Genomic DNA, 134,621 nt, shown 5'->3' with positions numbered 1-134,621 from the left:
ATCTTGATGGAAGAAAATCATTTTGTCGTCAGCTTTTATCCCGTGGTTGATCTGTATTCATACATTTAATGAAAACTTAGCCATAAATCAAAAAGGAGCAGGGAATATATGTAAGCCTAGTTTTATCAAGTTCTACTACAAATTCACCATTCTAATGCTAGATCTTTTGTAAATAAGCAATAACAATCTTTTTCTGAAATTATGATCAAGGGAGATGAAGATTTTTTTTCTCAGATTGGCCACAGAGATGCATATTTTGTGGTTGGACTGGCCATTGGTCTTAGCAGAGAAGTTCCAATAATATTGCGTATCTTTAAATCATCAGTTGTATTTTACAGACAAATCATGTATTTGTATTTTTCCCCATTGTGATAGTGGTCATAAACTGTAGACATCCCTAGCAAGAAGACTTCCTCTTTTAATCATTTGCAAACAAGGCGTTTTGAGGAAGACCGTTACATTATTTACAGAACATTTATGTAGAAATCTCCACAGCCTCAAATAAGAAACAGCCTTGCACTTTGGGGAACAGGAGAGCCGCTATCTGAAACATTCAGGAATTATAATATGCTAGTCATGAGGCAGAGAAAGTACTGTATATGGTAGTACACAGATGAGAATTAAAGCATGTCTGCTCTTTCTCTAGTACACAACAACATCTCCCTGAGAAACAATATAAGTTTACAGCTGCTCAGCTCTGAAACAGATTAGAGAGCAAGCACAAAAGCTATGAAACTGATTCAGAAAGTCATGCTGTTTACAGAAAGTTCACAGATGTCAATGATGGTAGAAGAGGAAAACCATTTTCTCTCCCCCCTGCCACCTCCCAAAGGAATCGGGGAATTTATCCAAAATGATACATTTCTACAATCAGCAGTCATATTGGACTCCTTCACCATAGGGGCTGAAATAACTGTATGGCTAAGATTAAGTGACATACAGTGTCATAAGTGATACACATTTATGGCTCCCCTGGGGACTGCCCAAAACATTAGTCTGGAACATTGCTAAATGTTAGAAAAGGAAACAGCTTTATACAGGGCCGGAGCATGCAGCAAGGGAAGTCTGGCACTGAACTTCATGAGGTAGGACTAGGGAATTTACTGCTCCACAGGGCTCTCTGCATACAACTACTCTACGACCTGTTAATTAATTATGAATTCTGACTTCCTTTGCTATAATGACCCTGCTAACTAAGTATCCTGGAGATACCCTAGTGATAAATCACAAGAGAAAGTCCCCAAAACGAACTGCAGAGTGAGCCCGGCTATAGTTGAGCGATCAATCTGCAGATGCCATGCAAAGGCCTTTCAGAAATAACACCACCACCTTCAATTTCTGAATCTCTCTGAAAGTGTTCCTACAACCACCTTTTGCAGGAAAAAAAAGTGAATTGAGCTGTTGAGCCACGCATCTTACTGTAGAAGATATCTATCTTTTTGATGATGAACATGATGGTGGAGGATAGTAACCATATACTGGGGGTGACGTTCCCCATACTGTGGAGCTCTGAAGACCTCTTCTGTATGGGGAGTAAGTATTTTCTCAGGAGAGGCAATCAACTGCAAGACACACAGTGCAGCGTTTGTACAGGTCAAGCACATCTTACTCACTCAAGGCATCCCAGAGTTAGCAGATTTCTCGGGGTGAATAAGAACTGCACGGTGCATACAGAAGCCACTTTAATCAGCATCTGTATGCTTAACAGCTGAAGCTGAAGGTGAAAGCACTGCACCACTGAAGTTCAATCACCATCGACATTTCTCCATTGAAGGTCAGTCTCCACTATCGTCATCTCCTGCTGTCAAGATATCACCTCAAGAGTCTCACCTCTGCTTGGCTGTCCCCATTTTACTACGCTAAAAAACAAAACAAACCTCAAAACCCAGAGTTTTTTAAGGCTGAAAAATACTGTGTGATAAATTACCCATTAATAGCATAAAACTCTATTTCCAGGAAGCCTGTTTAAAGGAAAATTCCTGACTTTCTGAGGCTAAAGCAGAGGTGTCATAACTCTGAAACAGAGCAATGAAAGAAGTACTGTCTCCAGGTGCAGCAGGAGCTGTACCTCATTTCATCTGCTGGGTAGACTGGTTAAAATCTTTGGTAGCAATCCAAAACTTTCTGGCAGCTAGCATCCTGTATTAAAATTTATAAACCACGAAAGGCCTTTTCTAACAAAAAAGTTAATTCAGGATGGATAGGCTGAAAAGACTTGAAAGGGACAGTCATCAGAAGTGGTTATATGGAAAATTGGATGTAAGTAACACCTTTCGCTCCATCAGAGCATACTAAAAATACAGCAAATGTAATTTCAGTGAGAAAGGGAAACTGTATTGATTAAAAGTTCTTTAAAAGGGCTGTGGAGAAGAGCTCCAAAGCTGCCTGGCCTGTTGGGAGGTAGGAGTTCTACAAAGGATGCATTATCTCCTCCAGAAGAAGCATACCGACAGCTCAGGTGGAGCTGTAACACTGACCTTATCTCCCAGTCCCTGGTATCAGGAACAGTGGGCATTGCCTGTGGTGGCTGCCCACGCAACAGGCAGCATCAACAGAAAGAGCAGGTGAGACCCGTGGGTGTCTCGGGCTGCCACTCTGTGACCAGATAGATTTGTGAAGCTAATCCTTAAAAAGCAAAGGCAATTACTTTCAGATTCATTAGAAGTTAACCTATTACTTTCTTTAAGAGTGAGAACACTGCAAAGATAACAATATCAAGCCTAGAGGGGGTCTCAGTGTGGCTACTGGGGGAACGTAGAGCTCTTCTGCTGAATTCCTGCTGATTCATTTTCACCTGTGGTGGGTGGTTCGTTCCCTGCTGCCTTCTGCTGTGAGACTGGCCATGGAAGTGGAGAAGTGGGAAGAAGGGTCTGGGGTTTTTTTGCTTGTTTGTTTTTTTAAATGCCAGTAAACTCTCTCCACAGCTACTATTTGGCTATTCCTGCATCATATACTCACTAAGAAATTATTTTATTCTGCTCTGCTGCTAAGGCACTGCACCAAAACCAGGAATCCACTCATTCTGCAGGTGAGCCAGGGCACTGCTTGTTTACCCAGGCAGGCTCTGCTGAAGCAAACACTTTTTTACCACTATGACTGCAAACAGAGTTGGAATTAAACAGATTTTAACTAGTAAATCAGCATGAAAAGCCATGTGCAGAAAACACCTTGCTCCATCTCATCTTCTAGAGAGTCTAGTGTGAAAAGTGTGGAATAAATGGCACATTCATAGTCAGCATGGATGTCAGACTCCAAGACTGGGTAGAAGAAGAAAAGCACCCTGAAATGCACATACTGAAGACCAGTGTTTTTAGGGAAGGGGTAATTTGAGCTGATTTTATATGTAAGGTTTGCCAATTTGGGTATATATTTGTTGATATTTTAATAGTTTGTAAATTGTACCTCGCGTGTTTCCATAGCTTTACACTTTAGGGGAGAAGAATTCAAAGAAAAGGTGTGATATAAAACTTAACTTCTGAGCTATATTAAAAAGACCTAAAATCCAGGAAGTTAAGGATTATAGTTTTCCTCCGTTTTGATCTGTTTGTTGCATACCAAAACAAATAGCCCACTCTGCTCAGTTTCATATGACAGAAGGAAAGGACATGAGGTAAAGGTCACAGAAATCTCCCTCCCTCTCTCCCTGTCCTGCCCGTGGTACAGGTGCTAATACCGTTTTGCGATGGTGGATGTTCTCAGAGACAGAAATGCCTTTCAGCTATGTGTCTTCTTTTGTAGCTATTTTCTTCCCCACGGAGCAATCATCCCAACAAAGTGAAACATGCTTAACCTTACAGCTGAACTTTGAAAGCCATCACAATCACCACCTATTTTTGTGTTGCTGAACCCCCACATATTCCGACTAAATGATCATTCCAGATGTCTGGCCACCTGGCTGTAAAGATTAGCCACAATCAGTGTCCAGCTGAAGACATTCAAGGAAATGAACAATATCAACACCAATGTCAAGCCATGAGAAAGATCCTGTGTGGGACTTCAGTTTTCAGTTACCTTATGAGATCTGAAAAGTGACATAGTAGCTGGCAGGATAATAATATTTAAAAAAAAAAAAAAATATCAACAATATCTTCTATGTTAAAACTTTTTTCTTCTATGTTAAAACTTTTTCTCTCTCTAAAAAAAAAAAAAAAAAGTCAAACTTTAAGAGTTCAACTTAAAATTTCCAAAAAATGAGCATCAGTTTTGCACTTAATACTGTGAGTACATTCAACTTAAAACATTTCCAAGAAAAAATAAAATTAAAAAAAGATGTTATATGTATGCTAAATATATTGTTATTACCACTTAGCAAATACCAGGGAGAGGGGTCTTGCTGACAATTACCTACTTTTTCTAGCTGAATAGAAAAACACTCATTGATTTTTAAGGATCTTGCAAAAGAGACTTCACAGAATCTGTTCATTCATACTTTCTCTGAATATTATATTTACAGGGAACTTGTGATCCTGGAGGGCATTGAGTTGGGGCAGGGTTTTCTGTGCTGATAATTCTCTTGCTTCAAGAGCCTGTAGCGTCACTGCCAGGTGAACCTCTGCACACTCACATGTGTGAACAGATGTTAGGACTGTCCATAAGAATGAGGGAAGAAACTCTGAGGTTGGACATTCATCATTTTTCAGCTTCTCAGTGCTTTTCTTGGGAAGCAGAGCTCCTTTAAGCAGGCCAGGAGTAATATAACAACTTGATTGTCTAGTAAAGATGAGCTAAGGTTTTATTTCATAGAAATGCTGCAAGGAAACTGCTGTCAGAGGACAGTTTGGGCATCTGATGAATACAGTGACCCAAAAGACACAGCTGGATTACAGCACCTATCACTGAAAAGCTATTTCCCTACCTTAATGTGCAGGATATGTAAAATCATGCAAGATTTAAGGTTCTTGGCCTTTGGGAGAAGCCCAACTGGCTGAGCAGAAAGAGTGCTTCCTTTGGCCAACCGTAGCTTTTCCCAGACAGAAGTTTCTTTTCACAGAAATTTTATCAACATGCAATGCTGGATAAGTTTGTGGTTTGAATAAACAATAAAGTACACCAGTGTTACAGAAGCTGGCTAAATAAAACAGCCCAGCATTACTGATTCGTTAACATTCCACTACTGGAATGGTGTGTTTCAGCCTGTAAATGTTGAGAAATTACTTTTTTTTTTTCCTTTTCAGAAACAAATATTTGATTCGCATTACACTGCTTGCACTGATACCACATTGTATCATTTACACAACTGCAGTCCTACTTCTTAAACACCTGAATCCATGTGACTACAAGAGTTTTTTCTTTTTTTCTCTCCTTTTTTTTTTTTTTCTCCAGAAGATGTGAGGCAGTGTTTCTTTAGACTTTGAAAGACTCCAGTAGTCAGCACTATTAAACCAGGGTCCAGAATGAAAGCCTTGTGCTAATAAAATGGCTTAAGTGCCTAAAGCAAGGTACATTTTCCCAGCAAGTACAGGAGAACCAAACCAATACACTCAACCTGCCTGCTCCACATCTCAGCAGTTGAGCCATTCCTTTGCCAAAATGCATACATCGTGCTTCCTTTTGTCACCTGCTCCAAATTATAACTCAGTTACGGTGCACACCTGCAGGCTACTGACCCGGAGGCTTTAAGCTGTTGCTAAATCCATGCTGTGGGATTTGGAGTTGGGTTTAATGACCAGGACTTTAAGCTAAGGACACCAGAACTGAAGTATGATCCATTTAGGAAGGAACTTCCACATGGGTGGCCAGAACAGGTGCAAGGCAACCTTTGCTAAGGGTAGTCATGTTTCAGTGTACTTCACCCCCTGGTATCATTATGTGCATCCAGAAGCATTTCTGACTGCTCCTAGAGAAGTCTTAGGGGAGAAGTTTTGCCTGCTGTTTATTCTCACTTGTGAACTTCTGAAGCTTGAACATTCAGGTGAAAACAACTGCACCGAGATGTTATAGGAGGGGGAACTCCTCTGAAGCTGTAAAGTGGCCATCCTCTGAACCACTCACACAGGACTCCAGCTGCATGCACTGGCTAATAGTTTTGCAGTGAAGCAGGTGGCTGGAGGAAGCACTACCTTCCAGAGAGCCTCAGTGCTCTCCCAGAGACATGTTCAGCTAGTAGGAAGACCGGGAAAAAGTTCATACCTTTACCATTTCCACTTGGCCATGTAGTTGGCCCAATCACTAACTGGTTTTCTTATCTTATCCAAGAACAGAAAAGGGGGTGATGGTGGTCTGCTTGCACCTGCAGGTTCTCATGCATGAGGGGGACCAAAAGCTATCTCTAACTTTGTGTTGTTAAAAGAAAAGAAACAGGAGAAATGTTAGGACTCCCAACCAGCAGGATTAAGAAACATACTTATGCAATGTTAGGAAAATGAGATTCTTTAGGAGCCTGATCTTTTGCATTTATTGACGTTTTCAGATAATGTTGTTTTATTTTTCCATATTAAATAAATAATTAAATACGCATAACATTGGTCAGAATAAGTTTGTTGTATTTATGTTAATGAAAGATTAGTTCTGAATTCCCAAGTGTCTAGTGACTCTGCTTCTGAGACAGGGAAACACGAGAAGAACAGTCTTGTTATGAAACAAATTCTCCTTTTACCTCAGAGGACCTCTCCCCTCTTCCCCTGACCTATCCTCATCTGCTCACTTCTTCTATTTACAGAACTCCATCAACGTTACTCACGCTAATTTGATCACAAGCTTTTGGGCTCCCTACTGAAACCACCTGGCCAATTTCCACGGCCTCTGCTCCATGGAAGGGCAGAGCAGAGGATCAAAATGGTCCTTTCTCGCTTCATGCAGTGGTGAAAAGTTATATTGTCGGCTGTTTTTCTTTTAAACTCTGTAATGTCTTTGGAATTGCAGACATTAAGTCACACAGTTTTTCTCCTTCCTATTTGAAGGGAAGGCATAGGTAGATAAAGCCCTACTGGCATTCCTGTCTGGCTTTCCTCTCCTTCTCAGCAGCATAGCCAGCAATTGGTACCATTACGCTTGTTAAAGATGGACATAAGCAAAAGAAGAATAAAGTTACAGAACCTCTATAACCCATAAATCGAACTCCAGCCATCTAAAAGATGTTTTGACCCTCTACAGTCAAGGGAGAGAGAGAGAGAGAGCTCTACAGGACAGTCACTGTGCAGGACAGATGGGAAGTACCTGGTGGTACTGCTCTCCTTTCTGACTGAAGAGAGAGACCAGCTTCAGCTGGACACCTGATTTTTCAGGGATGATGGACAGAGAAGCCTAATCTCAACTTTCTTCCCCACTTCTAAAATGGTTGCAATAATGTTTAGAAAACAGACTGTCATCACTGCAGAAACCTGAATTATGGCTCTCAGCATCGTTGAAATTCTGTCAGGGACAATCTGGGCAGGACAATGCAGTTGTGCAGCACATTATGAAGTGAGTCTGCCCTGATCCAGTGGAGTCAACACTAAAACAGTCTAGTCTTGGCTCAAAACATAAAGTAGTAGGGCTTTGATTTTGTGAGAAGATGTGGTGGATGGCTTTTTTGTCTCGATTCCTTTGAATATATTGCTCATGAATGTTGCTTGGAGAAATGACATCAGCGGGAAACATGGATTAGACTTAGTCCTAAGGATGGGAAATATATGATAACTGATAAAAAAACACAAATTACTTTCTCACTCAGCCTATACAACACAGATTTGCACTGCAAAAGGGATTATTCCTCACAAAATGTCCAACTTTCACTCTTTGGAAAGGCAATACTCATGAGCTGGAAAAAAATCCATATTCTTCTGAGAGGCTGGGCAATTTCATACAACAATCTCAGTTCCCAATTATGCCATGTTCCTTGTTTGCTTAGCTCGTTTTATAGTTTTGTAAAACTATTTCTTTCTTTCTCTCTCACTTGTTCCCCAACCCCCTCCATTATTATTTTTTTTTTTTAAAGAAACACACTGTTTATAACTAGTGCTTTTGCCTTAATCTCAGTAAATACTAAAAAGTTATGCATATGCCTGTAAGTAGTATCATGGCTCTAAAAATCATGATCACTGAGATGAATGGGGAATGACTGATTGCTATTTCTCCCAGGGCAAGAAGATGGAGATGCTCAACACATCAGGTTTCAAATGAGAAATAACAAATCACCACAGCAATTACACGTTGGTCTGGAGGCAATGGGGTAAATGTACAGAAAAAAGGTATCGGATGAAACCACAAGGGATAGTTTCATTAGTGGCATTAGTGAAGATGTAACTTCTGGCCATGTGCTATCTGACTGCCTGAAGATAAGAGGGTTTTTCTGGGCAAGAATGTCACCTCATGCTCCATGATTTGAGATGCTGCTACTAGACATCTGTAGCTGGGATACTGACCTAGCTCTACACCCAGAATACTGAAATGAAAGTCCCTGCATAATTGCTACTTTCTTTCTGCCACTGCAGTATAATGAAGACACTTTTTTCTTCTAGGTCTGTCCTACCCAACAGTACAGAAGGTTTCAGTCTCTTTGGTTTCTCTTCAGTTCTGCTTGTACCTGGAAGCATTTTGAAGCCTTGCAATGACGTCATTCACCTTTCCACCTGTGGGATTCAGTTTCATGACTGCTGCATTATTTTTACCTAAATTTTTCATTTAACATTATGCAAAATGAATTGTGATTACCAGGACTGCAAACCTATTCCCTGACCAACTCATGTGATCCAATGTGAGAATTAAAAATAGTTGTCACTGGAGCTAATCAAAGAGTTCAGAAACAAAACACTAGAATGTATTGGAAAATGATGGCTCATGAAAACAGATGACTTGATGGACACATGAGAATGTGCTACTTCCAAATAAAATTAATCAGTGAAGAAGGCAATCAAAGCAATCAAAGCAATGCTTTCAACCTTTCAACCTTTTTTTTTTTTTTCATTGGAATGAAGCATGCGTATTTCTCATTTCAGTGCAATTTTGTATATTGCATTCCTCTCTTAAAGAGCACTAAATGATTACAGTGAAACTGAAAACCTTATGAAATGAGCCAGATTATCAATTTATTTGCAAACCAATTTCAACCAGTTTGCTTAGTGAAAGGCTTTGTTAGCTTCTGGAAACCAACTGGCTAAACTTAAATTATAATTGTGGAGTGGAATCAGCTAAATTTGACACACACAAAGAAAAAAAAAAATATATATATACATATATATATATATGATCTTACGTGAAGCTAGAGGAAGCTGTTTTAGGTCTTGTTTTAAATGCCAGTCCATGCTGAGCACAACATACAGAGTTAAGGCAAAGCATGGAGCTCTGACAGCAGATATATCTGTTGGGATTTGCACAAATATATATATATATTTTTTAATATTTCTTCTTTTCTTTTTTCATTTTACCCCTACAGGTCTTCTTCTTGCCATTTTCATTAAACTATATCATTTCTTAACGTCATGTTTCAGCCACAGTACCCACAGAGCACAGCCGAATCCTTCAATTCTTCAGTTTTGCTGTACTAGCTGTTTCAAATTTACTTTTGGTGGTAAACATGCCACAATGGGCAACACCGCCATATATCAAGTAGCTGTGATCAGGCAGATCAGGTACCAGTAATTTTCCTAATGGAGATCCAGTGTCAGAGATCAAGCACGAAGGATCAGATGTCTAGCTTGCCGCAGCTCAGAATCAAGTGTCATGGATCAGGACTGTAACTGCAAGGAATTAAGCGTCACGTGTCACCAAGCGGGGAGTAGATAACGCCCTGGACCTCACGGGGGACTGTGTCTCCACAGCTTCACCACTGGGCATCAAGGATACATGCAGCAAAGGCAAAGGTGGTTAAAAGGTTGCTCTCTTAGTTGAGCCCAAAGCATCTTTGCTGAACACTGGTTTGGTCTCACATTATATTAATACAGGTGTGTCTCTGAGTGAGAATTACCTGTAATATTGCTTGTGCACTCGACTTTTCTTGACACTGCTAATTATGCATTTGACTTGCTACTCTCTTTGCATATATGAAGAAAAATGCATTGAATGCGTGTAGTGAAAGGGGAAAGTACCACACTTTCAGAACAGTGCTCCTGAAGGGACTGAAGGCACGTTATTTCTTGAAATGATTCAGTCTGAACCCCAAGGATCCATCAGCACTGCACTCCTCTTGTACACATTATCATTCTGCTCAGGTCACCGTTTGGAAGCATTCTGTGCAAAGCTGTGGATCCCTGTAACCCAGGCATTTAGACACTGCAGAGCACCTGTTGGCAGCACACTCCCTGCTTCACACGAACTCCACGCACAGCATTTCTTAGACCTTGGAAGTATGAAGAAACTGTAAAAGAATAATCTTTGACTTAACTCTCAACAGAAGAACGTAAGCCAACAAAATATGAAGGAGCAAGACTGCTAGACTGAAAGACAAACATATAAGAAAATAAATCCATCTCTTCCACCCTCACACCTTCCCAGTCTATAGGTAGGTACAACAATCATTTGAAATGTGAAACCCTGCAAATGCCTTTAATCTGAAAAATATTGTGGTGGTAGTATGTAACCTCGCTTTCCTTCATCCAAGATGGACTAGATAGGATTAGGATTCTCAAGAATCCCCAGAAAACAGCCCACTGTCAAGATGCCTGCCATTGCCGAACCACAAAAGGAAACAGTACTGCCCTCAGGAACCACTCCTGGAAAGTACTGACACAAGGTGGTTCACAGAGAACATCCAAAACTATGGCTTGAGGCTATGACACATTTTGATAGTGCTTGGTATTAAGTCCTTGGTATATGAGCCATCTGTAAATCCCATCTATTATTAGCAGGGATAAAAGAACGTGCCTGGAGCCATTTAAGGAACCGTAACAATTGGAGAGAGATGGACTTGTTACACACAACATTCGTTTCACTGGACATCATGTTTAGGGGACTTGGGGGCTTCGTTCCTTCAGTTCCCAGCTCGTTTTGACATAAATGGTTTAAAAGCTGGGACAGAGGAGCCAGCTACAGCCATTGCACCGCTACAACTCGTGTCACAGGTCTGAACCTTTGTCACACCAACACCTGCTGTGCTGCTGACAACTACAGTCTTCTAACTTTTCAAGCTGCCCTGACACCATCAGCATATCTCCAGAGGTCCACAACCTCTCCCAGGGGTGTGAAACTTGATGTCTGTTTTCCAGTGCCCTGAGATCACTGGAGAAACCTCCCAGGGTGAGAAACACGTCTGTCCCTGCAAAATTAGCCATAGCCATGCCTATTAGCCGGTCTTCATCCAAACTCCAGCCTGAGCCCTGAAAATCAAACGAGCAGGCTATTCCTATGCATGTTTGCTCCACAGCGTATTAGGCGTATGCATTTGATTTCCAGGAATTTGCAAAGTTCACAAGGAGCAAGCTACGGAGAGATTCCCAGAAATGACACTGGCTCCCTGCCACTATGGCACAGATGGCACAAGTATCAGGTAGGACTTGAACATTCCCCTTTACAAGCATAGCTGCCTCTTCGAAGCCCAGCGTAAGGCAGGCAGAAATGTGATCAAGACAGGCAACATCCCCTTTTCTTTTACAGGGGCAACTCCTGTGCTGTGGCAGAGGTATGGAAAGCCTCCCAGAGGGAAATGTTTAGGAAGGACTTATGGCAGAGTCAGTCCATGCACCGTCTACAGAAGAATGGTTCTATGTTTTATGTTTCAGTGGGCTGCTCTGCTGTATCATTTAATTACTTTGTTTGTTTGCCAGACTTTAGCCCGTCTTGAGCAAGACAAGGTGCTCCATTTTGATAATCTCTCAAATAGCTCTTCAAAGAAAGTCCCTGAGAATTAAAGACCCACTGCAACCAGCAAAACATGGCTCAGAAAGTCAGCAGACAAGAGCTCTTTGGCAAATTCTGAAACCTGGATTGTTTTTTTCTATGTCTCTACCAAGATATTCCCAGGAAAAGACAACTCGCGTAATTTGCTCATAGGCAACTCGGAATACGTCCACTGGAGTCACGCACACATGAATTTACATTCAGAACAGCTGGTCGAAGTCTGATGATTTCTGATCCCTTGCGTGCCTACCACACGGCATATTTACTTGGTACATGAAGTGTAGAAGAATGAAAATCATCTGGGAAAGGCAAATCATTGCTGTATCATATTAGCCAAAAAAATTTTTCCTCCTCTCGCCTGTAAAACCACGGATGACCTGAGAGCTTGACAACTCTTTGTAGAATCCGGCTCCGTTTTCACCCCTGAAGATAGCTCTGTATTTCTATAGGGAAAGGTCAGTCATACTAACAGATGGAAGTAAGGAACTTCATTCATTTGAGGCAGTCAGGCTAATCTGTGCTGCCCACAGTGCAGAAGCCAGAATAGGCAAAGAGAAGCATTCTTTTAATAAAAAGTGCTATAAAGGACTCTAAAACATCGAGGTATATCCTGTCTTGCAGAACACAGAAATATCTTCTCCCACACCCAAAAGCCAGATTTCCAGCCTCACTATTTCCAAAAATCCATTCTTTCACACTGTTTGTGGGGTCTGGGCTAGCCAGATGGCTGAAACACTGCAGAATCAACTCTTAACATAGAAAACGGAAGAAGACAGCTTAAGTGAAATGGAAAAAGTCCTCAATTAACAACATATGGGAAACCTAACAAATACAGGGGAAAGCTAGAAAGACAGACGAGGAAGGAGCTGAAAGAAATTGTGAGCATCGAGGAGGCTACAGAAAATAAGAAAGAAATGGGAGATTTCTGAGGGGAGAAAGACCAGAACTGATCTTCTGCTATTATACTGGAAACACATAACCAGTAAAGACTCCTACTGCTCACATATAATACGTCTTCACATATAATACGTCTTCAATGACCATTGTCAATCATTATCAGGAGGATCCAACACAGAAAATAAATAAATCTAAGTGCTTTATGAGACCGAAACCTGCATCACTTAAACCCTCTGATGAATGGTTTCCAGCCAGATCTGGGATATTAGCTATGTCATTCCTCGAGAAAGGGTTTTCACCACTGGAGGTCACTGTAAACTTTAGTTGGGCTTTAGCACTCCCTGAAAAAAATAAACTGTGTGCAAGTTATGTAGGATCCACATTTTGGGGTGAGATTGAAATACAGTAACACTTGCAGAGTATTTGAAAAACACATGTAGGTAACTGGTGAGGACTTCTCTGTGCTGGAGGCAGACTTATTCTTGCTCCAACTTACCCTAAGTGAAGCAATTGGAAGTATGCTGAAGGAGTAGACGTGCCTGTGTATACACACTGATTAGTTTTGGATCTGTCAGCCTGCCTCTCTTACCACCAGTCTTGCAGACTCTGAACACCAGCAAGCAACATTAGGTAAGGTGATGGAGTCACACTGAGAGACCTAATAGTGCAGCTCCTAAATAACAGTGTTGTTTTTTTTTGTTTGTTCGTTTGCTTGTTTGTTTGTTTAAAATCAATGTGCAATTAAATGCAGTAGGAGCTCAAAATAAATAAAATAAAATAAAATAAAATAAAATAAAATAAAATAAAATAAAATAAAATAAAATAAAATAAAATAAAATAAAATACAAATGTTCAGCAGCCAATCCTAATAAAAAATAACCACCTTAGGTTGGAAGGTTTAATTCCTTTGTAACCCATAGATCACAATTCATCTGAATGCAATTTTCTTCTCTCTTATCTTTGCATTCAAATGACCATTATTGGGAACAGTCTTTCAAACAATACTTAGTGCAACCCATTCAAACAGGTATCAGGACATATGTACTATAAGCATTATGGATTTTAAACCAATGCTCAGGAAGTAAAGACATGTTAGTCCAAGTTTCTGTCTCCAATACTGTAGGACTAACATGCATATCAGAAGACAGAGCTGATGTTCACAAAACAGAGATGCTGTGCCACTTTCAGGGAAAACAAGTCTGAAAGCACTGGAAAAGAAAAAAAAATAAAGAGAGAGAAATGAGCACAACTAATTCTCAATGGCTTTCAAAAAACTCAGCTTCTTAAACCAAGGAATTTACATCTTAGGGACACAACTGAAACTCCCATTTGACCAGCACTATGGCAATGAAGCAGTGGCAGCCAGGCAAGTTTTATCTGAAATGCACATTATATTTACCAAAATTCCAAATTTTGGTGGCCAGAGGGAATCATCTGAATACAGATTTCTTTATTTTCTGCTCACTGAAACACAGCAGACTGATTCATGGCTTGTGTCAACCACAATGGCTCCAAAGCAGTTTGGCCTGGTTTTATCTAACTGAAGAACTTTTGTAAAACAGAAGCAACATGGGGCCCTGATAATTTAAAAAGAAATTAAAAAGGGGCCAGATTTTCTTCCCTCCTCCTATTCATCTTCTAGCTTTACCTTTACTCCTTTGCTTTTTAACTTATTTCAAGGCATCAGCAACAGAAGGCTGATCGCACAATCCACGATACAGCAAAATGTCAGCAAAAACTAAACCCTGTAGAATGCAGTTTAAAAAAAATCCTCTGGTGTGATTAAAGCATTATACAGTTAAGCAAAGGCTATCAACAAAGACAAGTTCACTGCACTTGATTGCTTGATTGAGTCATTCTCTTTTTGTTTTTATTTACACATGGAATATGAGGTCCTTGAAAGAATGGCTGTCTTTTTCTAGATGTTTGCGGGACTGAGGATCTTACTCACAACCTCAGTGCAAATAAATACATATGTTATTAATAATACCTAACAACTCTGATTTAACAAAGCATTTCAGCACATGCTTAACTTTAAGCGTGTGATCCCTGTGATCGTTTTATCACTGCAAATAATGTGTAATCCAGGACCACCCACGTGCTGAACCATCTCCGGACATACCCTCTAGCATGTGGTTTTAGCCCACTGGAAAGTAGAAAATCTCAGCTTTCCACTGGGACGAGCAGAACTTGCTCGTTTGCAGTTATAATTAACTAATAGATAGCAGTACTTCAAATGCCTTGTGTAGTTCAGAAAGCTATCTTTTAGTTTCATCTAGTTCTTTCTAATAATGAATGACTCTTCTGCACTACTGTGGAGTACCACAAAGAATAAAGGAAGAATGCCTTTATAAGCTGACAAGAAAAAAGAAAAAATATTATATATATTGAACAATGGGTGAAGAGATACTCCAAAGTCATGTTAAAATTTATTCTACAAAATGTTTACTTGGCATAAACTTCACTGTTTCATTTGAAACTCCAATATAAAGTCCCGTTCCAAATTCATGCCAATAAATCTTGTATATAACACTACCAACATGAACTGCTTTTCTTCTTGACCTTCCATGTATTGATGTATTTCTATAAATTGTCATGATTTCCAAACTGAACTGTAAAATGCAGTTTCTAAAGTCAAATGTAAGTGATTTCTTTTTTTTTTTTTTTTTTTTTTTTTTTCCCTTTAACTTTTAAGAGTCTAATTTTTTCTTTGGTGTCTGTTGAAGACTTTTGGAAACCATTCATAGTACCAGACACTGCTTACATTAACAGTATGATTCCAGATGCACGAGATCCTGGGAACCATGAAAGACTTGGCAGATCTGGAAATACAGCTCAAATCATTATTGCCAACTCATATTCTTCCAATTAAGCATTCCACTGATTTTGGAACCTAGAAGTAGCTAAGAAGCCAATTTTCTCTACCACAGTCACATCACGCTGAAATGGAGATGACTGAAGAATTTGTGGGGGAAAAAAATAAAAAAGATCCCCCACATACTTGGCAAATGCTAGCTAATAACATAGAGGGTTTCATACAACATGTGTGAGAAAATACATATCCAGATATATGAAACAGGTGTGATGAGGAAGACATTTCTTTCATTACAAGGGGGTCACGCTGCAGTAGCCCTGGCCTGGATAGCCCTGCTCGTGTCACTGATCTGCTGGGTGACCTTGGATGTTTCTTTCCACCCCCCTGAGCCCCTGCTTCTCTATGCACTTCTATAATGGCCAGCCTACCTATACTGTAAGGTCTTTGATGTGACAGCTGTCACTCATTTACACTGTTCATAAGTAATCTCTAATACAGTAAAACTTTGCTTTGCCTGAGGAAATAAAGGAGCAAATGCGCATCCCAAGCTGGCCTCCTGAACTATCTAACCATGCACGAAAATGCCACTAATGAGGCAGGGGGAACAAGTACAGCACAGGCGTGAGCCAGGAATAGTGCAAACAGGCACCACACAAACTTTTTTCACAAGTCCCACGCTAGCCCTCACAAATATTTTGAATCACTCTGCTGGCAATTGGTGGCAGACAGAAAATATTTTATCGGGATTCTTTAAGAAGACCATTAAATAAAATCCGTTTGACTCGTCAGGAATTCCAACCATGAATTCCTAACTAAAGATTTTCAGGGTTGTTCTCTGGAGTAGACAGAGGTAAATGACTTTTAAATTTGAGTGACTTACCATTGAATTTACAACTTATCTTTGTACAACTTTATTATAAAGATTTGTAATACATATTTTATTATACACTATTTTGTGTACAAGGTGTTCTCTTTATAGAAAGGAGAGTGCTGCAAGTACTGTGCTTAATGAACACAGTAACATGACAGAAGAGGCAGTAGCTGTATGTATGAACTTCACTTTCCTCATGTGGAATCAGGGCACCTAAGAGAAAATGCGTCCAAAGACCTGGACAATTCAAGCATTTGGATAAACCCACACGTTTATTTGTGTCTCTTTATTTTAACAGACAGTGAATTTTTCTATAATTAAAAATGAAGCTTGTCCATAGCAGAGTTTAAAGATACCAACCTTGGACGTAGTGCTGGAAAGAGACAGATCTTCTGCCTCTTAGTGCCTAGAATATTGCCTTGAAAGAAAAACAGCTTTGACATTCTAAATGAATAAGGGAAAAATACAGCTTTATAGAAATTGCAAGTTAATAGTTGTAGTAAATTTATCTGATTCATTTGTCCTAATTATCTGGATTTTGGTCATTTTTCCATTTTAGTAGTGCTATGTGGACTTAGGATCTTTAGACCCTACAACTCTTTAGATGCCCTCACCAGCAAGCCAAATTTGCATACTGTATTTTCTATTCTTACAAAACCATAATAAAGCCCTGATAACATTATGAACTGGAAGAAATAAATACCTACTGTAGGCTTAAATAGGAGAACTTGGTTACCTTTGGGATGGTCTAAAATAGGTAGAACCAAGACGCTTTAGGCAATTTATCCAGGTTCAGAGCTATCAAACGTAGGTCTACCATGAATTTCCAAAACCAAACAAACCAGAAAAGAGCAGAAAATGTTTGGTTTGGCAAATGCAACAGTTCTCTTGGTGAACATGTCCTTTAAAATGCAATGATGATGTTAAGAGCTGTGCTATCATCAAAGGTCATCAGAAAATCATCCTGCACCTTGTTGTCTCACTGCCAACAGCCAACATAAAGGGCTGTAATTTTCTCCTACCATCTTCAACTATAGTCACTATTTAAGATATGAGGTCAAATGAACAGGCTCATAAGCAGATAGGGTCATAGCTGAAATTAAACCTGTCTGCCCACTTCTCTGCTCAATCACTGTTTAGTCCAGGCATGAAGTTGGGGAGATCTTGTGTACCAGTATGTCTGTTTAGTTAGCCTTGGAGACAGGGAACTATGGAAATATACTCTCTTTTCATTTTAGTATCAATAACAAATTCCTTTATATGTATTATAACATCTTACATGCTTTCTCTAGCGTCAGAACATGTTACAGAACATCCCTTTCATGTCTCTCTGTTATTTCATTTGTAAATGCCAATCAACTAGTTAAAGTACTTGACTAAAAAAATTCTCCTTAATGTGCTATTCAATGTGTACCTAACAGTTATACTTTTAATATAAGCAATTAAGGGACTTGTTTAACTCAAGAGAAAACTAAATATTTTCAGTAAACACGTAAGACCCAAACACCAGGAATTATGTTGTATTGTCCATGTAAGTGGAAAAATGAAGATCCTCAGCTCCTTCAAATGCTCATTCCACATGAGGTTTCTCTTTGAGGTGATGGAAATGTGACCTCTCCTGTGCAAAGGCCCTTGTTTGGAATCCTCACGCTGGGCTCAGCACTGGAAAGTCATTTTTATTGCACCGTGACTTCTGCTAAACGTGTCCACTAGACGTTGCACAAGAGTGCCAGAAGAGAAAGGTCACAGGGACACTCTGGATTTATCCCCCTGCATCTCAGTGTGTATTACAAATTGGCTGGGTAGGTAACCTGTAATGAGACACCTTTGAGTGATCACGGCTGAAAGAAGTCCGTGCTAAGCCATGCATCCAAGGGCAAAGAGGAGTTTTTAAGGAAAGGAGGTATTTCTAACCTGCCAAGATTTACCATTTTTTTTTACACTGAAATAAGTATCTATGCCTTTGATGTATCAAAAGTGATCTGTTTTTCATACGTTTTAACAGCCACAAATTCCAAAGGTTATGATAAACCTCTCACCACAGTACTTTTAGGATCTAAATAAAAAACAAAGAGAACGAACTGAGGGAGGAAGGAGTGAATTGCAAGTAAATGAACATCAGAAAAATAATGGAAACATCTAGGAAGCCGCTGCAGATTTCTGAAATTTTAGATTCTGGATCAAATAGCACGAAGGACCTTTGCAAAGTAATTAGCATTCATTAAATGGCTGGGATCCAGCAGGCTGAGGGTTCTGAGGCATGCCTCCCCCCCAGATCTCAGCATATAGCTATGTAAAGAGGATACTAGACAGAGAGTCAGCAATTTCATTTCCATATTACAGTTGTCTCTGACACTGACTGAGAGCATGACCTGAGGAGACTCTTCATCCATCTCTCTGTCTGTTTCTGATTTTACTGATCTCCTATCCAGCTGCTCAGACGATGAATTCTTTGGAGTAGATCCTATCTGTACAGTGAGTGCCTCATACAATCTCCGCTAGGGTCTCTGCTTGCTCATAATAACACATATAGTAAGTATCAAAGGCTCTTTACAACCCACTGAGCAGCTACAAAAAGCAAAGCTAATGAGGGAAACCACAGCTATTTGGAAGTTTGTTTACCCTGCTGAACATCATGTCTTCCAGTGCTGCACAATCATTACACTCTTTGTGGAAATTGAGTTCTTAGTAACTGAGTCTCTCAGAGACAAGACAGAACTGAGCACAAGGTGGATGTTTGCTTTCAGCCATAGCTATTATCCATCCAGAAAAACAAAAACAGGGCTGTGACGCTCTCCTGCCCAACCATCTAACTTGTTTAGAGGTCATTCTTACAGACTCTGTTTAAAATACATGTAAGCTGGCACAGGAAAAAGAGAAAGGTCCAAGAGCATAAATGCCAAAATGCATAGGTCTAATAAGATCCCACACCCTTCAAAAGATCAATAATGTTGATAGGACAGGATGAGTTTAATGCAAAGCTCATCTCGTTGCTGGTTGAAGGCTTATAAAAATATAGTTACCTGCCTACTGGAAGTCTTCTTCTGCTGGGTTATCACGTGTAGAAATAAAATGCATCTGCTGGAAGTTATTTGTCATCGCTCTAAATTTTCTTTCTCAATTAACTCTGTTTTGAGAAGGAAGCATCGTGACCTAAAGGTAGCACTGTTCCTTCATAATCCCTTAGGAAACCAAACTCACATTTTTTCCGGAATCACAGAAAAGTGAGCAAGATCCTTCTAAACACTCTTTAGATCCCATCCCCTTCTCTCTGCACTTTGGGAGTTCATAAAGAACCATTCTCAAATACAAACTCTACTAGAGATCGCCAGCCTTTCTAATCACACCAGCCAGAGGTCCAAAGGTTCACAGGCCTGAGGGCCACAAGAGATATCCCAGCTTGCAGAGGAACCAGGCAGCTCTGGGAATGGTTTACTTGCAGATGACAACAATACCTCTCTAGAAAGAGAAGGGCAGGGATGAGTCGGGAATGGACATGCCATGGGGTCCTGAGATGACACTGGTCTCAGCCTGCTGTTGGCTCATTTCCTCCCAAAGCAAAGGATTCAGATTATCCAGGAGTCCCTGCACGAGCACAGCCCTATTGCCAGTCCCTGGGGAGGAAGCTTGCCCTGCTTTTGAAATACTTCTGAGTCCGTGCCACCTTTCTATGCGTGAGGGCTTAGGAGATAACCCGTGAACCTTGCGCTTCATATGAGACCTTTTAACTCAACAAACATAAAGTAAGTTGCAAAGCAACCGAAAAAAAACAGATGTCTGACAGATGTTACCACGCTGAATTTCAAAAGCAGATTTGTGCCATGTGAAAAAAAAAGAAAAAAAAAAAAAAAAAACTGACAGAGAGCTCAGATAGTCACTGACCTATGCAAAATTTGGGGAAAGAATACTTTAGCACAGGTAAAGACTACAAAACAATCTCTGATAGTCTTAATACAAGGTATTTAAAAACCTATTCCTTCACAACACAATGGATATGGTCGTCTTGCTAACAAATACCAATTAATACACTAGCCTTAGATAGAAATGTCTTAAAAACTGGAAACTAATAGTAGCAAGGCAGTAGAAGTACAATAAACAGAGAACAGTGGAATGAAATGAGCTTACTTTTCCTTACATACCACAATTCACCCAAGAAAAAATACAAAATTTTAGTGATCTAAGCATAAACAAAAAGAGAATATTTTTAAAGCTTATCTGCAAGTAAAGTAACAGCTCAAGACTGCATCAGAGATAAAATGCAAATCACTAACCACGGACTTTATTTTTATCTGCCAGGGAATCTAAAGAAGCCCCTTTCTATAAAGATCAGAGTGCTAGTGTGGTTTTGACATGTATATTAGTCGTTTCACTTCTGTTTACCACTCCTGTTTGACTGTCTTGCATAAAATGCACAGTTATACGCTGTTAATGGCTTAGTAAGTGAATGTGACTGAACTTTAAATCCAGCAGAGCTGCATATCCCAGACAGTATTCTCCTTGGCAGCACAGTACTCAAAAGCTAGCTCTTCATCTTCTGTCAAGTTGGTTGAAGAATGGACTGAAAGTTCATTACTTAAAGTGAATGCTTCAAAAAACAAGATTATCAAATCATCATTCAGTGACACTTTATTAAATTAACTAATAACATGGGTAAAGACAGTTCTAATATGTTTTTACTTTGTGAGCGTACCCTTAGTTTTTCCCTTCTTTCTATTTCTCCATGCATGTATATGCCATAAAGCAGAATCGGTTTAAATGGAAACAGCATCAAAAACCTTAATACAATCTGTCTTTTTTTGCTTCTACTTAGAAAAATATTAGTTCAGATTTCTGGGACAACAATTTTGCTGAAGAATTAGAGGATATCCACATAATGAGTTTCTTAGGTTATCATAGAAGAGTACACAAAGAATTCTACACTATTTCCTGCCTTTCTTCTATTTCTTTATGTATATTATATGGCGTGCTGATATGCATAATAATATTTCAATTATTATTCTCATCACTGTCCTCTGAGCTCTTCAGCCAGCACAAATTCCATTTATTTAATACAAATTCCATTATCATGGCTCCCTGGCTAGCAGTAGTAGGCAGATACGCAGGGTGAAGTTGAAGGCATTTCAGAATGCAAACCCTTTACATGAAATCAGTTTTGAGATTACAAGAAAATTCTTGTTTGCAGCAAAATAATTAAAAGCCTGCACATTCAGGCAATCTACAGCCTCAGAGTTACTCTAGAGACAGCGGCTTCCTTTTTGCCTTTCCGAGCTCATATATTTCTTTCATTCAAGCAATGTTTCCTGTCAAGAACTCGTCTAAAAGCTGTTGAGCTAAAACATGTCTGCGCTGTATTACTTTACGGGAAACCACAACAAATTTATGAACTATCCTTGACTGCAGCATCTAGCGATATAACAACGAACCAGTCCCAAGAATTAGCTGCTAGTTCAGTGGGAAGAAAATGCTACACAGAAGAAAATAATGGGCAGTAAGTAGCCTTTCTGGTGATCTCTGGGTTTCACATCAAGACAGGCCGGCAACCTCATGCCCACCGTGGCCAAAGAGGGTACCCTTGAGGTAATCCCTTTACTGCACCCAGCAGAGGTCACTAGAGGATGCGTCATGTGTTAATGGAAGACAAAGCACCCTGACAGCAAGGGCAGAGATGCACCTTTCTGAACAGCACATCAACAGCTATCTGGGACCTACTGCAGGGTATGCTCTCATAAAAGAGAAGAATAAGGGGAAAAAAAAAAAAAAAAGAGGGGAAAAAAAAGTCTTTTTCCCTTTCCTAAGGGAAAAAAAAAAAAAAAAAGACTTTTTTTTTTCCTCCACTCCAAGAAAGAACACACAGGTTTAACTGGCTACATCTAAACACAAGCAGCATTCACCCAGTTAAACAATATCAATACTGATCAGTGGAATACGTCTTAATTATTAAAAATATATCTACTACCTGTGTACTTCCAGGTGCAGGAATCTTTCTCTTTCTTCCACAGCTTAACACAGCCCATAATGCATGCCAGAGATACGAAGCCAAAAGGCAGAAACTACCTGCAATCCAGGCAGCATTTCTTTGCAGGGGTAGATCCATCCCTTTACTTTTAATCAACTGATTAACTTGGGTGTCTTGGTCTAGCAGATGCAATTTGGCAGGCACCTCCAAAACCCTCCCTAGTTCCATAAGTACCACCTAGCTAGACAAGGCTTGGAGACGTGGCAGGATCCCATCTCATACTTCAACACATTCCCTGAACCTATAAGGAAAAGAAGTGATGGCCTACTGACAAGCTTGAAACAGGTGTGGAGATCTACACATGAGATGTGTATTGCATGGACTTGAATGGTAATTACTCTGGCATCCCAGAACTTCTCAAATGAAAGCAAAGTGTCAGCGCAATCCTTTTACAGTTAGCAGGGCAGGCCACTGGTCATCTACTGGGTCCTTTTCCTCTTTTAGTAGACAAGAAGTGGTGAAAAAATGAGCAAACAAGCAAATAAAATGAAGAGCAAAATTCAAGACATTCACTTAAAATGTGCACATGCACAGGAAAAAATAGTACACGTGCACAGGAAAGTCGATTTGAAATGCCATGGCTTTACTGTCTGCAGTCCCTTCTGTTCTTGTACTTACAGTCTACTCACATTGCTCTCCTATCCAAACCAGCACCATGCACTGAGCAGTTCCTATCTCCCCATCTGATATCCAATATCTGCTCACTTGGCAGCTACCAAGGATCTAATGGATGGAGATGCTGGATCATTTCACCCAAAGGGACAGGACACTTTCAGTACCATCACAGCAACTACTTTCCCCTAAAATTTCAAGGAACAGACAGATTTCTTTTTCTGAATTTTCTCAAGCAATTCAATGTGGTGTAAATTCTGCAAGGAAAGTTTTGGCTTGAGCAGCCAAAACCTGGAAAGGTTTTAAAAAACTGAAAACAGGATGTTAAAACTGGAAATAGTAAGCAACTGCAGTTAAAAAAAAAAAAAAAAAAAAAAAAAAAGCCTGCAACCAGCTCCATTACAAGTCCAGGGAAGCTATTTTACTCATAGAGACAGAGAACTGAAAATCTGAGGAACAAAGGGTGTCATGTTTCATTGGCACATGTGAGGATGCAGGGAATATATAATCCTTACATATAAGGATATATTTAAGATGTGCCCATAATTACCAACAGTCATTATGGAAGATGAAACAGTAAGAAGGCAGTGCAATTTATTTTCCACTTTTACATTTCTCTGATCAGAGCAATGAATTTAGCACACTCCCTCTGGCTGTGGGGAAATATGAGCACTGGAAATCTCAAGTACTAAAAATTCAAAAATGAAAGTATAAAAATCATAACATCATTTGAAAAATCAAGAGATTCAAACATTATGACTGTCATTCTTTCCTTACTCATCTTTTAGTTTCCAAGACTTCAGAGCACTTACAAATCATATTCTGAGTTGTTGTGTAGTTGTTATGTTGGGGAGGGTGGCTTTGGTTGTATTGTTTTTTTTGTTTGGTTGTTTTTTTTCAGTCAGGTAATCTTGATACTCTTTCTTTTTGAGAAAGACAAATTCATGTAAATATGGGAACTGGGAGCATTAAGTAAAACACAACTGCCTGAAATCATGCAATCACACACATTGATACATGACAGCAGACTGCCATGAACTTGGGACCTGAGGAGTGCACTGCAGAAAGGATGTTTTGCAAAGCCCTGCCAGACTGAGATTGGCAACAGGGTGCCTGATGACAGAATTTCAAGCAAGCTGAAAAGGAAGTTGGGAATAAAGCTTGGCCCAAACTTGGTCCACTTACAGTTTTCTGACTATAACAAGGCAACCTTTAGACATGGTGCTTTGATTTAGAGGCTGAAGGAAGACTTTCTTAGTTAAGAAGTCTTACTGCAAATGTACAGAATGCCTTGCAGAATTTTGTTGAAGAGGCATTCTTGACTAAAATGGTAAAACGAGGAATAGGTTTCTGTCAAACTATTTAGATAAATATCTTGATCAGTATTGGGGAGTAAAGTAAAGTTATTTGGGGTTAAATTACTCAATAGTGATCATTTTGTTCCCTGTTCAAAATACTGCCATGAGCCTGACCTCACCTAGAAAAAGAAATGTGCAAAGGTATCGCTACCACCAAGGCCATTTCCTCCTCTGCCATACAGAGAATGCAGCAGAAGTAACTATTAGAGAAATCGTGGTGGTGGTCAAGAGAGAGAAAGCAGGGCCAGAGGAGCAAAGGCTGATCCCATTCTTGTTGGAGACAAAAAATTAGAGGACAAGCAGCTAACACCAGGCCTAGCTTAACTGAATCACAACTGAATATATCCAACAGGACTATACCTAACACTTCCAACCACAATAAATAATTAAAAGTTAGTCCTTAACCTGTTTTCAAAATATCATTAAAGGGATATTTTGGCATGGAAATCTGTATTGCCAAGTAAAGAAACAATAAACACCCATGGAAAAAGATTTAAAATTAAATTACCACTTTTAGTTTTGATTAAAGACATTTGCTTCACAAAATGACGATAAGAAGTATTTTTTCTAGCTTTGTCAAAAAGAGAAAAAAAGGCAAGAAAATAATTACCTGTCTTGAAAGTACTTCATATGTCTCTAGAGCTTCTTCAAAATGAACTGGCATAGCAACTATCTAATCAAATAAAACTAGCTAGTGGGAATTTAATCTCCTTTATTCTTTGTTGCTTTGGTTCCTTATAAGAACACAACTAAGAAGGCCTGAAATATGACCGTAAGGAAAGAGCAGCCCTGTTTCTTGCCAATTCTGTTCTTTCAGGGAAGACAGCAAGAATAGTAGAGCTGCTAGGATTTATTGCTTAAACAATAACAAGCTGCAGCTGACAAAATCACTTTTTTAGCAAACGTTAAACTTCACATTTATGTTTACCAATAATGTCAGAAATACTATTCTGGTACACGAGGCTGTGCTTTAGCCAATTTAATATGTCTTAGTTCATGAACTGAACTGCAGTGACTTGAGAACAACTCCACAAATGTTAGGTAAAGCATAATAGGTAAAATCATGGGGAAAAAATAGATTTGAATCAATGCCTTTTACCAGTGCCTTTTCTTTCTGTTTTGGAGAAGACTATAGGCAAATGTGCATGTAATGTGTGTGTTGCTACCACTCAGCAGACAGCAGGTAATGCATTACCCACAACAGTTCAGCTGCATCTGAACTGCAGGCAGAGGTCCTTCACAACACTTACACCTCCAAGGAAAAGCTTGATAATGTGCATGTGTAGGGAGCAACTCTACCATCACAGCATATTGCCCAAATGAATGCCATACTGGCACTACATTGCAAATGAGTAAATGGATGGTAAACCGAGGTAATGGTTTGTAGCCTTGTAGCTGCAAATGATAAGATCCAGAAACTCTACAATTACCCTGTCGACTTGTAATAGATTCAACCACAGGAGCTGCAATTGCAGCTCCAGCTCTCTAGGCTGCTTTAAGATCAGTAGCTTTATGCGTGGGGAGAGACCCTGAGTTTCAAGTCTCTTTCCCTGGGTGGTCTGCCAAAGTTCAAGAAGCTTTGAAGCTTTGCTTAAGACTAGATTTAACTTTTGTCTAATGTTTATTTAATACTGCTCTCCTAAAAAAGTGGTCATTTAATTATTATCCAACGTGGGTGGGTTTACTTCGTTTTTAATTTGTAAAATATGAGCCTAGCAGCTTCAATGGTTCTGAACATTTCTAACAGAAAAGAATCAAGCTGTGCCCATCAGAATGGTGGAGCCAGGGTTTAAAGACAAGTGTCCTCTTCAAGTGACCATGAAGAGGACAATTTTACAGCATTTAAAATGTCTCTGTCATTAGGGATAGGGAGTTAGTGCTCTAATTTCAGAAAGTGATTCAAAACAGAATAATGGAATGGCATTGTCTCACCCATCACTAACCAGGTAAGAGCCACCTCCCTTGGGCCAGAACAACCACTTGGTGTGGCTATGCAGTGCAGTGGATCAAGGAGAGATTTAGATTTTTGTTTTTTTTTTTTTTTTTTCATCTGGTTCTTACACACACACAGAAAACTGTTCCTATAAAACAAAATGTCTTTCACTTGTTAATGTATCACCTGAAGCAAAACCCTGTGCTGGTTCCTGAGGACAGAATTTAGCTGAGATATAAACACGTGCTGCCAACTATATAAATGGCAGCAAGGGGACATTCAAAACAAAACACATGTAGAAGAGGTAAAGAGCAGTTTTATCACGAGTCCTTTTGAGTCATCCTCTCCAACAAAAAAATGGTCCAGGTGGAGAACTGGTGTGGCAAAGAGTGCCATCTAGAGGACTGCAACACTGAAGCTTCTTGGCAGTTCAAAGACATAAACATTAATTATGCTGTAAAGTCATTATTCATGGCTGATGGTCAACAGTTGGTGGGTTTACTTTCCATAGTTGTAATGCAATGGCTATGGAGAGTCCTTCTATTTAGAATCTTTTTGTTTTGTTTTGCTCTGACAAGACTATACTGGAAGATTAAAATTGTGCTTGCTTATGTTCAAAAAGAGTATTTCTAGAAAAATAGTTGTTTTGAGGAGGGCGATCATTTTCTTCTGTAATTACATCAATTAGTTGAATCCAGCATTTATTTCTTCCAGCAAGTACAGACTTTGACCGCTCTCTGCTAGATGGTCTCTTGAGTTGTAACCCACTCCCATTGAAGTGAATAGGTATTTTGTCTCTGCTTTCAAAATGAGCAGGACGACATTCACAGAAATTATGTACATATGCCCACAAACATACACATGTAAATGCATACCTCTGAGCAAAGTTTACTGCACTTCCTGCCAGCACAATCATCTTTCTTTCCTTTCCCAATCAGTATAATCAAACTGTTTGTCAGGGAAGCAGACCGAGTTAAGACCTTTCAAAGTGAGGTCTTGGTTTTCCTTTCATCAACATTCACAGCACAGCTAGGACCCAATTCTGTATCCCACTGAGAAATTCCTAAAAATTTTGTGTGAAAGTTAAGCTTTGCAATTAACTTCTAAGCTTGTAAAAGCTTAGGAGAAATATAACTGATGTTTATGTATCTGGAAACCTCACTCCAGTGATCTGGTATATTACCAGAGTTCAGTTGGACTGCCTTTCATCTTTGAAGTCTTGTCCCCAGGAGACTGAGGAGCTAAAATGGGAATACAGAGCTATTTCTCCAACTAGCAACCAGCTGTTCATCTTCTAAGCCTATTCACTTTTCCCCTACTGCACCTCCAAGCTCTTCCTGGCTTATCTTACAGCACTCCTAACAAAGAGCTAGCTCCACCACTAGACTGAAGAAGCAAACATCAAGGCAATCGGTTAGAGACTTTGCAGCAAAAAGTGAGGAAAAATCCCACCACCTCAATTACTATCTGCAATTTGTCATCAAAGATATATTAATGTAAACAAAGCAGCTCTCATGGCTATGTACGAAGGTTCACACTTAGTTCCTTCTGCCTGACCATAAAGAGACAAAGGAAAAGTCATGTGGCAGCAGTATCAGCTTCTGCTTTCTCACCTGTGCAAGTTTTGATTTTCACTGGAAAAAATCTGTTTTAAAAGAGGTAAATAACAACATCCAAACCCCAACCACACATATTTTTTTTCTAATTTTCACTGGAACTCTACATGAACTCCCTAAACACATCCTACTTACATGAGACATACTTTGTTTTAATATGCAGATCATTTTCTTTTACTAAAAATAATAAGTTAGTAGTTTACTGAAGACTGAAAGAATTTTGTACAAAAGGGACCTAGTAGATTAGGATTTTTTTTTTTTTTTTGTAGTTTTGAATACAAACTGAAATGTCACTGAATATATACCAATGCTCCAGGGTATCACATGAACTTGAAAATATTCAGAATATTTGAAAAACTGCTCTGGCCTATCAGCACAAATAGTGCACAATCAGCCATAGCACAATTTTTTCTTCAAGCCTTTTCACAAACTAGTGAGTACTAATTGTTTCTCATTGCTCTATGTAAGCATATTTCCTTAGTTCTCATCTAAGTGACATATCAATAAAAGCAGTTGTTCCTCTATACTGTCCCACAGAAAAAGCACCACGATACAAGGAGTGTTTTGCTGTTTCCAAACACATTTTGGCTGACTGAGATGGAAGATGGTGAGCCATCTTCCTGCCAGACACCACTCAGTGAAGCTCCCACTACTGTTCTTACCAGAGACAAATGCAGCACAGAGCTACAGAGGACAATGCTTGTCCCTGCCACCATGGCACTCTGCAAGGAACCATGCCCTATTCCCCCTGTGTTAAAGGGATTAAGCTGTCTTAGTTCTTCTGGGAGATCTGCTCTTCACATGAGACTCGTTCAGTCCCCACAAATTCTACTGCTGTTAGGTAGGACCAGTGCTTTCAAAACATGAATTCAAGGGAATCCGTATTTACCTTCTGGTTTTTAAGCACTGCAGAACCACACAACTTCTTTGGAACTTCTGAATTTAGGTAGGTAAACCCCCAAATAAAAGCATACATGCTTGCTTCTATGAATCCAAAAGACTAAAAGATGCTGACCAGACTCTTGTAGTGGCAATACACGTTCACAGATAGAAACGAAAAAATCAGTTCTACTCTGAAATAGACATAGTAAACTCTTTAACTAACTGGAAGAAGAAAGGAAGCATGCTTTGGGAAGACAAAATTAATTATGTAGTTAGTTACCTTTTCGTCTTCTATTCCAGGATCTGATTGCCTGATTTTTTCTTCCTGAAAATGTGTAGTCCTCTCCACTTTTTCCATGCTCTGAAAAAAGGCTGTTTTTTCCAGTCTGTTGCTGTTGTATCGTGTATTGATTTCCTCCAGCCTGTTAATCTTAAGTAGCTTCATACTGTGCCCAGTTAATTTACTGTCTGTTTTCCTCTCCACCTTAGATTCGTAAACCAGTGAACACTCATACCTTCTGATTTCTCCTCTTTCTTGTCTGTACAAAAGAAAGACAAATAGGAAATATCAATGTAATTCATGAATTTTAGCTTAGAAAACTGCCAGCGTTGCAAAGTTTTTTATATCTCAAATATCTGTCTTTATATATTCTGAACCAATACAAAAATACAGAATTAACAGCACTCTTTGTCTACGTTGAACACTAGATAATTCAAGAAGGCTACAGGACCAATGTAATTTAATTTGTTTGTAGAGACTATTTAGCTCTACCAAATCCATATGCATTGCTGTTGCTTGTAAACCTTGTTTATGGATCACTACCCAGTTTTTAATCACTTGAATGGCTCTGTTGCTCAGAAGTGTTTTCTTTCTCTCCACTGCAGTTCCAGCAAGTGACGTGTGAAGACTCTGGGACTGAGCCCATGAAATTTTAAGATGGTAAAAAAAAGTGGTTTAGGCCTGAACTCACTCCTTCCCTCTCTTTCCACTGTCCTGTGAAAGAATGTAATTGTCAAATTGATTGTGATTTCAGGCCTTCTGCAGAATGCTGCAAAAGACCACATTCCTCAGCTGGGTTCCTTTCCACTGTAGGTCCTTGCTACGTGTTTAGAACTTATTTGATGTAGGATCATCAAGGCTTGTCTAACAGTAAAGTTGGCTGAAAAGTTATTGCAGGTCAAGTTAATCCCTGGTTGCTACTTTTGATTAATCCTCTCTAGAAAACCCTTTATTCCACAGCAAGGTAGTGTGGGTACCCCTCCTCCCGTAATTACTTGGTTACACTTAGAAAATATGTCTTTTTGCACAACTAATTCTATAAGACTACAAGAAACTACACTAAAATTTCACTTAGCAACTCAGAATAGACTCAGGAAATACAGGGGAAAAAAAAAAAAAAAAAAAAGGTTTCATTATTGGAAACCTTCCTTCACTGGACTAGAGACCCAGCCACAAAAGCACTGTAGCAATGCTTTAGTTCTAGAAAGTTGGATCTGGTCAATCTCATTACACAGCTCATGGTTTTTACTTTAACTTGCATAAATACCATAAACTATATGGCATAATTAAGAATGTATATACAACCTTACAGTCATCAGCTACATGGGGAAATAGCTCTTGGTACACAACCAGAGCCCAATTAAATCAGTTATTTTTACATAAAACCTTCCAACAGAAAATGTTCCTCGCTGTATTTCAACTCCACATCTGTACACATGCAACAGATTAGATGTATGCCTACACCAACTCACTATACAATGCCCAAAGTTATTCCTCCAAACTCCTCCCAGATGTGGAAGGTGCCTTATGCTATCACAAGTGACACAGGAGGTGGGTTGCTGGTGGTGATGTTTATAGATCATGGCCAGTAAAGTGCAAGCTTGCACCCAGCAAATAAGCCTTCTAGGAAGATTTGTTACCACGTTACTGTAACATGGTGGCAATAAGAGACCAAGATGCTCACAGACTTGGCAGCAGGTAGAGGGCACACGGTAAGAGAGACACCCCAGAGCACACTGTTAGTGAGATGCATGGAAACCAGCATGGGACTGTGAAACATCCATTCTCTGAACAAGTCTTGCACTCAGTATGCGAAAACACTAAGTCTGCTGTCTCTAGCCATCATCACCAGCTCTCATGGCTCTGACCTCCCTTCCCACCTCCTTCAGGTGAAAGGACACTTTAAGAGCTATTTCTCCACCAGGTTCTCAGTTCAGAGCTTGTGAGTTTTGCTAAATGCACTAATAGTTGCAGGCTACGTACCACAAGGGCTCAATCTAACCTTTGAGCCACAATTCTCTAGATCATTCAATCTACCCAGCACCAAGGGGTGATGGAACATACACCAAAGCTGTTAGAAGAAGCAAGTGAGGTTTCCAGACTTCCTACCCCCACCTCCACGTCTACAGCTATTCAAAGCCATGTGTTTTTGAGCTACCTGGCTGTGAAAACCACTTTTGACCTGACGTGACTGTAAACAGGGAAAGTTGATTCAGGCCCTCCATAGTTCTTCAAAGAGCACACCATCCTGTAGGTTACGACCACCAAATGCGGCCATCCATCTAATGAGAATGACATGTCCTGCTGGAAGGGCATGTTGTTCCCTCATAAGTGACTGATGGGTCACTTATCTGGGAAAGTATTAGTGGGGTGGAAAGCCTGAAGGCATTACTGTGCTCCATTACCAACGAGAGATTAGGATCGAGTCCAAATCTTACTGACTTCTCCCCCATTACCACTTGTATATATTACTGAAATGATAACTTAAACAATTGAAAGTTTTTGAGGTGTACAGAGGGCAATTTGTTTGCAACTGCCCCCTGCACAGTCCCAGAGAAGCAATCCCATTCTCATCATGTGCCACTGTGCAATGTGAGGCTGTAGCACTCCACGTTTTTGAAAGGAAAGAGAAAAAAATGTGTTCAATTAGATGCTGAGCTCTATTTCTCTCAAAGGATGATGAACCTTCCCCTCATCATTTATATACCCTAACTTTGATCTGCTTTATTTTGGGTCTTCCTCAGCAAGCCAATCTCTCACTTTAAGCAAAATAACTTGCTTCAAGTGTCACATCTTCACTTATACACTCAGAAATCACAGACCTTACACAGCAACACAGAGACTTGCCCAGTTGGATGCAGAGGGGGTATATACAATCCTACACAATAGTAGCATGAGCACAATAAAAGTGTAGGCGATTAAGTGAATGCCTTTGAAACTGCTCCAATATAGAAAGAGGCAGGCAAATGTGTTTCAGTCAAAAGAAAAACCCATCAACAACTTTTTTATTTCTCAGTTTTTAGTTTGTAACCCCTTCGGCCAGAACTAGGTTTACATGATGGGTTGCATAGCACTTTGCTCAAAACTCGGTCCTTTGGCCTCTGTCTTGAGCTCAAATGAAAACTTTATTTCTGAGCTGTTGGTCATTTGCAAACCAGCCATTTTTAATATTTAAGCTGGGAGACAGGTACTATTACATAGTAGCCAGACTTGTTTACCTCATAGATCCTGGCATAGCACATCTTGACATTAGACTGACCTGAAATTTACAAGCTGGGAATGATTATGTAATAGTATATAATTAAACCTAAATATATAATTCAGGAAAGAAAACAAGACGTAAGGTGGAAAGAATTACCAGTGGGTCAAATTCAGGTGGTAAATTAGGATGCTAACAGTACTGCTTACTATACTTTAACACGCAAACCCTGCAGCATTCTGTGTAATGTGGGAGCACTGTTTTCTTCTTAAAAAGAATTTATTGGTATTTTGTCAACCAAAAAAGCAGCTTTGGTGTATTTCAGCAAATGACCGAGGTGCACCCCCAAATACAGATTGTGATTTAATGTTAATCAGTGTGAAACTGAAACAAGTCCACAGCACTTGAGGCCATCTAAATGGGGCTGGTGTAGCCTGGCTCACCCATTCCCAGTGCTTGGTTGTACAGTCTGAGTCAGACCATGCAGCGTGCTGGCTGAAAATGTGCAAAACAACAACAAAAAAGCAGCAGTGATAACCCTAGGTTGCTGTGGAATCAAAGCCAAAAAGACCACAGAGATGCTGCACATGCCAAAAACTGGAAGGGTTTTCCTATGTGTTTCAACTTGTTTCACCTCGAGTACTGTGTTCAGTTTTGGGCCCCTTACTACAGGAAGGACATGGAGGTGCTCAAATGAGTGCAGAGATGGCCAACGAAGCTGGTGAGGGGTCTGGAGAACAAGTCCTACGAGGAACGGCTGAGGGAGCTGGGCTTGTTCAGCCTGGAGAAGAGGAGGCTCAGGGGTGACCTTATCGCTCCCTTTAAGTATGTTACAGGAGGCTGTAGCGAGGTGGGGACAGGTCTATTCTCCTATGTGCCTGGTGACAGGATGAGGGGTAATGGGCTAAAGTCGCACCAGGGGAGGTTTAGGTTGGATATTAGGAAGACCTTCTTTACTGAAATGGTTGTTAGGCATTGGAATGGGCTGCCCAGGGAAGCAGTGGAGTCACCATCCCTGGAGATCTTTAAAAGACGTTTAGATGTAGAGCTTAGGGATATGGTTTAGTAGAGGACTGGTTAGTGTTAGGTCAGAGGCTGGACTAGGTGATCCTGGAGGTCTCTTCCAACATAGATGATTCTGTGATTCTGTGTTTTCAACATGAAGACAGCAGCTTAAGGCCAAATCTAAGGATGAGCTGGCCTCCCTCTGAGGGATTTGCCGCGGGGCCCCTATGGCTGCGCGGACCCGACCCCCTGAGGGCGCCATTTCGCCCCATGCCCGCGGCGGCCATTTCGCCCCGGGGCTGTCGGGGTGCGGGGAGCTGGCCACGAGGCTCGGAGCCCTATGCCCCCAGCCAGGCTCCCTGCGGCTCCTCCAGCCGCTAGGGGCGGACTACAGCTCCCGAAGGGCTGCGGGAGCCGAAGGGCGGGCGGTCTCGCTTCCTGCCCTGCACAGGGACCGATGGAGGAGGAGGAGGGGGCAGCGGTGCGGTGCCCGGTGTGCCTGCGGGAGCTGCCGGGCGCGCTCATCAACTCGCACCTGGACCGCTGCCTGCAGGCAGGGCAGGGCGATGCGGAGCGGGGCTGCTCGCCCCCTCCCAAGAAGCCGCGCCTCGCCGCCGCCGTCCCATCGGGGGTGACCCCCTCGGCGGCCGCCCCCGTCTTCTCCCTCTTCCATAAGAGCCGCGGAGGCGGCGGGCAGAGCCCCGGAGCCCCCGGCGAGAAGCCGGAGGAGGGCGGCGGGGGGGCAGCGCTGCGCGGGGCCAGCCTGGCGCAGAAGCTGGAGGGGAAGCCCCTGGCCGACAGGCTGCGGCCGGACACGCTGAGGGACTACGTGGGGCAGGAGCGGGTGCTGGGAGCCCAGACCCTGCTGCGGTCCCTGCTGGAGTCCCACGAAATCCCCTCCCTCATCCTCTGGGGGCCGCCGGGATGCGGCAAGGTGAGTGAGCCGCCGGCGGAGTCCCGGGGCTCCACGCCCAGCGCCTTCCCTGGTGCCTTTCCAAGCCCCATCAACCCCCTGAGAGTGTCCCTTTTTTCCATATTCCCTCGCATTTTATTCTGTTTTTGCACGCCCCGTGTATTATTTTGGCTTCGTGCTGACTGATGCCCTCAAGTTTTTGCAGAGATTGCGAAAGCGCAGCCTGCCTCTAGAATAAAATGTAAGCAACCGACGCTCCCAAACTTGGCTGATTTCAGACAGCAGGCTTGTTTTTGTAAACTTTAGAGCCATTACTAGTGTGCAGAACTGGGAAGCTTGAAAACAGCAAGAAAATCTATACAAATATCGAGGAGAAGGGGTGTGATACCGGCATATTTACTACAACATGGTTTGTGAGCACACCTTTGGTTTTGCCCACAAATTCTGTCTCCTGTCAGGAAAAGACTTTGGTGTGGAAGGGAGCTAAGACAGGGGTTAGGCACGCTGTGCCAGGCACTCATCCATCTTCAAAAAGGCAAACCAAAAGTGGTCAGCCCTTCCAGCTTTTGGTCGCAGGTCCTGGCTACTGCATGCTCTTGTTCTGCCTCTTTTAAGATAACTTGGGGCAGGCTGTGGTAAATCCCCAAAGGGACTGTAATTGCAACACAACAGTGAAGGGGTCCACAGCTGTAGCAAGGCCAAATAAATGGCTCGAGTGTGTTCAAGTGGGAGCACTCAAAGATCTCAGCTTAATTTTGCCATTTTTCCCCATATTCCCAATTTTTGGTAGGGGGACCTAAATAAAATACGTAATTACCTCTGTCAGGCTAACGTGTACACAGCTGTGTGTTTTGCATATTATATGTATAGATGTCCTGGCTATGAATGAGATCATATATGCGAAAGGTGGGATAGGGAAAGTAACGACTAATGAATTAGTGCTAGCAGAGGAGTTAAAAGGACAGAATTGCAGCCCACTTTTGTTAGTATACTTGTTTGAAGATAGAGACTGTGTGTGTGTGGTATTTGCATAATAATCATGGTTAATTACAGTTAATAAGGAGCAGGTATGAGAACAATAGATGGACACTGTTGGCAAAGATGCAGTAGGTTGTTTAGGCTAGATAACATGCACCTGAAAAGAAACAGATGGTGAGCTTATATAATTGCTGCTTCCTTTAAAATACCGTGGTAACATCAGGAAAACCTGAGGACGTGAGGTAAAGAAAAGCGATTTCTACAAACTTATTAAAGGGGAGGTAGATGGACTGGATTAAGGTGGCTGGAGAGAGACGTGGAGTTAAACTCTTGGGTTATTTAGTAGTCTAGTAGTTTATTTAATAAGTAACTTTCAGGGACCTACTTTCATGTTTGTTTGTTTGTTTCCATGTCATTCTGTCTTTGGTTTTGGTCACAAAGTGAGGGCCACATATAGTCTCCGGAAACTAGATCTGGACTCAGTAGGCTTTGGATTGTGTTCTGATGAATGCACCTTCTTTGAAAGCCTGTAGAAGTGCTTGTTCATGAGGTGGTGACAACTTAGTTGTGTTGCAAGGCTTTTGGAACCTGCTGTGGTGCTAAGATAGGCTCTGAATGACGAGTGGTTAGCTTCGTGTCTGTAGTAACACAGCTTTCACTCTCCTTTCTCAGGACCTTGCTTATATACCACAAGTGGAGGTGTATTTAGTAAGCTTGCTTTTCACCAAATTCAGCTGGTCATCAGATTAGACTAGGGACTTGCGTAAGGACTGTCCCTTTTGCCCCATCAGGAACAGTTCCAAAGTCTGTTACTCGCTCTCCAAATACTTAAACTCTTGCCTAGTTCATCTCTTTTCTAGGTTGCCCCTCAACAAGTAGCTCTAAGGCTTTGCTCTCTCACCTAGATTTAAACTTCTTTTGAAGTGTCAGGACCATCTACTCCTGGCTGAACCAGGAACTTCTACTGCAAAATGCTGAATGTTTCCCCTCACTGATGCTTGCCAATATTTCTACGATGGTGTTGGAGTAAAATTTCATTTCAGGCCTTCTTCTCCATAAGAAGTGTTTGATTTGGTTAAGTTGCTCAAAGTTCTGTACTTTACTTGTTTTTGTGTTTGCTTTAATTCCTGTCCTTAGAGATTTAAAATGCAAGGTTAAAAAAAGGTTAAAAATCCTTCCCTATAAGGATGGTAAAAATTGTCTGCTGATCTTGTGAAAAAGTACTAGCGCTGCCTCAGGACTTCATTGGGCTGATAGTTGAAAACTTTTTCTATTGCACAGTGGGAAAAATATTAACAAATTTTATATTTGTATTATCTAGCTTCAAATGTAACAAGCCCACATGCTAAGCTCTGCCCATCAAAGAAAATAGTCGTACATTAGTGGGTAGATGCTAAAAGGAATGTTACTAAATGCATTGGTCTAAACTCCAAATTGCTGTGTAAGGTGGTCATTTGGACTTCTTAGACTTCTTCACTCTCCTGCTACCCGTGCAATCTGGGTATTGCTCTCCATCTATGCCTTTTTCCATTTCTACAGACAAATACCATGTTAACCAATACTTCTTTTAAAAAGAGTAGGACAGGACGGAGTCAAAAAATAAATGGACATTGAGTTAACCCATGGGGACAAATATCAAATGAATTTATGCCTTATTGGTCAGTCTGGGCTTCTATGAGAAGTGGTGTGGTTCAACAGACTTTTTCTGAGCAAGAGGAGAATCTTTGCTATTAAACTGCTGCAAATGTATTTGATGTTGAAGGTCAAGAATACTTTGTGAGATTTTTTTATTATGAAGATAACAAAGCCAGTACCTGATTAAAAATGCATTGTACTGGGCTGATCAAGTTAACTTGTCCCAGGTGCACTTGAATATTCAAGGAAGCACAATCAAAAACGAAAAGACAAAATCAGGATACTCTTGTTGTTAGTTAATTTGTTTGAATTTTCATTTGTATTGTGCCTTCTTATTTTAAGGGAGCATGGTCATTGTACTTTTATTTTGTCATCCTAACATTTTATGAAGCCAAAGTGCTTTAGTTGAACTTGCTTTGACTCCATTTAAAAAAAAATAAAAATTTTGTCACTACTAAGTGTTAAACCTGTGAATGTGTTTTCCACTTTAAGAAGCTGACCAGACACAGGCTAGAAGAAGAAATGCTGCCTCAAAGAGATGCCGTGGTTATTAACTTGTGAACAGTTAGCTTATTCATCCTGACTACGCAAATTTTTCAAAGCCTGTATGAATCCTGGTGTAATCCGAGTAAGCTGCGCTGTGATTTATGACACCTTAATGCAGGGATTTACATTTTTGCCTGTCTGCCACGGGGGCACCAATTTTAGTAGAGTTAGCGGGGGGACACGAGTAACTTGAGCAGAGAATAATTTTGCTGCCACAGATACGGTTTAAGCTTTATAAACCCGAACATTCTGTTTTTAAGTATGGTAAACATTCCCTCTTACGTGTGTCATTTAATGAGGGGGGGGGGGTTTAAAAAAGAAGACAACAAGTAGCTGGAACCTGCTCCCTGTAAACAACATCACAAACACAGGTGGCAAGTAAGATCTTAAACTGAAAATGTGCGGTGTCTTTTACAGGAGCTTAAGAGTTCAGAACAGCTCAAAAATGGGTTCATCTTTGCAGTTTCATGGGAGAAGTCTTCAAATACTGCGTGCTTGAGTTTGCATATGTCAATTTAAATTAGCAATAACTTTGTGTAGTTCTCTGAGAAGAGTGGAGTTGGCTCATTGCGTTTGCAAAGCGTAATGAAACAAACCTGGATGGAGCAAATGGAGGCACAGCTCTGCTTCAGAAAACGCCACGCAGTGACCTTGCCTCTGTTTATGCCAGGTCTGGCTTGGATTTTGGAAGTGCTGGAAGCCACTTGCTGTTGTTCAGTGACACCTTACTCCTCCAGTAGTCTCCCTGTGGGCTATTTGGGGTGCGAGGAACCAAACAAGAGGAGTAAGAATAGCATCTGCCCTTATATAAATGCCAACTGCTGCCACTTTTGATTGCATTTATTTCAATAAGCAGCGTCCCCGAGCCATGCTCCTCTGCTGTCCTAATTTCCTTTAGGCATAACCTGACTCATGGCCCGTGTCTCTTGTGACATGGCGTGGTAGCCTGGGTTCAACTCAGCGGTGTTGGATAGGACAGACCCCATTTTTTTAAGCTGTATCCCAGGGAGCTGCTTCCCCAGTTGCAATCTAAGGGTGCTGGCACTGTTGGCACCCTCCACGAGGCTGTGCAACCAGGCATGGCCTGTTGTGACTGCTCATCAAGCTACATGATGACACCCGAGGCTTGGTGTGTTTTCTTTGACCAGCATCTGCAACAGCTGTTTTGCCAAATTCGTGCAAGTTAAGAACAGACAGGGAAAGGCTCCGTGAACAGGAAGCCACAGGCAGATTCGTTAGCAAGGTCTGCCTGAGATTCATTAACAAGGTCTACCAGATCTGCCAGTGCAGTGAGGTAAGGATGACCTTAGGTTTCACAGGCAACTTCTTGACTGGGGATTCATATGATCCCCCCATATACACTACTCTTCCAAGTTTTTCAGTTTTGGTTTCTGAGGAGAGCTAGGCATTATCACTTAATTTTTAGAAGAGGCTGTGGTGAGCTAATACAGTGGGTGTTATTTAATCACCTGGTAAAAAGCTGCGAAAATGAAACCACCGCCTTGTTTCCAATTAGTAACATAAAGTCGTTGAACATCAACATAAGTGGGACAGGCTTCGTTTGTGCTTGATTTTTTTTTCCTGTTTTCTTCCAGCCCTGGAGGTGAGGTTGTATTTACTAGTGGCAGCACAGAATAAGGAAACAGGTTACATTCAAAGAGAGCTGCCCGAGCAAGGAAACAAATCTTGGTGTTTAAATCTTGATCTGTTGCAGCCTGTGGGGAAGGAAGTCCTAATTTGGGTTGACATGAAGAAATTTCCAGTGGAGGAGAGCTTTGGTATTTAGGTGTCCTGTGTGTGGTAGATCTGGAAATAAGTGACTGCAGGCTCAAGTTAAAGGTTATTAATGAGTCATGGTTCTTGACTTTTTGTGTAGCATAATACTGGCTTCTGCTTGAGAGAAAGCAGGAAAATAGATCGGGCTTCAGCTAAAATCAGTTTCTTTTTGGCTAATGACTATCATTTGCTATACTCATACATCTTGTGAGTCAAAACTCACAATTTTTGCAATACCAGCTGTGCTGGTTGATAGAAAAAAAAATGTTCACTCTGGGTGTAGAAAAGTGATCTCTGCAGACTCGAATGCCTCAATTGAGACATGTTCTTAGACTTATGCTGACTGTAACTAGGCCCTTCATCTCTGAGACCTGATGTTGATGAAGCGTGAGCTACCAGTTGAAGTGGAGCTATAAGAAGAATAGCCACTTGGTTGTTGTTGTTTTTTTTTTTCCTCTCTTGCCACTGCTACTTTTAGAGAAAGAAGAGGTAGTTTTTCCTTTTTCATCTTCAGATTTGATATATTGGTGCTTTCCACGCTTTCAGTGGTTTCAAGGTATGGATAAATCCTCCAAAGGTCCATTCTGAATTAAGTCCTTTTTGTAAGGAAACACTAACTTTTAGTTTTATGGTTTTATTCTGTTAGCAAAGTCTGAAGTATCACCTTTTTTTCCTGGTCTTCTAGCCCTCCCTGATGTCTGTAGGCTGTGAGCACTTCCCAGAGTATCATCCCAGTCCTGTCTTCTGCAGCATGCTCAGGAGGGAAGGGGCTGGCGCTTTGAGCTCCAGCAGATGAGGGGGGATCCGACACAGGATTCGTATCTTGCATCAAGAGATGAAATGACACCTCTTCTGAAACCAGTCAGGAATCCCTTACTAAAGCTAAAGCAAGGATAAATAATTATATATCCTTCCCCTTCGCTTCCCTTCTCTCATCTCTGTCTGGTTGCTGTTTCAGGGATGTGGAAATCCTTTAAGGAGACAGAAGTTCTGGTAGGTGGTTGCTCCTGCAGTCTCTGCAAGATCAGGTTTAGAGCACTTGCTGCATTAACCTGAGTACCTAGAATATCTTCTGAAGCAGTTTTGTCAGCACCTGTCCTGTTCCTCAGCTGCTGAGGCTCTCCTGGCTTCGGTCTCCTTGGGCTCCTTCTTTACAAGAAGCAAGATTGATGGAAGAATCACCTGTTTTTCTCTAGCAGTACTTTGAAACAGAGATGCACTGCTTGAGACATGCAGATACTCTTGCCTTTACAAAGGGGAGTGAAGGAAGGACTGAAAACTATGCCCATGTTCAAGTGTACTCCATCTGTGTGCAACGTAGTGCTGCAGGCTGCTTCTCTGCTTTAGTGGGTGCAGTGAAATTCCCTATAAATAAATTGTGTTGGGAAGGAGTTGTCTACAAGGAAAGGGAAACAATGTGAGTGCTCATTAAAACCAGGCAATGTTTTGTCCAGCCAGCAGCCCTTTACCTCCCTGAGCCAGCACTTAGTTACTATTGACTATTTAGATTTAGAGTTATATTTTCTGAATTATGCATATAATTTTTCACTATTAACTCTCATGCCTTTGTAGAGAGCTGCTTTTTGATTAATGTCATTGCTACAAGGGGTGGAAATAGAAAAAGCTTTAGTTCACAATGTTTATGTAGTTTTTTCTTTCTTAAATAATTTCACTGTAAGCTCTTCTGCAGGTATCTTGGAATGGTCCAGCTCTTTATTCTTTAATGGACTCTACAAAATAGTTGCATGGTGAATTGTAGTCAACCCATCTTCTGTGACAACAGCGTCTTTGGAGAAGAGTTTTCCTTCAGCGATGAAGGCGGCAGCTGTCACTGCTGGCACTTAAAATATTGCGACTGATACTTAAAAGTGCAGGCCCTAGAAATGCAGTGGTGGAATTGGCAGCCACAATAGCGTGAACTAAAATATCCTACTCTCTAAACTGTCAGCACTGTCCCTATGTCCTAAATATATAGCTTTGCTCTCTATATACTGTCTGCGCATTAGTACTTTCTGTATCCAAAATGATTGTTACAAGGCTAGCTCCTACTGCTCTTTCAGACCACCCTGGCACACATCATAGCCAACAGCAGCAAAAAGACCGGCGCAAGGTTTGTGACGCTGTCAGCCACGAGTGCCAAGACAAATGATGTTCGAGATGTCATCAGTCAAGCCCAGAATGAAAAAAGACTCTTCAAGAGAAAAACCATTCTCTTTATCGACGAGATCCATCGTTTCAACAAATCCCAGCAGGTTTGTACTACATCGCTTTTTTGGAAAAAGCCTTTGTCAGAACTTCGGTAAAATTCCCCACTTTGCCTTAAGATGGTAGCTCGCTTTGGGCTTTTGATTTTAACATTCGTAGTAAATAAATTAGAGTTACGAAAATTAAATTCATAACTAACTTCCAAGCATCAGTGTGAAATTGCTGTGATTTGAAGATTTAAATAAAAGGCTGAGCCATGCTTGCAGCTGACTTGCATGCTGGGCTCTGTGTGATGTTTTCCTGAAATTTTATTTCTCCAAAGTCATGTTAGTAGCATTTGCTGTTCATATCTTCATTTCAGCCTCCATGCTGGGGATTAAATTCCATGTTACCCTTAAAGAGGTCTGGAATGTGGATGTGCATAGGGTGCGTTTGCTTTAATGTTGTGCACTCTTCTCTGTGAAAACAGAAAATTAAAGCATGGCATGGTACTTTGGTATAATATGTTGCTGCAGCCATTGCCCGAGTGTTGTATTTTTTTTATTTTTTATTTTTTCCTAGGTATTTTTATCTTTAGTCATGCCATGGAAAGATCAAAATTTGGCCTGCTGGTTAAGTTTTTATATGGAACCATGTTCTGATCCTACAATTCTCTGAGATGTCCTGTTCAATTAGGTAGTAGGAAAAAAAAATGTAGCCCTAAATATTGGTTCAAGGAGTTAGAAGTAGCCTCATTATTTGTTATATTAGATGTTTTCCTGGTATTTTGATTGCCAAACAATAAAACAGTCAAATAAACTAAAAGTTTGCAGATATTTGATGCTTCCTTTTTCAGCTGGTAGGGTCATTCTCAGTGTAGGCATGGGTTATCAAGGTGAGCAGCCCACTGTGTGCTCTGTGCGTGAAATTAAATCAGTTAATTAGCCGAACAGATGAGGTGCCTTGTCAGTGAGGTTATTTGTCACATCAACAGGAAGCCCAAAGACTCAAAACACCAGAGGAAAAAAAAAAAAAAAAAGTATTTGAAAATGCCAGACAGCCTACTCACATGGGATGCTTCAGGTTGTCATTGATTGAGATGAGGTTTTTCTGCTTCCCTCCCATGCTCAGGACACTTTCCTTCCTCACGTTGAGTGCGGGACCGTGACTCTGATAGGGGCGACGACAGAAAACCCGTCCTTCCAAGTCAATGCCGCGCTCCTGAGCCGATGCCGGGTGATCGTGCTGGAGAAGCTCTCGGTGGAGGCGATGGAGGCGATTCTGATGCGGGCCGTCAGGTCCTTAGGGGTCCAGGTTTTGGGCAAAGCCGACCAGCACGACAGCTCTGCAACTGGCAGCAGCAGCGAGAGCTCGGAGTGAGTACTTTATGGGCTGCAGGGTGTTAACGCGCACAGCCCGAGGAATTGACTGCCTGCCAGGGAGAGGATGAAGCAGTTGGGGGGTGGGAAGAGAAACCCTAGCCACTTCTGATAGTAAAGAAAAGAGGTGGCAGCATATGGCAGGGGCGGGGGGGGTGACAGGAGAGAGAGAGGAGAGAATTCAAAGCACTGGCTCTCCATCCAAAACATAATCTCACCGTCTGGATTAGGAGAGAGTTTTATACTTGGATCTGTAGCTCCTGACTCACCCCCCCAGGATATTTAAATCCATTCTGCTGCCGGGGATTTGCTGTGGAAGCAAGTGTGTAACCGAGTCTTTGTCGCGTCCTAATGTGTGTTACTTCTTGTTAGTGGTTGTAAAAGCATCGCATTACCATTAAGTGGCAGATGGGGCGTCCCCTGTTAAATTAACTTGGAAGTGCCAGATGAAATTTGTTGTTTTCTGACAATTTTTTTTGAATGAGATCAAGAGAGAGTACTGCTGTGTTTTAGCTGCAGCATAAGTGCCATGGTATGATTTACAGTATGCTGGGGAGGGTGTTTGCTGTGAGATGTTAATAGATTATCTTAAAATATATTTTGTTTTTGTCTGACCCTTTTTGTCCAAACCAGATAGTCGTGTTAAACGTTTGGGAGAGTTTTTGGAAATACCAAGGTCAAGACAGATCCCCTATGGACGTGTATCTGCCTTCTGAAATGGCTAGCTGGCAAATAAGAGTAATGCTTGATTCTGCTACTTTCATGCAAGATGTTGTTACAGTTTCTTCATGGAGATGCTCATGTGTACTGCTAGTAATTTACAGCTCATTAATGCGGTGCTAATTGGGCAGGCACTCTTCATACAATAAATAGAAGGGAATATGCTTTTTCCTTTTAGCATTATCACAGAACAGAATCAATAAGAAGTGATAACCTGAATGCTGAGGTCAGGGCAGGAAATAAAAGCTGTCGCTTTCCCCCTTCCCCCTTCTTTTTTTTTCCCTGCCTCACTTTTACTCATTTATAGCTTTTGCGTGTTGTAGCAGTGTGACTTTCAGAAGAGAGGGCAGTGCAGCATGTCATCCTTAATGTAGTGGCACAGCTGTGGTTGTGGCTACACCCTGGCTGGGGTTTGGAGACTTTCCTTTATGTATGGGATTAAAGTGGAAGGCATAGTTTCAGCTGCAGTTGTTTGGGTTTGGGTTTCGCTAGACTCCCGTATCTGTAACCTTCCGATAGCTATGGATGATTTAAGCAGCGTGGTGTGGTGCTTAATCAAACTGAGAGAAGTCTGGCAGGCAGGCTGTCAGACTAGCATGCTTTCAGAAGTCTATCCATGAAGAGAGAGTGCCCCATACCAGTGACTAAGCAGGAGCCAGGCTGCGTTTTAAAATGAAAATAGAATTAGGAATTTTAGAGTTTTTGTTACAGTTATGTGTTCAACTTTTTTTTTTTTTTTTTTTTTTACTCTTTCCTACCACTATCTGGTTTTGGTCTCTAGTTGATACATACTGTTGCTGTTGAGATTGACTTTTTTTTTTTTTTTTTTTTAATCCACCCTGTCCCTTACCATAGTTCAGTTTTTGGTCTCCTTAATTCCTTCTTGCTTCACTCTCTGTGCCATTTTTGATCCTTCGCTTCCTTTCTGCCTACCACTCTGCAGGAGCAGCTGTATCTCTTATCTCTTTACCTCTCTATCTTTATGAAGCAGGGCTAGCGTTAGATGCAGGCAGGTAAGAGTTCATGTTGTCCTGAAGAATAAACAAAAGTATGTCACAGATTACAGTGGAGTTGATTGTTCACTGTGCTCACATCTGTTCCAGAGTTGGAAAAGGTGCTGTAAGGCAGCATGTCCCCATATGTGAGGCAAACCCACTTAAAAGGGATGCAGAGATCCAGCCAGAAGACAGAAGAGGCATGGACATTGTGTTATGGATTTAATCTCCTCAAGGAGTGAGTTTCCCAGTCCAAACCACGTGCAGTAAGAAGTTCTGCATGTGTTCCTTGGAATCATTTTATCAGATGGTATCACAACACTTTTCTGACATGATGTTTGACCTACATGAGGTGTTGAAGAAGAGCTTGATTCTCTGCAGACTCTTCTTTTACCTTGAGGAGCAGTGTGAGGGTGGGTCTTCCAGAGTTCCTACAGGTGTATTCTGAGCTCAGTGATAATGCAGCCACTGCAGAATGATTCAACAGGTGTCACCGCCTCTGCATTGTGTGCATGTGCAGCAGTTCCCAAATGGAAAGCATGCTCTACTAGAATCTGTTTCCTTAAGTTTCCTCAGTGGTTTTCTCTTGTCTTGCTTCCTCTGTTGCTGAAGGTTTCTCATAGGATTAGATCACCTGGCTTTTTTCATCCCACTGTATCCTTTTCTTGCCATAAAGCTGAACTGGAACCACTGGAAGCCATTACAGAATTTGGTATCCTTTACTGCGTGATGTCATTGCACTTACAAAGTTTCTTTAATGTTTTTTGTATGAATTACTGGATTTTTTTAGGATAAGATGTGCTTTGTGTTACATCTTCGTCAGCTTTGCTGCCATCAAATGGTGCCTCATAAAGCCTGCAGTAAACTGAAAGAGGGGAGATTATGAAAGGAAGTTTACAGTCATGAAGAAGAAAAGTAAGGAGACGTGAGCATGAAAGATGCTTTATATTGCTGAGATTTTGCTTGTGCTTTTTGACTGTTTTAGCTGTCTCGGTAACAGCCCAAACTGTACAGTTACACACTGATGCAGTGCGCTTGTGCTGTGTCACTGACAGAGGAAATCAAATTCTTCTTTTCATTCTTGGCTTTTTATTATTTTTAGGTGCTGCCCTCAGAGTGCTCTCTCTGATTTGTCAGGTGGTAAACTGGATGCTAGATTAATGTATTGAAGTTCGGTAGCCCAGAAGGCATGCAGCTGGTTGAAACGAAAGATTCCCAGTTTGCTGTTGGCAAGGCTAGACATCACGCAATTCAGCTCGTTAGTGGCTATACTACGAGTACTGACAGGTTTTGAATTTGCTGGTTTATAAATCAATATTTAACACGGGCTTCCTTTGGATCTTGGGCGTTGAGCACCTTTTGAAAATTGTTCCTTTTTTGAAACACCCATCTAATTTCCTTGCTGAAAATAGAGTTGCTGGGATGAGGCCTTCTTCAAAGACAGTGCTGTAAGGCTGTGAATAATTGGTATCATACAACTTCGTTTAAGACAAAGAATTATATTTGCCCATAAAACTGTTTCAATCTGTCCAGGAGCAACTGTAGTGAAAATAATTGCGTTATGAATGCAATAAAATACTGATTTATATGTGAAAGCAGCAGTGGATGCTTTATCGCATGCTCTGCTCAATTACTTCTAAATCTTTCATTGTACAGGTTGTCCTTGCTTAGACTTCCTTGCATCTGCTCTCATTGTGTCAAACACTGGTTGTGTACAGGTTTTATAAGTAATTGATGCTACTTCATATTGGTTCTTGGCACAAACCGTGTTGAGGATATTGTGATAAGGAGGGAACTGGAAGAATGATTTATTACCCCATGGTGGTAGTTTTCCATTACTTGAGCTAGTATATCACCTTCGGCTCAGTGAGTGATAGATCCTGGGGTGTCCCTGGTGGCTTGTTTTTATTTTTGTCTCCAAGTATCGTCGGTTACGAGGTAGTAACATTAAGCATTGGCATCTGGGGGTGTACTGTGTTAATTTTGGAGAGGGAAAAAAAAATACAAGTCTGCCCATCTGGAAGAGGTTCAGGAGCTTGTGAAGAGGTCAGGACCTGTGGGAGTTGTTCTGCCTCAGAGTTTGAGGGTGTGGGGAAGTCAGGGTAAAGCAAAAGGGTGCCTGAGCTTCTGAGAATGGGATGGGCTTAAAAATGTCAAATACAGCGAGTGATGAGATTTAAGATCTTAATTTCTTAGAAAAATTAACTGAATTCACTTTATTCTGAGTATAAAATATTATTTGTAAATTCTCAGCTGAGCTGATTCTTCCCTAACTATGGAATTAGGGAAGCATTACATTATTTCAAATCATTGCCTTCATCAATATACCACGAGCAGCTTGCCTGTATGTGGAAGGCATCACACCTTGATTTCTAAGTACCTTGATGTATAAGCTACTTGACAGAATTAAGGCACTGTGGTGTTACACTCGGCTGTTTCCCTGTTCAGACATAGAGGGTGTTTCAAACACCAAGTGCAAGTTTTTGGAAGCTAACATTGCCATTCAGGCTACTTCTGACTAGCATGGGAATAAGGGGGAGTTCAGAGCTGCTCAAATACCTGTAGCTGCAGAGCTGCTTGCAGCTGCTGCATGCTTAACAAAAGCATTTTTCATAGCCCCATAAAGGGGTGGGCCAAATAATGAAGATTAGTGGAGCTGCGTGTCTGGGAACCCTGGCATTATCTCTTTGTAAACCACTGGTAATAGCAGCAGTAAATCTCTCTGAATGAGGTGCAGGGCTGTTGGTGAATCCCTAATAACTTGGTGCACGAGGGCTTCATAAGAAATTGCCTTCTCCAAGTCCAGTTACTAGAAATGGCCAGGTTAAGGTGATTGTGTCATGCTTTAACTCCATTGGCTTCTGTTTTCAAATCAGCAGTGCCCCATGTCTGGCAAACACCTTAGCAGTTAACTTGTTTATGCAACTGAAGTTTGAGGGTCAAATACTCAACAAAGTGCATGTGCAATGTGCAGAGTCAGGTTGGTTTGCATAGCACTGGGAGCAGGGATTGCAACCCAGTGAATGAAAACCTAGAGAAAGAGATGGCAAATCTACTTTCCCAGATTTGCCATAGATCAGCTATGAGACCATGGCAAAGCCTTCACCTGTTCTTGCATTTCTCAGCTGTATCTGTCCTGTTCATTTATGCTGTGTGGTCACTGGAATTCAGCCTTTTTGTTATGAAGCCTTCTCATAGCCCTGGTGTGCTTAAAGCAGTGGATGGCAAGAACAGGGACTTGTGTGCACTGGGATTTCTTCTGGGATTTCACAGCCTTTCTCTGTGCTGCAATAGTTTTTGTACCCCAGTGACTGAAGCTGTACCTGTCACCATTTCAAATAAGAAGGTGGGATGCATATATGCTTTATGATTTACATCAGTGCTTCTTGCCATAGCTTTTTAAAGAACATGTGATAACAGCTCGTAATGTCAGTAACCATTAGTTCAAATACTCAATAGTTACTTTGTGCATCACTATATTATCTCATGCATTTGGGTAGCTTCCTCATTGTCCTTTGCCCAAGGAATTCTAACTGCTAGCTATGAAATGCTGATGGTGTAAAATCTCGTGATGTTCAAATGGCTGTGCCAGAACTGCACTTCTGGCAAAAACCTACCCTTAGTTTTCATTGAACTTGGTGAGAGGAGGTAATCTCAAGGAAAAAAAAACATTAAATAGATGAGAGCTTCTGTTCTTTTTTTTTTTTTTTTTTGTCTGCCATTGTATTTAACATGAATTAGACAGGCTGTCGAGGGGTGGGATCTCACAATTTTATCCCAGATCCTGCAGTGCTTAATCATGACGATGAGTTAAGGACAAAACATAAGCCCAGTTGCCTCTCAGCAGACTTTGCAAAGAAAGGTAGTATCTAGCACAATACACAATGAGATAACATCTGGGATAACGCATTGGATAACATCTTGTCATTTTGTTGCAGATTCCCGGTGTACATAGAGGAGAAGGCTCTAAGTACCCTAGCCTACCTTTGTGATGGTGATGCAAGGACTGGATTGAACGGACTTCAGTTAGCAGTTCAGGCCAGGCTGGCAGCAGGGAAGACCACTCCTGTGAGTACTGCCAAAGGATGCTCTGTTGATGGAGTTCTGATAACAGAAGAACATGTAAAGGAAGGTCTACAACGATCTCACATCCTATATGACCGAGCAGGTGGGTAGCTGATGCAGTTTTCACCATGCAGCATTCTGAAGAGCCTCTGTAATTCCCGCTGCTTCTCCCCTTTCATACCAAGTGCTCTGGTGAAGCAGTGGCCGTACTGAAATCTGGCCTAAAAAGCTGCATTTCCTTTACAGTATAGCAGGCTCATCCAGAAATTCCTTCTAAATAGTTTCCTCGTACGGCTTAGGAAGCATAGGTTAGTTGAGAGACTTGCTTGCAGTCCTTCTAACAGTTGAAACAGGTAAAATTATTTTGTTCCTTCAGGTTATTAGAATATTGAGGTCTAAGAGGATTGCAGGGTGAAGTAGTATTTTGATGAGATTTGTTCTTGGAGGGTTGGAAATGCTCTGTTGTAGTTTGCTTATATTTTTATAATTGCTTTTAGAGGTAATGAATTTAGTAACCTTCTCAGTACAGGTTACATAAATCTAATTGCATTTCAGGCTTCTTAATGGGGTAACCACTCTTGCTCTACTTGTAACTTGGCAATGTTAGGCACCATAGGAGCTGGCCTGTACCTATTTATGCAGATGGTTAAAGGCCAGAGACTGAATGTTTGAAATTACACGAATCGCCTTGAATGCATGTGCTAGTTCTTCGACAATGCTTGAATTACTCTGCCATAGTATCAGACAATTGTGCCAGGCAGTGTTTTTCCACTGTACCTGATCTGCTGAATTAACTGTCAGTGCTTAAAAGCTGTGGTGAAATTTGTAGAGGTTGTTTGGAATGCATTTGCCTGCTCTCAGCCTTGCTACAAAGAGGAAATGATGGCTCATTGTCAGTAAAAGTCAGCTGTGCAGATATGGATACGTTGGCAGCTGAGAAGGGAAGGTTAGGGAGGGGGAGGGAGAAGAAACATTTTTATGGCATATCTGGCAGGAAGAAGTCATGGGTAAAGAGAAGGAGGAAGGGGAAAATCTGACCAGTTTACTGGTATGACTCTCATGTGCTGTGTAGGTCCCTTGTGTGTTTGCTGTTGCCTTGTGGCTGCAGTCGCACAACTCATTTGTGGCCATTGCTCCCAGCCATCCTCTGCCTATTTGCTTAGTTAGAGATGGTAGAGTGCCTCCACCTAAGGCCTGCGTGAAGTCTAGGTGGTGTGTGTCAATAGTTCTTTTTGATCTTTGTGTGTTTTTTGTCAGATTTTCTTTCAGAGGTGGGTGGCAGCACTGAAAATCCTCTTTCTTGGCTGCATAAATAGTAAAAAGCCTGTGATTGCTAATGTCACAGTAGCAAGTTGCCTGGGTATGTGCCTTTAAACTTTCCTTTGCAGAATAGAATAGTCTGGGGCTGGATTGATCACTTCTGGCAACAATAGAAATAGCTATTATGTTTCATGTATAAAGTGTTTCTGGATAGAGGCTACTGTATAAATATTAATATTTTTGTAGTATGCTTCAATACTTTTTGAATCTCAGTCCTTGTGCTGGAATCTACAGCCTTCTTAAAAAAAAAAAAAAAAAAAAGTGGGCTTCAATCTTAAATACGGAATCCAGTTTTTATTTGGTTTAGTTTTGCTCACCTTAAGCAGTATTTGCCAAATGTATATGGTCATGCATGCCTTCATGTACTCTCTCCGAGTAGTCTAGGAAGGAAATTATTCTTAATCCAGTCATTGGCCTATTGCTTTGATTTGGGTACAGCCAAGATTTTTGCGTAGGTAATCTGTGTTTTAGCTGGCAGAACAAAGAAACCACCAGTCAAATTTCACTGCCAGGAACAGCCTGCAGCCCTTACAATGTGGGAGAAAACAAAGTATTCAGTCATATTTTAGCTTTTAATTGTAGTTCCTTTTTATTTTGATTTTTGGAGAAAATGATGCAGCAGCTAAATTAATTAACTACAAATGGACAAAGACCTGATTTTTAAGACAGATTTGTATTGTCTCTTCTTCCTTTTATGTATTTTGGCTCACTGTTTCCAGTGCTTTAATAGTGAATACCAAAAATAAAAATCAGACTAATTGCAAGATTTTGTCTCTATCTATGTATTAACAGTGGTAATTAACTTTGGTAAAGAAGAGAAACAGTTGAGATGAAGATAAGGTGTTCCAGATTACAGAATGTAACCTGTAATGTTATGCCACCCTATTTTATGAAGGAGGAAAGAGAAGATGTCTTGTTCCGTTGTATTTGCCAGCTTTATTGTTTTCTGCTGGGCCGGAACGAGAAGGCTTTTTACCAATGTTGTTACTTTAGCCTTTCTTCCAAGGCTTTATTCTCTACTTTATCAGTGAGCAGTTGATATACCTTTGACTAAGACAGAAAATAATGTGAGACAGTGACTGTTATATTGCTTTGGCTCGCTATAATTAGGGCTTGGTTAAGGAGTCCAGACACTAACTGTGGTCAGTGAATAAGTTTTTGTTTGTTTGTTTGTTTGTTTTTTTAACCTGTCTATTACCAATAAGACCTTGGAGAAATTAACATCTTAAATTATCTGGAAAACTCTTCTGAAGCACACAAGTGATTTAGGGCACAAAAGTGAGAATCAGCATGATTTATGTGTCTGTATACATTAGATGCTCTAGAAAATACCATCTTCCCTGAAGCCTTTTCTGAAGTGTCTTGTTTCTCTTAGGAAAGGTATTTGCTTGTGTGGGAACTTAATAGAACAGTTGTGTTTTGATTCCAAAAACTCTTCAGAGATTTGATTTCAAGAGGCATCTGGGATGCAGAGCAGCAGTGATAACTTTGCATATGTATCTCTGGAAGCTGAATTCGTAAGGCCAGAATCTATGTAGTGGCTAACTGGCATGAGAAACAGGGCTAATAAACACAGGGTCTCCAAAGAGATCTGTCTAATTTTTTTAAACTGTTCCTGGTATCTAATAGAGTATAAACTGCATATTTAAAAAAGATTCATAAAACACAGTTTCAACAGAAGGAAAAATACACAGTTACATGCATTGGACAAAGAGGTTTAAAGAATAATTCCGCAGGTTTTCTGAATAAGTCTGTCCAGTATATAAATATTGTCATTATGTTGGTAAGTCAGTCACACACGTAACTCTGAGGAAGGAAATAAAGAGAGGAAACTGTTCCCTTGCTCAGCCATGTACTCTGAAGGTTGGTGTCTCCAGTCCTAACCTATCCACTGGATTCCTTCTGCCTCTCTAGTTGGCGTTCCAAGGCACAACACGTTACAGTAGCCCAAACAGTGTATAAAAGCACTTCATCCCCCCCCTCAAAAAAAAAAAAAAAAAAGCAAAAACCCAGGCAAATGCAACTTTTCAAGATATTTAAAGGCTGTCTTCCTTTTGAGAGACCAAAAGACGCCTCTCCCAAGATGATGATGCGAGTCCAGCTGCTTGGGTTTATTGCCACTAACTCAAGTGCTATGACAGAGCACAGATATGCTGTTTATGTTGGCATGAGTAATGACTACATACCGCAGGGCTCTTTGTGTGCAGTCCTATCAAAAATAGCTGTCTGCAGGCCTGTGCACTCAGGGAGTGCACACTCTGAATTCCCCACAGAACCGCAGTGCAGCATGAGCAGCAACACTGGAAGATGGGCCCAGTTTCTAATCTGGAAGGTGGAAGTCTTTCTGACTTTGAAAGGAGCAACTGCATTGGTATGGAGGCTTTGGTTTTCTTAATGATATGTGCAGCCTTTTATTTTGCAGGGACTATAAATGACAGTGATGTGTTCTGTTACAGCCCTGAGGCTGTAAATCCTTTTAGCTGTAGGAAGAAGAGAAATGTTAACAGATGGCTGTGCACGCAGCCAGTTGCCTTCATAATATGGTTAGCTGTGAGCCAAGGAATGCCAGGCACTTTGAGAAGTAAAAAAAAAAAAAATCAGATTATGTGGAGAGTTTAAAAACCATATCACAGCAAAATACTCTTATAGGTTTGATTAAAAGATATGCATAAGAATCAAACCCAGCTGCATGGCAAAAAAGTTGCAAGCAGGAGGGGTCTCAGTGTTTCTAATATTGCCCCCCCTATTTTTAACAATAGCCCTAAAATATCTGTGAAGTGGCTTTGTTTCTGCTCGAATTCATACTTAATCTTATATTAAGCTTTAATGTTTAAAAAAAAAAAAACAAACTTTTTTTGTAAATCATTGTTTCCCTTTTAGTTAGCAGTCTGGTATTTCAGATAGTTGGTTGGTTTTTGTTGTTGTTGGAGGTGGTGCTTTTTAATATTTTTGGTGTTGTTTGAAGTGGTTATAATTTTTAGGGCCCTTCCTAAAAGGGTGCAGCTGTCCACATCTGAACCAAGGATTTTGTAGTGGTTTTGTCAGGGCTGTGTGCTGTGATCCTATTTCCTCCAAATTTTGTAGTGTCGTCATTATATAATTATAGCAATATTTTCTTTTTTCCATGTATAATATAGCAAATTCGCATCTCATTTACTGCATGCTTCATTTTTAAATTTTATTTGATGTGAAATATCCTTTTCTAAAATACCACCAGTGTATACAACATTTTTCTCTTCTGTTGCCTCCTCAGTGCTACCTACATGTGTTTGTCAAAAAGCAATGTTTGATGGTTTATACATTCTTTACCTATTGTGGATTAGGAGATACAAGATCTTCTTCCTAACTGCTTAAAATACCAGTTTTGTTTCCTACTTTTGAAGGAAAAGTCATAGGATATCAAAATCAAATTGTTTGCCTTGTAATGTTTAAAAGAAAAAAAAACTTTCCTTTTCATCTGCTGTTGCTCTGATATGCTTATATACTTAGTGGAATGGTTCTGGTTGTTTTCAGCATCTTCATGCTTTGCTTTGATGAACAACATAATGATACATGCATAAAAAGAACTTGAAAAAGCAGGTTATGTTTACCTACTGTGACTTGGTAAAATATATTCTATTGTTTTAAATGTATCTCACTTGATTTCCTCCAAATAGCTTTGTATATTTCTTCTCACCCATTCCAAATAGGAGAAGAACATTACAATTGCATCTCTGCCCTGCATAAGTCTATGAGAGGCTCAGATGAAAATGCTTCCCTTTACTGGCTTGCTCGAATGCTTGAGGGTGGTGAGGATCCACTCTATGTGGCGAGGAGGCTGGTAAGATTTGCAAGTGAAGATATAGGTAAGCGATTGCAGTATTTCGTGTTGGAATATTATGTTGAATTCAGATCTTCCAGTATTCTGGTTTCCAAAGATTGGTACAGGGGGGAAATAAATGCTACGTGTGGAATAGGTACAAAATACTGAAATGCACAATACCTGACAAAAGTTTAGTATATGCACACTGAAACCTGTGTTTGATGTCATTGCGATGACTATCTACTGCAGGAAAAACAAGGATTTTTCTTGAGGTTAGGTTTTGACAGTGTACTAATATATATTCTTCCAGCTTTGGTGATGATTGTAGGTCTCTAATAAACTGGTGTCACAGAGAATGTGTATTTCAGGGATGTCTGGGTTTTTCTCTGTTCATTTGTTTTAGTAATTGTGGAAGCTAAAAGCCTATCCTGGCATACAAACTTCAGATTTGATAGCTGGCTTTGTAGTTTTAAGGCATCTTCTTTTTGTTTTCCAACGTAACACATGCAGCAACATTTTTAGTGCATGTGATGGGCGAAGAGTTACTAGATTTGGGTAAGCTAAGTCTATACAGTATATTTCCCCACTTTTTCAATTCCAAAAAGTAAGTGAATCATACACTATCTGCTACTGCTCAGGCTGCCATTGTGTGGCACAAAATTCAGGTTTTTGTTTTGGAAGACAGCATGGAAAAAGGAAGGTTTTGGATGAAGAAAGTATATCTTATGTACTGTTCAAGTATTGTACCAGACGATCTGCCATCTGACACAGCACCTTTGCAATGTGCATGAATAATTGTCCTTCTTAGAAGAAGGGGGAAAAAAAAAGGTAATTAAAGTAAACTGACTTTAACTTGCTTTCATCTGATCCTTTTCTGCAGGACTGGCAGATCCTTTGGCTTTAACACAAGCAGTTGCTGCCTATCAAGGTTGTCACTTCATTGGAATGCCAGAATGTGAGGTAAAGGCTTCTTTAATATATTGATATAAAAGTACTGTAAATTGTAAAACCTAGCTCTAACTGTAAAAAAAAAAGAAACAGAGATTGCAAGGGCAAGGTAAATTTAGTTATTTGCTCATTCTGCACAACACTTTTTGAGTAACAGAACATTGTAGCTCTAAAAATAGAAGCTGTAGTTTGAATTTCACTGCATGTTTGATGTTAAAAAGTGGTGTTTGAACTAATTTCATATTCATCTATCTCTTCTGTTTTCCCTCCATTACAAATAGTCATATATTCTGACATTCTGAATTAGTTATTCTTTTCTAGGAGCCAATATCATAAAGAACTGAATTGTTGTTTAATAATATTCACTGACCTAGCCCGCAAGGTCAGTATAAAAATAAAGGCCTTCTCAAGCTGCACAAAATGTCTGAATAACAGTTCCTTTCCCAAACAGCTTAAAAGAAATCACTTAACGCTTTCCCTTTTCTCGTTTCCAGGTCATTCTAGCACAATGTGTAGTGTATTTTGCAAGAGCACCAAAGTCTATAGAGGTGTACAAGGCTTACAACAATGTGAAAGAATGTCTGAGAATGCACACAGGACCTCTACCACCTGTTCCACTGCACCTGAGAAATGCCCCAACAAGGCTTATGAAGAACTTGGGCTATGGTAAAGGCTATAAATATAACCCCATGTACAAGGAACCTGTAGAACAGGACTATCTCCCAGAAGAACTGAAAGGAATGGACTTCTTTAAGGAACAAAAAACATGATGGGCTTGCTCTGAATATTTTTCATTTTATGATTTCTAAATGTATATTGGGATGAAAATTCCCTGTATAGTTTCAGCCCTGTATTCCTAAGGCTGAAAGTATAAAAGCACTGAGCCTCTGAGATACTTCTCATTTTACTGCTGTCATTCCAAAGTAGTTTTGTAAGCAATTCCACTTAAGCAATATGGAAATGCAAAAGTAAACTTAGCCTATATAGTACTGTCATCCTCTGGTTCAAATTTAATGGTGCAAAACAATGAGGCTTGTATTTTTTACTCTTGCTGAGAGACAAGGAATATTATCATGCTGCTTTTTAAAATCAGTATCCATTTCAAAATTTTAGAATGTTTATTTTCAAAAAAAAAAAGTTGTACCTCCCCGTTAAAATACTATAAGCAAAATATAATTACACTGTAATTCTTTCGTGATGTTCCAGAGAAATTTTGTACAACAACATTTATTAAACCAATAAAGTTGTTGAAAAGTGTCTTTGCATATGTTTAAATGTTCTTGTGACATTACTGGAGTTTTGAAAGTTTTAAATTCCTTTAGCTTTATCATGCCTACTTTCCACAGCAAGTCCAAAATGATTCTGGAAGTAGAATAGTCATGAAAATGGCTGTATTATGTTTGTTTTTAAAGTTACGTCACTTAAAATTGTTACTGTGTCATGACACTTTGAGAAATGCTTTTGAAAAGGAAATTTCTGGTAGCAAAACACCCTCGCATATTTTGAGTTGTGTTTTAGCAATTCTGCTTGTTTTTAATTGGGAAACTGAGACATAAAAATTGACTTCCTGCTGCTATAACAGGAAGATAAAGCTAAATTCTCTAATGAAAACATATCCACATGCAGGATTGTTGGGTAAATATTTCTGTTAAGTGGAACATAAGGTCATGGCAGTGTCCCGGATGTTGACAGCATTCCTTCATTTAAGTGCTGGTTTCTTTTTTTTTTTTTTTTTTTTTTTTTTTTATCGTAAGTGTGCAGTGGTCTGGTTTGCTGAAAAGCTAGTAACTGCTGAAACAGCATACAACTATAATAATTACTTCTTGGGTAGCATAAGAGGACCATTTTTGGCTGGAATCACAGTAGATAATTAGCTAAGAAGATTTTCATTATTGAGATGCTGAGTAGCCAATGGGGCAACTGTCTGCACTTGTTAAAGCAACATGGAATAGACTGGCCACCAATGAATAGGATGTGTAAAGGAGGCTGAAAATTGCCTCCTGCACAAGAGCACACTGCAGTTACAGCTAGATTTGCTTAATAATTACTCAGGATTTGCTTGCTACATACCCCATATACTTTTCGTACCAGGCCTGTAGTGGTTACATGATGGCTATCAGGAATTCCTTTGCTGATCCTGCTTAGTTTATGTGTTTAAAATCAAATGTGCTGAAATCAAAACTTAGCATGCTTTATGTATAACTTCTGATCATCTTTTGCTATTCTGCTACAAATATTATGTCCCCACTAAATGAAGGATGTGGCTCTGCTGACCTCTCTGAGAGGAGAGGTGCCAGAAAGGTACTAAATCCCCTCCTAAAGGTTTACTTACTACAGATTTTTTTATTATACTGAATCTTTTTTTTTCAAATATGTTATATTCACTGAACAATAATTTCTGCTTTATATCATTTGCAGTATTTGACAGTTCTTAAAAACTTTAAATTCAGATACCTAACTCAATTTGTAAATGAAGATTTCATTTTTTAGGGAGGGAGGAAAACTGATACTGAGCTCCTTGCATCTTTCTTGTGCTGCATGTGTGATACAACCCAGCCACCTGCTGGCTGGCTACCTGGTACACACGAGTTGCAGACACTTCTTGACAGTTGAGGTATTTGGTGCTGTATGAAGCTTAGATCAAAAGGGATGCCACGACTGTACATCTGGAGTTCGTTCAGAGCAGCTTTTGCAGACCAGGAGGTTTGTGGTCTGAAGATGTGGTTCCAAGTCAGGAAGCTAACTTTCCTGGAGGAGGAAATCCAGCTGATTGCTCCTATGTGTTAAGATACTTCGCTGGACTCTAGCCTTGATGAAAGTTTTTCAGTACACAACCCAAAAAATCTTTGCTAACAGTTTATGAAAAAAAATTATTACTGTCTTTCCTTGACTAAATGTTACTTGTATTGAAATTGATTTTATTCTGAGGTTCCCAGCCTGGAGGTAGTCATATTAAGTTGTACTCCACGAACAAAGCATAGAACTTAAGCTAAGGATTACAGTAATATAAATGTTTCTGAAATTAAACTGATTAAATGGGTGTTTACTGTTAGAGGATTTGAGTCAGATTCTTTATGCACTTCTATGTGTTCTTACTCAGATAAGTACCTGTATTCATCACAATGGGATGGTTTAGTAGGGTAGAAAATACTTCTGTGAATTTGTCTCTGCCCTTTCAAGATATTTAGAGAAATGGGAACAAAGACAAAAACATGGAGAATATGTAAATTCTCTAGAAACTGCAGGATTTTTTGTTTGTTTGTTTAGGTGAGACTTATGAAGGTAATAAAATACTCATTACCAACAGATGTATGATGTGATGTATGGGGATGGAGATGTGGGGATTGACTTTCATGTAATTTTATAGACAAGTTATGCACTAATAGAAATTTCAGAAGACGGTTCTGTTAAATGCCGACAAAGGATCAATCCTCATTCCTGATATTACAAAGAAAATACAGTAAGTGTAAACTGTGAGCTGTTCAGGTGTCTAGCAGGGACTTTGCATTTTATCTGTTGGAAAACAATGCAGGTGAGTGAAATCATAATATGACAACATTTGTTAATGGATAATTATAGTGTCTGTCCCATAATAAAGAGTAACAACCTTTGGGAAAAAAGCAGATTAAAACATTCAGGGTAGTATTATAATGATAAAATGTATGGGACCAGATGTAGTACTTGAAGGGGAGAAATTTTTCGTACTTTGAAAAATCTTTCCATGAGCATTCTTGATATATGTGATAGCCAGAAAATAATTAGCTCTCAACTTCAATGTGAAGTGACTGACCAGGTGCATACACATACTAATGCAGGATGTAAGGCTTGCCATATCTGTGAGGATTTAGATATTAGCATTTACGTTGTTACATGCATGTGAGAAGTGTCATGGTGTAGAACATTATATATTGGTTAGTTAAACATCCATTAGTAGATTTTTATTTCTTTGAGATCGGTTTAACTTAATATTTACTTGAATATGAATGATGAAGACAGTTACAAAAACACAGTTGTGTTTTTCTTTGCTAGGCTAGTATTTGGAAGACATTGAGTGTTGCTATTTGGGTCAAATACTAGAGGGTATTCCTGGTGCATGCTTCTGGAGTATGCTGGGCAGGGGATTTAGGGATGAAGAATACCAGCAAAGGGTGAATACAGGTTTAGAATTACTAGGAAGACATTTCAGACTCATTCCTAGTAATGTTAGGTTTTGTGTATTGCAAGAAGTTGAAACTACCAAAATAATTCAACTTTAAGTCAGGTTTTGGCCAGAGGTTTTGGTCAACAGCCTCCCTGTCTGGTCTGAACTGTGGGTTACAAAACTGTCAGTAGGCTGACAGGAGGCCTGACAAATCTTTGCAGGCCTCAGATGAGGCCTGGAAGTGAATAATGCTGATAGTATGCGAAAGCTTTGAGCAAAATTCTTCCTAAAGACAAGGAAGTCTTCTGACAAGCTTAATTTACTTGAATTTGCATGGTGGTTTTTCTTTTTTAACCCATCGCTTGTTTTTGTGGCTTGGTTTAGGACTTGTTGCTTGGAGTAGTGTACCCGTGAGTGTGCAAGTGGCAGAGGCAATGGGAGAATGCCAGTAGCTCACCTGTTATATGAGGAGGATGCACACTGTTATTTTTACTTATGACAGAGTGTGCTGTGTGTGCTGGGCGGGATGAGTTGAACCCATCTCTTTCCTCTCCTCCTCTCCTTCCTTGGTTGTCTCTTCCTAGGTCCCTGTTTCAGAACAGGGTTAGTCAGGGTATAGTTTCCAGTGCTGGAGTAGGTCTAAGCAGCATTGTGTTCACCTTCAGGGGGCAGCACAGCTTGGCAAAATGGTCAGAGGTGCTTCTTCATTATTTCCTCAATGGGCTTTTCTGTCAGTGCTGCAGGAAAGGAGCTCCTCAGGACAGCTCCAGCAGACATTGACGTCTAGTGGCCTACTAAAATGCTGGCACCAACAATTTAGTTTCAAAGCTGCCATGCCTCATGGCTTCTTTTTCAGCAAAATATTATCTTTTCTCTTCTTCCCTGTGGTAATTAGTGTGATCCTACACTGTAAACAGAGTTGCTTTTCTTTGCTCTCTCCCTCCCCATGATGCATATCTCTTACAGCCATTCCCTCTAAATAGGGTCACCTCCACTGTTTGAAGAACTCTGTCCTCTCTTAAGAAATCTTTCAGGACCAGATGTATTCATAAATGGACACTTCACACCATTTTCTCTCTCTCTTAAATGAACCGAAGGTAAAAATGTCCATTTTCTCTCAGGATGATCTGTAAAGTGTTTAATTAGGATTGATACTGCTGTCAACAAGCAAAGGCCAAACTCCTACTGAGATTAATTTCAAACTTTCTCCTTATGTTTTAGAATTAAAAAAAAAAAAAAAAAAATGAAGTATATTTCTTCATTTTGTGGCTTTTGAGTCCCTGAGGCTTAGCTTTTGAAGCTCGCTCAAGGGCAAGAATAGTCTTCTTAGAAAACACATGCTGATAGACTGGTGTATTTCTTTACCTTCACAGTGTAGAACTCTAAGGAAATACCAATTTCCCCAAAAAATTGATGATGAGATTTGTGATCTGAGGTGAAAGTTGCTTCCACTGTGAGGAACTCTATCAAAATATTTTATTTATATTATAACCTAATATTTTAGGTTGGATATTAGGAAGAACTTCTTTACTGAAAGGATTGTTAGGTATTGGAATGGGCTGCCCAGGGAAGTGGTGGAGTCACCATCCCTGGAGATCTTTAAAAGACGTTTAGATGTAGTGCTTAGTGATATGATTTAGTGGAGGACTAGTTAGTGTTAGGTCAGAGGTTGGACTAGGTGATCTTGAAGGTCTCTTCCAACCTAGACAATTCCGTGATTCTGTGAAAATCTGATACCAAGATCTCCTTTTTTCTTTATATCAGTTGTTCCACAAAGAACTGGTGCAGACCACAAGAAAGGTGCTGTAGACCGAGTTTGGGAATTCAGTACATTAGAGAAATAGCTTGTACCAGTACAACTTTTAAAATAGTCAAATTCCCCAATAGTAATATATCAATGTCAGATACAAATAGCAAGACCAGATACAGTGTCTAAATATGTCCTGAATTAGTTACATCGTAGTGTTTTGTTTTGTTTTTAAATAATGTAGTGAATATTGCTTCCATTATTTAACTACTTCAACTCTCATGTATGAAAAACATGAATTAATAGTTAGTAAGGAGTTGTCCTTGCTTTTATGCTAAATATTAATATGAAATTATTTACTCCTACTTAATTTTTTGTCTTATTTTCCATGCACAAAGATTTTAAATCCTCAGTTAACCCTGGGCTGCATTCTTTCCCTTCTCTGATTTTTCTCTCATGTTGAAAGAAAGGTTCTTCGCCAAAGAGACTGTCTGCCACTTTCCATAACATGGCTTACAAAGAAGCAATTACACAAACTGGTTATTTCAAGTTCTATTTAACCTGAAAATGCATCATTTTCTGGTTAACGTGAGGAATTTGAGAAGAGGTTGTCTACAGAACTGCCAATAGCCACTGCACATGTTCAGTGTGTTTCCAGACAGACAGTGCTGCAGGACTTTGGCTGTATTTGCTGTTTTCTGTTATTAAGTAGTGAGGGATTGTATAGGTCCCTTAATGAATATGGATAGGAATATGTATTTAGTTTGTGCCACAAGATGGCATGACGAAGCTAGACAGGTTTGCTAAGAAATAAGAAAAGAAAACAACTAAAAACCAATTTCTGATTTCAATTGCACCTTTTTATCTCTGTAGTCTCAAATGGATTGCAGTTGTTGTATTTCTGTCTAGCCAAGCCACATTGGGGGAAAAAAAAAAACAAAAAAAAAAAAAAAAAAACAAGCCAAAGATCTGAGGATTTGATCAGGTTTATGTGCTTTACCAGCTTTTTGGTCATTTATAAGTATGTAAAAGATTTAATAATGAAAGTCTGACTAAACATGCTCTGTATAAATTTATCTCTAAGGTAAGGGGACTTAAAACCGAGATGTAGCTCTCTACTTTATCCAGGATACGATATTTACTTTATAAGAAGAGCAACTTAGATTCTATGAATCAGATAGCAGCCCAATGGTAGAGGGGTTTTGTTTTTATCTTTTTTAATTACTGAGATTAAAGGGTTATCATAAAGAGTCTATGTGAACAGTAATACAAGTCAGTCTTACTCATCACATCGCAGTGAACATATATTGCTCTAAATTTTGAATTGGTATAAAGCACACTGTGCTTAGGGAGAGAACAAAATGGAGGGTGCAGTTTACCTTTTGTAATTCTCTTTTCCGTTGGAGAAGAAACTTGTATGTTGTCTTCATAAATTAGTAGTCCCTAGCAAATTGGTTTTGAACAGGGAAGTTCTTTCCTATGTATTTATCAATCCCCTCCTAGGAAATTCATCTGCAGTCAGTCTGATTTTTTCCTCTTGAATATTACATTTCCTTGGGTTAATATAAAGAAACTTCATATGGAAGTTGTTCTTGTATATTATGCATGCAGAGTTATGATTGCTACTGAAAAACTATAGTTAGGTTCCTGGTTTTTGTGTGGAGACTTATGATATGGCATTTATCTTTTATGTTTTATCTCTGTTTTATCTTTAGCTCATTAAAGTTACAATTTATTCTTTAGCCTTCAGTTAAAGCATACTGAAAGTTACCAGGCTTTGAATGCAGTGAAGCCTGAGTTCATTCAGTAGTTCTAAAGCTAAAGTGCATTGTGTGAGCTAGTTGTAGCAGCATTTTTCAATTTATTTTTTGGCCATGTGAATATAATTGATATTCCACTTTTCCCTTATACAGTCAGTCCTTGTCACTTGTTCTGAGGAGCACAGAAAAAAAGTAAGTATGTAAAAACACCCACCACTCTGTTATTGTGGGGCATAAAATACAGGAGGAAATTACCTGTTCATAGATTTGCTGGCTCTTTTAAAAATGGCCACATGTGAAGAAAAATGTACTGACATTTATTGAAATTCTTATTGCTGTGATTTGATTTTCTGTAGCCTGCCTGTAGAAAGCCAAATTTGTCTCTGTGTAATACTTCAGCTACTGAATTCTGAAACCAAAGTAATAAATTAAGGTCTCTACATAAAACCTTGCGTGATAGTACGAAGCGGTGTAACTTTGTCTACTTTAATCTCCTGGTACACTCACCTTCAGAGGTCATGTGCTGACTGAGTTGACTGGGTTTAAACGGATTAAGATAAGGATGTAATATAAGTGAGTTTATGGTCCGTCCTTGATCAAAAATCTGTCTGTGGCAGTAGAATCTTTATTTGCCTGGCGGCTACAACCAAAGGCCCAGAAACCTAGAACTAATGCAACACCAAACAGTTTCAAATTTTTACATGGGTTTTGAGCTGGTGTTTTTACCCACTTACAAGACTTTTTACAGGCTTGGTGCAGAGTGGCTTGAAAACTGTGCGGAGGAAAAGGATCTGGGGATGTTGATTGATGCTCACCTGAACATGAGCCAGCAGTGTGCCCAGGTGGCCAAGAAGGCCAATGGCATCCTGGCTTGTATCAGGGCTCAATCCCTGTTCCTGATTCCTGTACTCAGCTCTGCTGAGGCTGCACCTTGAGTGTTGTGTTCAGCTTTGGGCCCCTCACTACAAGAAGGACATGGAGGCCCTGGAGCATGTCCAGAGAAGGGCTACAAAGCTGGTGAAGGGCCTGGGACACAAGTCCTGTGAGGAGCGGCTGAGGGAGCTGGGGGTGTTTGGTCTGGAGAGGAGGAGGCTGAGGGGAGGCCTTATTGCTCTCTTACAGCTACCTGAAAGGAAGCTGTGGGGAGCTGGGGGTCAGCCTCTTCTCACAAGTAACGAGTGACAGGACTAGAGGGAATGGCCATGTTTACCAATGTGCTCATGTCATTTCACATAAACTGTTATTCTCTTCCTGTTCCTTGTGCTAACAGATGGTCATTACAATTACAGGAGAAGCAAATGCTTCAGTTATTAATCTATTTTCCAGAGCCAAGGTTGTTTTTTCAATATTTCCACCTACTCTGAACAGGCCAAAAACTTCATATAGCTGAACACGCCTACTGGGCCAGCAATCTTCTTTGGAGCTAGCCTTCCAGCCACATAGATGGTTACTTTTGTACTCTGAAATAATAAGCTGTGTACAAAAATTTCCATTTTGAATACACACTTATAAAGTCTTTATTGGTTACTTAAAGACAAAATTATTATGCAGTTTGCAATTATATAAGTGATTGTGTGTGCCCCACTTAGAGCTGAGGTTGTGAAGGTAAACATTAGAAATGGTACCCAGCATATACACGAAACAGGTAAATAATATCCAGAAATAAACACAATGTTAACAGTGTAATTACAGTGGTTACCCAGCAAAAGGCTGTTGCACAGTATAAAGAATTAATTAATAAAGAGGTAGTGGAATTGAGAGCTCAATAACTGTTGAATCCTTGTACATAAAGAATACATGAAATAACATCGGGTATTTGCTGCAGATTATTGGTAGTCATCCTCTGGAAAGCTGAGGAAGAGTTTTTTCTTTTGGAGATCACACAGGTTCTGGAGAGAAGCTATACTGTACTGAAAGCTTGCAGGAAGGTACCCTTTACCTCCAAGCATTTAAAGCTTCCTAGCCCTGACAGGTGTTCACACATCTTTCAATAACAAAAATGGCACCAAACCATGTATTTGAAAAATTGTCTTTATGTCACCTGAAGCTATTACTTGTTTCTCCTCCTCATTTAAAAGCTGTATTATAAGTTTTCTGGGTAACGTCTGGAAGGGGTTGCTTTTGTTTAAATAGCTTAATCCTTTCTCTATTAATAGATGTCTCCAAACAAATGTTATCTGACCTTCTACTCCGTGACGGAACTGGGTAAACTCAGCTGTTCACGAGCATGCCTTTTGGTGCCTAGAAGTATTTTATTAATGCATCTCTGAAAAGCAAGACTTTAGGCAAGACATAGCTTTTCATGTACATGTGCATAAGGAATGACTGGACCAGTCAACAGTGAAGTCAGGGGTTTGTCAGCCTTAAGAGCAAACACAGAGAAACCCATGGAAAGAGAGAGACAGGGTGAATGGGTGTCTTAAAAGTCAAAAATTTCTTCTAATAATATTTCTATTTCTCATCCGATTTCAAAAGAAGATTTCTTCTGCCTACGGTTAAGTTTGTCTCAGTTATTTCCTTGTGACTAATGATGTTCTGAATCTCCAGAAGAAGAAAAAAGAAAAAAAAAATTACGAATCAGGTTCTCTGGGATTGTTTTCACAGGAAATGCAGAAGATCTATGACAGTTACTAAAAACAAGATAGGAGCCTCAACTTTCTGTGTCAAAATCCAGCTCATTCATGAGCAAAGTATCTGTCAATTGCTGCAGGAATGACTCTGCAAATGATAAGTTATCTTTCATGGAGAAGCATATTTGCCAAAGAAAAGTATGCTTTGAGTTGGGTTGTGGCGAATAAAGAAAAGGAAAGGATGGTCAGCATTGAAATCCTCTTCCATAACCATGCAGAGCATAGCAATGCCAGCAGTGGCAGCTGCAGCTTCTGTGCCTTCCTCATTCACTTCTACAAAAGCCTTGTGGACGATTTTAGAGAGGAAAAGGTCACGTGCCCCTGACATTCCTGACAAGTCAGCCTTGGCACTCTCAAATACATCCAACAAACCCATAGCAACTAAATCCGATTTAAGGTCGTAGCTTTCTTCTAGCTTAAATTTTGGCAAGTGCACGTGAACATCAGTTGAATATAGATGCTCTGGACGCGTCCATTCTTGGAGCTTCTCTAAGGTGAGCTCCTTTTCCAGCTAGAATTAAGAACATAGAAATCATTACCTATCACCAGGGTAGAAATGTGTCACTTTCATTTAAAGCATTTAAAGGGTTTTATATAGTACTATACAACTACAAAATAACTATATAAAAATGACCATACCCTCATTTTTGATAGCTCCACATAGATCAAATGAATGCTAATAAAATTAAGTGGAGTCAGTGCGGTTTTTAGTTGATAAAGTAAAACAAATATTTGCTTCTTGCTGCTATGCAGAGAAGGGAAAAGCATAAAGCATACACTGATGGCAACCAAAACTAATCATTCTTCCTGTTTAATCTAACTGAGTGGAATTACATAGCTAAAATCAGTAACAAAACTAATCATCAGAGAGATTGAAGATGCTGATATGTTACTGGTTATTTAATGGAAAACAGCTTAACTGTCATAAGGCTAAGAAAATAAAGACTTTCAAAGGTAGCAAAAGGAGGGTTCTGTCAGAACAAAACAAACAAACAAAAAAGCAAAGCAAGTTAATTTTGTTTTCATAATCTCCCTTGTGGTTCTGTTCAGCAAGCTAAAGGACACAGAAACACAAGCTACAAAACCAGACCACAATTTCTCTCCCTGATTCAGTGTGTGCATGTGTTCCATATTGCAGTGTTAGCAGAGCATTATCTAAACAAAAATGCTTGATAGATTTGGGGCTCTAAGAACTCATTAAGGCTTTAATTTTGAATGGCTGACCTTATCCATTAAATAACTTTAGCTTAGCTTAGGTGGGTCACCTTTTGCAGTCCAGTGGAGTCATCTTCAATATCATCAGGTAACAGGATGATCATACTAAGTTCTCTTCCCTCATAAGGCAGCTCCAAAACACGGATCTTCACGTCAGAGATGTACCCAAAACGAAATTTCTTTTTCTGATACATCATTTTCACTGTTTTTCTTTCATTCTGGATTGTTAAAAGGTACAGAAAATGTTAAAATACTAATTTAAAGATCTGATAGGATACTGACAAGAATTGCATGCTTGCAAAAACCCTCCCTCAAAAAACGCCTCAAAAACCCAACCCCTCCCTCTTCCACCATATCAGGCAATTATAAAACAACCTTCATCAGACTCCTGGCTGCATGTTTAATAACATTTTTTTTCTAAAGATGTAATGAATTTTTGGTTTTCCTTTGGCTTTTATGCCATAGCCATTGCAGAAACTGAAAAAAAAATAAATAAATAAAAGAAAAAAATAAGATTTCTTCAAGTTGCTGGACCTTTACATTGCTCTAGCAGCAAAAATGACTGGGGAGAGTGTTAAAAGTCAAAAAAGATCAACCCCGTTCAACATAAATCAGCTGATAGTATCTTGTAGATATAGCATCTATAGCATCTTGTAGAGCTGTTAACATAAGCAGAACATAGAACAAGAAAATGGGGCTCAAACAATATGTGCAATGACTTGAATGCCAGGCACAGTCAGGGTCCTAGCCTACACATAAGAATCACTTCTAATTTTATTCCAATAAGTGATAGAACAAAAAACTTGCTGAATACAGAAAAATGCTAAAATCCACAAAGAACCTCTTTCAGGTAAACTGAAAACAATCACTATTTGCATTCTTTTATTAAATTACTTGTAAGTAAATCTTGTAAATCTTCAATTTGAGACCTATATTTTTGGACCGTGTCATTAGATATATAATGCTAAAATGCATCTGTTTTACCTTATTCAATCGAAATGGCATCTCAACGGTGTTGGCTTCTTCAAATTTCTCTGCCCAATTTCCCTTGAAATAAATAGCATTCACCAGAACAAGCTTGGTTGTGCTATCAACTGAGCCTTCAGACAGCAGATCAGGGATTTTACCTTCAGAGGGGACAACAAAAGGAAAGTCACAATAAAACCTCATAATACATTGATTGTGTACAAATCATCCATAAAATTACAGATGCTATAGAAATACTACAAGTGTAAAACTCTAGCCCATTCCCATGATAAAACATTTTTTATTTCAGCACCTGTTGCTTTACTTCACACCATGCTTGTTACTAGTACACACTACTATAACTTTTGATATACCATTACAAGAAAATGTAATATTTTAGCTTAAACCGTCACATATGACTCAGTATATCTCTCATGATTTGATTCTAGCTACCTAGATGAAAAGAACCTGAAGCAACCCAAGCCACAGAGAGCTCCAGCACATTGCTTCAGAGTCAAATTCCTCTGCAGTACCTGCAGTCAACTCTGCAAGGACTAGAAAATACATAGATTTACCCTTATTGGATTTAGAAATATATAAGATGTGGACTAGGGTGTCATTTTAGTCAAATTTAGACTAATTCACCAATTCATTATTACAAATTTACGTTTATACAACTATCCAGCACCTGCCTGAACACAAAAAATGGAAATTACTTTGGATTTATGTAACTGTTGAAGTACCCTGCTTAGGTATTCTCTGGTTCTGTCAATGAATCAACTGAATACCCTGGGGCAAAACTAATTTACTCCGTAGGTGGCAGGAAATAAAGCCTATTCTTCCTTCTAAAGTATAAAAAAAAATGTCTGTTACTTTATTAATGAAAATAGTTTACCTTCAGTTTTCTCCTCTACCCACTGGTTAATTTCCTTCCGGGTTTCATCACATGCCTGAAGAAAATCAACTGTAGCCAGATCAGCTCCATATAATTTCTGAACATTAGTCAGGAAATCCTAGATTTTGGAATGATAAGGACAGCTTTTATTTCATGTAGATAAGAAAACATCTCTTTATGATATAGACAACATGCAAATTGAACGTTATCACCTGCTCTGAGGTGGGGCTCTGACAGTGCACTGTCTGTTTTTTTTTATTTGTTTGTTTTTTATTGCCATTTCCGATTGAAACACCACTGAGTAAGCCTCGTGGAACATCTGCCACGTATACATCTGTAGTGCTTACTACAGGTGTTCCAGTATTCGTCTGTCATTCTCTTGAAACAGGCTCAAGCATGACTGGGGTGGGAAAAAAAAAAAAAAAAAAAAAAAAAAAAGTCCCAGAAAGGGATAAAAATAGCAATACCTGGCTATACACGAAGAGGCATGTTGTTTAGACACACAGGGAATCCCCGTTAAATGTTTTCAAAAATATTTTAAGTAATGTGGTTCTCCTGAACAATGAAAATCCTAAAAAGCTGGTAGCAAAAGACATAGGAGAGGGATGTTGTTATAATTACTGTAAACAACCTAGACTTTTTGACTTTTTGCCTTGAGCCCAAAATGCAGCAGAAGTGAACAAGCAAACAAAAGGCTTGGCTGCCTAATGTCCTGTAGGCGCATCCTTCAGATTGTGCAGATGCCGACATATATGAAAATGCATACACATGTATGCAACACTTTCATTGACTGCCCAGTAACTTTTAGAAATATGCCAAGAAATATTTTTACCCCAAATTCTTAACTGGCTACATTTTCAGTGAAGACAGCAATGCCTACGTTGCACTGCTTACTAAAGCAGAAAGTCACAGGTTTTACATTTGGACTTACTCTAGTGGTGTTTTTGCCATAGGGCATTCTGAAAAGACAGGAAAGCAACTGATGACTGAGTTTCCACCACACAGTTATGATCTGCATAAACGTACCGGCAAAAAGCTGTAGGACTTCTCTCCAAAAAGCCGATTGGCAATCCGTAGGAGATAGAAAGCATCCCTTCTGTTTATATCTGCGGTCAGTCTCCGAAATCCGGAGTGAATGTCTTCAACTTCATCAAAATGAAGTGTCTGAAATAAAAGACACCAACTGCTGCTAATACTGTCTCTAAACAATATGCAAAGTATCTGTACAGTCTGCCTGGTTTGTTGAATTGAAGAAAGAAAGCAAAAGAAGCTTGAAGCTGCTGAAGAGACTTCTGTAGACTCTAAAGAATGAATGAAACTATTGCCTTGGGGCTATGTTGGCCGTGTCAGTCACTTGTGTTAAGCTACTGCTTTATATTTAGCCCCGGATGAAGCTGTTGACTGTAATCCAGAGTCCTACTCAAGCGATGTCTGCGTATTTCCCCTCCCTGGGCCACTGGGTGATAGGCCTTACTCCCAGGTGGGAAACTGGAAAGAAAAATGATGCCACAAAGACACTTTAGGTTTCTTGCCTCTGTCTTTTGCCATAGGGAGCTTGGGTTTTTGGTTTTCAAAAGATATAGTGAAAACTAGGACAGGGCTCATATGAACTCTTGAGGAAGGCGAGGTCTGGAGAAAATTTAGAACAATTATTTTTGATGGTTTCATGAAAATATAAGCACTTTCAAAAAATAACTATCATATTAAAATTAAAAGCAGTCATACTTTATATTATATATATAAACATATACACACACACGTGCATATATGTGTGTGTACGCACATACAGCTACCCCATATGCAAGTATATACCATATTATACACCAGTACCTCCTTTCCCAGAGGGAGGCTGGCTAGCCAAGTCTTATAACAGGATCACAAGAGCTACCAGACCTCACTGAGCAAAGACTAGACCAAAGCAGGCACATCTCACCCGCACTTAAATCAAGTATTTCTCAGTAGGGAAGACTACTGTGGAACAGCCACTGAATCCAAAGCAAAGCCTTATTTTACTTCACTGGGTTTTGGGTCAGGCCTTGCTGCCCGCATGAATTCAAGCTGCATTGCACATACAGACAGATCAGGAAGACCAGTACAAAGACAAATCACAATAGGATTATGACCACAGAAGCAAATTCCTATATGCTTGTAAACCGCCCTTCGTGCTTATCAGTCACTGTCTCCTTAATTAGCTGTGTTTTGATAAATAAAGCATTATGCTATGGGAACATGCATTACTGAAGGTTAGTGTGCCGAAACACACACAAGCTTCTTTTGCGTTATTTCTGATCTCAGTAGATTTATCCTGGGTGGGGCCGACAGTTGAATCATAAGAAATATATGTTCAAAGTCTGTTTGTACAAGTAGTGATTCAATTTTACTGTCTTATTCAGTAAGCACAGCACTGGTTAATAGTATAAAACAGTTCTTCCTAAAGTTCAGAATACAAAGGTGAAATTAATCATAAGCAAATACGTTACGAGGACTGCAGCGGCAATTCTCATATGCCCGTTTGCACTAGCAGACATTTGCCTAACAAAGAGAGAAACAGCAGCAACCGAATCCCTTTTGTGCAGGAGACCCAGGGGAAGTTGGTACACTCCTACCTACACCAGCTTTTGTAACTTGCACTCAGAGTTGTGAAACCACCAGCTCTGGAAGACTAACTTAAAATGCAGAAGCTGCTTGCCCCAGCTTTCATGGGGCAGGCTGTCCGACGTGGAAGGGCTGATGAGCTGGGTCTGCAGCAAAACCCAAGGTGAACATGCCAGACCACTGTCTTTTGAGCTCTCCTACCTAACCTAAGGTTATGGTACAAGTAGGCACATGGCCTCAGCTCCTCACAGATATCTGGGTGCCTAGCTGCTACTACGATATTGATGTTTAGGTAGCAGTGTCATGCATTATCATAGTTGTCATGCTTGAAATATAAAACTATATTATTATGTCTTACTTACAAAATACACTTGGTATTATTAAGCATACAGTTAGTAGCCATGTATTACAAAGCAGTAGTTCTTTATGGAAATGTCTCATGAAAACTAGTAAGGACTTGCTGTTGGAAACTCCAGTCGATTTAAATGATGACTGATAAATTAGTGCAATTAGTTTACCACCTCAACAATTAACTTAAGTGAAATTAAGTGAGAGAAAAGGGTGATGGCAAAGATGGAAAAACAGCACTGGAGAAGGACAGGCAGATAGCAGAAAGAGACCCAACAAGTGTGACAAAAATTTTGCCCCACGCTCATAAAAATAATGCCTCTTTCCTGCCTCTAAAACTTAATGACTTTTAACGTTAATAAAATATAAAACAAGAGAGAAAATGTTGCTAACCTTCAGCACCTGTGCCTCTGTATTACCTTTGGCCCCTAAAAGGACCATAGCCAGAGCTGCAGAAACACTGACGGGTGAGAAGAAAACATTTGCTGTTGGGTTGGTCTCATTAACCCTCCTGAAGAGATCGAGTGCAAATCTGCTGTTCGCATTACTCAGGCTCTCCATGGCTATAGCTGAAAAATAAAGCATTTGGTAAGGGCTCCAGGAAGCACTCCTGAAGGACCTAACGCGACTCGGTGAGTCACAAAGGCTGGATTCATCTGGGTGCATCTGGGTGCAGAACCAGCAAAAAGTTCACTCTCAATTGACCTTAATAAAAAAAAAAAAAAAAAAGAAAAGAAATGGAATCTGTCACGTTGAAAAAGCATTTTTTTCTCCCCTATTTGCATTTGTACACCCCACCCTTCCTCAGCACACCAACTTTAAGGACACTATTTAACAACGTGAGAAGAGCTGCATGCCTCGGTAGCACAAATTACGCTGCAAAAAGGTGCCGAGCCCACCAGAGGCATACTCACGCTTACCTCCTGGGACGTGTACAGCACCGCTGCTTTCACCTGCTGGCTCTGCCGAGGCCAAGCTCGCACCGGGGCACAGAAGCACCTGAGCAGCCCCACGGGTGCAGGCGGGGAGCCCGGGACTGCTGTGAGCTGCTGAGAGCAGGAGCAATCCACAGAAGAGGTGCAGCTCCAGGGCGGGCACTGCACGGCCGGAGCCGTGACTCGTTTTAGCTACATCCCCACCAGGAGCCCTTAGGAAGCGGGGTGAAAGGTGTGAGGGCTGGGTCAGGTGTGAAAACGTGTTGAAAGGCAGGTGGTGGTACCGGTTAGTACTGTAAAACCTTCCTGCTGGAGCAGGAAGACTTCTCCTTCTCTTTGATTTTAGATTTGGTGGTTTCTAGCTTCTCTTTTCTATCAGGTTTCACTTCGCCGTGAGCATGTTGTGCTCCTTCCCCCCCACATCCAGGGCAGCAGCGCTACCGCCCAGACCCAGCTACGTGGAAAAGCTCGAGCTGAAATCTGGGGATTTCTAGCCCAGGTTTTCTGTACAAACTCAAAAAAAAAAATTAATAATAATAATAATACTGCTTCAGTTGCCAGACAATCATGATTTTTTTTTTATCATTATTTTTTTTTTAAGAAAAAGCCTAGATAAAAGGCAGACGGAAAAGCATACTTTTACTTTCACTTAACAGCACCACACAGCGACCGTGCTTCAGTGGCGCCGAGTGTCTGCAGCCCACCAGCAGCACCCTACAGGGCGAAGCAAAAATTCCTCTTTTCCTTCCGTTATGGCCCTGTTCCTGCAGAAAACACCCTGGGGTGGGGGCTGCCCCGTCCCCCTCCTGCTGTCTGCCCACCTACCTGCGCCGAAGCCCCGATGTGGTCCAGCAGCCTCAGGGCGGGGAGAGAGCAAAGGCCAGGGCTGCAAGCAGCGATGTGCAGCCCACGCCTGCTGGTGGCTGCTGCTTCCCCCAGACACTAACTTATGGTTTCGTCCTCATCACCTGGCGTGGCTGATGCACTGTGCCCACCCTGACAAGCAAGCACCCTTTAAATGCACTCCAAGGTACACGCAGCACTAGTATCCTGGCCAGAAATGACTGCTTGGCTTCGGAGCCCCTGCCTTAAAAGCTCTTTATAATGAATCCCAAGGCTGACCCCAAACTTGGCAGTAATTCCAGTCAGCACCTAGGGTTTGCAGCATTTGGCAAAGCCCAGGGTAAGGAATGAGTTCCTAATGTTAGGTGAAAGCTGATTGCCCTCCATCAAGCAGTAGTTGTTTTCTTCCTACTACAGGTGAAAAGAATTGCATAACTTATGGTCACAAAAGAAAGGAACTCCCACGGCACTCACAAATTCATTTATTATTTCAGGAATAGCAAAACAAATCACTGTTAGCAAAGTCACTTCAGTTTTTGTCTTTGGCATTCAGTTAAAGTAAGAGGTTTAACAAACCACGAAGAGGAAAAATATATAGATAGAAAAAAATAAAACTTTAGAATTTAAATACCACAGAGGAACCATATGCTTTTTTATTACATTCTTTGTTAAAAGACTGATAAACTAGGTGATAGCTAATATACCCATCTGTCACATAGTGGTAAGACAACAATCTTTACCCCATGAAAACTTGCAAGGTCACTTGTTACAGAGACATACTTTTATTCCCACTCTTGTATAAGAGATATCCAGTTATCATCCAAAAAAACAAATCTAGTCAGGATGCTTAACAACATATAAAAGGTTGCCAAAGCCTCCTTTCACCTCCCTTCACCTTTATGAAAGTGTTAAATGTTCTGGAAGAATGATAAAAGACAAAAAATACTGGGGATTGGAAAAAAAAAAAAAAAAACAGAACACACACAACAGGGAACACAGCATGAGATGTCTTCCAATCTGTCAAACAAAATCTACTTCTTCCTTTTCTATGAGATGTCACTATCTGATTACTGTCTGGTGGCCACAAAAAGGAAAGTGTGATGGGAACTGTAAGCACAGATTCAAGTGTTCACTGAGCTTATTTCTTGTCAGTAAGAAGTTACAAAACTCTCTACTCAGGTGCACAGGATAGCAAACCTGTTTTAAACAGCAGCTGCTGTGTATGTCTAAGTGTCTCTGGTACTCTATTGAAGCCCAAATGAATGACCAGAGAAGCAGATTCAGGCACAGTTGAAAGAGGCAGTTAGTGCAAAAGAGTAATCCTATCCTAAAGGAACAAAGTTACTGTGTTAATGGCAGCACTTCTGTCGAGACATCTTTTTAGGGAGAGCAGTATCTGCCACAAAACAGAATGCTGGAAGTTTTGTTGTGCCGGATGAAGAAGAGGAATGGATGATCAGCAGTGAAATCTGGAACGATCATAGCACAGCGCATTAACATCACTCCTGCTGTGGCAGCTGCTGCTTCAGTGCCTTCTTCATTGACTTCCACAAAGGACTTGTGAACCACTTCAGAAAGCACTAGCTCGTTACCAGCTGAGATGGCTGAGAAGTTTGCCTTCCTTACGTCAAACGCATCAGGCATTCCCATGTTGCTCAAAAGAGGTTTGAGAGTGTAGTTTTCTTCCAATTTAAATCTGGGTAAAGACACTCTCACCTCTGTTATATCCATCATTTCTGGATTAATCCACTCTGTCAGCTTCTCAGATGTAAGTTCTCTTTCCAGCTAAAAAACAAACAAACAAACAAGTTACATAATTAAAATAAGAAGAATCACAATTTTATGCAGGCATAAGTGATGATTACTCTATCTGTTTATATAATGCATAACATGCATCTTTTTCTGGAGCTTACAGGGTCTTAAACCAAAATACAAGCTTTATTACCTACCAGAGACTATGGCTTCAGCTGAGATCAATCCTGTATGCTCTCTGTGGTAGATACATTACTATGAGATAGTATCTCAAAGTTTACTTTTATAAAACACATTAGACTGTAAAAAACATTTTTACATATGAGAAGTAAAAGCACAGAAGAACTGACGACAAGGTCCCAAAGAAACCAAACCCAGTTCTTCCTTTTAACCAAAAGATCCTATTTCAGTATCTTCCAGCTGACAGGCTGGTGAAAAAGCCTGCTTACAACACACTTTGTAGTCAGTGTTAGAAAAACTTATTAATTGCTTGGCTAGAGCAAGAAGCAACCAAAACTTGTATCTCTACAACAGAAGAGACCACAGACTTCCCTGTGAGCATGCTTCTAAGTAGAGGGCCAGTGACAATGTGCCAGCTGTTCAGTAAGGAAGACCTATGGGACAAGCTATAGGAAGTCATAATTGCTCCCCCAAATCTCTCATCCGCTGCTTCCCCTACTAGGGCTTCACCATAACCACAGCTAACTCCTGCTCCTGATGAGGGCTACATCTTCTTCCAGAGCCTCTGACTTCGGGGGCAGGTGAAAAGAATACATGCCACTTTGGGGGCAGGGAGATATGGGACGTATTTCAGCCAATCCTGAGCACCAGTGGTATCCTAGCTTTGGGACTGAACTGCAGGTTCACATGCAGTACCAAGCTCGCTTCCCTGGCCAGATACAAACTGTCTGGATTTAGCTCAACAGCTTACCTTTTCCAAGCCAGTAGATTCATCCTGGATTGCATCAGGGAGCAGGATGATCATGCTGAGTTCATTGCCAACATATGGGAGCTCAAGGACTTTGGTCTCCAGGTCTCCAATATAGGTCATTGGAAATTTATCTTTTTTGAACATCATCTGTACAGGTTTGGTCTCATTCTGAAATAAAGACATCAACGGTTACTACTGAGCTAGTATGCTGGTCTTAAAATACAAAGCAGGTAACCAGTTACTTAAAGCTTTTTAGAATTTGACTGTACAGAAACCTGAGCACACTGCAGTGTACAGCCTTGTCACTCTTCCATAAAGAGAAAGATAAAAATTAAATCTCAGGAATCCTTAATTTCTAATGGGGAAATATATGTGAAATTTGCTTTAAGGCAAAGAAGCAAGAACACATATTTGTTCACTAAGCAGAGCTGGCAAGAAGCAGGACCTAGGTTCCTTGCTTTAAATTAATAAAAAATAATTTCCATTTAGGTATTTTCATTTCACTCCATGTGGCTCTAGGCACTATAACAAAACAACTGAAATATCTTAATATGCTACTAAAATGCTAAGGCACTGAGAACATCGTTTTGAATTCTTAAAAGTCACAGGGGTAGTAAGAAGGTGTAAGATTTTTCTGTTTTATTTTTCACCATCTCCATTTACATATGGAGCAGCTACTTTTGCTTACATTTTCCTCCTTTTTAGTTAAATTTAATCACTTTTCCCCTTGCCTTCACAAGATAACCATGCAATGTGTTGCTTTGTTTTTTTTAAAAAAAAGGAAAGTCCATTGAAACAATGCCCTTAGATTATGCCAGAAGTGATTTTGCAACAGCAATCAATGACGCATGAAAAGGATGAATAAGCAAAGAAAAGGCCACACAGCATGCCAAAAATGATCCAGCAAGTCATAAGAAGTGCAAAAGTCCAAGATTTACTATCATAGGATTCTGAGAAGACTACTGGGATGTTAAAGTAACTCTAATCCTGGACAGACTGTAAAATAACTAGCTTAAAGCTTCAGGTTAGCACCTGGGATTTCCAACTGCTCATTTGAGCCTACTCATTGACTTCTGCAGACCATCAGCAGCAAGTCATTATCAGGATGAAATTATAAATTTAAGCCGTTTGTTTGTAACAAGGGAAGAGGTTTGCAGTTGTTTGCATATCTAAAAGTGAGTTCCTTGTCTGAGCCAAGGCAGCAATACTCAATCTCACGGTTACTTGGAAAAAGTTGTATCTCGATCTCAAAGACTAGAATCTTCAAAAACAAGCAAATAAAACTGTTTGCAAAGAAAAAGGTAATCTAAGAGCTAGGCTGGGCCTCACCCCCAGATACATCACTGGATCTGTCTTTGCAGAAGGGAGAGGAAAGAGCCCTAAGCAAATACATAAGCTTGGGCTTTGTTTCATCTCTGGGGGGAAACTGATGGCAAGCCTTCCTTCCAAACAGGAACCAAGTCAGTCTGGTGGTTTCTAAAATGCTACAGTATGTAAATTGGGAGAGTAATATAATGCCCTATATGAGAAGTGGAGCAGTTTCAAGCATTTTTGGATACATTTCATCACTGTGAGAGTAACGGTTTGAAATCAAGCATGAGGGCTTTAATTAAACATAGTGCTTGTTTTAAGCAGGTGATTTCTTACAGAATTCACATTACCAGTTCATTTTCATCCTGGAGAAATACTTGCGTGACACTAAAAATCCTAGTAATTACACAAAACTTAACAGAAACTATGGAAGTTCTTTGCCTATCAAGGGGACAGGCAGTAAGAAGCTCCATGCAGCCAGGTAACACTGCCTGAATGATTTTTTTTCCTTCTAAGTTAGATGTATCATTGTATTGTCAGCATGTTAGTACATCATACCTTGTTAATTTTAAATAGCCTCTCGTTTGTATTCTCTTTGTCAAACCTTTTTTCCCAGTTGCCTTTGAAATAGATGGCATTCACCAACACAAGTCTGGTCATTGAATCAATAATTCCCTCTGCCAGCAGGTTTTTAATTTTACCTTTAGGATACATTGAAAGAAAACACAATTATATACACGTCAATGTTAAAAATTATCACATAATATCCAATGTGTATTAATTACTCGCTAATTAAAGGAATTACGTACCAATCAGAGAGAGTTCAATAATTGTGATTTTTTTTTTTTTAAAAGCATCACAATATGACATCTTGAAGTAGCTGTTTATGCAAGTCCTGACTGCCACTAAACACAGCAGGGAGCTCTGCAAAACACTCACCTTCAGTCTTTTCTTCTACCCAGCCATTTATTTGCTTTCTGGAATCCTCTGAAGCATTCTTGAAGTCAGTCTGTTCTAGTCCAGCGTGATAGAATTTCTGACTTGATTCTACAAATGACTGCCAGAAACATTCAAAACAGCTTTTCACCACTATACTTTTACTGACATTCAGTCACAGATTATTTTTAAATACACAGAATAATCTATTCCCTCTCCTCCCCCAGCTTCACATAAAGCCATTAATGTTTTGTATGACATATTCCTATTAATTGTTGTATCACCTGTTGGAGCTAGCAATTATTTCCCCATTTAAGTCAAATGGCTTCTTTTATATGCTACAAAGTTCTACAGACTCAACTGAGAAACGATGTGCCTAAGATGTCTGTTCTTTTTGCTTGAGTGAGAAAACATATTATAAGCTTGTCTCTACATAAACTTCATGGTCAGACTTCCCAGGCTAATGAAAACTTTTAGGGTAGAGGGGAAACAGACTTTTCTTAGAGAATAGAAAAATTCTCTCAGAGTTAAATAGTTAGATCTTTATTCACAGATGCAAAATTCAGAGTATAATCCACGTAATTCTAATCTGATATAGGAACAAAACTAACATTCTTCATTAAAAAACACCTGTAAATTAGGAAGTACTATAGTGACAACATAACAGCATTTGTTTTTCTGCAGAAGTTCTTAGACATAGAACTTCATCACTCCCAGGAAAAAAAAAAAAAAAAAAACACACAAAAAACCTAGATGCATACCTTTATTTCTAGGAAAGCACCTAAAGAACCATACATAACAGTACCTATTATTCTTATTTACATATTCTGATAAGGAAAATATTAAGTCATGTACTCCTTTTAGTATGTTCTCTGGATGACTTACTTATCAGAGAAAAGAAACTCCAAATACTTTCCATGCTGGACAGCAGTAACAGTTATTTTTCACCATATTTACATATGATCAAAGGAAAAGAGATTCATAAACCATTTGGCCCATAGCACCCCCAAAAAGAATGGATGATGAAATCCAGAAGATTTAGAGTCTGCTGGATTTTATAGTGCTTTGCATCAGTTATGCATTCAGATCACAGGGTCACCTAAAAGGATCTGCTCCACCTAGTTCAGAACCCAGTCTTCTGCATTAACTTTCAGGTTGGTAGGTCTCAACCTAGAAAAACTTTAATTTAATGTTTACTTACTGAGAGAAACTCAAATGTCTTCTCTCCATAAAGTCGGTTAGCGGTTCTGAGGATATATTTGGTGTCTGGATCGTTAATTTCAGAGAGAAGTGACTGATACCCATTGTGAGCATCCTCAGCTTTGTTCAGAGAAAGCACCTGTAGAAAGACAAATATCCTCGGTGTGGTCCATGTCTTCTTTGAAGCAATTTCTTCACCACAACTGCGTTGTGGTGTGTTTTTTGTTGTTGTTGTTTTTTTTTAAATGAGTTTTGGGCTTAAACACGATGAAAAACCTGTTTTCAAGTCACAGTATCTCCTATTTGGAGTTCATCATTCAAGTCACATATGATGTACCCACTCAAAAGTTGTGCAAGTAATAAATAAGGTTGCAGAAAAGAGGGCAGCATTAGGTTCCTTCACTCCGTCCGAGCATTAGAAGACCACTGAGTGGTTGAGGTTGGAAGGGACTTCTGGAGGCCATCTGGTCCAACCTCCCTGCTTTCTAAGGAATCCACCCAGTCCCCAAAGAAGTCTGAGTCTAGATACATCCTGCCTTTTTCTTAATGCTGCACAACGTTCTTCTTGGAAAAATGGGTATTTATAATCCCTATCCTAGAAAACCTAGCAAAAACTCTGTTAAAATCCAGAGACCAAATGAACCTGAAGTTAAAACAAAGCAAAACTTTTTCTTTTTTTTTTTTTTTTTTTTTTAAGTGCCTGGCTACATGTTTGAAACATGCACAGTCTGATAGTCTGATATTAAGCCCAAAAAAAGATGATAGAGGAAAAAAATATTTTATGTAGCTGGAGATTCACCTTTAGCTATACAAATATAAACCTACACGAAAAAAAAATCCCAGATACCTCTTAATGACATATTAAGGAAGATTTCTATCTCCAAAACAAAACCCCACACACAACATAAGAACAGGAACCTCTTAATCTGCCCCCCTAGTACACAAGCACAATAAAACACATGTACTGATTACGTACATACCAAAGGATGACCTCTGCTCTCCAAGACCAGAATGATTATAACAATTTAACGTAAGTGGAGGCCACAGACTATAATACAGGTTTATTGTTCATATGTCCGTATTGTTCATCAAATTCAGTGCACTAAGTTTATAGAGACATACCTTTGCTATTTGGGCTTCAGTGTTACCTTTTGAACCCAGCAAAATCATAGACAAAGCAGAAGAAATACTAAAAGGAGAAAAGAATAGATTCTGTGCGCCGTTTTTCTCACTCAGCTGTCTTAAGAGGTCCAACGCAAAAGTGGTATTTGCTGCACTGAGGCTATCCATGATTCAGAGCCTAGTAGATAAAACACAAAAAGAAAAGAACGGCTCAAATTTATTTGAATGCAAACTGATAATCTATTTCTGTGTTTTACGTTTCCCAATATAAACGATTCACAAAATATCTTGGTTAGGGTATAATATTATGAAAAACTGGTTTGGTGGAATAAACATCTTAAATCCCATACTAGGCACTAGGTGGATTTATTGCTTTTATATTTCAATCCAGCACTTGTAGTAGAGGGAACAATTCTCATTGGCATCATTGGGCTTATTCTCTGGCTAAATAATACTACATACATACTACTTTTGAGATATGCATTCATGACAGTAATTTGTTTAGCATTTGTTAGAACAACTCTCCTTTGACTCTGCAATGACAATTATTTGCTTTACAGAATAACCAATGCAAAATGACATTAAAATGGCAGAATTCCAAACTTACCTTCTCCAAGTCTGTGTATCTTCAGTAATACCTTTAGTGTACTTGTTTGTGCAAAAGCTGTATTCTATACCTTACAGCAAGCCTGGCAGAAGTCAGCTGAATGACTTGACCTACAAGATTCAAATGAAATTTATCTGCTCAGCATGACAGATTAGTGCAATTTCCTGCTGCAGTACAAAGAAAAAAAAAATCAAAGTCCACTGCAGCTTGGCTTTTATTGTCTACAACACGGAAATACGTGCGATAAAATAGACTGGTCATAGAGAACTTGATGGTACCTGCATGCTCCAACACATGCAACTCAATACCTGTCAGACTTTACATACATCAGCTGCACAGACTGATAACTAACCTGACATTAGATCACACACCTATAGAAGGAGCATTAAATGCCAGAAGTCTGGGTTAACTACAGGTACGTACCACCAGACTTTGTAAGATATCAACTGATAGTAAATTGCATGCGCATATGTGTTTTTATTGTTATTGAGGCAGTGCCTAGTGTTGGTATGTTGCTACAAAATACAAAACCAACCCCTAATCCATATTCCTGATTCGTCACATCAAATAAATAGGACAAGTTTGTGTATGTGTTCTTTTCCTTCTATAAAAATATCCTTGCTAGCAGCTTTACTACAGACAACAACAGGAACTTTCTGGTCTCTCTCTTCTCCCACAAATGGAAAAAAAAAAAAAAAAAAAAAAAAAAAAGGAAAAAAACAACTTGGATTGAAACAATCCTCTGATTCTGCCTGAAACAGAAGCGATGTAACCACATGCGCTTTACAGCGTGTAGGAGGCACTCTGCATTTTCAGTTCACATTGGTTATTCCAGGGACCAGAAGTTTTGCTGTCAGACTGCCAGCAATGAGGTTTTCAGCCTGCAGGCGCCAGAAGTTTGTGCAGGCTTTCCACGACAGGCAAACCTTTACAGACAAAAGACTGCATCTCACACACCCTTTGCCTCAAAATCTGTGCTTTTATCCAAACTGCAAGGAACAGCGCAACAGCTGAGACACTGGGCATGGAGCGGCAGCTTTAGTTATCCACACTCTCCCCACAGCTCAGGAACTGTAACATAACCCAACAGAGGGCTTTTGGAGACGATGCAGACAGGGTAAGGAACAAGAACACCCAAGAGACAAGCGCGCACTGTCCATTTCCACCTGCCTGCCACAACCCCCTCACACACCATGCCATTGACGGGCGGCTGGGCACACAGCACCGTGCCGGCAGCAGCGATTTTGGGGTGTCCTAACCCCAAATCGTGTCTCCTGCGCTTTGGGAAAGGCTGCTCTGAGCTGACAGGGCTCCCCAGGGCGCCCAGCCCCAGCAAGCTGCGGCTCTGCCCCGGCCACCGCCCTGTGGCCGCACTCCGGCGACACCACGGCACGGCCACCGGTACACAGCCGGCCGCCCAGCCACAGCTCCCCGGCTGACACAGGCATCCATGAGGGGAAAGGAGCTTCGTGGAGGCGCCAAAAAATCCCCTTTTCCCCTCAAAAAAACAATCCAACGCACACTGCCCGTAGCAAGCAGTACAGCGTAGCAGCCGCCCCACTCACCCAGCCGGCCGGCCACCGGCGTTTCCCCAGCCTCCGCTCCGCCCTTCCCCCGGAAGCCTTGCCCGGCCACGGGCCGCCCATCGCCGGGGAAAGGGGTGGGGCTTGGCCCCTCCATGGCTGCCTTCATGGCCCCCTTCATGGCCACCTTCATGGTTGCTGCTGGGGGCTGCGCCGCTGCGCCCCTTCCCCGCTATGGCCGCGGGCGGGCGGCGGCCATTTTGGCCGCAGCCCCCCTACATCTCCGCAGGCTTTGCCTTGCTACTTATTTCCTACCTCCTCCTCCCCTTCTCCTCGTATAACTGACAGAAAACACCATCAGGCTATGAGCATCATGCGATATTACTATTATTATTATTAATAATAATAAAGGCGTGCTGTTGCTGTAGCCAGAGGCTGAGCGTGGTTCTGGCACGCCCATAGCTGTAAGTGAGGCAAACAGCCCTTACAGGGGTGTGGTTTTTTGTAATTATTTTTCGAGGTAATCTGTGGAAGAATGTGTTGATGCAAAATTCAGAGATGACGAAGACTTAAGTCTGGGGGTGTGTGTAAGAAGCAAGAGGGGTGGCTAGCTTTTTTGGGGGAGGGTTGCCCATAGCTGCAATGCAGGGACCTAATCAAGGGCTAAATGGGCTAATTATAGCAAGGTGGAAGTAAGTGCAGACCACATCTGAATCAGGATGTAGTCATGAGGGCGAGGACTGGGCCTCACGTTTGCATGCACTACAGTGAGGGAAAGGGGGATGGTAATGCCACGGCTGATAGTGGCTGGGGGACAGAGCTACCCCAGCAGGCTAACCTGGCTGAGTGCTAACCAGGGTTGCTCGGTCAACACGAGGCATTGTGTGCTCCCCTAGACACTGTCATGGCTATCATTTTGGTGTAGGAGAAGCAAAAGGAGAAGCTTTGCTTCAGGCTGTGGGGTGTGTGGTCTGATAGAGGAAGTCCAGGTCCAGGTATCCCTCCAGCTGCAGCAGAAGTATCAGGTTTTACCCTGAGTTGGCAAACCACTATCTGCTGCTCTGCAGGGCAGGGAGTAATGCTGACTAGGGTGAGCAGAATCTGCCAAAGAAGAGGATGGTTTGGGACTTGTTGTGCCTAATAAAGAAGAGGAAGGGGTGGTCAGCTTTAAAAGTTACTTTAGGTGTTCTTGTTCTCATCACCAGGACACCTGTGGCAGCTGCTGCCTCAGTACCTTCTTCATTGACCTCCACGAAAGCTTTGTGAATAACTTTTGAGATGAAGAGGTCCTTCTTCACTGACATCCCTGTGAAATCAGCCTGAACTGGATCAAAAGCGTTTCGTATGCCCATGCTGCTCAAAGTGGATTTAAGATCATAATTTTCTTCCAGCTTCAGTTTGGGCAGGTACAGTTCTACTTCAGCTTTCATCATATAGTCTGAGTTGGACCATTCAGCCAGTTTCTCGTAGGTCAGCTCTCTTTCCACCTGCAATGAATTTGGGAAGAAAATAGTCATAATGCAAAGGACAAAGAGAAGACATGCACACCAGGGTGTAACACTCATCAAGATGTAAAATAAAGTCCAGCTACCAGCTGTGTACGCAGCTGGGATGCTCTCTGTATCCTTAGGACGTGATCCTGCAAAGTGCTGCATGACATACAGTCTTGTCTGTTTCCTTAAAGGTGGTAAGGTGTAGCAGTGAACCTGCAGAATAGTTCCTTATTTTTTACGGATGTGAAAAGCACTACTTTTTTACGATGTCATGGTGATACTAATAGGCTCTTGGTATATTCTCTTGGTGCTAAGTAAGTAGGATGCATGGGACCTTGGGTACAAATAAAAATGTTTGCTCTGATCTCTTTAGAGTCTGAAACCGATCCTGGCATGACCATGAGTGGCTGCTGATACCTAGTGGGTCAGGATGGTCAGTGCTTAGTTTGAGAATCCTCACCACAAAGTATCAGGTGCAAATCCGGACTGCAAATGACATAAAATGATTAATGCAGCTTTCAGAAGAAGATTAATTCTATGGCATGACGTTTCAGATCTGTTTTTCCCTTTCCTTGTTCTGCTATTCTAGCAATAGAAAAGAGGATACAAAATAGGCTAAGACAGTAGTGTGGACATACTTTTTTAGGTGTATCAAGTATAATATTATGATCGCATCATTAACAGATTCCCTGAATCCTAGGCTGAGAAATCATTGTATTATAGCTTATGAAACAAAGTATATACACAGCAAATCCCTTTCTGCCATAATTTTGAAGCTCATTCTTCCTCGCTATTTTCATCTGTTTCCATTAATGTCTCATAGTGTATGTGATGCAACAGTATGTCAATTTTACCAGCTCCAGACCAGTAGTGTTGTCACTGATGTCGTCTGGTAGGAGAATGAACATGCTGACTTCATTTTCCACATATGGCAGCTCAATGACTTGGAATTTCATGGTTGTCTCTTGAAAGATTAAAAATGTATCTCTCAGAAACATCATCTGTACTGGCTTAGTCCTGGTCTGTGAAACAATTAAGACATAAAAAATCAGTAGTACTACCTCATTCCTTAGAAGTAATGAAGAAGATTACTTGCTTCTTTGAACTGAAAGCAAAGATTTGGAAACAAGTTTAAGACTCAGCAACATTTGAATATTTTTCCAGTACCGTTTCCTTCAGACAGTATCACATGTGCCCCTGTTCCAAAATCAATGGAATCTTTGAAAAAAAAATCCATATAGACACATATGCTAACAACGTTCTAACTTAATTGCATGTAATGTATTTCTCACTCTTAAAAACAAGGAGTGAGCTTTGATAAGCAAATAATTACTCTGTATTTCAGGTTTCCTCACAGACTGTACACTGTTGGAGTGAATGTGTTGATTGAGGGTAAGGGGTGAAATGTTGACTTCCTTTCCTTGGATGCCATCAACTCTTTTGCATACTCCCAAACAATACTGATTTTCTTAATTTGCCTCTAAACTGTATCTGTGACCTGTGCTGGCTATTCCTCTTCCTCAAACCACAGAGGGTTTGATTAGCAAATGGAATAAAATTACCCAGCAATTTTCTGCATTCCCAAGCTGTGGTTATGTTCACAGACCTTTGCTGATACATCCACTCTCTCCTTTCCATTGTTACACAAGTGCAAAAGTTCATCTGTTTGCAGGCTTTTCTATCAGATACGCTGTGAATTAAACCCTCTGTGCGCTGTGTACCATGAGTAATCCTAAAACCACATGTGTAGTGTAGTAGCTGTCAGATACACAGCCACAGTATCGACACGATTGCTTCAAATCACCTGGTATACAAAAGATATTTGCACTCGTAATCTATGTCAAACAAGGTATGTGTTTCGATTGACAAATCCTTTTGCTCACCTTTGACATAATCCAGAAATACTCATCCATGAGCTACCGTGAATTGTCAGTGCATGAATGTTTAAACAGTTAGCTCAATCATATCCTCAGCGTATACCAAACACATCGTCCACACACACTTGGCTAAAATGTTGAACCCTCATGAAACTTCCACATCAGGTTTTGCGCAACCACAAGGGTACATTAGGAAAGAACAGTTGGTTCAGATTGCTTGAACTCAGATTACAGACTATCTGTCTCAAAAGCATAAAAGAGACCTAGGTGTCTAAACACTGCTCTCCGAAGTAGCTCAGTCCCTTTTGAAAATGGCACCTCAACACTTAAGAGAAATTTCTTCTTATGCTTAAGTTACTTAACTATAGTGTTTTGGCAGCAAGGAGCTACTGATTAGAGAGAAAATCTTATTCTCATGCATCTGTGTAAATAATTCTGACTTCTTTTTACAATTGCTCTTCTCACTGCGTTTATACCATGTGCCTATCTACAGGTAGAGTTGCAGTGGCGTATGAAATGCAGGTGAAATATTTAGAGGTTTGTCGCTCTTCAGTAATAGATAGATTGAAGGAATTTACCTTGCTTAATCTGAATGGTGTCTCAGAAGTATCTTTTTCAGGAAATCTCTTTTCCCAGTTTCCTTTGAAATAAATGGCATTTACTAAGACCAGTATGGTGTGAGAATCAAGAGATCCTGCAGGCAGCAGATTCTGGATCTTCCCTTCAAAATCAGACAAATAGGACTGTTATTTCAGTGTGACAGTGTGAATTACTAGTTTTAGTTGTGCTTTCTCTGTGCCTATGTATTTAACAAAAGTGCACCTGGGAGACTTTTTTCCTGTACATTTTTCATAGTACACATATGGTAAAAAGTATCTTATTTTTAAATCTATTAACAGCAGTTTTTATAGTAGCTGACATTGGAAATTGGTTAAAGTTTGGACATTCTGTGAAGCTGGTTGCATGCAGCTTAAAACATTCAGAAGAGAAGACTTAATTAATCAGGGTGGAGCCATTCAGTATCTATTTCTGCCTCCAATGAACAGAAATAATTCAGAAGAGGCCATGGCTGGAAGGATGAAAGGAAGGACCTTGTAAAGAGCAGCAGTTAGGTTTGGAGGGAGCCATTCTTCAAGCCATTTAACTGCACTTTGCTTGTCACCTCCCCTGAGTTTCCATCTCTTATGGATCCCTGGCTGCAGGAGAAATACAAGTGGAAATGCAAATGATTTGGAAATGAGAAAAGAAAAAGCCATTAGAGTGGTACTTAACTTACTCTCTGTTTCATTTTCAACCCAGGAATTGATCTGTGCTCTGGCTTGTTCCGCAGCTGTCTTAAAGTTTACAGCTTGTGGTTTTACTTTGTAATACCTTGTGATGAGTTCTAAGAATTTCTGAAAGATAGAATTGGAAAATTAATGCTTAGGTAGTAAAATTTAATCTACAAAAGTGGTGGAAATAATCACTTCAACAGATTATACAATCTGCTAATACACAGTTGGTGAAAATGTATTTAATTTGAAATTAGATAACCCTTAAAATAAGGTCTGATACATTTTTGTGCTAAATATTAAGTAAGAACTTCTGTCTCATGGAGAGTGATACGTCATGTTTTTGTACTTGAAATTCAAAATGGAAATTTGTAATTTTGAAATATCAAATGAAATAAACATTCTTCACCTTTTTATCATTGTTATTTCTCAGAATGACCTTTTCATATCATTGAAGTATTTTCTGCTTTGTGATGTAGAGTTCAGTACAAGAGGGAAGAGTAGCCTCATACAAAGTTAAAATAACATTTTTAGATTTACTTCAGACTCAAGGAACCTGCCAAGAGTTTGTGAGGACAATAGAGGGTCAGGCATAAAAGGAATGTTCTGGTAGGATAACATTGTGGCAGAAACCTAGAATTGACTTTTACATTGCTGTCTTCTCTGAGACAGTTCAGGGAGATTCCCAGCAGGAAATTCTCTGATTAGTCTTAAAGGGTAGATACATGAGATTGTGGAGAAAATGAGCAATATGCATTCATCAGGATTTATTTAATTTAATGAGTAAGTAATTGCTAATTACTCAGGAGGTGGAAGCAAACTCCAAGATCAAAGAACCGTAATCTCATTTAAAACCACCTTCCAAGAAACTGGATGATGATTAATGCAATGTCAGTTCTTAAAAGGATGTCAAAGATACAGGGAACTGCAAACTCATGAGCCCACAGGGCACATGAATAAATAGGTTTAGCGGGCATGTGGATAAGCATGATGTATCGGAGCAGCATTTTGTAATAGGAAGTTCTACATTACAAATCTGTTGGAGTTTTTTTGAAGGTGTCAGGAAGCCTGTGGGTAAGAAGGTTAAGCCATGACAGCCTAATTGGATTAAAAAAAAGCATTTCAGAAGAGTTCCCACCAAAGGCTTTTGAAGAAGCTGAGTATCCATGGGACTACAGAGAAAGATCTCGTCCATTTAAAAGAATGGAAACCAACAGGAGGAGGAAATAGTGTTCATGGTAAATGGATATTACTATTGGAGCTCTATAGGGATAAGTGATGAGATTTGTGCTAAAATATTTAATTTATAGAACATAGATCTAAATATTTGCATTCCAATATACACATTGAAACATCTGTAAATAATGCAGTGGAGGGTAGTATATAGAGCATGATTACACTTCAGGAATTAGGTGCTGAAGCTATAATGGACAGTTGTATGAAAAATACCTGCCTAGTAATGGTCAAAAAGGCAAATATAATTTGAAGACTTAGAAAGAAATTAAGTAATAAAAGGACAAACATTAATATGCTGCTCTGTAAGGCCATGGTGTGCCTATGGTTTGAATTCTCTGTGCAGTTCTGGCCTCCCCATCTCAGAAATGCTGGAGTATAAGTACCACTGACAAGGGGAACAAGGATGACCAGGGATACAGAGAAGCTTCCTTTAGAGGAAAAACAAACCAACAGCGATGCTAACAAGAAGCAGGCTGAAAAGAGACAAGGTGGACCTCTTGTCCATGTAAGACTAGCCCAGTACGGCTGTCCTCACCTTCTTACTAGAACCGCAGTGCTATCATTTGGAAAATTTTGATTTCCTTTGTTATTAATACCTTTAAGCTCAGAATATTTTTTAAGCAAAAATGTTCAACTCACCGGCAGTAATGGGTAGGTCTTCTCTTCAAACAGTTGGTTGGCACTTTTCAGCAAGTAGGTGTTTCTGGGCTTGTTCATGGCAGACAGGAGCTCTTTGAAGCCTGCGTGGATGTCTTCAGCTTCCGCATGCTCAGGACCCTTGGAAAGAGACATCAATTAGTATGGAAATACTTTTTCTCTCTGGAGCATTGCACCTTCCGTGGTCATTTGAAAAACCTCAGGTCATTTTAATTTAAAAGGAATGCCAAGGGCTGGAGCTCTTTTTTGAGTATCTAGCATATTTGCAGCACTACGTACAACTGGACAAATTGTTTCTGTCTGTGGGGTGAAGGTTTGATTCTGCAGAGCTGCCTAGACCTTTGGGGTCATCTGCTGATGGTGCAGCCAGGAGGTTGGATCATCTGTTTTCAGTCATAGGCCTAATTTTGAGTGTCACGAGGACCACTTAAGGCAGCCTTGCAGCTTTTGAGCTTTTTGAGCTTTTGACAATGGGAATCTATGCAACTGGTGCACGGTGACTTAACCTTAGGTTGGTGAGGCAGCATTCCTTGCTCTGGTCTTCTTTCACTCGTGCTGAGACATGGGCTTCTAGGAAGGACACACGGAAAAGAACTTGGTGATCAGAGGATAGAAGAGGTTGAGTTTTGCAAAGGAATGGGGACAGGCTGAAGAGGTAACAGAGAGAGATGTCTGGAGGACCGCATCAGGCAGACCTTGCTACAACTTAGAAAGTCAGTGAATTACTAAAATGAATGCAGACATAATGATTTATCCTGAGGATTCATCCCAGGCCAGCTAAAAGGAGAATGATATTTATTCCTCTGAGTCTTTTGTTGTAATACATACCATTTCTCTGTTCTTTGGTCTCCCCAGAGAAGGCCTTGTTGTCTCAGAAGAATCTTCTTCTCTTCCAGTCTGGTTAAAATGAAGCACCTGTGACAATGACAAATTTTCATAAGGACAGCTTGTTTTAAGAAGATAAAAGTGCTCAAGTTTATGTAATTGTATTAGTTTTCTACTTAAGAAAATTCACCGGTCATGCACAATATTAGTTAGTCTACTGAAGTTAATGAGGACAAGACCTTACTCTCGATTATACTCTATAATTATATCATAATTATATCTATTTTAGTCATATTTACTACTTAATAACAGAGCAATATCATGGCTCAGACATGAATTTATTTGGAACAATGGTCAATTCATGCTTAGTTATGTGGAATTTATTTTCAGATCGTGACTAAGCAGAACAAACAACATAGTGCAGTTCAGAGTCTTACTACTGGGATGCCAATGTAAAACTCTAAAGTTAACGTATGTACATAAATAAAATAATGTATGTACATAAATAAAACAGTACAAGACCAACAAGTTCTGTAAAAGTGATCATGAGATCATTTTTTCGCTTCTAGTGTGTCCCCATTATGCATGGGAGGAACATTACCTGATTTGTGGGTTTACCATGTTACAAGCAAAGACATTTGTACTGCTCCTGTGCAGTCAGGCTTGGAATCAGGAGAGCTCACTGGTTTGGGTTTGCAGAATGAGAACACAGATACACCGCTTTCAGGAATACCTGGGGTCTAGAAGCAGTGATAGTATCTCTGGCTTTCCTTTCTCTAGAGTGTCTTAGTTGCATATTAATTTTGTTAATAAAGATGTCTCTTTATTACTACTTGAGCACAACGTCAGGTGAATTATTCTCTTCAAGGGCAATTTAAATAGAAGGTAGATTTCCCAACAAGAGTGCAGTAGTCTCTAATGTCAATAACTTCCCTCTGGCAACTGTTAAGTGTAAGCTAAATGTAGGGGTAGTAGTAGAGCAGGGAGCTCTTGGAAATAAACTGGAAGAACAGTGACCTGCAGGACTGCAGGCGGCGTGGATGAGATTATTTCTTGTACCCAACACGATGACAAATCACTGTTTTCCCCATGTTGCTCCTTTCTGTTTCACATAGGCAGGTAGGTAATGCAATTCATGTGGGAACCAGCTTTAATACTGCTAATTTCACAGTTTACCTTAGCCATCTGTGCTGCAGTGTCACCTTTTGCACCCAGATAGACCATGGCGAGAGCAGTTGCAATACTCCAAGGAGCAAAGAAAATGTTCTGGCCTTTGGAAGTTTCATTCAGCTTTTTGTAAAGGTCCAGAGCAAAGCTGTTGGTTGACGCTGAGAAAGACTCCATCGATACAGCCTAAGGTAAATGATTGGCAGACAGAGGTGATGACTGCTTCTTTATGATTAAAAATAATAAGAAGAAAATAAAAAATAAACACAAAAAAATAATAAAAAGTTAATGGTCAAAATACTGCATAGATACCAAATACAGTCAGATAGCAGGTCTCTTTTCAAGACCTGCATTATTTCTCCCTTTCCCGTCACTCCTAAATATATATAGTCTTGTTTCAACCCTTTTACTTAGCCATCGTCAGATAAGCACTATTTTAGCTAGGAATGTTTTCACAACCGAAAATATTAAAAAAAAAATAAAAAGAAAGCATTTGCTTAAGTTTCATATAATTATTCTTTGGTTCTGATGTTGTGAAACAGAAGCATTTCCCACTGTGCTTCTTTGAGCTCTTCTCCTTATTTCTTTAAACTTCCTTAACTGTTATTTTCCACTGAAAGAAGCGTAGTGAATTCATGCAATTCCTTACTCGTATCTAAAAGGGTTCTAGAGATCTGTACATTGTTAAATGTTCTTTGTAGAGATAGATCTACGTTTGGTACCTGTAGCTGGATTTGTTAATTACTGTTTTTCAAGTAAACTCCTGTATTTTACAATCCCAGAAATTCAGAAATCTCCATTGCCTTCAACAGTATGAGGACTGCTCATACCAAAGACAGTGCACGGTTGCATCAGGTGCAAGACTAAGCATTAGATCAACAAAAACAACGAGACGTTTTAATCCATCTTCACCCACAATTTTCATGCTTAAATCAAAACCAGCAGTCCTTAAAGACAGTTGCCATGCAGTGTTAGAGATACCTGGAGCCTCCAGGATCCTTGAATTTGGATTTCAAAGCTTCCCAAGGCTCCAAAACAGCTTCCAAGCCTTCTCAGGAGTGTTTCAGAGGTGGACACCCTGCAGCCTTGCTCATACCTTTTCCTAAATATGCTGAGGTGTCTCTTACTACTGTGCCTGGAGGAGCTGATCAACTAGATACTCTCAGAGCATATCTAGTGAACAGGGATGGGATGGATGTTTTTGCCTGAAGAATTTCAAACCAATCTCTCTGCTATTTCCAGCATGTGCCTGAACTGAATCTGCACGCAGCAATCAGACATTTCTCAGGCTTGAGAGAGAGAACAAGTGCAGGTTTGTGTGAAGTTCATCAATCCACTAGACAATTTGGTCATCTGGGAAAGAAAAAATCTGGATGCCTGATCCAGTAGCTTTTTTTATATGAATGAAGCAGAGGCTTGAGCCAATACACCCAATATTGTGTTACAGAGTCATGCTGTCATGTGTCTCTAAGAGAGCATTCTGTCCTTCAGTCTATACTCACTCCCCTGATCCTAAACCAACTCATAGCCTGGTGATTAAGGTAGGCACCCTGCACACTGTGAGGAAACTTTCTGCCCTCTCAGGCTGCACAGGTTTTGCACAGTCTGGGTTTGCATCCTGATCACTGCGCCCTTTGCATGGTGTTTTCCAAAGCGCTGCAGTTTGTACTAAAAAACGAACAGCCCCTACCCCTGCATGACATTTATGCCATCATTTAACTGCTCAGTTCCAAGGAATTTATACAAATTTTTAAGACTTCCAAAATAAAGCTGGTTATATAGATATGAATGTTTACACTACCTGAATCCTGCGAGAGAGGGAAGAGTTAAGATGTCCTCAGTCAGGATCTGTTGGTGGTATGTGAGGCAACGAATACTTTTGGAAATGTAGAAATGGTTGCACCTCCCTTTTCTTCCCTACATCCTCCTCTTGTATTAACGTGCCTGTTCCCTCATTTATTCCCATTTCTTCTCTCCATCACCAGCTTGCAGAATTTACAGAGAGGGACAGAAGGAGGGTGAGGTTCAAAACCACTGTTAGTTGGTGTGCGTCCTGAAACATGAAGGCCAGTATGCCTTTCTCCCAGTGGTGTCTGGCCTGCAAAACTATGGGAATTGCAGAAGAGAATAGAGACACACTGCATTGATAAGGGACACGCTGAACTAATTTTATAGCTTCCTTTTCTTCTTACTCTGCGAATTGTGAAATTAATATAAACTAATCTAAAAGATTTGACTGCAAAGGAGTAGTGAAGTAGGTTGTTATTGCTGTTGTCAAATGGCAAAGTGTGACTGTTGTCAAATTTCAGAGGAGAAAGGTTTGAATACTTGTGGCTGTCAGGTCACATAAAACCCTTATTTTGTGACGTTTTACACTTGTCCTCTTATGTCTCAGAAATCAGATCCTCAAGGGAGCTCAGAAGGTGCTACCACAGTCACCTAAAATAAATGAGGTGTAAGTGAACACTGGGCTCACTTGAAGTGTTGGATGGCGCTTTAACAGAATGTGGCTCCTAGAAGAGGAGGTGAAGGTGGTTTAGATAACTAAAGGCCCTGCACCATACCAAGCTCCTTATTCCTCTGTTACAAATGAAGGGCGTTTGGATCATCCACAAAAAAATGCTTGGAAGCTCTGCTTGTAATGACTTGTTTTACTGAGGCTGTTTGTTGTGTTGGAGTAGAGAGTGAAAACAGCAAAATGTGTAAAGTCAGAGATCAGTAGAGACGTAATACAAGGCAGTTATCTGTATACAAATATTTTACTTTAACCAACGTAATTAGCAATTCCAGTTTTCCTCTGCTCTTATCTGTGTGGCTTAGATTAACTGCATTGATCCATTTCCTTCATGATTGTTATTTATCTGTTGTGCTACATGTATGGTTACTTAGGAGTGCTCCCTGCCCACAAGTATGACAAATGCAGAACAAACAGATTACCAGCATGCGGTCAACCTGTATGGAAAAATCATCAGTATAAAGAGTTCAAACGCATATTTAGAACTAGAAATACAATTTTGTGTTTATATCCACTTTGAATCTGACTGATATGTATGCCATACAAGGTTTCAGGAGCGATACATGTGCCTCTCTTTTTTTATATTTTATTTCTAAGTGTCTGCATTTTTCATAGGAATATCCATCTTGTTTTCTTTCTTCAGAAATATAGCAGACACTATTATGTTTAGTTATGTGCTTAAGAAATGTTCTTGCTACATATCTGAAACTGCTGTTACCTATTTTTTAGCTAAATGTATAGGAGAAGGAAAAAAAAAAAAAAAAAACAACTGTTAGTGATAATAATTACTGTACTACACGCTACAAAGATTGGCCAAAAATACAGGAAGATTAAGAAAGGTTGCCCAAATTGTGTAGACACCCTTTGTGGTATCCACTGCAAGATCCTGTTAAGTAAGAGAGAGCAGAGTTTCCAAGGGGAGCAAACACGTGAAAGAGAAGGTGCTCTTGGTTTTGCCATGCCACGTAGAGGAAATAGTGACTTGCTGCAAACAATGCTGGAAACAGTGTTTTGCAGCATCAAACTCCTGACATGTTGTCTGCAAATACATCGACCTCTGACAAATGGTCATAAGAAGTCTTCTGATAAAACTAGTCATTTTCCTCAGGCAATCCGATGAAGTGATTTTAGACTTTTTGAAGCCATCTTTCATCCCCAGCTTGCTCAATGTGGATGTGAGGTTGCATCTTTCTACCTGTAATTGGTTTACTCAGTAATTTGAGTGGACTCTTTGGGCATTTTTTTTTTTTTTTTTTTTTTTGACAATCAGTTCTCTTGTGGTTGCATCTGTTTAAAAGCAGCACAATTTAAAATCAGTCCTAGACTAAGTCTGGTTATGTTTTGTTGTTGTTGTTGTTGTTTTAACGCTGTGGGAAATCCCATTCAACTGGTGGAGATACTCAAAACCCAACTGGACACAGTCCTGACCCCACCTGAGCAGGGGAGTTGGACCAGATGACCTCAGGTGGTCACTTCTAGCCTGAACGATTCTGTAAGGGTTAGCCTCAACTGAGGGCCAGACCCTGGTTACCATGAAAGCAGTACAGAGAGTCACAAACAAAACTCTTCCAACTCCCCTTTTCCCCTTTACTTGTGGTATGAGTGAGGGGATGCACAACATTCAGCATGGAAAGACCTTTCATTGGGTTTGGCACGGGACTCTTCCCATCTTTTTTTGGGCAACTTCTGCTATTATACAGCATGACTCTGCAAACAGGGTTAGTCTAAGACAAGTTTAGTCTTTCCCAGTAACTTTTTATTGTTGAATACACACAGCATAGACCTTGAACTAATATGCCATAAGGCCAAGAATTAATATGCTTACCACTCTGAGGAGCCTTTGCTGGCCAGGCATTACTCAATAGAGGGAGGTCTTTGTTGCTCCCCAGAAGACGCCGAGCCTTGATGGTGCAGGTTGTTGCCTTCCAATTACTGAATTTTTTTAATTGAGGTTTCAAAACCTCTTTGTGTTATTGTTTCTCCTTTTAAATCCTTGCTATGCTAACTATTCAGTCCTGACAATAGCTCCTCTATTTGTGGTTTTACTTGACTTAGTGTGTGTGGCCATTACTTACAAGCTTTTTGACACCTTAATGATACATTTCTTAATAAAGCTGAGTCAATAGTATGCAGTTGGGCTGCACCACGGCAGGTCCGTGATGACAGACAGCTGAACCCTGTTCTGGGGGTTACAGGTAAGGGAGGGCACTGATTTTAGAAGCAGCACTTTGTACAGGGAAGATGATGCAGGTGTACTTTGTTGGGTGGAGGCATATTTCCAAACAGACTGCCTTTTGTCGAGGTGGAGGGTGAGCTGTAATTATAGGTGGAATTTTGCTGAGAGTGTATGTTTTTACAGTACTTTCCTCCTCAAACCTGGTTGCCTGATATAATGTTCTCTGATGTGTGGTTGCTTTGTACTATAATGGCTACAAAGCTTTGTGCAGTTCCTTATAGGCATAGGAAAGCACAGAAAGAGATATTTGGAAGCTGCTTTTGAGGGCTATAGGCTCAGGTTGGACTTCTTATTTCTAGTGTATTGTGACAGGCAGATGAGCCTTCTTGGTAGGTTCAAATGGAGGCAGGTAGTGCAATAAGCTGTGGTCAAAAAGGGAAAAGGAATGCTTACCATGAAAGAAAATTCAGATGCTTTGAGTCTCTGAGCAAAAAATTGCTCACCAGAGTTTGATTTGATTTGTTGTGTCTAGTAAATGTGTAGAATAATATGTTCAGTGTAAAATAACATTTTACACTGTGTATGTGTAAAATAACATTTTCGGTGCTGTTTGATGCCTAGAGGAATTAAGACACTGGTGTATTAAGACACTGACCCAGCTCTTTGTCTTTTGGGGTGATGTGGTGGTTGGTTTGGAATGGCATGGGTAGAAATGTGTGTCAGCCATGCATTGTAAAGGATGCTCTAAGAGAGCCGGGTAAGTCAGTACCTTGAGTAGCACAAACACAACTCCGAGTTCATTTATTGATTAAATGCAGATCACGGCAAAATTATGAAGTAAAGCATCAATCAAATTCTCACTGGTGTTTCTCTCAGAACCAGAACGATCTTGGCTGAAACGCACTCTTAACTTACAAATTGTACATTTATCAATGCATGATATCTGATATCAGGAAACTGTGCAGGTATTACCAAGAAAACAGGTATAATTACATTAAATTAAAAAGAGGAAGCAGATTTGGATTCTGGAGTTTTTTGATTGCATATCAATAAGAGGCAGCAAGCAATAAGACATGTTGCTTGTAGTTTTCTTAGCCTTTATGCTGGTTGGAACTCTTAGCAACCTTATCCTTCAAAGTTTAGAGAAATTAGGATGTACTGCAAAACGAACAGAAGTCGGCAATTAAATGTTAAAGGCTGGACTGTTTTCCCTCACTGCCTCATTTTTTCATGAAGCTGCAAGGGCAATATAGAGAATGCGTGTGATGTACCTGTGTATATGTGGTGAGATGGGGAGATAAGGGGCATTTTGAGATGAATTTGGGTTTGTATTAAGTATTTCATTAACTTCCAACAATCTTTAAAACAGTGAAGATAAGGAAACTATTTTAATGCAAATGCAGGTTTCCCAGTAAGGAAAAGAGAGTATAGTGTATAGATTTCTAAATACTTTTTATTATTATTATTATTTCTCTTCCTTAGGGGATTTTTTCCTCTTTGAGAGGTCTAAAAGTATAGGCTGCATTTCCCTTGAAGTCAGCACCAGGCACGGGGCTAGATGATGGGCTGCATGCAAAAAGCCTTTATGACTCCTCCTTACTCTTGAACAACAAAGCCAGAAAAGCAGGTTTGATGCAAGGGAGCAAAATTCAGCATTCTGCTTTCTGTGAAAAGCTGTCTCATTAGCACAATGGAAAGCAGCTGCGGAATGACAGTCTTTGAGGCACAGGGTGGTCTCTGGGTGCTGCCTTAGTTGGGGGCGTGTGGAAAGAAAAAGGACATAAACTTTCAGTACCTATGGCTATATGGCTTAAGGCTGAGCTTTGAATGCTGCAGTTCACATTTTTCTATTGATAAGTGAACTTTAGATGCTGCCTGGGAGCAAGGAATAACTCATTCTAAGGGGAGCAGAATCTGCCAAAAAAGAGGATGCTCTTGGATTTGTTGTGTCTGATGAAAAAGTGGAAAGGGTGATCAGCCTTGAAAGTCAGAACATTGCTGATAAGTGAAGTTGTGACTATGACAACAGCAGTAGCGGCAGCTGCCTCAGTGCCTTCCTCATCAACTGCAACAAAAGACTGGTGAATAACTTTGGAGATAGCCAAATCCTTCTTAGCACCCATTCCACTGAAATCAGCGTTGCTGGTGAAGGCAAGGCGCATTCCCATGATGCTCAGATAATCACTGAGGTCGCATTTCTCCTCCAGCTTGAACTTAGGCAGCTGCAGATCCACAAGAGTATTTGTCATCTTCTTTGAATCAGCCCACTCAGACAGCTTCTCATATGTCAGTTCTCTTTCTAGCTGTTGTTCAAGAAAGAGGAGAAATTTGATAATTGCAAGGGAAAAGCAATTGATTATAAAATAATTTTTTCACCAATTGAATGAGTTTTTAAGTGGCAAACTTAACATTTAGGTGAAAGCACGAAATACAAATTGGTTTCACTGATGATCAGAGACAGAGTGTAAAGCAAACAAGGGACACAGCGTTGCAAGTTTTTGAGCACCACCTCTGCCAAATTCATTGCAGAAAAAAGACAGGGCACCCAACGCCTGCAGCTGCCATCCTCTGAGGTACTTCTGTCCTCTCTTTTATTTCAGTCATCACATGAAACAAGTTGCTGGAAGATTCCCAGCTGTGTGCCAAATGGCTTGGTCCAGTTACGTACAGATGTCAAGAGCAGGATGAGATAGGTATTAAAAGAAATTAATTCAGTTAACGGGGGAGATCAAACGGCATGTCCTCAGAGGGGGAGATATGGTCACTGGTCTGTCCTTTTTGTTTTAACATCTGGGTGGTGATACAAAACGGATATAGCTTTTTTTTTTTTTACCTGTTCCAGACCTGTAGTACCATCTTTGATGTCATCGGGAAGTAGGATGAACATACTGAGTTCACGTTTCACGTACGGTAGCTCAATCATTTTGAAGTTCATTGTTTCCATGATAAGAACTGGAAATACATGTCTCATATACATCATCTTCACAGGCTTAGACTTGTTCTGTAAAGTATTTATTTATGGGTTACAAATTATGCCTTGAAAAGAAGAATGAAGATGACTTATAAAGCAATTTGTCATAATTTTTCCACAGCTCTTCTTGACTGGGAAATATTGTAGATCTTGGCATTTGCCCCAGAGCATTTTTCTGGGGACTGAGTTGACTGATTTTCTCTTTGCCCCAGAACATACACAGCAGCCCACAGAAGGAGGAAGAGAGAAATGTCTGCAAAGATTAAGGGGGACAGAGCAGGCATGGCATACAGCCACCCAACACTACAGCAGAGAAACAGCTTATGGTTTAAGAGAGCAAGTGTTGTGCAGTTTTTCTTCACATCACAACCCTTAGAAGACAACACTCGTTTCTGTGCCAAAGGGCTCATGATGAGGGGAATTTTAACCCTGTTTTGCAAAAAGGCCTTACGTGACTCTAGTTAGTTTTTGGAAACTGCATAATCTATCTGGATCTAGTTATCCTTTGCCTGAGCAGTGTCTTGACGTTGCATAAATGTTGGTGAGCTGACCACTGCCACGTTTTGCTGTAACCAGCTTTTCAGAGAGTCTGTTTAGTGCAGGGATACGTAAGGACTGATGAATGGAGATAGTGCAGCAGGAGGTGCTGTCACCAGGCTGTTCGCTGCAAGGAAGGCAAAGAGGAGCTCACCTTGCTCAGTCGGAAGGGTTGCGTGTTTGTTATTCCTCCGTTAAATTTCTCTTCCCATTCTGCCTTGAAGTAGATGGCATTTACCAGGATCAGCTTGGTGTAGCTTTGCACATCTTGTGAATTCAGCAAATTCTTGATTTTACCTTTTGAAATCAGAAAAGTCAGGTTTTATTCCAGTGTAGCATGGTGAGGGCGTTTTGTTTGTCTTTCCTTCAGTTCAGCTCCGTAGTGAAAAAGTCCATGCCTCAGTTCCCTACCCCCTAATTCGCTTCCCTGGCACAAATCAATGAGTCTGTTTGCTGTTTCCAAAGCTGCCACAGCTTCATGGCAAGCAGCAGGGAGCAGAAAGCTGTGTGCTGCCTCTGCCAGCAGGTTAGGCCAGGCACAAGGAGGCTCACACCTCTGGGCAGTGCAGGAAAGTTCCTCTAGGCAGGCATCCATCCCCACCTGCCTTGGAGGAAGTTCCCCAGAGACCTCACTGAGGTCTGCATCAGGTATTTCGGGCTGTCCCAGTGCTGCTCTTGCTCTGCCCTCCCACTGCATCTCTGCTTGCTGCCCATTCAAGGGCACCTGCCCAAAGGGAGCGTCAGGCTGGCTTATTAGCAGAGGGAAGATGTTGGGGTCAAGCTCAACTTACCCTCAGTTTCCTTTTCCACCCAGGTGTTGATTTCCTTCCTGCATTGTTCAGGTGCTGTTTTAAAGTTAACCTTTTGTGGCTCTGCCTTGTAGTATTTCTTGCTGAGCTGTATGTATGTCTGGAAATTGACAATAAAAAGAAAAAAAAAGAAAGAAGTTCTATAATGTACTGTATATTTTCAGCCCCCAAAAGGAAGTTGTTAGCTCTTGGACTTCATGTTAACTTCTTGTGCATAGAGGGCTGTGGGATCTAGCTTTTTGCCCTCTATTGGGCTGTGAGTTAACAGTTAAGAAATAAGGACAGAAAATTCCCTGCTCTTCTTCCCAGTTTAATTTGGAGAAGGGAGAAAGACAGTGCATATCCCATGGATGTGCTTATTTTAATGTCCCATTTACAATTGCATGTGTTGCAAATCCTAATAATAAATTTCCTAATAATAAAGCCATACTGCATGAAAAGAAATCCTGTATTACTGTCAGAAGATCCTTATATACTGGGAGAAGGCAACTGGTATTTTCCAGTGAAGCTTATCACTGGAAGTCAGGGCTCTTTATGTGAAGTACTGGGGGACAGCTTCAAACCTGTTCTATTAATGACAAGTAAATACAATGAAAAACTTTTTTTTTTTTTTTCACAGCTTTTCTTAATCCTCTCTGAGATAAAACTGTTCAACTTACAGGCAGCAATGGGTAGGTTTTTTCCACATAGATACGGTTGGCACTTCTCAGTGAGTAGGTGTTTCTGGGTTTGTTGATGGCAGCCAGGAGCTCCTTGAAGCCAGAGTGGATATTTTCAGCTTGCTCATGCTCAGGGTCCTTGGAAAGAGAAACCATACATTTAACAATTACATTTTTAATGAAATTTTAAGTGATGCATGTGGGAAGAGATTTGTGTTCCTCTCTCTTATATTTTCTCTCTCCAAATTTAGCACCACTGCAGTTTGCAGGGCTCTGTTAATGACTGATTTACCATACAGTAAACCTTCCAAAATATCCCAGCGACTTGTCCTTCTTTTGAGTCTGAGTGAAGAGAACTGAACTTGAATGTGTTGTGAAGCATGTTCGGTTTTGTACTTTAAATATAACGATAGATACAGGTGAGAAATACTGGACTTTTAAAGCTATATCTGGACATTTTGATTCTGGAGACTCTTTATCTTATCTATTATCTCTAATAGATACCATTTTTCTTCTTTTTGGTCTTCCCCGAGAAGGTCTGGCCACAGAAGACGACCCAGCAGCTCCCGCAGCTTTAGTGAAATGAAGAACCTGCAGACAGAGTTTCCAAAGGTAAGAAACAGGCATGAAGGGACTTGCATGACCTAAAGCTTAATGGAGATAAAATGGTTGTTTTGTTTTACTCCTTACGATAATTCATTCTGCTTGGGTGACTAATCAAAGGGATGCTGAAGTTGTAGAATGTGTAAATCCCACAGAGTAACAAAGGACAGCACTGCTCCCCTCCCAGAACATCAGCGTTCATGCAGGCATGCCACAAAGCTGAACTCCCTTCCACAGCAGTTGCACTCAGCAGTAGCAATGCATTTGTGTAAAGCCCAATGGTTTTCCCCAAAGAGGAACACTGGGCATTTCCCCGAGTCTGAACAGGAGTGCTGGGCAATGCTGAGCACCACAGCAACCTACCTCTCCTATCTCTCTCGCTGTATTGCCTTTTGCACCCAGGTATGTCAGGGCCAGAGCAGATGATATACTCCAGGGGGAAAAGAAAATGTTTTTGTCCTTGTTGGTCTCATTCAGCTTCTTGAAAAGATCAATTGTAAACTTGCCGACTGCTTCTGAGACCTGTTCCATCGCTACAATCTGGAAAGAGGCAACAGAAGGAATTTTACTGTTTGAATGTTTAAAATGATGCATGCAATGCATATTAGTGAGACATGTTACATGTGCCACACAATGCGTGGGCACCTACTAAAACTAATAGCCTAGTAATATGTTTTATCTTCCATGCAGATACTGTTTGCCACCTGTTAGGAGCAGAAATTTGTTAGTTTTTTGTTATTCAGCTGATAATTCTCTGTAATTATAGATATGTCCTCTTTTACAGAGCTGCGTTTTTCTTTGTGTTCCTTTCTGCCTTTGGTTTTCAAAAGGGTACAGATTTTTAAGCTGCATATTTTTGTTTCGTTTCATTCTTAAATTATTCATCAAAGCAATGTTCTCAGGGGAATCTAAATATTTCTGTGGTTTTAGTACATGGAGTCATAACACATCTAAGCTTCCTGCTACCTCATTTTTGATCTATATAGAATTAAGAGCTGATACTGAGAACGTATTTATGCATAATTCTTAGGCTTATCGGCTTTCCTTGTCTAGCTACCCATTTCAACTAGTATCATGTATGGCCAAGTTGTTATTTGCTTTTAGATTGCAGTATTTTATTCATGAAGTCTAACTGACACCTCTTCTGTACGTTCTGACAATTGTATTTTCCCCAGAAATTGGTGGATTCCTTGAAGCTAGAAGTATTCCAGACTTTGGGATATTTGCCCAGTAGTACCTGCTTCATGTTTTCCAATCAAGAGACCAGAAAATGTCGTTGTTGTTATTGTTGTCATCATTATGTAAAGAAAGATTGATACCTATGGAATGGCACTGCAGAAATATCTCAAGTCTACAGGTAATTATGGAGTGGTTGCTTACTAAACTACTACAGCTCTTCTGGCAGTCACTGTGAAATCTATACCAAATCTGTACCACAGTGTGATTTCCTTTGAGAACTTGGCCAAATAAGCATCAGGATAGAAATCTCTCTGCTTATCTCTAATGTATACTCCTCTGAGTCCCTGGCCTGATAATGCACAGTGCTGTGCTGTTGCAGAATGAAAATGGCCTTTACTTCACCTGAAGTATGGGACTCCTTTATCAAACTAAAGATTTTAATTAATAAGACAGTTACTGCCCTGAGAAAATCTTCCTTCTTGTGATTAATTCTGCCCTCAACTAACTCTTTTCCTTAGCCAGACAAGTTAATTTTCTCTAAAACTTGACACCTAGAAAAGCATATATCAAGAGCAACGATTGCAGTATAACACTGGTATGTTACAATTTACTTATACAGCCATACAAGGTACAGACCACCTTTTAAAAGCATCAGAAAAGTTACTTAAATTGGTTTAAATATTTACCTGTGATCCTGTGAGAGAGAAGACTTAAGCCTTGTCCTCAGCCAGGTTCTGTGCCCGTGTGTTAAGCAATGAATAAATTTAGAAACACGGTATGGCTTGCACCTCCCTTTCCTTCTCCCCTACATCCAGGCTGTTCCCGCCTACACAAAGCTGCTCTCTACTGAACCCCCAAAAGATGTCATGCAGTTTTGTCCTCCTTGTTGACCTTGTCACATTTTAATTTTAGGCATTTCAAACGGACAATGTAGATTATAATCTCAGTTTTGCTATTCCACGGCAGTAGTCTACTGATAGGATAGCAAAACTGTTCATCTACTCCAATGGTCTCCTGATGTTGTGTAGACAGCTTGTCTATTTTTAAAATAAATGAACCTAGTAAAAGGGTTATGGAACCAGAATATATGATTTTAGTTTCTGAATGTAAGAAGTTATGGTAGGCCTGATTCACCTCTCCAGCTTTGCCCAGCTGTTACTCTTGGGTTTTGAATAAGGTACATCAGCATTAAATGGCAAGAGATCAGTGACTGAATTAGACTCTGAGAGTCCAGCTTCAGAGTCAAGATCATTAGGAGCACAGGCAGAGGCAAAGCCATGAAAGAGGTAAGGCTGGGCACCCCTGCTTCTTGTGTTGGTGAAGAAATCTTGTTGCCTTCTTGGCTGGGAAACACCTATGAGAAACACTGCAAAACATTGAGCTGGTGCGCCGTAGTTGCATGTCCTTGAAGAACAAGGACTGAAACAACCCCAGTGGCAGGTCTCGAGCAAAGATGGAGTGAAAAAATACAAGAGGGGCAAACATGGCATAGTGGTCATCACTCTGCTGTCCCAGGAGAGAGCAGGGCTGGTGTTGGGTGGTGGGAGAAGAGGAAGGTGGTGGCAACATCTGTAAGAGTCTGGGGGATAGGGGAAGGGGAATGGAGGAAGGGAAGGAAACTGTACTGTGTGCTAAGCATTTTGCTGCAAGCCTGATTACAGGAACAGAATGGGTCAAGCCTTCTGAAAAGTAGCAGAAATCAGTGTTGTGCAAGGCAATGAAGAAATGCCAGAAATTAAACAAGTGGTGGTTTTAGTACGATGAGCAGAGTCATCAAGAAATCAGGATAAGATAAAGGCTCACTGAATGGTTAGGTGGTGAGAAAGGCCACGCTGGAGAGACTCCAAGTTCCAAAGAAGTATGCTGACAGCAAGCAAGCTGGCTCCCTCTGCTAGTCAAGACACAAGAATGCCAGAGAGGATGAGAAATGGAGATGAGAAGGCAAAAGGGGTGTTGACAGCAAAGGAACAAGAGAGAGAATCACACAGGTTGGTTGACAGGGATTTCCAGAGGCCAACTCCCACTGAGAGCAGACCCATCAGTAGATAAGGTCAGCCACAGTCCTTCCAAGGGTGGAGTTTCCCCAGCTTTCCTGGGCAACCTGCTCCAGTGCTGTGCTGCTCACCAGGGGAAAATGTTGTTCCTCAGCATGCAACTCACCCTCCAAGTTTTGTTGCCATTTGCCTTTGGTAAGGATCCAGCACCGCCAAGAGGACATTAACTCTGTCATCTTTGCAACTGTGCTTAAAATAGAAAAGGTGACTGATATTTCCAATGACTTTAAAGGCCTGTGCCTGAGTTTGGATGCATGTTGTCAATGTTTTGTTTCTCCTTGGCCTCCTAGACATGGCTTTTATATGTTCCCGAGGAACACCAGAAAGTGCTTGAGAGGCTTGTCCATGGAGACATGAAGCCATTCCATTGGGCAAAGCACAACATTTTGGAAATGCCACACAGAGATCCTGTGACATGTTTCACAGCTGAGACAGAATGCAGCACTTGTGAGGCTGGATGGGGATGGAATAAAGCACTTGATTTACAACACTGTCCCTGTGCTCCTTCCCATTTGGGAAGCAGAGCCAGAAGAAAGCAGAAAGGACTCGCTGACAGCCGCCAGTCTAATCTCTGCAAGGAAAATGGGGTCCTGCCTTCCCAAGAAGGGATATTTCTAGTGAGATCCTGTTGGTATGTGCATGTGCTCTAACAAGACCCAGTCCTTCCCTCTCTGTTCTAAATTCAGAGAGCTAGGAGTATCCTCTACAGATGTGCAAGACTGTTTAGGATGCTCTCCTTTCTAGGAGAAAGAGCTATGGCAACAGTGAACACCTAGAGGGGGATTTGCGTGTAATCTTCCAGAAGGTGCTTAGAGAGTTAGCATTACAGACTGAATTCTCCAGTTTGATCTTGCCTGCAAACAGTGAAATAAGTGCCAAAGGGAAAAGAAAATAAAGCAGTGCCGTGCTGGGCTGGCAACCGCTGAGTGAAGGAAAGGTTATGACAAAGGAGAGGTTTTCAAGGCACATGTTTTATTTTCCTCCAGTTCTGTGTTGTTGTTTCAGTATTTGCCAATTGATGTAGGGCAGAGATTAGAAAGTCCATGTGTTAGTCCACACAAGAACAAATCACCAGTATCAGGAACACAGAGGAATTTGCAGTTTTATTTCATTACCAGCTGTGCTAGGCTGTGAAGTTCTTACAAAACTGAGGAGGAGAAGGGCTGTGGTTGAGGTGACCCTCCTGGGACAACCAGCTTAGCAGAGATGTAGCAGCTTTCTGCAGGAAGGAGTTTTTCCTGTTTCTTTCCTTCTTATGTGCCAAAGCAAGTGTGTTGGGAAGTACTCTTTTAGATCAACCTGGTCTGTTGTGCATAGTGACAATTCTGGTTTGGAAAGCACTGAAAAGACACATCAATGTTGTTCTGCCACATTTTGGTGCTTAGAGTACCATTCTACAATTTTGGGGTTCTTTGTCCAGGAAAGTGAGCCAGAGGCTTTAATTTATTTTAAATATGTGCTCTCTTCTAACAGAGATTGTCAACAGTACAGGAAAATGGTAAAGTGCACAGGCTGTTAAGAAGCTCTTCATGCTGTGGATTGTGTTTGTTATTGTTGTTGCAGGGGCTGGTTTAGTAACAGTCAGTCTTTTAGGGGGAGCAGAACCTTCCCAAGAAGAGGATGCACTTGGTGCTGTTGTGTCTGATAAAGAAAAGGAAAGGGTGATCTGCTACAAAAATAATAGCAGCACCAAGGCTTCGTGATGTCAGAGCTGCTGAACTGGCAGCTGCTGCCTCTGTACCTTCTTCATTGACTTCCACATAACACTTGTGAAAAACTTGTGACAAAACCAGATCATCTTTCTCTGACATTCCTGTGAAATCAGCTTGACCTTCAATGAAGGCATCTTGTATCCCCATTTTGCTCAAAGCAGATTTGAGGTTATATTTCTCTTCTACAGTGAACCTGGGCAGATACAGCTCCACTTTCATTTTCTCCATTAATTCCGGGCTGGTCCACGCAGACAAGTTTTCAAAAGTCAATTCTCTTATTAGCTGCAGTTAGTTAAGAAGAGAATCAGAAAATTAGACAGTGTTCAAAAACCTGGGCCCTAAAGCTTATTTCTTCTTTTTTTTTTTTCTTTTTTTCTTAAATTGAGAGCTTTTCAAGCTGTTACAAGAATATAGAAAACAGTAGTGAAATACCAACTGTGAGATCTTTTCTACTAGAAGGGAGTATATTGCTTTATAGTAGGTCAACGCAATATTTGAACAGTTCTCAGTAATTGTCAGGGAATATAGCAGGGTTATATGTTTATAAAACAACAGTGTTAACAATAGCCTGGTTGATTTACAGCTCACATTTCTGTCTTTTGTACAGCTTAGAATTTACTGAAAACATTTTTTTTTCCACTCTATGAACACCCACTAACATAAATGAGAATTTAATGAGTTTACTATCTGGAGGCAGGATCAGTGTCTTTACAGAAGGTGGCAGTGTATATATATGTTAGCTCTGGACATACTTAAAAGTAATGGAGGCTGTTCAGTTTGGGCTTTTCTTTTTGAATGAAATCACAGGTCTGAATTGGTACAGACAGTGAATCTCAGCCCGGCTGGCTTTCTGTCCTCATTGCTCTTCATCTGGAATTAGAGCCAGTCTTGTTGGGTTTGGGCTGCCTCTTTCCAGAGGCCATGAGCAACGTTAGGAACCACACAAATGCCATATGCCAAGAGCTAAAAAGATCTCCAAAAGGTCCAATTTCACAGCGTTGGGCAAAGTTTGGGGTTTGCTTTTCCTTGAGTCTGATCAGTGCCCTCCTTCTTATAAATAAGACTGCAGCCCAATCTTTTACCTCGGATGTGCATAAAATAAGTAAATAATGGCATTCTTGTTTCTCACATTATTTGAGTTCTCTGCCCCTTACCTTTTGTAGGCCAGCGATGTCACGCGGTAGGAGGATAAACATGCTGAGGTCATTATTGACATATGGAAGCTCAACAACATCAGTCTGGACTGATTCTATGTAGGTAAAATTAAATTTACCACTCAGGAACATCATTGGCACTGGTTTAGTTGTATGCTGCAACAAATCAAATGAAATGTTTGAAATTCGTACTCTGAACAGCAATGCACTAAGTTGAAATAGCACAGTGAAGGTACATCCTTGTAGCTCTTGGAGGTGGGACACAGGATCTACAGACAGCCCCTGGTCTTCTGGGAAGGTGCTTGGAGGCTAAGCAGGCTACCTGAGCTGTCTAGGATGACACATATTTATGGGAAGTTGTGTTCCACTCTGATTTATTGTATAGTTAAAAATGAAAATGTATAGAACTAGTCTGTACGGTTTTGTTCACCTTGTTTTTCCTGCCTTAAGAGGAAAATAGAAGTTTGTTTCAGGTCAGCTTCTGACAATTATACTTGTGCTTCTGGTGCTAGTATGTGTGTGCAGTCTTTGTACTGAAGATATAGTAAGGAAATTATACCATATGATTTAAAAGAACTAATTTTAATGCTCTTTGAATTTAAAGAATGACAGGAAATTCTTTCCTCCATCTTTTTCACTGTTTTTTCCACATGCAGTCTAATATATAAGGCATTATATTCACATACCGTGTTTATTCTGAAAGGCCTTTGCCTGGTAGCTTCAGCTTCAAACTTTGTTGCCCAAGTTCCTTTGAAGTAGAGTGCATTTACCAGGACTAGCCTGGTGAGTGAATCTATGGATCCAGGAGGCAACAGATTTTGAATTTTACCTAGAGAAAACCAAAAGACATTTACATGTTTATGCAGCTTTACTGTTTCAGAGTAAATGTTGGAACAATTTCTGCAGATGTAAGCCAGGGAAATTATAATTGCTGATATGGCATGCTTTTAACTTGAGATTATTTGTAAATACACGCTAACCTTGATTTATAAAGAAGAGTAAACCTCGTTCCTCTCCCTTTCAGATAGAGGAAGAATTTTAGTAAGGGCTTTCCAGCAGATGACTACTTTAGGAAAAATAGTGATTGATTTACATTTCTGAGATGAGTTGTTTATCTGCCTTGGGCCCCTGGGGTACAGACACATTGTTCAATAGTGAAATTGCCTCCTTTAGGACTAGGAGAGGAGAGGCTGGAGCTTACCTTCAGTCTGCTCTTCAACCCTGGAGTTGATCTCTCTTCTGATTTCATTTGCTGCTCCCATGAAGTCAACTGCTTGTGGCTCTGCATTGTAGTATTTCTTGGCTAACTGTAAGTATTCCTGCATTGCAAGAGAGACATCTGTTTGTTGCCTGCCAATGTGAATGCCAATAAATAACTAGCCAAGTGAAAACACCATAAAAATGACATGGGCTACAAGCAACAGCATTTTGTCAAAAGAACAAATTATTATTTTTAGTGGAAAAATGCAATTTAAGTGTTTTCACCTAACCACATCTGTGAATCATATTGAAATTAGATACACACCCCATAAAAGTAAAATTATAGTGTCTGAATTCTCAGGAAGAGTCTCACAGGAAGTATGTATGTTACCGATAATAATGCAATTGGCATATGTAATGAAAATATTTAAAATTATATTCTTTATGGTTTGTTGTCATAGATAGAACATAAATGTTGATTAGCACTTTATATTATGAATAAATGGCGTACATACCTTACTGAAAGGCAGTGATTTTTCTCCATATAACTGATTGACACTTTTAAGCATGTAATTTTTATTGGGTTTGTTGATTTCCAAGTTGAGTGCTTTAAACCCAGTGTGGATATTGCCTGATTTGCCAATTTCTGTCTTTGAGAGAAGGGAAAAAAAATGTTATTCATTTGTTCTGTAAAGCTGTTCAGATTTCTAATTTCTCTCCTCTTGCAGCTCGGTATAAAGTATTGCCTGTACTGCAATGCAAAAGGTGTACTAAATTGGACAGCTATGAAAAGAATCATTTGAAATTACTAAAAGTTTTAGGTATGCTATAGGCTCTGTAAGAGCCTTGGAATGCAAGTGGTAAGAGCCTGAACTATGTAAAACATTAAAGGGTTTCTAAATGGAGGTTGCAAAACTAAGTATATGCAGAGAGTGAGAGACAGAATGTAATTGCTAAACTATGCATGCAGATTTGGCTGTGTGACTCCTGGTAAGATTTATGAAAGTCGAGTTGCATGGGAAGTTTGCCCCTACCTTTCTTAGCCTTCCTCTAAATGTTAATATTTTGTAAGTTCTTTATGTTGTAGCAATTGTGGTAAATTGTTTATATGGAAATAACAGGATTAAATGAATGTGGACTCAAACTCTCAAACCACCTCAAGGAAATCAAGCTGTGAAATAGTAAACTAAACCTCTGAGTCTGTACTGTATTCATCTTGTCATTACATCAGAGTAAGAGGCATGAACAGACATTTAAATTTCTAAGCTGTTAGAATGGTCCCTTTGCCCTGCCTCCAGTGCTCCCTATTTTTTACAGTTTGGATGAGCATTAATCATGAGGAACAATCCCTCCCTCTCCTGTACATGTAGAATAAATAGGTTGTTGACATAGGCCCCAGAATAAGACTTCCCACTGTGGGATTTGAGTGTGGGATGCAGATTCAAGTTCCCATTCATCAAAACTCACTGCCACTAGGGTTTTGTGGGCAGACTTCAGGGAAATGGCTCACTCCATGAAGAATAAGTATGACGGGAAATAGCAGGGAGAACTTTAGACCACCATGGCTGAATTGTCAGTGAGGAAAAACTGCTTTTACTGACTCAGAGGAATTATGCTTGATTTCCAGATTTTTCCATTTTCTTAAATTATAGTTAATTTGATAAAAGATGCCTGCTATTCTATCAAAGAAATGTCTCAGGAATACGTCAGTTTCCATTTCTCTAAGATTTATGGCAACTATTGGTCTACCTTGGGAAATTCCAATATGCCAATTTATTTTGCTAACTTATTGAATGAAATGGAGACTAATTTCTGAAGTGTATCAAGCATAGGTAGCCTGTAAAAATTAATTCTATTTATTTTATTTTATTTTATTTTATTTTATTTTATTTTATTTTATTTTATTTTATTTTATTTTATTTTATTTTTTGTTATGTTGATGCTGCAATCAAACACGTGGGAGACTAGCTCTGTTATTGTGATTTGTTCTCTCAGACAGGGACCATGCCTTTTCAAAAAGATCAAGAGATTTATTGACAGGGAACAGCCACGTTAGATTTTAAATTTTGCAAATTTGAGGTTAGATTTTGCAATTCTACCTAAAAATGGGAAGTATGTCGTAAGTATTGCATTAGGTGAAGGTACCATAGGATGCTGTACCAATTAATTGTGTACTCTGCATTTGAGGAAGGCAAACACATGCAAATGAAAACATGGAAGGAAAACAAAATGTTACAATGCCATAGCATGATAGCTAGATTTGGTGAGATACCTTCTGGAAACAGGCACGTCGATTTGATAGATGTTCTTCTGTTCTGGAAAAGACTTGCATTCTTATGGTTGTGGTGACATTTCTGGCTCCTTCAACTTCATTAAAGTGAAGTACCTATAGTGGAAATCACAATAATAAATGCAACAACAGAAATTTTGCTGTTTCAGTAAAATATTTCAGTGATGTCATAGGATTGGTGATGAAAAGAGCCAAATTCAGATTTTACCCTTGCATCCGGTCCTGACTGAATATGGAATTTGGTTAGGCTTGAGGCCCATGCTTTCAAAATGGCTTGAACTCACTAAGCTGAGGGTTGCAGGGCAAAACTCTCATGTGCCTGGCATTTCTAGGGGAATTTGCCTGCTTTGAGTTAGCCCCTGGGCTGACAAGACAATGACTGGGAAGAGGCAGTTATCTCCAGATAGGGACTAGCAAAGCAAAGTCTAAATGGAGAGCTGCTACATATCAGAAAGCAAGAAAACACTGGGGGCAGATTCATGCCCTGAGTACCTTGCTCTGGGCACATGGACCTTACTCTGGCTGCAAAGGGGTACATCTAAACTTGGAGCACTTCTCAGAAGACACATGCCTTTTTGTTTTGTTCTGTTTTCCCTGCTTCCTAACAGGAGATCTCTCCTTTCTTTGAGACCATGCTGCCCCTCTTTTGTCCTGTAGCTCAGTAGTTAGCTGCTGCCTTAGCAGGTGGGACAACTTCTTTTGCCTTAGCAGTTGCAAACTCACCAGCTCCCATTTGTTGGGGGCCTCTGTTTGAGGAAGCTACAGTAGGCTCTATCTTTTGACCTGCACAATAGAGGATGCTATTCCAAGAGATCAACCCTCTCAGACCTTTCATGGCCCAGACTCACCTTTGCCATCTGATCTGCAGTGTTACCTTTCGCTCCCAAATACACGGTAGCCAGGACAGATGAAATACTCAAAGGGGCAAACAAAATATTCTTGTTGCCATCTTCTTGACACTGATGTTTGAAAAAGTCAAGAGCAAAGTTTGTGTTTGCTTTATTTAAAGCTTCCATTATTCTGAACCTGCACAGAAAGGGAGAAAAGATGCTATTAGGTAAGCATTAGTTGTGACTGCTATGTATCTACAGATTTCTTTTCACTTTTTTTTTATATATATATATATTTATTTTTATTTTTGGGTGATTTGAAAGCTTTCTAAAAGTATTTTCAAAATTTGTGTCCTTTATAAGATTGCTAGTGCAGCACAGTGATCCCCTGCATGACTGAGATTCACAGGTAGTGTATGCAAATTAGACCAAAGGCAAAATCTAGACTGTGCCAGGTATTTTCTTCATCTCTCCTATGACCTCAGGGAACTGAGTGAAAGTGTGCTGGCCTGTCAGTACTGCTACACTATTCGTTTCTGCCAACTTTGCTATTCATAGTGTATGAACACTCCTTCATTCAGCAGAAGTTCACGTGGAGAGACAGATATCCACGCAAAAGACAATCAGGAGGAACAAATGAAAACTCATTGAATCGGCATGGTTACACTGTTGCACCACCCCAACTTCTGCATGGTAAGAATCCTAAATTCCCTTTTGACTTTCAGTAATTTCCTGAAACTCTGTCTTATGGTGCTAGACCAGGTCCTAACTTCTCAATCTTCAGCATGACAAGGTTTCCTTAATCAGTAGACCACATGTGCTGCTATTTACTGTCTGCATTGTGGTCGTAGCTGAAAGCCCTAGGCATGGACTAGGAGCTATTCTGGTTGGTATAGGATGGCCACAGAATAAATTGTTCTTGACCTCAGCAGTTTGCAAACCAGGAGCTGTCTGCATGTACATGAGAACTGAAGAGCACAGGTATAAATTAGCCAATTTAAGCAAACACAGTAGTTCTCACTTTGCTATGACATATATGCTAGCCAGTAAGCTCTAGAAATTACACAACTATGTAAAATAAATTGCTCTTCCTGTATATTTCTAAGACTTTGCCTCTTCTAGACCATACCTGTACCATCTTAGTAAAATATTTTCCCAAGCATTTGGGAAAATGTTTCCCATTCAGATCCCTGTTGCCTTTTCTCTATGCATTTGTCAACAAATTAACATCATCCAAGAGCACATGAAATAAACAATCTCTAGAAATAATGACAGTTACCTTGTTTTGTGCAGGGAGGAAGACTGCTGCTCTGGGTGTCTCCAATGTTTCTGCAGTTCACACGAAGGGTAGGCTGAATTTATACTCTGCCTGGCCAGTTCTGCAAAGGTTCTTATGACTCATAAGTATGCAATTTATTTTGCCCTGAAGGCCACATCCCTATGGAAGAACTGAATCATCTCAGAGTAGGATGTGAAGTGATGGTGAGAATGATACCACAGAAAGACCTTACAAAACCAACTGCAGAAATATTTCTATAAACATTTTTGTGGCAACAGGCTAGTAGCAACTTGAACCATAACTACTTGAAACAACATTTCTTTTGCAATTTGGAGGATAAAAAAAAATAATCAGTAGCTGACCTGCTTTTATGATTCCTTTAATAGAAAAAAAATTCTGAGGAACAGACAATGACATCATATTTGTGAGGTTTTTCTATTGTCCGTTTCCTACTGATAAAGTATTTGTCACTTCTGGTGGGTTTTTATTTTAGCAAAAGGAATTTTGTTAACCTTGGAGAATTATAAAATTGTACAACCAGGGAAGTATTTTCACTGTGAGACACTGAAGGTTGAGAAACAAGCATCAGACTGTTGGTTTTCTTATCACTGGCAATGTCACTAGAACATGATGTGGGTTTTAGATTAGACTTCTCTTTTCTCCTGTCTCAGTTTCCCTGCTCTAATCTGAAAGCTGCTGTTTGACCTATATAACACCTAAGAGATGTATTCCTTACTTTCAATTCCAGAAAATTTATATTCTGTCAGATACTCTTTTTCTTCTTGCCCTGGCTACTAGAACATCTCCTTCCCTGACTCTTCGCGCAGTCGTGTTGTTGTCTGTCTTTGATGTCCTGTCCATATACACTCTCACCTCTGACTGAAAAATTCTGTGTAATCCTACCTTTGCCCTTTATTTTATTCTTTATCTCCCTGTTCTGTTGATATTATCACCCGGAATACAAAGATAGGAACTGATTGTATTTCCAGGGCTTCCTCCTCAACACTGAGTAAGACTCAGTCCCAAGGTCTGTCCCCTAAGCATAAACTGCCTTCTGAGACCTTTATTCTGCCCTACTATCCATCAGTATTTAACATAGGCTTATGTTATAGGAAGGTAGCTGGCACAGAGACTCCTGTGCTAAGGAACAAGATGTGTGAGTTCTTGCAAAATTAGTTGTAGGGCATAAGATGTTGCTGCTGCAAAGGGCACCTTGCCAGTGGTGAACCTTCTCAATGTACCTTGGGAACTGAAAGCTTTGCTAAAGTTGTTTTCCTACTCGTGAGCAGCCACATAACTTTATTAGGATGGTGTTTTCCTGCCCCTCGGGTGTTTTGAAATTGTAGCTACACAAAAACAGCATGTTTCAGTGTGGGTTATAATTAGATGCATCTGTTACGTTTTCCAGAGAACAGGAAAGGTGTTCACTGCAGAATTAATTGCTTCCATTGCGCCTGAGAAAGTTGTAATTTGTTTATATTGGCTTTAAGTGATTTCCAAAGCCTAAATGATTTGAGTCATCCTTGCAAATTTAGCTACGTTGTTGAACAAATTATAGATACAGTGGATCAACTTCATCCCTTGGAGCAATTCCTAGGATTTTCTGGTTTTAAAGCGGGGATGAATTTAACTTGTAACACTGATTGCTGTGTTGCAGGAGGCGGCTGAGGTGTCCTGTATGTGCAGAAATGCTGGATAGGACTGAATGAGGGACACCAGAAGGCACGCGTCTCAGTGGGTGGTGCTGCGGCTGACTCAGTAGCAGCAGCTCTCCCACTCTATGTTAAGTCAACACACCAGCACACTCCAAGTTTTATATTTGTGCTGGTAGTATCCTTCCTGTGGGAAGTAAACCAGTAGGCTCATTCACTGTGGTCATTCATGTTTCCACTCGGGCAAGACATCAGCGCCCTGGCTAGTTCTCAGCTGCATAAAAGCATTTTGTTTTCCTCCAGTTTCAGTGTAACTTAGCACAAGTCAATGTGACTTCTTCCTCACACAGTGTGCTGTTCTGTTCATTGGCACCTGGGCTCAGGAGTAGGTGAAATTTTTACTGTCTATGTAGAACACTTATAAACTGCTCTAAAGGCTCTTGTGGGTCTTGAGAAAAAGATTTGGTAGCTTCTGTTTTCATGGAATTTTAGGATACAACTTGCCATGGCTGGTTTTTGTGTTAATCAGTAGGTTATTTTAGCTACCAGCTCTTCGTAGTTCTTAAAAATCTGATTTAAATCAGACCTTAGGTGTTCTATATTTCAAAAGAAAAAGTGATGTTGGAAGTAAAGCTATTCAATTTCTCTGGCATCTAATATTTTTTACCAGCAACAGCACTATTTATTTACTTGGGAGGGAATAATTTCAGGTTCATCCAGCAGAGCACTCTACCCACATTTCTGGCTCAGGCAGAGCCGGCCAGTAGGTTTTACACGTGAAAGAGTTTTAAATGTCCCCAAACCTTTCTAAGGATTTCAGGCACGGGGAAAAGAAGAGTTCTGAAATCTGAGAACATTGGAATCCCATTGGAGGTCTGATGTAACATTTCTTTAACCTCTGTGTGATTTAAAATTAAAAGTTCGACATTTATTTTCATAACAGCTCTCTTATTGGCAGGGACCAAAACTGTAACAAGGACAGGGGTGCAGACACTGAGGAGATGGCAAGGGTGCTGGATGATGGGGTGCTGAGACTCCCCTATGCTAAGGAGGTGCCTCTGTCATAATGTCATTGAGGGTGCAGCATGAGCTTTTCCTAACCTTGTCAATTAAAATATAACAATACCTCTATGTTTCACCTAGAACGGTTGTCACAGGTTTTGCTTTATGTTCTTGAAGATTTTTATGTGGGATAAATTTGTATCATCCTGATAGGTTTTTTAAGTTTATAAGAGTATCTGTTTTCCCTATAAAGCTTTGGTTGGGAACACGTGTCTTTATTTTAAAATAGGGTAGATAGCTATCTGTTATGTACATACTACACGTAAGTTTTCAAGCCTTCCCTTGCCAAGCAATCTTTGCTGACATATTCTAACCGTATTTAGACCTTATGAGTTGCTAGAGGTGTGGCGATGTTCCTGTATAGGTATTACTGAGGCAATTTGCTCCACACCTGCAGAAAGCAAAGGTGTGGTGAGATTTGGCACATGAATTAAGCACTGGCACAATTCATCAAAGTGCTCTATTACTTCTGTGTGCTTTGGCTTAGAACACTGCTATAAATACAGGCAGTGTTTTTCCTGAGAAATTCAGTTTGGTTAACTAGCGCAACACTACTGAGGAAGGACCGGTCTCTGTATCTGAAAAGAGATAAGTTTATCAGATTATGAACAAATACGCTGTTTCCACATCTACAATGGTGCAGTATTCCTTTGAATGATTCAGATGGTGAGCATTTTTAATGTAACCCAGGTAGTAGTTAACATCAAAAATATGAGGAGCAGACTGAATTTCTCAATCGCGATGCATGATACCGCATTGTGAGTAATGACGTACATATGGATTGTATGCACTTTAGCTGAAACTTGTCGCTTTTCTGAAGAAGTTTCTCAAAGGGTGTAACTGTACGTCAACTGCACAATTGCTGAATCAGAAAGCCAGTGCCTCCTTGGTGTTGCTGAGAGTTTCCCAGGATGCAGTGCTATAGTGCAAGGTGTACATGCTGTGGGATGAAGAATACAAATACCAAGTCAATGCATCCTCAAAATACAAGAGTTCGTCCTGAACAGGAGTCTTGCACTGATATGCAAGAGCAGGATATAGGGAACGGGTTCTCTTTTAAGAAATCCATTTAAACATTTGCTATTTTTTCATTCAACTTGATTGCAAATGCTCTTGCCTGGTGGCAGTCAGTTTTCAGGAGGGAAATTTCCCAAATACTCACTTGTGGAAATGTACTGGCAATCTTTGCTATTCCCTGATCTGCTTGGCACCTGCTTTGTATTTTCGCTTTTTAGGCTACTATTGGGACTGATGTGCAACACTTGATTAAATGCATATATGAAGGCAGCAAGCCTTTGTCCTGGAACACAGTAACCCCCAAAAGGAGTCTGGGAATAGAATTTGCCCCTCAGAAAGACAGGCACCTTGGGAAGCTGGATTGTAATTTGTTAGCATTTGCCTTTGTCATTGCAAGATCCTTCCCCCTTTTCATCTCTCACATTCTCTCCCTGTTGCACAAAGTAGCTCAGTCCCTTGAGACCTGATGTGCTTTTACATGATTCAAGCTAGCAAGCTCTGCATAGTAGTGACCGAGTAGAAATTAATGATGTGATACACACCAAGTAAGACAAGATGATCTCATATTCCCTTCTGCTTTCAGACAAAATGAGGTGCAAAGTTTTGATTTTGCTCCTCAAGCCTTTGTGAGAGATGCATTTCTTTGTCTATTGTCCTGCAAAAGTATGGACTTCCAGGGCATTGCACTGAGGACTTTCTTTTGAAATATTCTGATGATCACATACTCTTTTTTACCACAGCATTTCTGAACTTTTTGCAGTTGGAATTCAGCTATATGCAGACTTCTGTGGCTCCATTATCTTTTGGACTGCTACATTTTGAGTCTTTCATGTCTTTCAAAGCCAAAAGCATAACACCCAATGTGTGGTTTAAAACTAGTGTCCCCTTGAACTGCTCTAGACTCTTCTTTCTTCTTGATTTAGCTTCACTTACCAGAATTATGACTTTATTTTCAAATGCTTTCTTAATATCTCTTCCTTTCGAGGTTGCTAATTCCTTGTCTGGGAACACAGACAAAGCCTGTTTAACTTGGACTCTGCATTACAGAGTCAACGTCTGGCTAAGAAATATTATCAGAGTGCATTCAAGGAGAGGCAAAGTAGTTGCTCTCTGTGGCTGGAGGAACAGCATTCATCAGCCCCCATCCCATCTTCTGCAGAGGCAGCTGAGATGCAGCTTGGCCTCTGTAGTTGAGCAATACAGGACTTTATTGCGTGACAGATGGTCCCTCCAGGCAGTAGGAGGAGAAGAAAGGCTCTCCTCCCACTCCATTCTTTAGTCCAAAACCTTTCTCTCCCTGGCCTTTTTCCTTAGAAACAGGGCTTGGCCTCAGCCCTGCCTGCTTCCTTCATTGCCCCAAGAAGCAGACAGATTGCTGAAGGGCAAGGAGGAAAAAGGAAGATGTGGTGAGGATGGGGGTAGGTAACAGCTTGGGGAAGGGGAGTTACTGGATAGCAATTAACTGTGCCCATGGGAAATGAGGCAGAAGAAAGAAAGAGAGGAACTACTCTTACATCCATCCCTGTGAAGCTTCATGGTCCCTCTTCAGTCTTCCTTGGCCACCTTTAATTTTCCATATCTCTGCTTTCCTTACAGGAAAATGTGTTACTGTGACATCTTGTTATTCTCCCTCTCCCATACTGACCTTTATTCAAAGCTGATAAAAGCTCTGTGTACTTTGTCACACAGGTAAAATTCTAAATTTTAGAATTTAATTTTAATTCTAAAATTTAGATTTTTACCTGTGTGACAAAGTTGGCCTTCCAGTGTAAGCACTTGCTCCCTTCTGGGATCACATTCCTGTTATACGTAAGGTGCCACTGCTAGAAGTTCATTGCATTGACTTCAGTCTGTGTGTTGCTATTGCTAACATTTAGCAAAAGTAGCAAAGTGTGTGAGTTGAAAAAATAAAAGCTCAAAATGAGTTTGGGATACTTTTTTTTTTTTTTTTTTTCCCCAGTAGTACCATGCAATTGTGAATGTTTGCTCATTTCACAGGACAGTTAGACTGTATAGTATTTATCTTGTGATATTTAAAAGCATCATAGGGAGGAAAGGGAGGACAGACAAATGGATTGCAAATTGATATTCACATGACAGAAAAATGGAGTCAAAGTATAAATTATGCTATTCAGACTAAAAATGTGTAGCATGCAGCTACATATATCTGACATTTGCACCTAAGTGCTGTTAACCATCCCAGGAATTTGTTGTTCACATGGTGACTAAGCGCTGTTTAGGATTTGCAGAGATAATCTGTAGACTTTGGTTCAAAAGGGGTTAAAAGTCAGGCAAGACAGTGAGAGCTTTGTGGGCTGCAGGAGAACCAAAATGCAGGAACTGTCAGGGCTCATCCTCACCTGTGACCAACTCTCATTTGGTCTTCTTTGGAGAGAAAGCCAAGCCAGCCAGATGGCTTCCACTAATTCTATGTGAGTGACATTGGGATTTATCTTTAAAATGAAATGAAGCAGAAGGCTGTGGGTTCTCCAGCCTTCAAGATATGCAGCACTTGGCTGGGAATGTTTCTTACATTCCTATGTATTTGAAGAATTAGGGCTGAAAGAAGCAGTAGGACCCTAAGGCCATATTCTGTCATCTCTATGGAAACTCATTACGTGAATTACCTCCCTACTGGTGTCAAACTGCAGGCAGGCAAATGGGTGTGGTCTCCTCTCTGTGCAACTCACTAATCCATGGTGTCTCTTTGCATGTGTGAAATTGCATGTGTATATGGGGTGTGGTGGCAGAACAGCGAAAGCCTCTTCTGATGGGTCCTAAAGCTGCGAGTCTGACCCTTCTGTGACTGTGCTGAAAGCGATTCTGGGGACAAAAGGGAGAGTGATCCAGCTGCACATCATGAGACAGGGGAGAGACAGAGGCTCTGGTGTGCACTGCTGACTGGTTTGCCTCTGTGGGGTTGGAGTGAGGAAGCTGTACCCTCCTCTGTTAGCACAAAGGAGAGGAGTTATTCCATGCTATCTTTCCTCCTCTGTGTATGAATGGACAGACTGCACAGTTGGTTAAGGCCGTAGCTACTGAAGACAAGAACACGATTGTCTGCTGCTCTTCAGGCAGAAGGAATCAAGAGACAGGACTGGCTCTGTCTGCATACTGCAGTAGACGCACTTTTTTGCATCTTCTGTGCGTGAAAAAGTATGTTTTAACTGATAAGAATCTGAAGGGCCTAGAAATAATGCAGTTTTAGAATAAATCTGGTATAAACTGAGTGTCCTGAGGATTTTGAGTACTCCATTTCCATGGCCAGACCAACAGAAACTCCAGGGCAATAGTAAACACAACTTTATCTCTCTTATCATGAATTTCTCCACTTGTTATCTCCTGACCAGCAATTTACAGGAAAGTGAGGGAAAATATTTGAACTATTTATACACCAGTGAAGGTGGTGCCATGTTAACTTCGTTCTTTTGCAAGATCCTGCTTGCTAACAGCAAGTTATGGCCCCTAGGGATGTTTTACCTTGAGGGAGGGAATGGGGGCAAACTACAACAAGTAGAACAAGCAAAATACTGTGGGGTGGAGCTGACAAAAAAAAAAAAAAATAGAAACAAAAAAAAAGAAACAAAAACCTACCACCACAGACCATCCACCACTGGTGCCACGCTTTACATACTGAAGTGAGGAAAGAGCATAGCATCCTTGCAGTAACTTCATGCCTCAAAACCCTCCTCTGTCACTCTTCCTGCACTTCTGTGACAGTTGCTTGCAGGTCTGTTTCCTTTCTTATTTCAGGACTGGAAGAGGACTGGAAGACGGCTTCATGGACAAAACAGACTTGGCTTGGGGAAGAGTAATTGAATTTATTGCCAACTGATCACTAAGCAGAACAGTGAGAATTTAAAAACTTTAAAACAAACAAACCAACCAAACAAACAGAAAACCATCTCCCCACACTACCTCAATCCCAGGCTAAACCTCAGTCTCGATTCTTCTATCTATTTCCCACAGAGCAGTGGGGGGTGGTTGGAGGATGTCGGGGAATGGAGGTTGCAGTCAGTCTACAAAAATTTGTCTCTGCCGCTCCTTCATTGTCACTCCCCCCAGACCCCTGCTCCTGCGGGGGCTCCTCTGCATGGGCTGCAGCTCCCCCCAGACCCCCTGCTCCTGCGGGGGCTCTCCATGGGCCGCAGCCTCCTCCAGGCCACATCCAGCTGCTCCACCGGGGGCTCCTCCACCCACGGGGGGGCTGCAGCGTGGAGATCTGCTCCATGGGGGACCCATGGGCTGCAGGGGGACAGCCTGCTCCACCGGGGGCCTCTCCCTGCACAGCCCACAGGGGAACTGCTGCTGCCTGCCTGCAGCACCTCCTGCCCTCCTGCTGCACTCACCTGGGGGGGCTGCAGGGCTGCTTCTCCTCTCTTTCTCCCTGTGAAGCAGCTTTTTTTTTGTTATTTTTTTTCTCCTTTCTTAAATATGCTCTCACAGAGGAACAAACGACATAGTTTCTTGGCTTGGCTCTGGCCAGCAGTGGAGCCCTTATCTAACATGGGGCAGCTTCTAGATTCTTCTCACAGAAGCCACCCCTATGGCCCCCTGCTACCAAAACCTTGCCACGGAAACCCACCAGAGCAAGTCTTTCGGTGAAGAAATTTTTCGTAATAACCAACCGAAACGTCCCCGGTACAACTTCAGGTTTTTTGTTCTTGTCCTGTCACTTGGGGCTTGGGAGAAGAGAACGATTCCCACCTCTCTGGAGCCTCCTTTCAGCTTACTGTAGAGCACAGGAAGGTCTCCCCTGAGCCTCCTTTTCTCCAGGCTGAACAACCCCAGCTCCCTCAGCCGCTCCTCACCAGACTTGTTCTCTAAACCCTTAACAAGCTTCAGAGCCCTTCTCCGGACACGCTCCAGCACCTCGAGGTCTTCGCTGAACACAGTGCTCGAGGCGCGGCCTCACCAGAGCCGAGCACAGAGGGACAACCGCTTCCCTAGTCCTGATGGCCACTCTATGTCTGATACGAGCCAGGTGTATAGATATTTATATGCATGGATATACAGCACTAGTACATGTTCCTTGGAAAACCGGTCAAACTCTCTTCAAACCCTGTAAATTGATGATTTCCTCTAACTTGCACTGACGCTTCAGCTGGACCCTCTAAATCCCGTTTTACTGCTTCTGCTTCCTAAGCAGGTGACAGAAACTCCTAACCGGAGAGCAGAGGAGTTGTAGTCCTGTATACAGAATCACAGAATCACAGAATTTCTAGGTTGGAAGAGACCTCAAGATCATCGAGTCCAACCTCTGAGGCAATATTTGCAAGTTTTGCAGATGCTTCCCTTGCTCAGCTGCCATCCCTATGTTAATCAGTCACCCGATCTTTGGCCTTCCAGCAAAAGTCTTGATGCAGTTCTTAAGGAAAGTTATTTCTGAAAATCCTCAGCCACCTCTGTGCACGCCAACCCTTTCATGGCACTGTGCAATGCGCGGATGGCAGCGATAAATCAGGTTGTGGAATGAATGGCAACGTGTGGGGAAGGCATTTGCAGGTGGCTTCGCGCTGTTTCGCAGGTCCCTGAATTAGAGGTAATGAGGAAAGAAGCGGGAGAAACAAAACCTTGAGCAAGGCTGAGATCAAGAATTGGCTACAGTGTTAAAGAGGACCTTTGGGCAGTGGGCAATTGCTGGCTGGCTCCAGGCGCGTGTCTGAGGGTCTCTGACCAACTGTATGATAGATTCGGGCACGTGGACAGCACGTGGGGCTACGGGGAGAGGACTTGTAGGAGTGAAAAAGGGCAATAAACGCCTCCTGTTCAAGAGCTATCAGGAGTCTGTGTCTTGCGTCCCTTCAGCAACACAAAGATTTGGCTCCAGATCCAAAATGTCATGTATTTGGCAATTTTATTTATTTATGGTAGCATTCCCCACCCCTCCCGTCCCCTCTTTTCCCATCCCCCAACTCCCCTCCCCTATGCTCCCTGTCCCTACACACCCCTACACTCCCCTTCCCTATACTACCCTACACTCCCCTTCGCTACACTCCCCTTGTCCACACTACCCTACACTACCCTATGCTCCCCTCCCTTACGATCCCCTCCCTTATGCTCCCCTACACTCCCCTCCCCTATCCTACCCTACACTCCCCTAAACTCCACTCCCCTACACTCCCCTATACTCTCCTACGCTCCCCTCCCCTATACTATGCTACACTACCCTATCCTACTCTCCCCTAACCTCCCCTACACTATCTTCCCCTCCCCTCTTCTGCCCTCCCCTCTCCTCCCTCCCCTCCCCATCCCCATCCCCACCCCCATCCCCATCCCCACACCATCCCCATCTTCATCCCCATCCCCATCCCTATCCCCATCCCCATCCCCATCCCTATCCCCATCCCCGTCCCCATCCCCGTCCCAACCCCGTCCCCGTCCCCGTCCCCGTCCCCGTCCCCGTCCCCGTCCCCGTTCCCGTCCCCGTCGCCTTCCCTTCCTTCCCCTCCCCTCCCCTCCCTTCCCTTTATTCCCTCCCCTTCCCTCCCCTCTTGTCTTCTTCTCTCTTCTTTCTTTCAGGTAGCTTCAAATCTCTTCAGCCGTTCTCGTAGCTCCTATCCCTGGCTGATTCATGGGAACCCATCAGCAGCAACCAGAAGCGCTCCAGCTGCTGTGTCAGGAGGTGAGCAACAGTCTCCAAGTGGGAATTGCTGACTTCGTTCTGTGGCTCAGACAGGTGCCTTTCAGTTCCACCGTGGCCTGGACGTGTGCTCTTGCTGTGTCCCCACCTACAGCGCAGTTCTGCTTAGAAGCAGCAGCAGGGTTTGGAAGTAGTCCCACTCCTTCCCTTTTCAGTGGTTTAGCTTGGCTAGCCGGGTGGTGTCTGTCAATAGAAGACAACAACGAGCTTTGGGTTCGAAACAGCTAACTGAGTAGTTCCTTTCCACAAGGGCGAGGAATATTTACCCCTTCCTACTGGAGGCTGCAGTGTCAGAGATAATGACAGGTCCTTCAGAGAGCTTTGAAATATCCCTTGGGGATGCTGAGTCCAGAGGACCAGAGCAAACCTGTCTAAAGTACACCGTGGAATGACTCGGAATTACTTCCTAGCAGAAGCATGTGTCCGATACGGCTTCAGCTGGTTTCAGCGTTCTTCTTCACCTCATACCTAAATTAAGATGAGAGATCTCAGTGAAGATGGAAAGGTTGAGAACTAGAGAAATCCCTGATGTGCTTTGAGAACTTCTAAGAACTGAGTACTGAATCAATCCAATGTTGTAACATTAAGGATTGGTTAGAAAAGCAAACGTTAAAAACAAGGAAAGGGGAAGAACAAGTCAGCTTTCTTAAAGTATCTATTCTATTTAAGGTATCTTTAAAGAAGTAAATAAGTACTGAAATATATGTGCAGATAGAGCGAGAGAGAGAGAGAAATATACAGAAACCTAAGAAACTGCTGTGCAGGTTAGCTTCTTGCTCTCTTTTCTAAAAGTCACAGTGAATACAGCATCTGTGTGCATTACAAGCATTACCCTCAGTCCACCAGAGGTACACACGAGAGGACAGCCTGCAGGTTCCGGAGGCAAAGAAACTGCTCTGGCTGGCTGTGAAGAGCCAAGACAGAAGTTGCTGTCAGGGAAAAGACACACAGAGGGGATGAAAAAGACGGAGTGTGCTTCCGACCTTCACAACTTCTAAGCAAGCGGAGATGAGGTTGTGGAAGAACCAAATAAGCTGTTGATCTAGAAGCAGCCTGAAGATTGTCCTTAAGCAGGGCCTTGCATTCTCCATTTTTACAGCATTGCTTGCCTTCAAGTGCACGATCATGATTTTATTAACTTTCTACCTCTACAGAAATGCACCGGATTCTTTCACAAAACTTACGGGTGGTACTTGGAAATATTGGTCAGCATTCTCTATTTCCTTCTTCATCTCAATTCTCTTTTGGCCTGTGAAGCTTTCCAGATCAGAGGAGAAGATCCACGGTAATACGGAGTTTTAGATACTGCAAAGGAAATGAAGAATCTTACTGACAACTCTTGTCAACCTCACCTGCAACCATCACAGAAAAGAATACCGAAAGAGCACCGCTTTATCATGGGAAGCATAAATTGGAGCATAGGTGTCCTATAGCTGAAGCGAGGTGAAGCAGGTTCCACACAAGGTGAAGGAGCACACCCATAAGCATTTCCATAAAGCTGTGTTTTCAAACAAAGGGTTTAAAGACTTAGATTTTCTTACAAGTGAAGAATGAAAAAATAAAAAGAAAGAAAATTACCAGGACATACCGTTTTCCTCTAGCTTGCTTTGCTTCCTTCAGAATCTGAGTCTGGAGTGACAATCAGGGAGCAGCATTGTGCAGAAATGCCAAAGCCTCCCCAGCTTGCTGTAGCTTCATCAACAAGGGCTTTGATACTGCTGCCTCCTCAGCAACATCAGCAATTTCCGAGGAAAGCCGGTGGCCATCAGGTCAAATAGGACTGGGAAATCCCTCTTGCCACAACTTCACACTCACACCAGAGTTGGCAGGCAGGCCGATGGACAGAGAAGCGTCTGGAAGAGTGTTAGAAAACAGACTTTAGAACAGATTTCCGTCAACCCCGGAAAAATTACTTGCTCATCCCTTCAAGCTGAACTCTGAGTAGTAGAAGTAGGGGATCCCAAGCCGCATTCCTGACATCTATGCTGCAAAGTCATCCAATGTGACATGTTACTGTACCAGCCTGTTACGAACAGAAACAGGACTTTGAGGTCATGCTGTTTGATTCGAATTAAGCTCAAAGAGTTAGTCCTTTGACGTGTTTTTGTCTGCAAGTGTTTTCAGTGTTTCCCAGACAATGTCTCCAGCAAGCTAGCTGCTTGCTTCATTTGTTCTGTTCTGTTCCGTTCTGGTTTGTTTTGTTTTCTCAGGAAGGTTTCTTAGAGAAATGAGATTAAAGTGATCATATTGTATGTCCATCCCTCCCTCCCTCCCCTTCGCTTGTCCAGAGCTTTTACCTCGTCCACCAGCTTGCATGAACTCGGTCAGAGGCGCAGTTGTGTCCAAGCCATTCTGTTCCTAGACGTGTTATGAGAACAGACAGCTCAGTAGTGGGGAGAGGACGTGCTGCTGTCTGCAGTGTGACCTCAGCGCTTACCAAACAGTAGGGAATACACAGAGAAGGGCGTTAGCAGAACTTCAAGCACCAGATACGTTTTATGTGGAAACCGTATCTCCCAAGATAACCCTGGACACAACTCCATAATCAAAATGGATTCATTTCTTGGTTCATTCAACTCTTAGGTTTTAGTTTTAAAACATTTCTGTCTTGGCTTAAAGCACTCTTCCAATCTCTATTTCCAGTTACTATGATTTCCTGAAATAGCGAATCCCACTTTTTCCTTTTACAATCTCACAGTCTCTTCTTTTTGACCTCTCCCCAAGAAACTTAGCACTGCTCTCTTCATACTTGACAACTAGATATGGAGCTGTGTCAGCCAGAAGGAAGGTTCCTTCACACCTTCCGCTTCTTACGGTATCTGGGCTCTTACCTGTACTCTTACTCGCCCTTCCTACATTAGCACAAAGACAGCTGTTTTGGAGATCTGATGTCTTGTTTTCCAGAAGCTGTCCTGAATCACCTTTACGAGAGCTGTCCCACGCTGTGAGCATAAGTCTTGCAGTCTGGCCAGATATTTGCCTTCTAAGTCAATAACCAGATCTGTTACAAAGTTAAGAACATGTAATTAATGGAAAGGAAATCCTTTTATTTGGATCCCAGTTCACTTTTGTGGTTTTTTTTTTTTTTTTTTTTTTTTGATTTGTTTTGTTTTGTTTTTGTTTTTGTTTGTTTGTTTGTTTATTTCTAGACCAACAATGAATTGTGGAGAACCAGCAAAACTCAGGTGACAAATGAAATGAAAAATGTTAAGGTCAGGCAGCTTGCCCACTGCCATTGCTACCCTGAAAGCAGATGGAGTGCATCTTCATACACCACAGGCTGAGACACTACTCGACAGGCCAGCCCATGTGATGAAGTCCATTGCTGTCCTGAATTTGAACGTGACAGGGGGACTCTTAAGCCTCTTGTTTATGCTTTAGTACTTGCGGTCTATGGGAGGACCACAGCACACTCTTCTCTGTCTACCCTTATTTGTTGATCGTCTGTAGGAAGGAGAGAACGTGCAGAGGCCCTCACCCGTACATTGGGTCTGTTCTCACTCTGTGCAGCTCCATCATTGAGCAAAGTACCAAACTTGAGGCTTCTGTAAGGACTTTACACAAACTACAGAATACTAAAATGAGGCATTCACAACAAAACCACATTTTTTTCCTCAGCCAAGCATCACTTACAGAAGGGCATGGGCCCTCTCTGTGCGCCTCAAGGGGAGATCCACAAGTCCTCACGTGGTTTCATCGCATCCAGCACCCTTCTCTGTCCCTCCCAGCTAAACGTGCACAGAGGCAGCTGCTCCCAAAGTGCAGTGGTGACATGATTCAGTTCTGTTTCTGAAGTCATCACCGCAGGCGCCTCGCAATGACAGCACAACACTCTCAGTTGCTAATGCGTATGTCTCAGAAACAGCTGGAGAAGTACCACTGTGCCCAAACTGACTTTAATTAGAGTAGTTCCGAAATTATTCTCTGGACCCATACATCTGTGGAAGGTGTGTGATCAATCTTTTCCTTGAGAAAGGACTACAGACAAAAAGAGCTTGATTCTGATACGTTGCCCGTACTTGTAGAGCAGCTCACCTTTTATTTCCATGTAAGAAAAAAGAAGGTGAAATCAACAATTCCCTTCCTCTGCTTTGGGAATAGGAAAGAACCCCAATTCTCCAGGAAGCCTGAAAAAGGAAACTGTGCATTTCTTTGTTAAACACCTTGTTTAATTCCTTTAAAGAAATCTTTCCCAGGACTTTGCAACTGCGGTGGTCTGAATCGGGTGGGCAGCCGAGTTCCACCACGGCCGCTCTCTCACTCCCCCTCCTCAAAGACAAAGGGGGAGAAAATACGATGCAAAGGGCTCAAGGGCTGAGATAAGGACGGGGAGATCGCTCAACAGTTATCGTGACGGGCAAAGCAGACTCAGCAGAGTGACCCTCAGGGTCCCTCCCTGCCCCTGCTCCCCATGGGGTCCCTCCCACGGCATGCCGTCCTTCCCCAGCTGATCCCACACGGGCTGCCCACAGGCAGCAGCTCCTCAAGCACTGCTCCCACACGGCTCCGTCCCACGGGGTCCATCCATCCATCCCCCAGGAGCAAACTGCTCCAGCACGGGTCCCCCACGGCTGGGCGGCAGCTCCCCCCAGACCCCCTGCTCCTGCGGGGGCTCTCCATGGGCCGCAGCCTCCTCCAGGCCACATCCACCTGCTCCACCGGGGGCTCCTCCACCCACGGGGGGGCTGCAGCGTGGAGATCTGCTCCATGGGGGACCCATGGGCTGCAGGGGGACAGCCTGCTCCACCGGGGGCCTCTCCCTGCACAGCCCGCAGGGGAACTGCTGCTGCCTGCCTGCAGCACCTCCTGCCCTCCTGCTGCACTCACCTGGGGGGGCTGCAGGGCTGCTTCTCCTCTCTTTCTCCCTGTGAAGCAGCTTTTTTTTTGTTATTTTTTTTCTCCTTTCTTAAATATGCTCTCACAGAGGAACAAACGACATAGTTTCTTGGCTTGGCTCTGGCCAGCAGTGGAGCCCTTATCTAACATGGGGCAGCTTCTAGATTCTTCTCACAGAAGCCACCCCTATGGCCCCCTGCTACCAAAACCTTGCCACGGAAACCCACCAGAGCAAGTCTTTCGGTGAAGAAATTTTTCGTAATAACCAACCGAAACGTCCCCGGTACAACTTCAGGTTTTTTGTTCTTGTCCTGTCACTTGGGGCTTGGGAGAAGAGAACGATCCCCACCTCTCTGGAGCCTCCTTTCAGCTTACTGTAGAGCACAGGAAGGTCTCCCCTGAGCTTCCTTTTCTCCAGGCTGAACAACCCCAGCTCCCTCAGCCGCTCCTCACCAGACTTGTTCTCTAAACCCTTAACAAGCTTCAGAGCCCTTCTCCGGACACGCTCCAGCACCTCGAGGTCTTCGCTGAACACAGTGCTCGAGGCGCGGCCTCACCAGAGCCGAGCACAGAGGGACAACCGCTTCCCTAGTCCTGATGGCCACTCTATGTCTGATACGAGCCAGGTGTATAGATATTTATATGCATGGATATACAGCACTAGTACATGTTCCTTGGAAAACCGGTCAAACTCTCTTCAAACCCTGTAAATTGATGATTTCCTCTAACTTGCACTGACGCTTCAGCTGGACCCTCTAAATCCCATTTTACTGCTTCTGCTTCCTAAGCAGGTGACAGAAACTCCTAACCGGAGAGCAGAGGAGTTGTAGTCCTGTATACAGAACCACAGAATCACAGAATTTCTAGGTTGGAAGAGACCTCAAGATCATCGAGTCCAACCTCTGAGGAAATATTTGCAAGTTTTGCAGATGCTTCCCTTGCTCAGCTGCCATCCCTATGTTAATCAATCACGCGATCTGGCAAGTCTGTGTCTTGCATCCCTTCAGCAACACAAAGATTTGGCTCCAGATCCAAAATGTCATGTAATTGGCAATTTTATTTATGGTAGCACTCCCCACCCCTCCCATCCCCTATTTTCCCTTCCCTCCACTCCCCTCCCCTATGCTCCCTGTCCCTACACACTCCTACGCTCCCCTCCCCTATACTACCCTACACTCCCCTTCGCTACAATCCCCTTAGCTCCCCTCCCTACCCTGTGCTCCCCTCCCTACCCTATGCTCCCCTCCCCTACGCTCCCCTCCCTTATGCTCCCCTACACTGCCCTCCCCTATCCTACCCTACACTCCCCTAAACTCCGCTCCACTACACTACCCTATACTCTCCTACGCTCCCCTCCCCTATACTATGCTACACTACCCTATCCTACCCTCCCCTAACCTCCCCTACACTATCTTCCCCTCCCCTCCCCTGCTCTACCCTACCCTCTCCTGCCCTCCCCTCCCTCCCCTCCCCTGCCCATCCCTGTCCCCGTCCCCATCCCCGTCCCCGTCCCCGTCCCCTGCCCGTCCCCGTCCCCGTCCCCTGCCCGTCCCCGTCCCCGTCCCCTTCCCCGTCCCCGTCCCCAACCCCATCCCCGTCCCCAACCCCCTCCCCTCCCCTCCCCTCCCCTCCCCTCCCCTCCCCTCCCCTCCCCTCCCCTCCCCTCCCCTCCCCTCCCCTCCCCTCCCTTCCTTTTATTCCCTCCCCTTCCCTCCCCTCTTGTCTTCTTCTCTCCTCTCTTCTTTCTTTCAGGTAGCTTCAAGTCGCTTCAGCCGTTCTCGTAGCTCCTATCCCTGGCTGATTCACGGGAACCCATCAGCAGCAACCAGAAGCGCTCCAGCTGCTGTGTCAGGAGGTGAGCAACAGTCTCCAAGTGGGAATTGCTGACTTCGTTCTGTGGCTCAGACAGGTGCCTTTCAGTTCCACCGTGGCCTGGACGTGTGCTCTTGCTGTGTCCCCACCTACAGCGCAGTTCTGCTTAGAAGCAGCAGCAGGGTTTGGAAGTAGTCCCACTCCTTCCCTTTTCAGTGGTTTAGCTTGGCTAGCCGGGTGGTGTCTGTCAATAGAAGACAACAACGAGCTTTGGGTTCGAAACAGCTAACTGAGTAGTTCCTTTCCACAAGGGCAAGGAATATTTACCCCTTCCTACTGGAGGCTGCAGTGTCAGAGATAATGACAGGTCCTTCAGAGAGCTTTGAAATATCCCTTGGGGATGCTGAGTCCAGAGGACCAGAGCAAACCTGTCTAAAGTACACCGTGGAATGACTCGGAATTACTTCCTAGCAGAAGCATGTGTCCGATACGGCTTCAGCTGGTTTCAGCGTTCTTCTTCACCTCATACCTAAATTAAGATGAGAGATCTCAGTGAAGATGGAAAGGTTGAGAACTAGAGAAATCCCTGATGTGCTTTGAGAACTTCTAAGAACTGAGTACTGAATCAATCCAATGTTGTAACATTAAGGATTGGTTAGAAAAGCAAACGTTAAAAACAAGGAAAGGGGAAGAACAAGTCAGCTTTCTTAAAGTATCTATTCTATTTAAGGTATCTTTAAAGAAGTAAATAAGTACTGAAATATATGTGCAGATAGAGCGAGAGAGAGAGAGAAATATACAGAAACCTAAGAAACTGCTGTGCAGGTTAGCTTCTTGCTCTCTTTTCTAAAAGTCACAGTGAATACAGCATCTGTGTGCATTACAAGCATTACCCTCAGTCCACCAGAGGTACACACGAGAGGACAGCCTGCAGGTTGCGGAGGCAAAGAAACTGCTCTGGCTGGCTGTGAAGAGCCAAGACAGAAGTTGCTGTCAGGGAAAAGACACACAGAGGGGATGAAAAAGACGGAGTGTGCTTCCGACCTTCACAACTTCTAAGCAAGCGGAGATGAGGTTGTGGAAGAACCAAATAAGCTGTTGATCTAGAAGCAGCCTGAAGATTGTCCTTAAGCAGGGCCTTGCATTCTCCATTTTTACAGCATTGCTTGCCTTCAAGTGCACAATCATGATTTTATTAACTTTCTACCTCTACAGAAATGCACCGGATTCTTTCACAAAACTTACGGGTGGTACTTGGAAATATTGGTCAGCATTCTCTATTTCCTTCTTCATCTCAATTCTCTTTTGGCCTGTGAAGCTTTCCAGATCAGAGGAGAAGATCCACGGTAATACGGAGTTTTAGATACTGCAAAGGAAATGAAGAATCTTACTGACAACTCTTGTCAACCTCACCTGCAACCATCACAGAAAAGAATACCGAAAGAGCACCGCTTTATCATGGGAAGCATAAATTGGAGCATAGGTGTCCTATAGCTGAAGCGAGGTGAAGCAGGTTCCACACAAGGTGAAGGAGCACACCCATAAGCATTTCCATAAAGCTGTGTTTTCAAACAAAGGGTTTAAAGACTTAGATTTTCTTACAAGTGAAGAACGAAAAAATAAAAAGAAAGAAAATTACCAGGACATACCGTTTTCCTCTAGCTTGCTTTGCTTCCTTCAGAATCTGAGTCTGGAGTGACAATCAGGGAGCAGCATTGTGCAGAAATGCCAAAGCCTCCCCAGCTTGCTGTAGCTTCATCAACAAGGGCTTTGATACTGCTGCCTCCTCAGCAACATCAGCAATTTCCGAGGAAAGCTGGTGTCCATCAGGTCAAATAGGAATGGGAAATCCCTCTTGCCACAACTTCACACTCACACCAGAGTTGGCAGGCAGGCCGATGGACAGAGAAGCGTCTGGAAGAGTGTTAGAAAACAGACTTTAGAACAGATTTCTGTCAACCCAGGAAAAATTACTTGCTCATCCCTTCAAGCTGAACTCTGAGTAGTAGAAGTAGGGGATCCCAAGCCGCATTCCTGACATCTATGCTGCAAAGTCATCCAATGTGACATGTTACTGTACCAGCCTGTTACGAACAGAAACAGGACTTTGAGGTCATGCTGTTTGATTCGAATTAAGCTCAAAGAGTTAGTCCTTTGACGTGTTTTTGTCTGCAAGTGTTTTCAGTGTTTCCCAGACAATGTCTCCAGCAAGCTAGCTGCTTGCTTCATTTGTTCTGTTCTGTTCCGTTCTGGTTTGTTTTGTTTTCTCAGGAAGGTTTCTTAGAGAAATGAGATTAAAGTGATCATATTGTATGTCCATCCCTCCCTCCCTCCCCTTCGCTTGTCCAGAGCTTTTACCTCGTCCACCAGCTTGCATGAACTCGGTCACAGGCGCAGTTGTGTCCAAGCCATTCTGTTCCTAGACGTGTTATGAGAACAGACAGCTCAGTAGTGGGGAGAGGACGTGCTGCTGTCTGCAGTGTGACCTCAGCGCTTACCAAACAGTAGGGAATACACAGAGAAGGGCGTTAGCAGAACTTCAAGCACCAGATACGTTTTATGTGGAAACCGTATCTCCCAAGATAACCCTGGACACAACTCCATAATCAAAATGGATTCATTTCTTGGTTCATTCAACTCTTAGGTTTTAGTTTTAAAACATTTCTGTCTTGGCTTAAAGCACTCTTCCAATCTCTATTTCCAGTTACTATGATTTCCTGAAATAGCGAATCCCACTTTTTCCTTTTACAATCTCACAGTCTCTTCTTTTTGACCTCTCCCCAAGAAACTTAGCACTGCTCTCTTCATACTTGACAACTAGATATGGAGCTGTGTCAGCCAGAAGGAAGTTTCCTTCACACTTTCTGCTTCTTACGGTATCTGGGCTCTTACCTTTACTCTTACTTGCCCTTCCTACATTAGCACAAAGACAGCTGTTTTGGAGATCTGATGTCTTGTTTTCCAGAAACTGCCCTGAATCACCTTTACGAGAGCTGTCCCACGCTGTGAGCATAAGTCTTGCAGTCTGGCCAGATATTTGCCTTCTAAGTCAATAACCAGATCTGTTACAAAGTTAAGAACATGTAATTAATGGAAAGGAAATCCTTTTATTTGGATCCCAGTTCACTTTTGTGGTTTTTTTTTTTTTTTGTTTTGTTTTGTTTTGTTTTGTTTTTTTGTTTTGTTTTGTTTTGTTTTGTTTTCTAGACCAAGAATGAATTGTGGAGAACCAGCAAAACTCAGGTGACAAATGAAATGAAAAATGTTAAGGTCAGGCAGCTTGCCCACTGCCATTGCTGCCCTGAAAGCAGATGGAGTGCATCTTCATACATCACAGCCTGAGACACTACTCGAGAGGCCAGCCCATGTGATGAAGTCCATTGCTGTCCTGAATTTGAACGTGACAGGGGGACTCTTAAGCCTCTTGTTTATGCTTTAGTACTTGCGGTCTATGGGAGGACCACAGCACACTCTTCTCTGTCTACCCTTATTTGTTGATCGTCTGTAGGAAGAAGAGAACGTGCAGAGGCCCTCACCCGTACGTTGGGTCTGTTCTCACTCTGCGCAGCTCCATCATTGAGCAAAGTACCAAACTTGAGGCTTCTGTAAGGTCTTTACACAATCTACAGAATACTACAATGAAGCATTCACAACAAAACCACATTTTTTTCCTCAGCCAAGCATCAAAACACTTACAGAAGGGCATGGTCCCTCTCTGTGCACCTCAAGGGGAGATCCACAAATCCTCACGTGGTTTCATCACATCCAGCACCCTTCTCTGTCCCTCCCAGCTAAACGTGCACAGAGGCAGCTGCTCCCAAAGTGCAGTGGTGACATGATTCAGTTCTGTTTCTGAAGTCATCACCGCAGGCGCCTCGCAATGACAGCACAACACTCTCTGTTGCTAATGCGTATGTCTCAGAAACAGCTGGAGAAGTACCACTATGGCCAAACTGACTTTAATTAGAGTAGTTCAAACATTATTCTCTGTACCCCTACATCTGTGGAAGGTGTGTGATCAATCTTTTCCTTGAGAAAGGACTACAGACAAAAAGAGCTTGATTCTGATACGTTGCCCGTACTTGTAGAGCAGTTCACCTTTTATTTCCATGTAAGAAAAAAGAAGGCGAAATCAACAATTCCCTTCCTCTGAGCTGGGAATAGGAAAGAACCCCAGTTCTCCAGGAAGCCTTAAAAAGGAAACTCTGCATTTCTTTGTTAAACACCTTGTTTAATTTCTTTAAAGAAATCTTTTCCAGTCCTTCGCAACTGCGGTGATTTGAATCGGGTGGGCAGCCGAGTTCCACCACGGCCGCTCTCTCACTCCCCCTCCTCAAAGGCAAAGGGGGAGAAAATACGATGCAAAGGGCTCAAGGGCTGAGATAAGGACGGGGAGATCGCTCAACAGTTATCGTGACGGGCAAAGCAGACTCAGCAGAGTGACCCTCAGGGTCCCTCCTTGCCCCTGCTCCCCATGGGGTCCCTCCCACGGCATGCCGTCCTTCCCCAGCTGATCCCACACGGGCTGCCCACAGGCAGCAGCTCCTCAAGCACTGCTCCCACATGGCTCCGTCCCACGGGGTCCATCCATCCATCCCCCAGGAGCAAACTGCTCCAGCACGGGTCCCCCACGGCTGGGCGGCAGCTCCCCCCAGAACCCCTGCTCCTGCGGGGGCTCTCCATGGGCCGCAGCCTCCTCCAGGCCACATCCAGCTGCTCCACCGGGGGCTCCTCCACCCACGGGGGGGCTGCAGCGTGGAGATCTGCTCCATGGGGGACCCATGGGCTGCAGGGGGACAGCCTGCTCCACCGGGGGCCTCTCCCTGCACAGCCCACAGGGGAACTGCTGCTGCCTGCCTGCAGCACCTCCTGCCCTCCTGCTGCACTCACCTGGGGGGCTGCAGGGCTGCTTCTCTGACATCTTCGTTCCCTCTCTCCTAGCTGCTGAGCAGTGCTTTTTAGCCTTTTCACCTACACAGTTCTGTGCTTTCACAAGTAATGCTCAGTCTAAACTTATTTTCTAGCTGGGAAATGCCTCTGGAAAACAATGAGAAATGAATTTCTCATTGGGAATTTCCTGTGGAAATGTTCAAACAGTTTAGTAGGCAATCAGAGCAAAAAATTTAGTACAAACACATGCTCTTTTGCTGTT

The 134,621-nt window shown here is 41.3% G+C and overlaps 6 protein-coding genes across 7 annotated transcripts; 2 read left to right on the top strand and 4 right to left on the bottom strand.

Moving 5' to 3' along the window:
* Nucleotides 1-33,667: 33,667 nt before the first annotated feature.
* On the top strand, nucleotides 33,668-55,753 carry WRNIP1 (WRN helicase interacting protein 1). The gene is made up of 7 exons (XM_084508149.1): nucleotides 33,668-34,169; nucleotides 41,144-41,335; nucleotides 42,399-42,643; nucleotides 48,300-48,529; nucleotides 53,436-53,591; nucleotides 54,429-54,508; nucleotides 54,991-55,753. Exons 1-7 carry the CDS (start codon nucleotides 33,693-33,695, stop codon nucleotides 55,264-55,266), a joined length of 1,656 nt encoding a protein of 551 aa, XP_084364275.1. The 5' UTR covers nucleotides 33,668-33,692; the 3' UTR covers nucleotides 55,267-55,753.
* A 7,877-nt stretch (nucleotides 55,754-63,630) lies between these two features.
* On the bottom strand, nucleotides 63,631-72,712 carry LOC311431034 (leukocyte elastase inhibitor-like). 2 transcript variants are annotated; one of them, XM_084508155.1, is made up of 7 exons: nucleotides 72,554-72,712; nucleotides 71,187-71,362; nucleotides 68,877-69,014; nucleotides 67,851-67,968; nucleotides 66,974-67,116; nucleotides 66,040-66,207; nucleotides 63,631-65,285 (listed from the first exon to the last, which is right to left on the bottom strand). In XM_084508155.1, the coding sequence occupies exons 2-7, from the start codon at nucleotides 71,352-71,354 to the stop codon at nucleotides 64,884-64,886; spliced, it is 1,137 nt and encodes a 378-aa protein (XP_084364281.1). In that variant the 5' UTR covers nucleotides 71,355-71,362; nucleotides 72,554-72,712; the 3' UTR covers nucleotides 63,631-64,883. The 2 variants fall into 2 exon arrangements, with proteins under 2 accessions (XP_084364281.1, XP_084364280.1); XM_084508154.1 differs by lacking the exon at nucleotides 72,554-72,712 and adding an exon at nucleotides 71,714-71,961.
* Nucleotides 72,713-73,037: 325 nt separating this feature from the next.
* Nucleotides 73,038-80,540, bottom strand: LOC311431033 (serpin B6-like). The gene is made up of 7 exons (XM_084508153.1): nucleotides 80,431-80,540; nucleotides 79,824-80,001; nucleotides 78,703-78,840; nucleotides 77,505-77,622; nucleotides 77,124-77,266; nucleotides 75,255-75,422; nucleotides 73,038-74,356 (listed from the first exon to the last, which is right to left on the bottom strand). The coding sequence occupies exons 2-7, from the start codon at nucleotides 79,989-79,991 to the stop codon at nucleotides 73,952-73,954; spliced, it is 1,140 nt and encodes a 379-aa protein (XP_084364279.1). The 5' UTR covers nucleotides 79,992-80,001; nucleotides 80,431-80,540; the 3' UTR covers nucleotides 73,038-73,951.
* A 1,786-nt stretch (nucleotides 80,541-82,326) lies between these two features.
* LOC311432459 (uncharacterized protein) lies at nucleotides 82,327-102,776 on the bottom strand. The gene is made up of 18 exons (XM_084510909.1): nucleotides 102,615-102,776; nucleotides 101,113-101,289; nucleotides 100,651-100,737; nucleotides 100,147-100,284; nucleotides 99,470-99,587; nucleotides 98,833-98,975; nucleotides 98,004-98,171; nucleotides 97,072-97,473; nucleotides 93,417-93,431; nucleotides 92,919-92,992; nucleotides 91,461-91,614; nucleotides 90,489-90,665; nucleotides 89,316-89,402; nucleotides 88,470-88,607; nucleotides 86,600-86,717; nucleotides 85,902-86,044; nucleotides 84,301-84,468; nucleotides 82,327-83,440 (listed from the first exon to the last, which is right to left on the bottom strand). The coding sequence occupies exons 2-18, from the start codon at nucleotides 101,278-101,280 to the stop codon at nucleotides 83,039-83,041; spliced, it is 2,700 nt and encodes an 899-aa protein (XP_084367035.1). The 5' UTR covers nucleotides 101,281-101,289; nucleotides 102,615-102,776; the 3' UTR covers nucleotides 82,327-83,038.
* LOC311431036 (uncharacterized protein) lies at nucleotides 100,692-129,612 on the top strand. The gene is made up of 6 exons (XM_084508157.1): nucleotides 100,692-100,758; nucleotides 101,925-102,106; nucleotides 111,750-111,861; nucleotides 112,462-112,515; nucleotides 119,932-120,028; nucleotides 129,410-129,612. Exons 2-5 carry the CDS (start codon nucleotides 102,020-102,022, stop codon nucleotides 119,991-119,993), a joined length of 315 nt encoding a protein of 104 aa, XP_084364283.1. The 5' UTR covers nucleotides 100,692-100,758; nucleotides 101,925-102,019; the 3' UTR covers nucleotides 119,994-120,028; nucleotides 129,410-129,612.
* Nucleotides 104,934-112,551, bottom strand: LOC311431030 (serpin B10-like). Its single transcript, XM_084508150.1, has 8 exons — nucleotides 112,448-112,551; nucleotides 111,187-111,364; nucleotides 110,321-110,434; nucleotides 108,564-108,698; nucleotides 108,050-108,167; nucleotides 107,535-107,677; nucleotides 106,849-107,004; nucleotides 104,934-105,976 (listed from the first exon to the last, which is right to left on the bottom strand). The coding sequence occupies exons 2-8, from the start codon at nucleotides 111,352-111,354 to the stop codon at nucleotides 105,572-105,574; spliced, it is 1,239 nt and encodes a 412-aa protein (XP_084364276.1). The 5' UTR covers nucleotides 111,355-111,364; nucleotides 112,448-112,551; the 3' UTR covers nucleotides 104,934-105,571.
* Nucleotides 129,613-134,621: the final 5,009 nt, after the last annotated feature.

The sequence above is a fragment of the Aythya ferina genome (assembly GCF_964211825.1).
Source record: "Aythya ferina genome assembly, chromosome: 2".
Taxonomy (NCBI): domain Eukaryota; kingdom Metazoa; phylum Chordata; class Aves; order Anseriformes; family Anatidae; genus Aythya; species Aythya ferina.
Note: the sequence above shows the minus strand (reverse complement) of the source record. Positions and strands in the feature narration are given on the sequence as shown.

Bases quoted from the DNA above. Each gene is read 5' to 3' on its own strand.
- LOC311431036 (XM_084508157.1), top strand. From the start codon at position 102,020: ATGTCGTTGTTGTTATTGTTGTCATCATTATGTAAAGAAAGATTGATA. The intron at 111,862-112,461 runs GTAAGAATCCTA...TGTTTTGTGCAG, and splicing joins ACCACCCCAACTTCTGCATG to GGAGGAAGACTGCTGCTCTG. The intron at 112,516-119,931 runs GTAGGCTGAATT...TTCTTATTTCAG, and splicing joins TTCTGCAGTTCACACGAAGG to GACTGGAAGAGGACTGGAAG.
- LOC311432459 (XM_084510909.1), bottom strand. From the start codon at position 101,280: ATGGAACAGGTCTCAGAAGCAGTCGGCAAGTTTACAATTGATCTTTTC. The intron at 99,588-100,146 runs GTAAGTTGAACA...GTCAATTTCCAG, and splicing joins AAACCTACCCATTGCTGCCT to ACATACATACAGCTCAGCAA. The intron at 91,615-92,918 runs GTGACTGTGGTA...CAGCTCCTCCAG, and splicing joins TTACACCTCATTTATTTTAG to GCACAGTAGTAAGAGACACC.
- LOC311431030 (XM_084508150.1), bottom strand. From the start codon at position 111,354: ATGGAAGCTTTAAATAAAGCAAACACAAACTTTGCTCTTGACTTTTTC. The intron at 110,435-111,186 runs GTGAGTCTGGGC...TTTCCACTATAG, and splicing joins CTGCAGATCAGATGGCAAAG to GTACTTCACTTTAATGAAGT. The intron at 107,678-108,049 runs GTAAGCTCCAGC...GGTTTTCTCTAG, and splicing joins GGTTGAAGAGCAGACTGAAG to GTAAAATTCAAAATCTGTTG.
- WRNIP1 (XM_084508149.1), top strand. From the start codon at position 33,693: ATGGAGGAGGAGGAGGGGGCAGCGGTGCGGTGCCCGGTGTGCCTGCGG. The intron at 41,336-42,398 runs GTTTGTACTACA...TCCCATGCTCAG, and splicing joins GTTTCAACAAATCCCAGCAG to GACACTTTCCTTCCTCACGT. The intron at 53,592-54,428 runs GTAAGCGATTGC...CCTTTTCTGCAG, and splicing joins ATTTGCAAGTGAAGATATAG to GACTGGCAGATCCTTTGGCT.
- LOC311431033 (XM_084508153.1), bottom strand. From the start codon at position 79,991: ATGGATAGCCTCAGTGCAGCAAATACCACTTTTGCGTTGGACCTCTTA. The intron at 78,841-79,823 runs GTATGTCTCTAT...GTCTTTCTACAG, and splicing joins CTGAAGCCCAAATAGCAAAG to GTGCTTTCTCTGAACAAAGC. The intron at 77,623-78,702 runs GTAAGTAAACAT...TGTTTCTGGCAG, and splicing joins AGACATTTGAGTTTCTCTCA to TCATTTGTAGAATCAAGTCA.
- LOC311431034 (XM_084508155.1), bottom strand. From the start codon at position 71,354: ATGGAGAGCCTGAGTAATGCGAACAGCAGATTTGCACTCGATCTCTTC. The intron at 67,117-67,850 runs GTAAACTATTTT...TCCCCTCTGAAG, and splicing joins GGTAGAGGAGAAAACTGAAG to GTAAAATCCCTGATCTGCTG. The intron at 66,208-66,973 runs GTAAAACAGATG...TTAACAATCCAG, and splicing joins TGCCATTTCGATTGAATAAG to AATGAAAGAAAAACAGTGAA.